Below are 126112 nucleotides of genomic sequence, written 5' to 3' on the forward strand. Positions count from 1 at the left end.
AAAAGGGGGCCCTAATCTTTCCCAGGGTCCCTAGGCACCACCGCAATAGAAATAATAACAACAATAATTGATTTTACGGACTTCTCCCAGGCAGCCTCACAGCTGGGTGACCCAGGGACTAACCTAGTTTAAGGGATCATATATTAATGATGAATATGTTGACAGATATGACATAACTAGGTTTTACTAAAGAATTTAAAATGCCACTGTGACGGTACCTTCCATAAGGCTTTATGGGAATATGATATAACTGGAATATGTTTTGTGCTGCCTGTGTCATGTAACATATCTCTGTAAAGGTTACGGCCTACTATATCTATTCATCCTATTTATACACATATATCATTTTGTAGTTGAGGTTAAGAATATTGGCTGTACGCTTGATTTCTAAGTAAGCTTTGTGAGGCATTTCATCAGCTTCTTTAGGAAGGAATTCACAAGGGTAAGTACCCGATCAGGAAGCACTTGGGGAACAATGAATCTTGGAATGCTCCAATCCACATAAGAAGTCTTCCTGGAGACATACAAGATACCATGTGGACAATGGCTTCTGCCTGTAAAGAGTATGAGTCATGTCATGCATGGACATGTGACTTGCCCAGGTGACTCCAGAACTCCATCTTGGAGCTAGACTTTGCATAGGAGTGAGGATGGGATCTCCACCCACAGAGAAAGTATATTTAAATCCCTGGGAGACCTCTCCATTTTGTCTTCAGCTGGCTAAAGAAAGAGCATCTCCACTCCCCAGGATATTTTGAAGAAACTGGAACAATGGGCAGTGACTGCAAAGGGTGTGAGTGACTGCTGGACCCAGCTAAAAGGAGATTAGTCTGTAAAAGGGAACATGCTGGTACTGGTGAGGATCTTATCTGTATTCAGTTTGATTAGACATAGATTTGTGTATTTTATTTTATTTTGCTTGGTGACTCACTTTGTTCTCTCTGTTACTACTTGGAACCACTTAAATCCTACTTTCTGTATTTAATAAAATCACTTTTTACTTATCAATTAACTCAGAGTATGTATTAATACCTGGGAGATCAAACAACTGTGCATATCTCTCTATCAGTGTTGTAGAGGGTGAACAATTTATGATCAGAGGGGTAGCAGTGTTAGTCTGGATCTGTAAAAGCAGCAAAGAGTCCTGTGGCACCCTATAGACTAACAGAAGTTTTGGAGCATGAGCTTTCGTGGGTGAATACCCACTTCGTCAGATGCATGTCTGACGAAGTGGGTATTCACCCACGAAAGCTCATGCTCCAAAATGTCTGTTAGTCTATAAGATACCACAGGACTCTTTGCTGCTTTAACAATTTATGAGTTTACCCTGCATAAGCTTTATACAGGGTAAAACGGATTTATTTGGGTTTAGACCCCAGTGGGAGTTGGGCATCTGAGTGTTAAAGACAGGAACACTTCTGTGACCTGCTTTCAGTGAAGCCTGCAGCTTTGGGGAAAGTAATTCCAACCCTAGGTCTGTGCTGGAGCAGACAGGGGTGTCTGGCTCAGCAAGACGGTGCTGGAGTCCCAGGAAGGCAGGGGTAGTAGTAGTCTTGGCACATGGGGTGGCAGCTCCCAAGGCGGTTTCTGTGATCCAATCCATCACAGCCACCATTTTGAAATGTCAGCAAAGTGTAAAACATTCATTTGTATCCTCCTGTTAGCCCAGTGAAATTACATCACATTACATCACACCAGTCAACTCAGAAGTGGCACATAGCCCCACCCTTAGCCTTCCAAGTCAATCCCTGGCAATGAAGCTACCCTTGATCACCTGCTGCTCCCATGACCTCCTTCACATTTTCTCCCACGATGCCCCTTATATTTGGGATAAACTCCCTGTCAAAATTAGCAAAGCCACCACCTCACTCTGTTTTAAATCTCCACTTCAAACCTGCTTTTGCTGGGATGCCTACAAACAGCTACTGTCTGTCTAGGCTGTTAAACACTTGTGTCTACTGAGATCAGTCTTATGACTAATCTATTAAAACACACCTAATTCTATATACCTTTATCTGCCCCTCTCATCCACTCCTCTTTTTCTGTTTGTGCATCTAACCCATATTGTCTAAATCCTCTCTTGTGAACTCTTATGGGCAGGGACTATCATTGTATTATTTGTGCGTGCAGTGTCTAGGAAAAGGGGACCCTAATCTTTTTCCAGGGTCCCTAAGCACCACTGCAATAGAAATAATAACAACAATAATTGATTTTACTGACTTCTCCCAGGCAGCCTCACTGCTATTTAATCCATGTACTCTATTCAGGAACAGCATTATTGTGATTAACACTTTACAAATGCCAAGGGCTAGATGAGATAGATTTAGCTCTCAATACCTTATGGAGTGTCTAACACTCTTCCCTTTACTTCACAGGGTAGTGAGAGCTGGTGGGGCAGCTGGGTGACCCAAGGACTAACCTTGTCTAAGGGATCATATATTAACAATGACTATATTGACAGATATGGGTCAGATATAAATTTGTGCAAGCCACCAGGTGAAATGTCACTTGAATACTGAGCCAGATTCTGGTCCCTGCTGTATTTCACTTTGCCTGATTATAGGCGCCATTAAGGAACCACAGCAGCCCAATGTACCCAGCTATATACTGCTCTGCATGCAACTCTTGGCATACTGTTGTATCCCTGGTAGTGAGAGGGGATATGCCAGGGTGGACAAGGATGTGCTGAGGCAGAAAGAGGAGAAGCTATAGTGCTCAGTCGTATGGCTGTTCTGAACTACAGAGCAGCCAAAAGCCAGTCCTAGGCAGGCTGCCATGAATTACAGTACAAGATTTAGGAACATAGGATATAGGACTGGAAGGGACCTCTTGTCCAAGTCCCCTACATCAAGTCCAGTCCCCTACTATGGCAGGCAACCCCTTCTCGTAATCCTGCTCACAGGGGCGGCTCTAGGCACCAGCAAATCAAGCAGGTGCTTGGGGCAGCCCATTTGCAGGGGCAGCAGCCAGCAGAGATCCAGCCTGGGAGCTGAGAACCAACAGGGGGCCCTGGGAGCTGTAGTTCTTTTGTTAGCTCCCTGCCTATACAGCCAGTCCTGGAGCAGGGAAAGAACTACATTTCCCAACATTCCCTTGGCCGCTATCAACAGGAAAGGGAGGGGGAGGGAGCATGGTAGCTGAAACCTCATGCTGCAGCCTGCTGTGAATGGAGAGCTCACTGTTAGAGCGGGATGGCACTATGAATGGGGAACAAGTGTGCCCAAGGAGTAGAAGGCTTTGGCCCAGATATCCCCTTCAGAAGACATCCCCAGACTGGATTAGGGATACTGGTGTGACCTCACCTTGCAGCCCCCAAAGAAGGAATTGGGTGGACTAAATGGGCAGTGCACCTCTCTATCTGAAGCCTAGCAAGGGAGGAACGTGGATCTCACTAGAATTTAAAATGAAAAGTAAGAGAGGGGAGGCCTTACTGGACCTGAGCAGCTTCAGATACAGTACCAGGCATGCAGGAAGATTTCCACTTCTGAGCCATGGAAGCAGAAATTGACTTTTCCTTTCCAGATTTAGCTAATATTCAGAAAGAGAATCTAGCATCTGCCTTCCAGATTTGAACACCTCAAAATTCAGGAGCGCTCAAGCTCATTTTGGGCAGCTGTTACTTCATTTCTCCCAAATTAAATATACTGATCCACTGTAATTTGCTGTAGAAAAAGTAAGATAAAATTCGGCAAGAAATGCTTCCCAGTGGTTTTTAGGACTGGAATTGCTATTTTCAACAGCCATTGCCTTTTTTTTTTTTTTTTTAGTTGTTTTTGTTTAAAAGGAAGACAGACAGTGATATTGCATTGGCAAATTCCCCATAGAAACAAAGAGTGGAACAAAATAATAATAAAGGTACCTCAACTTTTCCTCATTTATGGAGGACAGTCTTATCATATGCATCCAGATATCGTCTAATTACACAAGCTGAAAATTGTTCCACTTTACTGCAGTTCTGTAACCAAATGGGAATCAATCCTCTCTGTGTTCTGTGCACATCCAAAATTCCTGCAGAATGACCCGCCCTGGGAGCGAGTTATCAGTGACCCAGGGCTGGGGCAGAAGGAGGGTGCAGGTGGGGGGGGAGGGAGAGCCCAGGGCTGGGGTAGCAGGGGGTGTATGGGTGGGAGGGCAATGGTGGGGGAGGAAGAGGGGAGCCCAGAGCTGGGGCAGCACGGGGGTGTGTGTGTGGGAGAACCCAGGGCTTGGGTGGCAGGGGGTGCAGGTAGGGGGAGGCCCAGAGCTGGGGTGCAGGTGGTGGGGAAGAAGCTGGGGTGGGGGCAGCCAAAATTTTTTTTGCTTGGGACGGCAAAAAAACCTAGACCTGGCCCTGCCTGCTCATAAAGTTATCAAGCTCCATCTCAAGTTAGGTTGTTTGTCTCCACTATTCCTATGGGGAGGCTGTTCCAGATCGTCACTCCTCTGATGGTTAAAAACCTTCTAATTTCCAGCCTAAATTTATTCAGTTGTCCCAGAGTTGCTCCAACTTCTGCTGCAGATAAGGTGACCAGGTGTCCTGATTTTATAGGGACTGTCCAGGTATTTAGGTGGTTGTTGTATATGGACACCTATTAACCCACATCCCCTGTCCAGATTTTTCACACTTGCTGTCTGGTCGCCCTAGCTGGGGGTCCCAGCAGTCCTGTGCACATACAGAATCTGGGTGGTACAAGGGTGATTTTAAAGGGTTGTGCGACTCAGGAGGCAGCTTTTCTCTGACTCTAGCACTGAGTCTAGTCCTGTAATGGTAACAGAATTATCAGAGGAGAAGTAATGATGCCTACAGTTGATGTTCCCCACAACTTTTCATCGCAATTTATAACTGTTTTCAGTTGTGTATAAGTTTGACAAACACCAACTGTTTAGGCTGAAATACTCCATGTTTAGTCCCTGGCTCAGGTTGCTTTTGTTTTTTGTAAATTTGAACAGAAACAGTGTGGCAGTTTTTGAGAATTGGGTAAGTGAAAAATAGATATTTTGGCCGTTGTTAAAAAAATAACAAAATGTGTAATTAAAGACTGTCACAATGCATATGCACAGAGGGGTCAAATTTATACGGTTGCACAAGCAGTCTTAATTCTGGCATTGCCTAACATTTGAGTACTTGACTTTGCAACCTTAGTGTTCTTTTACCATAGGGTTTTTTTTTTTGTTTTTTTTTTTGGGGTATAATACTTATCTGGTCATTTCCCTACTTTTTAATACTTAGTTTTTATTTGACTGTTATTGTTTTGTAGATTGTGGAGGGGTTGTGTTAATCACAGGAGGAACCTTAACTCTCATGAGTGTTTTTGTGTGAGAGTATCTAAAAAGAGTATCTGAAAGTCACTGTGTAAGAAGAAAAGAAAGTAGATGAAGTTTTGGTGCTATAGTTCAGCCTTGTTAGTGCCAAATGGTCTCAGATGTTTTCATAGTACGATCCTCATATTTTTTTGTGATTAATGTTTTCATAAGGAAACACACAATGAAAAGTACAGCTTATGTATATTTCCAAATGAAGGACATAAATCCACACCGTGTAGAGGCCAAGCATAGAAGTTTATTACACACAGCGCTGGCGGAGTGTCACCTTGCTTATTAGGCTCAGAGACACTGTCAATCAATTGATTACAATAGAATATATAGATTTCCCATGGGCGGGGGAAAGTGACGGGGGAGGCAGTTCCACTCCCCGGGACAGGTTTTGCAGCAAGACAAGATAGCACATTAGCCAATGGTTAAAAGGTTACATAATGTCTCCGCCCATGGTCTCAAGTTAGCAAGTTAACATTTAATTAATACTTTGATAAAATGTTATTAGTATAAAATATATATGTTGAATTCTGATTTGGGGTCCATAGGAATGGAGCAACTCTTTTGATTGTCCACCAGGTACATTCCTAGGGGTTAAAGCAAAGATTGTCCCCTTTATGTCTTAAGGCAGGCATTTGTCCCTGGGAAGGGTGGCGGGAGGATGCCATATCTTATACTGACATATGCCAACTTTTCATAAACTCAAGGTTGGATCTGTGGGAAGAACGTTCCCTACAGAAGAGACTGACACAATAGGAACAGGGATCCTTTGTTCAATTTGCAACTCTGAATAAGATACAATTATTTAGTTCTTAGCTCCAACACCTCGCAATTTGCTGACCAGGCCTATTTTAGCAAAACAAGATTATCCGTTTATCCCAGCTTTCTCTTAGCTAATCACTATTTGCCAGGCCTCTGGTCTCTTGACCAAACTCTGGACTTTGGGTCTGAGAAAAAGCTGGCACAATCCATATACCAGGTTGTTATATAAAATGCTCATGGATTTTTAACCCTTCACCAAATACTACAGGATTCACTATCCAATAGAATTATGCAGTTTTACAACTAGTCAAAGCTGCAAGCCTAGACTACAAAACCAGACAACACTACACAGACATAACATGTTAGGGTGGGGAAAACAGTAATAAAATAGGAGAATACATACCTGAATAAACAGAAGAGTGAAGGAGGGAATTGGGGGTAGGGGAAAGAGGAGTTAGGTGCAGTGAAGGTCTGGCATTATTTGAGCTATCTTAACATTTTTTTTATCCAACTGTATTTAGAAACAGGGTCCACATTTCTTTGAATTCATATGCTTGTTCTCTACGGCGATAAGTTATTCTTTCTTTGGACTATTAACGCAGACAGGTCTGAATACCACTGCTCTATTCCGGGCATAAGCCCACTCTTCCACTTCTGTAAAATCATGCTCTTGGTGATCATTGCAGCCATTAAGAACCAGAATCTTTGTAGCATAATCCACATCTTGAGAACAACTTTGTTTTGCGAACACTTCCCTGCCCCTCCACTCATGTGTGAACCTCCTTCTCTTCCATTTGCAATGATATAGCAACCCTATAGCAGCTACAGCAACTGCTTATGTGGAAAATATTAGAAGGTCCAAAAAACAATTTTTTAATTCAAAAATTTTTGCAGGGCAGGGAGGAGAGTTTTTTTGACCTGCTCTATTATATATATTCACTGAGTGAATGAGGATAGGTTATACCATGAGGATGGGGTTTGTGGTTATGTTACAGAGATAACATCGATACTTGCATTCAGGCATCTTTCTCTATCTTTTTGCATAGATGAACTAGAGGGGAAGGACAGTCCAGGGGTTAGGGAACTGATTTGAGACTTGGGAGCCTTGGCGTCAATTTCCTGCTCTGCCCCAGACTTCCTACATGACCTTGGAAAAGTCACTTAGTAACTCTGTGCCTCAGTTCATCATCTGTACAATGAGGGTAATAGCATTTACCTCACAAGCAGGGCTGGCTCCAGGCACCAGCGAAGGAAGCAGGTACCTGGGGCAGTCAATAGAAAGGGGCAGCACGTCTGGATCTTAGGCAGCACTTCAGCGGCGTGTCTTTCATGACGTCTCTTCCTCTTTGGTGGCACTTCGGTGGCAGCTCAATCAGTTTCCTTTTTCTTTTTCTTCGCTGCTTGGGCAGCAAAAAAGCTGGAGCCGGCCCTGCTCACAGGAGTGTTGTGAGAATAGATATAGTAAAGCTTAAATAGTTGCAACCCTTCTGCCAGGTGGAGCCAGCAGCAACAAGGGCCGGGTTCAGTCTCTAGGGGTTCCTTTTCAACAATACAACACAAAACCAGTTTGAGCCCCCACCCAGTGACCTGGGACAATTACACACCACCCCCTGGGTGCCTGTAAGAGGCTCTACTCCTCCTCTCGCAAGCACAGAGTCTGAGTGTAGCAAAAACTTTTAATAAAAGGAGGGAAGTAACTCAGCATTAATTTGGGAAGACACCACAACTAGGGTTCATAAACATAAACCATGAGCAAAAGACCCACCCCCCCAAGTAAGTTGGGCGGTGTCCTTTTCCCCTCAGGGTCTTAAATCCAGCAATCCAAAAGTCCCTTTGATGTGTCCGACCCTTCTATGACCCCACTCACAGTTGCTGTCCTTGGCCAGTGCAGCCCCAGAGTCCAGAGGCTCATCTGCAGAGTTCACCTCCCACCCTGGGTGGAAGGAGGCACCTTACACACTCCACTGTTCAGGCACTTGCTCGTCACCCTCAAAGGCCAATTACTGCACCTCCTCTGCAGAGCTCTGCTCTGGCCCTCTTCACCAGCTGCACGCTTGCACCTCTCTCCCAGCTGGCCACTCACCAAGATGTCTTCAGGACCCCCCATTTAACACAGTTCTCAGTGATTTCAGCTTGTTAGCAGGGGAGCCTCACTGCTGGTGCACACTGGGCAGTTTCTTACAATAGAGACATTGTCCAAAACTAGGTCTAATACTTAGACCTAGGTATCAATGATTTCAACTCTGCAGTAATAACAAAACTCTCAACTAAGTCTAAATTAGCCTTTTTATTATATCCTGAAGAGCAAAAGGGTCAAATGGTGTCTATGTCCACCACACATACATACCTTCTCCAACTCTCTCACAACTCACAGGGCTCATGTCCCCTGCCTAGCGAGTGCTATTTTGTTGAGGGTGAGTCGCTCCATTGGGGTATGCCAGCTACAATTCTGCTGCCCTCAGTTCACACAACAAAGATAACAATGGTTTATTACTCCTGCCCCAATAACAAGGACACTGGGGATCCAACACCAGTCACAAGTGATCATTTGGGCAAGTCCCTAGACTTTGTTTGTTTTGTCAGAAGGTGGAGCTGGAATGCAGGAGAAAGTTCACTTGATCATTACCTGTGGGGCACCTGGCATTGGCCACTGTCGGTATAAAGGATGCTGGGCTAGATGGACCTTTGGTCTGACTCGGTATGGCCATTCTTATGTAAGGAATCCCACCATGCTGAGCACGTAGGCAAGGTGGGTGTGTTCATGCAAATGAGATCAGCTCCTGAAGTCCTTTTCCATAGCTCACCAGTAGATACCAGGGAAGAGCTCATTCAAACTCTGCTTACATAGTAAAGACCATATAAGTGCCTGAGATAGTTAGAAGACATAAAGGAGATTTATGATGCGTTAATAAAACTAGCGGGCTTTGTTATCAAATTTAACATCTTTGTTCTAATTTTATCTTAACAAAAAAAAATACCATCAACCCATCAGAGAAAGAGGCTTCAAGGTTCATAGCCACAAACAGGACACGCGTCCCTCCCGCTCCCCCAGGAGGCTGGAGTCTAAATCTGAGGTCTTCATTACACGTTGCTGTGAATCTTGTTGATTTCAGTGGCTTGCCAAATACAGTTCTCTAATGGCTAACTTCCCTGTTGTGCATCTTATGCAGAGCAGCAGTGTGTGCTATACTTCAGAGAAGGCTGGATCCAGAGATGAAAATAAGCTGGACCAGCTTCCTCAGGCTGGTGATTTAAAGGGCTTGGGACTCCTGGCAGCAGCCGGAGTCCTAGCCCTTTAAATTGCCACCATAGCCCTTCCGCCCAGAGCCCCTAGGTGGTGGAGGCTGCAGCGGGGAGCCCCAGGCCTTTTAAATCAGCACTGGAGCCCCGTTGCTGGAGCCCTGGGGTAGCAGCGGCAGCCCAGGGCTCTGGTGGTGATTTAAAGGGCCAGGGGCTCCTGGCCACCGCTACCATAGCCCTTTAAATCGCCTTCGGAGCCCCAGAGGCTCCCAGCTGCTGCCGCTACCCTGGGGCTCGGGGCTCTGCTTTAAAGGGCCCAGGAATTTAAAGGCCCCGCCTCTTCCAGTTGAGGCCACGTGTCTTCCAGTTGAGGCCATGCTCCCTGCTCAGGACTCTGGCATACTAGTAAGTCCTGTAAGTTACTTTCACCCCTGGCTGGATCATCACAAAATGCTGCCCTGGTGACTAGATTATCGTAAAGGCGGTACATGGGGTTTCCTATCCATGGGTGAATGGCTATTGTGTCATTTTGTCTTTATAGGCCACAAGACTAAGTCATTTCTAAGAAATGGAGGGAGCAGCTGGTTTTCTGGTTCTAAAGTTGTGGTAATCACTGTTTATGCTCATATCAATGGGAAGCCAACTTAAGTTTCTAGTCTTGGGGCTGCTTAGTGGTGACTCAGGGCTTGGAGTGCGGAGACTGAGTCTGACCCATACTGGATACACATTTCCATGAGAGATGTACCATTATGTCAGATGTTCAAGAGACCCAGTTGCATGGGAGAATGGAACCCAAGGAACTCGGGGGTAGGATGAGCAAATCTAACATATGATCAAATGAAAAAGTTATCAATAAATCATTCTGTAAAAGACCAATAGGTACTGGATGCCAGAGCCAGGTCAGATTCACTTCCTCTTTCCCACTCTGAATTAGGCTAATCCAACTTTGCTTTACCTCTGTGGGAATTTAAGGGAGATACTATGGGTTGGCCACTATAGGGCGCTCATATTCCATGAATGTTACAACCTAGTACTGAGAGAGACAAGGTGTATGAGGTGTGACGTTCCATTCGATATTATTTTATAAATATATGCTAATAAGTGAATATAATGTAACTGGAATATGCTTCATGCAAAAGGTCTCTTGTAAGGTATCATTACAAAGCTTGTAATCTACTGAGTGTGGTCATCCTATTTGTATAAATGTATCACTCTTGAATCTGAAACTAGAAATATGAAATATAACTCTGAGGGTCTATTGTAATTATGCAAAGTGTGGGCCATTAAAGGTGGTTTGGAATCTTGATGGCTCCCATCAACCAGGACAATTGACTGTGGATGGCTCTGTTTGCAGGCAGGCCTTCCTGTGAGTCAGGCTGGGAGGAATGAAGGCTTGAAGTCTTACAGTGACATGTCACCATGTCACCTGAACTGGAATCCATCTTTAACCTGGTGTCTTTCCACTGAGAAGAAGGGAGTGGAAACCCAGAGAGGGACAAAGGATTCCTGCCTTATGCAAAAGATATATAAATGGGTAGACAGGAACTGTCTTTTTAGGGACTCTGTTGTCAGAGGTGTTGTCAGATGCTACCGGTGTGGTGCTCTGCTCTTTCCTTGTTGGTATCACTCAGCTGCGTGCATCTGCTCGCCCCGTGTGCTGTCCCAGCTCTGCAGATAGCTGATGCAGCAGACCCGACGAGAACCCCCAACGACCACAGAGTCTAGTAAGGTGCAAGGCACATCAGCCAGGTTTATTGCCTTATGGACACAATTGCAGTTCCCCGTAGATTACTTAGTCTACCGGGGGTACTACGAGAAAGTGCCTCTTGACAATGGACTCGGCTCAGTCAGTGGTGGGACTTTCCACTGCCCCGTAGGCCCGACAAAGACACCTCCCCAGGGATGCATTCTTATACACAGGTACAAACAAGTTACACATCACTCCTGACATATTGAGGTGCAACCCCACTACCCAGCAAGGTACAACCCCTCTACGTAGTAAGGTGCCGCCTCTTACCTTGTACCTGTTGGTTCGAACAAAACAACTCTATCCATCATAATACCCTTTTGCCCCTGTCATTGGGATGGGTCAGTCTGTTCCTTGTTATCTGTGTGGAATGTGCAAGTATGTGAATGTTCTGATATCTAGTGTTCAGTACCTTTTAGGTACGTATCTTCTTGCATCAGCCCTTTGCTTGCCAGCTTCTGTGAGCAGGGCCTGCCTCTGGCTCACAGCTTAACTTTGCTTTCTGTTAGCAAAGTCTTGACCATTATTTTAGTTCAGGCCTCATACCGGGCCTCTGATATCAAGGTTTATATCTTAGGGCCTCCTCTTACTACATTCCCCCACTTTTTGTCTATTTATGGGGAGGATGTTTACCCATCGTCCTGGAAAAGCATAATGCATGGACTAAAGATAACCCAGTGGGCTAAACACTGTTATGTGGTTATCTAACTTTACCATCCATACACTCATGCCCCATCTGTCTTTTTAGTCTGCACATTCCCTCGTACGACTGAGAGACAGATTGTATTATCCAATTATTTTAAGTCCCTTATAGTGGGCCTGGGAATGTTAGGCCCGGGACCATGACTGAGGAATGTAGTATTATGACTGATCCTTAGAGGCACTCCCAAATAATTAATATAGATGAATTATATGGATATGGCATATATATTTGTAGTGTGTATGGGCATATATGTATAGTAGGTATGTGTACATGTGACACCAACTTACATCCAAGCATAACCATGTTTTTCCAGTTTGCTGGTGTACTCTGGCCCTTTTACTTTGGTGACACAGATAGAAACGCACTCTTATTAGGGCAATTCCAGTGACCACCCCTCTCGTTATTAGTAGTAGGCTGAACGTGTTAAAATACTGGGATAGGGATTGTGACAATGTGTCCCACAGTGTATATGAGAAGTAAAACAGAAATTTGGAGTAGTGACACTACCACTGAGGCCTTTGTATGTAAATATATTGTAATTAGTTACTACACAGCACTGTCCATTCATGTTACAGGTTACCCTTGCTGCTGGTCGTCACCCTTGGGTAAGCTTCACTGGGCAGGAAACAGAAGTGGGCAGCTTCTCTGTTCCATTGGTTGAACTGCTCTGTGATACACCAGTAGTTGATGTAGATCCAGTTGTTTTTTATGGCCGCTGTCTTCCAGATAACCTACTGAACAGACAGTAACCAATTTATCAAATATTGCCGTGTCAGGATATAATATTGGTACCCAGACACTGAACAAGATTGTTTTGAATAACATGTGCCTCAGTTAGGATGCAGTGTCACTGACCCAAATTATGACTGGTACTAACAGGGAATTTGTTTACCCAATTTATAGTTACTATGTAACAATTTCTTTACCAATTTGTTTTTTCCTTGCCTTTATGTTGTTTGCTGCCATTCGTTGGTTGATTTTTACCTGTGTGTTGGTTAAACGGTTTAGCAAGGTTATGCACATTGTACATGTTGTACAGCAATCATACAGTACAGCAATAATATAGCAGTACAATGATAATACAGTAGTACAGCAATAATACATTTGTTTTTACACAGTAACCAAGTTGAAATTAAATGACAGTTTTTCTGGTCCAGCTAGTGGTTTAAGCTGATTGTTAACTTAATTGTCCACATATGGTAAGTAGAGGTGTATTTGACCAGTCTCTTATTTCTAAAGCACTTCATTTTTCTTTTCTTGATGCTTGGGGGTTTCTTCACTGTATACAGTTATTATTTGGTGTCTTCAGGGTGTGATATTTTCTGACATCTTTGGTCTATGGGATGCAACAACTTTTGTTAGTCAACATAGTAAAGTTTGTTTGTTTGTTTGTTTTCAGTAACCCAAACTTAATACACAGTTTTAACTTAGCTTGTTTACAAGGCAATAAGAACAATGTAATCGGGACCGAGCCTTTTATAACACAAGCTATACTTTTGCAGTTGTTGTATAGACATTCATTTTCATTTGGGGTGCATTACTAATATTTAATACTAAATGTACTGTTTAACGGCTAAAATAAATGCTCACAATCTTCCATGAGAAGGGGTATTGCTTTCCCTTGCTGAACACTTTGTTTCAGCAAAAGAGGTAGTAACATAATTTTAACAAGCTTTTTAGAGTTAATTTGCTTGTGATACCAATTTCACTTTTGTTAACTGTTTAGAAGCACAAACCTTAACAACCACTGCTTCCCATTAACAAAACATAACAAAAGAAAAGCATATAAAATTAAACCAACTATAACATTAAACCAAAATAAATTTTAAATACAGATATATGCAAATACTTTGAGGGTATTTGAGGGTATATTTTCATGATGCTTTGTTATATTTGGGAGCCAAAGGTGGAAACCTGTTGAAATTGTTTGGTTAGCTTTATGCATAAATTGTTATTTTAAAACATTTGGTTATTCTTTTAACTATATTTAAAAGTGCAAACAAGTTTATAAAAAGCTCAAACAAGAAATTAACATTTTGTTAATATTATGTTTACCTTAATGTTGAGGTTTCCCCTTACATTTTTTCTTTGAATAACAATTAAAAAAAACATAAAAAACAAAACTGTGATTGATAAAAGAGAATTCTTTTTGTTTCCAATTGCATTATTTGTTGAGGCAGAAATATATGTACATATATTTGTAACTGAAACCTTTTTGAACTTTGCACAAGAAATTGGTGTTAATAATAATATGATTATTCCCCAACCATGATTTTAAAATAGTGTGGTACCACATATACTTATATATATATATATATATATATATATATATATATATATATATATATATTTTAAAAGGGTATAAAATTGACATTTGTTGCAACAAAAAAAAATTAAAATAATTTTTTTTTAAAAATAGTCACGTGACACACACAACATAAACACAAGACATACACTCATGACATACAGGACAAACTTACAATTAAAAACAAATGGCGCCAGAATTCTATTCATAACTGTACAAAATAACACCACCAAAAATAAAAAGTAAAAAGGATTTAACATTTGAATAAACAAGTTATTACTTTATTTAAAACTTGTAGCATGAATTTGATAAAAATTTATTAATATTTGCCAAATGTATTGTATTAATTTGGTAACAAGGAATTTTGCATTACTTTATATTTAACATTATTTTAAAACTCTGCTATATGGAAATAAGCAAAGCCCATGTTTCAAATATTAGTGGTTAGGATTAGAAGCAGAGTGCATTTCTGTTGCTTGGCAACCATATCTTCAAGAAAGTTAGGAATCATTCCAGCTGTTGCATTCCTGAAGGGTTAAAATAATTAATTTACTGGATTTAAAGTTTTTACCTTGCTTTCTTTTTGTTTCTTATTTTGTTCTGTTTTCAATTGCTTTATCTTTTGGAGGTTTCTGTAAAAACTATAACTTTTAACTTTTAAAACAAAGAGAAAAAGTAGAAGTGAGGAGAGGCGGGGGAAAGGGAGAGAGTGAAGAGCAACCTAGGGCTGGTCTACACTACGGGGGAAAATCGAACTTAGATACGCAACTTCAGCTACGTGAATAACGTAGCTGAAGTCGAAGTATCTGAGATCGAATTACTCACCATCCTCACGGCGCGGGATCGATGTCCGCGGCTCCCCCTGTCGATTCCGCAACTCCGTTCAGGTTGGTGGAGTTACGGAATCGATATAAGCGCGTTCAGGGATCAATAGATCGCGTCTAGATGACACGCGATATATCGATCCCCGAGCAATCGATTGCTACCCGTCGATACGGCGGGTAGTGAAGACGTACCCCTAGATAGGTAGACAGACCTGAGCCAAGAGAGATTAACTCTATCAAGGCATTTGAAAGTACAGACAGCAGCAGCAAGTTTAGCAAACTGAAAAAACATATAAAGACAAAACTTAACTGGTATGTAAAAATATTTGAGAAAGAAGGTTCTATCTTTAGATATGAGCGCGGAGTGCGGTTCCGTGGCTCAAAGCAATTGGGAACCTGCACAGTTGGGAATTGCGCCCTTGGTTTTTATCCTGGCTCTGAGAGGAGATTGGGGGTAGTTACTTGCTCTTGTAAAACCTGAATTTGTTCCCCCAGTATCTGTTGCTTTTGTGTGCATGCCAAATGGATAGTGGGAGTGCCCTTTTTTGCTGCAGTTAACTGATTTTTGGGCAGCTCCATATGTTAATGCATCAATTCTAAGTGTTAACCCGCTTAATTTCATTTTTTACTTTGAAATTCTTTTTTATTCACTCCCCTGTGATCGAGTCGCAGCTCCTGTCTCCTAATGTGCTCTGTGAACTGTTCCATTTTTTCCTTCATTTGATTTACCAATTCAGTGAGAGTACTGTTTGCTACTCTTTCCTTCTGTGCACTTACTTGTCCCGTTCTGACAGGCACCAGTCTAGGTTCTGGTTTAAGTTTAATTGGAACCTGTTTTTTATCATAAGGTGATGGTTGCAACGCAGTGGACCCAGTTTCATCTTTTAATTTTACTAGGACCACCTTTTTCCACTTCTGTCCCCATTCTTCAGGCACAGGGTAGCTACCTGAAGCCTGCTGTTTACCACCAATATTTATAACGGGGGACAGCACATGTATTTTTTGTAGGTCCCTTAGAGCTGTTTACAGTGTTTCACTCTGTTCCTGTACTGGTTGTCTCTGGGCTGCTTGCTACCATGCAAGGGCGGTGGGAGCATTCCAGGGCTGTGTAGCTTCTTTTGATTCTTTTAACTGTTTCTTTGTTACTGTTACTTGCCCTGCTTTTTCCATTACTTGTTTGGCAAGCATGCCAGCATGCTGTCTAAGCCACGTCACTGCCATAGACATGAGCTGTAAGATTCTTGCTTTTTTACTCTTATTACTATTTCTCAGAGCCTTAGTTTCTACCATTGCTCTACATATGCCAGTCCATGTTTCCCCACTCTCTTTTTTAAATTCATATGGACCCCCTTTACTGGCAATCCAGCGGGTTCAGGAGTTATCAAACTCTGTGGGGATCAAAAGGGAGGGGATCAGGGGGTTCCCTAGCTCGAGGTTTTCTGCCATGTTAGATCGCGATTCCTACAGCGGACAGCTCGCTTACTCACCAGATTGGCGGTCGGGGTCACCAGTGTTGTCAGAAGCGCTACCGGTATGGTGCTCTGCTCTGCTCTCTCCTTGTTGGTATCACTCGGCTGCGTGCGTGTTCCTTCTGTGTGCTGCCCCAGCTCTGCGCAGATAGCTGACACAGCAGACCCGAAGAGAACCCCCAATGACCACAGAGTCTAGTCAGGTACGAAGGCACGTCGGCCAGGTTTATTGTCATATTGGACACATAATAGTTCCCTCCAGATTGTTACTCTACAGGACATACTATGAGTATGTGCCCCCGGTCAATGGACTCGGCTCAGTAAGTGGCGGGACTTTCCACTGCCCCCTAGGCCGGAAAAGACACTGCCCCAGGGATGCATTCTTATACACAGGTACAAACAAGTTACACATCACTCCTGATGTATTGAGGTACAACCCCTCTACGTAGTAAGGTGCCGCCTCTCACCTTGTACCTGTTGGTTCGAACAAAACAACTCTATCCATCATATTACCCTTTTGCCCCTGTCATTGGGATGGGTCAGCCTGTTCCTTGTTATCTGTATGGAATGTACAAGTATGCGAATGTTCTGATCTCTAGCGTTCAGTACCTTTTAGGTACTTATCTTCTTGCAGCATCAGCCCTTTCCTTGCCAGCTTCTGTGAGCAGGGCCTGCCTCTGGCTCACAGCTTCACTTTGCTTTATGTTAGCAAAGTCTTGACCATTACTTTAGTTCAGGCCTTTGGCCTCATACCAGGCCTCTGATATCAAGGTTTATATCTTAGGGCCTCCTCTTACTACAGGCACAACAAGCCCATATAACCTGCAGCCCCTGCCCAAGGGAAAAATTAGTGGATGCTTAGCACCCACCGGCAGCTCCCCGCCCCGCTCCCCAACCCCAACTCACCTCCGCCTCTTCCCCTGGGTGCACCGCGTGACCATTTTCCTCCCCTGCCTCCCAGTGCTTGCACTGTGAAGAGCTGATTTGCGTGGCAAGCGCTGGGAAGGAGGGAGGAGGAGGTGGAACGCGGCGCGCTCGGGGAAGAGGCAGTGCTGGGGTGGGGATTTGGGGAAGGGGTCCAATAGGGGCAGAGAGGGGGCGGAGTTGGGGCGGGGATTTGGGGAAGGGGTTGGAATGCGGGCGGGGTAGGGGCGGGAAAAGGGTAGAGATGGGGCAGGGTGGGGGGGGGCACAAGCACCCACCGGCGCCGGGGAAAGTTGGCGCGTATGCCAAGGGGTGGTGTGTGTGTAATTTCCTCAGTTTACTAGGTGGGGGCTCAAGCTGGTTCTGTGTTGTATTGTTGAAAATAAACCTCTAGAGCAGGGGTAGGCAACCTATGGCACATGTGCCAGAGGTGGCACGCGAGCTGATCTTCAGTTCCACTCACACTGCCCGGGTCCTGGCCACCAGTCCGGGGGGCTCTGCATTTTAATGTATTTTCAAATGAAGCTTCTTAAACATTTTAAAAACCTTATTTACCTTTTACACAACAATAGTTTAGTTCTATATTATAGACATAGAAAGAGACCTTCTAAAAACCTTCTGAAAGGTTGCGACCCCTGCTCTAGATATTGAACCCAGCCCTAGTTGCTGCAGGCTCCACTTGGCAGAAGGGTAACATGTGCTTTAACTTTTTGTTTTGTTATGAGCTGGGTGAAACCTTGGTAGGGGGTTGAGTTAAAACCTTGTTCAAATTAGTGCACACGTGAAGGACTCCTCCCATTGCAAATGCTTGTACTAAACAGTGAAGGGGGCACACTTAGCTCAAAGAATCAGCACGTGTCTGGCTCAAGGCAGCTGACTCGGGACCCTAGAGGCTCAGGCTGCAGAGCTAAAAATCTTCATAGACATTTGAGTTTGGGCTAGAGCCCGAGCTCTGGGACCTTCCCCCTTCACAGGGTCTCAACTCCCAGAGCTTGGGCTCCAGTTCTAGTCTGAACATGTACACCAGGGGGCGGCAACCTTTCAGAAGTGCTGTGCCCAGTCTTCATTTATTCACTCTGATTTAAGGTTTCACCTGCCAGTCATACATTGTAACGTTTTCAGAAGGTCTCTTTCTATAAGTCTATAATATAGAACTAACTATTGTTGCATGTAAAGTAAATAAGGTTTTTAAAAATGTTTAAGAAGCTTCATTTAAAATTAAATTAAAATGCAGAGTCCCCCGGACCGGTGGCCAGGACCCGGGCAGCGTGAGTGCCGCTGAAAATCAGATCGCGTGCCGCCTTCTGCACATGGGCCATAGGTTGCCTACCCCTGACCTACACACAGTGATTTTTCAGCCCAGAAGCCTGAGTCCCCTGAGCCTGAATCAGCTGATCTAGGCCACTCACAGGGTTTTTTTTATCCCCCATAGAGGCTGTCCAGTTTGTGGAGGGTTCAACTGGGTAATTTGATGGGGGGGGGGGCGGTGAGAGAACAAGACACAGCAATTAATAGCGTGACCCTAGAACAAGCTGCCAAGAGAGCTAGTGGTGTCAGTGCCCTCCCTCTGCGCACCAGCCGCTTGGTTCCACGTGTCACCTTCCCCTCTCGGTGCTGGAAGGGAGGTGACTTGGATTCACCCAGGTGCCGCAGGGCTGGAGCCAGGTGTCACTATCCCTCGGGCTGCTGAGAGTCAAACTGTCCCCTCCCCCCCTCGCTTGCAAATGCCCCTGACCAGATTGCTGCGACTTTAATGCGAAACCGAAAGCGAAAGGCGCCGAGTCCACTCGAATTAAGTTTCCCCAAACTCTTCTGCGGACTTTTCCTGGCGCCTGGGGCGGATCCGCCGAGCCGGGACTTTGCGCCCTCACTCACATGCTCCCCGCTTTCAGGTGCCTTTCGGGGCTGCAACGTGCCCAGCCTGATACCCCGATGAAGCTGCCGCCGTCCCGGCCCCAGCCGCCGCCGGGGATCTGACCCTGCGCCCCCGCCCTGGAGAGGCTGGCGCCCTTCCCTGGCGCTTCCCATGCCATGGCCCGGCTGCTGCTCCTGCTCTGCGGCATCGTCGGGCTCCTGTCCGCCGGCACCAGCGCGGCCGCGCTGCAAGGTAAGCGAGAGAGCGCAGCCTGCCAGCCGCTCCACCTCCTGGTCCTCCGGAGCGCGGGGGGGGGGGGCTGCTCCCGGCAGGGGACGAGCCCGCCCCACCAGCCTGCGGTCCCGAGCGGAGCCCATCCCCGCCGGCCTGGGGGGCTCAGGTGTGCGGCGCGCCCTGGAAGGGGAGCGCCCGGGGAAGGAGCCACCTCCGTGCGCTCGGGCCACGTGCGCTCCAGGGGAAGGAGGAGTCGGCGAGCCCCGGGGGCACCTGTAGCCAAGCCGTGCGCTCCGGAACGAGCCTGTGCGCGCCTCCGAAAGAGGAGGATCCCCTGCGCGCCGCTTAAGCTCCAGCTCCGAGCCTGGGGACAAGCGGGGAGGCCCACGCCCTTCCCGCAGAGCTGTCGCGGCTGCTGTTGCCCCACGTGCGGTCCTCCGGGCTGCTGCACCGGGAGGGGAACCAAAGGACCAGCTCGTGGCTGCACAAAAGGAACAGGGCACCGGGACTGTGCTCCTCCTTGTACCTTGTTACCTGGGCCAGCCTCGTTGCCAACCCATCCTTGCATTGGGTCACTCCAGAAGTGTGTGTGTGAGGGAGGGGAGGAGACAGAGCCCTCAGCCTTCTCCCCAGCCAGCCTAACAGGGCATCATCTGCAAGGGGAGCCCACGCGACACCGTTCCAGAGGGTGGCACAGTGGGAACATTCCCTCTGTGCACCAGGGAGCTTTGGGAACCATTGTCCCCTGCTGAGGCACTGTCCTCTAAAATGCCTGCTGGGATAGGGCTGGCCATTTAGGAAGCACTTGCCTGGGTGCTAGCCTCCTTAGTGGGGTGGAAAAGGGGTCCACCAGGCAGGGCCGGCTTTAGGAAGTGCGGGGCCCAATTCGAACATTTTCGGCGGGGCCCTGGCAGGGTTGAGTAAAAAAAAAACCATGTAAAAAAAAAAAGCCTTTCATTTCTTAGCAGCCGGTTCCCTGTAAAAAGTTCTGATTTAAGGGATGTTCCACAGTATGTATTTTTTGTACCAATAGGGTTACCATACGTCCGTATTTTTAAAAATTTCTCCCGATGGCGATTTAAGAACCAAAAAGCTGGACATGTCTGGGAAAATACGGATGTATGTTAACCCTACCTAAAGTTCTTTTTTAAAAAGATGGGCCTGGACTAGAAATGAGCTCTGTTTCACATGTGTGGGTCCCCATCACTCCCTGGAGGTGTGCTAGGGTGACCAGATGTCCCGATTTTATAGGGACAGTTCCGATTTGGGGGTCTTTTTCTTATATAGGATCCTACTACCCCCCACCCCATTCCAGTTTTTCACACTTGCTGTCTGGTCACCCTAGGGTGTGCACATGTGTGGGTCCCAGCTGCTCCCTGCCCCTCTCATTGAAGCAGGTGCCCAGGGTTACTACCCTGGGAACTGCAGGGCACTAGTGGACATGGGGCTGGCTGGAGGCAGGGCAGGGGCTGACTGGAGGCAGGGGCTGGCTGCAAGCAGGGCAAGGGTTGTGGGGCTGGCTGCAGACTGGCTGACTGCAGGCAGGGCAGGGGGTGTGGGGCAGGCTGCAGGCCGGGGCTGGCTGCAAGCAGGGCAAGGGGTGCGGGGCTGGCTGGAGACAGGAGTGTGTGGGGCTGGCTGGCTGAAGGCAGGGCCTCAGGGGAGTGTGGCAGGGGTTGGCAGGCCTGGAGACAGAGGAGTGTAGGACTGGCTGGCTTCAGGCAGAGGGGTGCGGCAGGGTTGGCTGGAGACAGGGCAGGGGGTGCGAGGCTGGTGTGGGCAGGGTTAGCTGTGGGCAGGGCAGTGGGTGCGGGACTGGCTGCGGGCAGGGCAAGGGGTGCGGGACTGGCTGCAGAGATGGGCTGGCTGCAGGCAGGGCAGGGGGTGTGGGGCTAGCTGCAGGCAGGGCAGGGGGTGCAGCAGGGGCGGGGTGCGGGCAGGGGTGTGGGTACAGGTGATACAGAGGAGGTAGAAGCAACGGGAGCCCCGGACTTTTTAAACAGCCCCCAGAGCCCTGCAACCCTACCCCAGGGCTTCAGCAGTGGGGCTCTGATGGCAATTTAAAGGGCCTGAGGCCCCTGTCCCTGCTGGGAGCCCCAGGCCCTTTAAATTGCCCCTTGGGGAAGCTGGGCCACCCTGGTACAGCGCACCGGCAGGACTTGGGTGCGGGGCCCTCTTAGGCGCGGGGCCCGATTCGGGGGAATTGGTTGAATTGGCCTAAAGCCGGCCCTGCCACCAGGGCTGGCAGCAGGGCCGGTGCAAGGAAGTTTTGTGCCCTAGGCGAAACTTCCACCTTGCACCCCCTCCAGCTAACCTCACCTCCCCCCCCCCACGGCAGCTAACTCAGCCCCCCACCCGGGGAGCCCCCCTGCAGCAGCTGCCCCTCCCTGCGACAGCTAACCCCTCTCCCCCCATCCTCCCATGGCAACTAACCCTGCCTGGGGAGACTCCCCCTGCCCCCGGCAGCTAACCCTGCCTGGGGAGACCTCCTGCGGAAACTAAGCCTGCCTGAGTAGCCCACCCCAGCTCACCTCGGCTCCGCCTCCTCCACTGAGCACACCTGCCCTGCTCTAATTCTCCTCCCTGCCCAGGCTTGCGGCGCTGATTGGAGGAGACTTAGAGCTGGGCTGTGTGCTCAGCGGAGGAGGCAGAGTGGTGGTGAGCTGAGGCAGGGAGTGGTTCCCTTGTGCACCCCCCCCCTCGTTATTGCGGGCAACCCTTTCCACGCGCCCCCCCACCCAGCTCACCTCCACCTCCTCGCCTGAGGGGGCTTTTAGGCGCCCCCAACCACTAGGCGCCCTAGGCAGCCGCCTAGTTTGCCTAAATGGTTGCAGCGACCCTGGGTGGCAGCAGGAGCCCTTTGTAGGAATTCTGGGGGAGCCCTTTTAAGGAGGCTAGCACCCAGGAAAGTGCTTCCCAAAGGGCTGAAAAGCCACAGGTTTATCTTCAAAAACAACAAGGGGTCCGGTGGCACCTTACAGACTAACAGATTTATTTGGGCATAAGCTTTTGTGGGTCAAAAACCCTCACTTCTTCAGATGCATGGAGTGAAAATTACAGCTGCAGGCATTATATAATGACACATGAAGACAAGGGAGTTACCTCACAAGTGGAGAATGAGTGTTGACAGGGCAAATTCGATCAGGGTGGACGTAGTCCACTCCCAACCAGGGCCGGCTTTAAGCCGATTTACCCGATTCCCTGGAATCGGGCCCCGTGCCTAAGGATTCCCTGCCTATCTGGGGGCATTTTGGCAGGGGGGGGGTCTGCTCCGGGGGTCTTTAGTGGTATTTCAGTGGCGGGGGGTCCTTTGGTGCCATGGCAAACCCGGAGTGGGTGCCCTGCCGCCGAGTATTCTAATTGGGCCCAGCGGGTCATAAAGCTGGCCCTGCTCCCAATAATAGATGAGGAAGTGTCAATTCCAGGAGAGGCAAAGCTGCTTTTATAATGAGCCAGCCACTGCCAGCCCCTATTCAAGTCCAAATTAATGGTGTTAAATTTGCAAATGAACAAGTTTATCTTGCATTTTTTTCCATGCCATGCACTCAGATGTGGGTGCTGGTGTGGGGGCCTTGGGGGATTCTGGGTACTCGACATTGAACCAGTGACCAGTATATTGTAACATATATCTGTGCTGTAGATGACGTACTGATATGATACTGACCTCATGCATGCCCCATATGGAACTTGTAGGCTTGGGGCTAGGGTCTGTTCAGCATTCAGGGAGCACTATGTCCACTAGGGTATTTGCTGCTTTGACTTGGGTTCTTGTTTCTTCTTCTGTTGTTGACTTTGTTACTGTAAAAATGCACAGTAACGTCTGATGACGCTTGCCAAGAGCAATGCTCCAGAGCAGCCCGTGCTCTTGGATGCAGCAGTGCAGGAGGAGCACTGTTCCGCATCAGATTTAGCACCCGTCTTTGTGCACATCCACTCCTCAATCTGCTGACTTCTGCTTGTACCCCTCAAACTTTCCTCAGCTGTGCTATGTGACTGCCTGCCGGGACGTTTTATTTATTGGTGATTTTTTTTTAAACTTAATTTTCGTAAAGAAACCAAGAAAAACATTCATAAAAGTAATTGATGTATAGCTTGAATATGTTACCAAATATAGCACATTTTGCAGGATATCTAATACAAATATGCAGTTATGTAACTTTACAACATCTTAACTGCATTCCTTTTTCTTTCACACTTCGTGACACTCTGCCAGCTTCTGTTGATGCCATCAACGTTAACCTTTGTACTGTACCTAACAAAGATCTTTCACTTGGAAGCCGATTCCCCTGGTTAAATGTGCAGCCGGCTTTTTGGTGGACTGTATATAAGGGGCATTTACTGTAATTACCTCTCACTGTATGAAACCTGGCTTGAAATCAGAGCCACCGGGCACTGCACGCATTGCATATTTTCTAGAATTTGATGGGAGAAGAGAATCCTCTTTCTGGAATACATTTAGGAGCCCCCTGTAATGACTTTCCCACCCAAAAGGAGATGAGTTGGATGAAACTTTGAATAAGGGGAGTCAGACTGTGGTTGGCCCTGTGTGACTGCGCAAAGGGGAGAGGAATGTCCTCAGGGGTGAAAGTAACTTAAAGGACTTACCAGTACTCCGGAGTCCTTAAGAGGTGGGGCCTTTAAATACCCAGGTGCTTTAAATCAGGATTTAAAGAGCCCAGGGCTGGGGCTGTGGTAGCAGCACCTGGGAGCCCCGGGCCCTTTAAATCACCCCCAGAGCTACCAGCTGCAGAGGTGGCTGGGAGTCCCGCCATGATTAAAGGGCCTGGGGCTCCAGCTGCAAGTACCGCAGTGGAGCCCCAGGCACTTTAAATCACCATCAGAGGGGGCCCCAGCCTCTGGTGGAGCTTTAAAGGGCCTACGGCTCCACTGTACTAGTGGCAGCCAGGAGCCCGTGGCCCTTTAAATCACCGCCAGAGCCCCAGTGCTGCTACCCCAGGGCTCCGACTGCTGCTACCACCCCGGGCCCTTTAAATCATCCCTGGAGCCCTGCTGCTGGAGCCTTGGGGTAGTGGCGATGGTGCTCCGGCGGCAAGTTAAAGGGCCTGGGACTGTAGCGGTGGCCGAGTCCCTGGCCCTTTAAATCACCGCTGCGACTACCCCAGGGCTTTGGCAAGCTCCAGGGATAATTTTAAAGGCCCTGGGGCGGTAGCAGCTACCAGAGCCCCAGACCCTTTAAATCATCTCCAGAGCCCTGGGGAGGCGGCGGCGGAGCTCCGGCGGCTATTTTAAGGGCCAGGGCGGTAGGGGCTGCTGCAGCCTCGGCCCCTTTAAATAGCTGCCGAAGCCCCACTGCAGCTACCCCAGGGCTCAGGGGACGATTTAAAGGGCCTGGGGTGTTAGCGGCTACTGGAGCCCTGGACCCTCTAAATCATCCCCAGAGCCCTGCTGCCAGAGTCCTGGGGAGGCGGCGGTGGAGCTCCGGTGGCTATTTTAAGGGCTGGGGCTGTAACAGCTACCGCAGCCCCGGACCCTTTAAATAGCTGCTGGAGCCCCGCTGCTGCTACCCCAGGGCTCTGGGGACGATTTAAAGGACCCAGGGCAGTAGCTGCGGCAGACGCCTCGGGCCCTTTATATCACTGCCTGAGCCCCACCACTTCCCCAGGGCAGGGCCATCCTTAGCCATAGGCAGAACAGGCAGCCGCCTAGGGCACCACTAGGTCTGGGGGCACCGCTCTGCGAGAGCCTGAACAGACGGGAAGCAGTGGAGCATGTAAGAGCAGGGCTGCTGGGTCCTAGAGAGAGCCGAATGCAGCACAGTCTGAGGGAGGGGATTGGCTGCTGGGGTCTCTGGGAAGGGGTGGGAGAAGGAAATCACCTGCGAGTGTGACTCTTTCCCCTGGTATGAGGTGAGGCAGGCTCTGCGGCTCTGGCAGTATCCTTTGTTGTCCCCCATAACATCCATTCTTCTCCCCTCTGCCCCACAGAGCACCCCCCCATTTCTCCCTCCCCCCATGAAGCACCCCTCTCTTCCCCCTCCCCTCCATCAGAGCTGGGTTGGTGATGTGCTAGGGGGGAGGGGAGGCTGGCTAGCTGCCTGCTGAGGAATGAAAGTGAAAGTAACTCACTTCCTCGGCAGGCAGCCAGGATTGGAAGGGTCACACAGGGCTGGGCTGGGGATAGCCAGATAGCATGTGTGAAAAATCAGGACAGAGAGTTGGGGCAGGCTGAGCAGATGTTCCACTTTTATAGGGCCAGTCCCAGTTTTTGGGTCTTTTTCTTATATAGGCTTTTATTCCCTCCCACCTCTGTCCTGATTTTTCACACTTGCCGTCTGGTCACCCTAGATAGGGGTAATTGGTGCCTATATAAGACGACAGCCCCAAATATCAGGACTGGCCCTATAAAATCAGGACATCTGGATCTGATCACCCTAGCTGGGAGCGCATCTCTCCCCAGGGCTGGCAGTGATCCATCTCATCTGCGGGGAGCTGCACAGGGCAGGATGAGCTGCTGTGGCTCCATGGGTGCCCCGTCCCTGAGATCAGATGCTGTGCTAACTTCACCATGGTCCGTTGGGCTGGCGGTGGTGCCCATTGGCGTGTGATTGGACCTGAGGATTTGCTACTGCTGTTGCCACTTTGCACCCCAAGAAGTGGATTTTGGGGTCCTGCAGTTTTCCACCTATCTCCTCCTCTACTGCAGCTGTTGGACCAGCAGGCTAGGGGGTGAGCCAAGCATGAAAGCAGTGCTGTGTTGCCATTTAAAGTGTCATTTAACAACTTTGTTTGCCAAAAATGCTTGCTAACAATTCTGAATTCAATTTCAATATTTTTTTTAAATCAATATCTTAGCCAAAAAAAGAAAATTAAGTTGTTGACAATTATTTGTGACAAGTTTGGTATGGGGAAGAGAGTGGACCAGTTTTCATCAGAGAAACAAAAAATGTTGACTGACTTTACTATAGCCTGTTACTGCTAAATAGAGCCCTCCAACAACTGTAGTATGCTCATCTCCTTACTAATGTATAGAGCAGGGGTCGGCAACCTATGGCACACGTGCCAAAGGTGGCACGCGAGCTGATTTTTGATGGCACGCAGTGGCAAGCTGAGCGGCGCAGCCCGCCACTGTTCTGGGTTCCAGCTGCTGCCCCATTGGCACCCAGGGTCCCGGCCGCCGACCCCACTCAGCACCCACTGCTGGCCTGGGTACCCCCAAGGAACCCCAGGCTGGCAGCAGCTGAGCATGCTGGCGGCTGAGACCCCGGCTGAACCACTCAACCCACTGTCGGTCTGGGGTTCCATTCACTCAGCCGGCAGCGGGATGACGGGACTAAATTCAACGAAATAGGACAACAAGAGCAACTAATGACAAAGTGGAAGAGCCTAGAGCAGTGGTCCCCAACCTTTTTCGACTGGCGGGCGCCAGATGAAGGACCATGGCGGCGGACAAGCATCTGCCGAAATGATGCCGATTTTCGCTGGCATTTCAGCAGATGCTTGTCCTCCGGCCAGTACGTGTGTGCACTAAGAGGCCCCTGCGGGCGCTGGGACACCTGCGGGCACCGCGTTGGGGACCCCTGACCTAAAGAGCCTCCTGAAGCACGATGATCGTTTTGATTTAAATGGACTTGAACTGTACGAAAAATTGAGTTGTTGCCACATGCAAAATTGATGATGGACATTGTACAGTTTATTCATACCAGCAAACTTGTTGACATATATCCTAATGTGTACATTGCCACTCGTATTCTACTAACAATTCCTGTAACAGTAGCATCAGGAGAACGGAGTTTTTCAAAACTAAAGCTCATTAAAAACTACCATAAGTCAGGAACACTTGACTGGTCTTGCTATTCTTGCAATCGAACAAGACATCACTTTGTCTTTGTCATACGATGACATTATTACTGATTTTGCAGCCAAAAAAGCCAGAAAGATTGCTTTTAATTAAAAACTAATCCTTGTTTCAATACCTCTTCATAGAAATTTCCAATAAAATGCTGACAAATTTAAAAAAATGATATTATTTGCATCATTCTGTCAAATCAGAATTTTTCCTATAGTGCTACTTCTTTAGTGCCAGTCCATCAGCATTACAGTGTGCTTAATTAAGTTAAACTGGTTTTAATAACATGCATGTGGCAAGTTTTCCAGTACTGTAAGCTTATGTTTATGTTTCTAAGAGCAAGACAGGCACGGGGGCACCAGTTTAATAATCTCGCCTAGGGCACCATAAATCCTAAGGAGGGTCCTGCCCCAGGGCTCCAGCAGCAGGGCTCTGGCGGCAATTTAAAGGGCCCAGGGCTCCAGTGGCTGCTGGGAGCCCCAGGCCTTTTAAACTGCTGCCAGGGGAAGTTAATCTGCCCCAGTAAGGCACACAGGCTCTTGCCGGTACGCCATACTGGGACGTACCGGCTTACTTTCACCTCTGATTGTCCTTGTGCCCTACACAGAGCCAACCATAGTATGAGTGGGCAGCACTGGCCTGGGTGAGGTTAGAGAAGCTCTTCTCCTCCAGGCGGAGGGAGAGGGAAAGTGTGGGCCATCCTGCTACTTTCTCTTCCCCACCACAGTCAGGTGCAGAGCTGAGCTCACACTGCGTTGGGCAAAAGGGTGGCAGAATTGTCACTGCAACGTGGCTCTTGCTCATTTCCTTTAGCCTTGTTAGTCTCTTTGTATGATGCGTTACCAGAAGGATAGTCAGCTACTCGGGTGATGAGAACAGTATAAGAACCGCTGTAGATCTGAATAGAATAGATCCATGGAGAACAGTGGGTGCGGCTTTCTCACGCTGATATTTAGTTACTGGAGTGGGAAGAGGAGGGAAATATTCAAGGAGCAAACAGTGGAGGAAATGGAGAGTTTAGCTGAAAGACTTAGCTGGCTGTGAATAAATGTTTCAAACTGGAGATGGAGAAAGCCTGAGGAAGCTAAAACCAAGTTGGGCCCACTTGCCAAAAGGAAATATTTGCACACTCCTCCTCCATTCCTCCCTGTGGAAGTGATTTTAAACACTTTTTTTATGCATTTGTAATTAAAACATACTTTGAAAACTTAACGGCCTCAAATGCTGCATTCACTCACACCTGGGCAAGGCCACTGGCATAAATTCATTCGTTTCTTTCCATTTATAAAAGACAGCTACCTGGACTCTAGACACTTAAACAACAATTTTAAATGATCAAAGATAAACATCCAGAATAGATTGTCTTTACTGCCAGAGCCTCTGTACAATAGTCATATAAACAGCCCTTGACACAAACAAATGTCCCACAACAAATCTTGAATCTTGGCAAGGGGTTAGACTAGATGACCCTAGGAGTGACTTCTAACCTTATGGATCTATGACTCTAGCAGACTGCATAAATGTTCTTAATCCACCTTGCCCAGAAAATCCTGGAGAAAACAAGATCAAGCTTTTTAATATGTCCCGGAGCTCAGAATAACTAGGAAATGTCAGACCAAAGAGAAAAGCCAATTCTATAGTTGAGGAACTTTCCTGGAGAAGTTCTCAAGCACCTCCTTCAAAGGTGACTTGCAAAGGATTAAAAATTGGGTTTGTGCTATTTTGCTTATATATAAAAATGGCCCATAGAGTATTTTTTCCTCCCTTCTTATTGCTTTTTTAATCTTAAAAATACCAGGATTATTAAGTCTGGTCATCCCTGGTTTTGCCAGAGGACTGATTGGGAGCCACAACTGTATGTATTGAATCCTTTTTCAGCCCTTAATGGAAGGAGCGGGGGTTCTGCATCATTAACAAAAGAGCTTTTCTCCCAAGTGTTTTAGTTAAATAAGTATTAACATAACTAAAGAACTTTATATAGTGTAAATAAAAACCATGGCCCCTTCTCAATTCATCAGATTTAACTGAAGCAGACAGTATCTCTGCTGTCAAAAATATATGAGTCTTCAGTTGTCCAGAGTAGACCAGCTCTGAATTTCTAGTATTAAAACAAAACAAAACAAAACAAAAAAACACAGGAGACACCACCAAAACCCCTTAACTGCCCACTTCTCCCCTGCCATACACACAGTGCTCAGACTATCTTTATATATCAAAGAGGGTCAAAGCCCCTAGATTTTTTCCCCTTTACTGGTCATCTTTAAACTGAGGATGCTATTAGGTCTAGCTTCCCCGGGCAAATAATTGGCAATTGGCCAAACATATAAATACAAGCAGTAGGAGAGAAAACAGTGACAACCTCTGTGACTAAACTATGCAACAGAGTGTTAGCAGCTGCACAGGCCTAGCCCTGCACATTGCCCTAGCAACATGCCTCTGTTCTGCCTGCAGTGGACCAGCTCTGGCGTGAGAATAGTTCAGGCTCCAGGCGTATTCAGTCACCGGCCCATTCTGCTGAGATTGCTCCTGAGCGTGCAGAGTTGTGGTAAGACTGTGGATTCCTCGTGGAATATAGGGACTGATTCCAATCTCAACTTGCACTCATATTACACCAGCATCACTGCATTGACTTCAGTCATTTTACGCTTGTGACGCATGCCTAGAAAAGGTTAAACCTCCTGCAAAATAAATAACCCTCAAAAGACATGTGGGGAGATAATATTTGTGTTTTTGTGTATTTACATAGTATGAGTAGGGTGGATGATGTAATCAACAGTCCCTGTCTGTGCTGTATTCTGATAATTCAGAGGTCAAAAGAAGATCCTAGCATTTCAATGAATTGTAAACACAGGCTATCTCCATATTCATCTCTTTGAAATGTATTGTGAATGATGGAGGAACAAGCAAATGGCCTTATGTTAATTCTATAGCTAAGTACCAGCGATGGACCTCCTTCAAAGTCATGTTAATTACCTTTTGAACTTCAACTTGTCCAAAGACATGAAATTGTATAAAATATTCTTGGGTCCTGATTCTGTCATCTCAGAACTGCTTAGACATTTGAGTCACAAGACTGAGGTCCCAGTTATGCTGGTATGCCATGAATATGAAATGTGGACATTAGACTGTAACCTATGAACTATTTCTAAAAGAAGTCTTTGCAACTACAAAGCTCACCATCTATGCTATGAATCTGAACTCATGTCTGTATGTATATTGATCTTTTAAGCATACTCTCTCTCTTTTGTTTTTTAATAAAGTTTAGTTTAGTTAATAAGAATTGGCTGTAGCGTGTATTTGGGTCAGATCTGGAATATTCATTAACCTGGGAGATAATGTGTCCGATCCTTTTTGTATCTGTTTGTACCATAAGAATCTGTGTTTGTGAGGAAAACATCTGCAATTGTGATGTATAAATATTTTCAAGTTGATTAAAAGGCCATATCACTGAGAGAGAGTTAATGCACAGGTGGGTTGGTGGGAAATCTCAGGTGACTACCAATGAGGCGTCAGTGTTCTGAGCTCAGCACAGACATGGCTCTTTCAGACTCTCTTGGGAATGGGCTTAAAGGCCTGTACATCCCGTTGGTCAACAATATGCATTGTTGACAATGAGTTCCAATTTAAATACATATGACTATATAGGCTGCAGTATTTGTGATTCTGGAGTTTCCAGTAGAGACTGGAAGCGTCACCAAGATCAGGACCCTCTTCTGCCACAGGCTGCATGTATGAAGTGATTACAATCTAATGTAGACCAGACAGAATTATTATTATTAACTTTAAGCCCATGCTTAAATCCCATTAAAGTTAAGCATATTCTTAAGTGTTCCCCTGATCAGGCCAGGGAGATTAAGTAACAAAAGGAATCAGTGGCAGAGGCAGAAACTGAACTGAGGCCTGCTCTTCACTAAAAAGTTAGGTCATGAAAAACCCACACTCCAAAGCAACGTGTCCTGCACTGCCCCTGAACTGGAATCAAATCTTCACTGTTTACAATCTCAAAATCCACCTTGGGTATTGGCAATGCAGATCTCTCTTCATCCACCTGAGACTCAGAGAAAATCTGGGAGCCCACCTCAGAGTCTCCAAGATCTCAGCTCCTCCTATTTAGCTTAACAAAGAGGTGACTTGATTATAGGCTGTTAGTACCTACATGAGGAACAGATATTTAACAATGGTCTCTTCAATCTAGCAGAGAAAGGTCTAACGTGATCCAATGGCTGGAACTTGGAATAAGGTGTGATTTTTTAACAATGAGAGTAATTAACCATTGCAACAATTTACTGAGTCTTGTGGTGGATTCTCCATGATTGACAATTTTTACATCAAGGTTGGATATTTCTCTAAAAGATCTGCCCTAGGAATTATTTTGGGGAAGTTCTATGGCCTGTGTTATACAGGAGGTGCGACTAGATGATCACAGTCATCCCTTCTGGACTCGGAATCTATGAATGAATGAATCCTCTGATTGAGGGATTTTCATCATCCTCTTCCTTGGCCGCTTCCAGCAGGAACATTTTCTCCTGGTTGCTCCAGAGACAGGGACTATCATAAAAAAGATTCTCACCACAATCCACTTCCACAGAGGTCATGTACTTGAAATTCCCATTCTTCTTGGATGCCACCTCACTGGTCAAATAGAATGTATTCTTATGGCTTCTAGACTTGGTCATACAAGCATTCATGGGCACACTCAGTCTCTTGGCCACGTCTAGCCTTCTCCTTCAAGAGCCTCAGAGAGGATGCCATTCCAGAGGAGCAGCAACTGCAGAATGAAGGAGAGGACATGGGTTGACAAGAGGACCCATCAGTGCCTTTATATTTTGCACCCTCCTCTTTGGATGAAGATGTGGTTTTATCTGTTCCTGATATCACTGAGGGCTGTAAGGCATTTCAAGACTTCCTCAAAAAGATGTCAGAAGCCTTGAAATCCTCTTTAGAAAGCATGTAAACTATTTGATATCTTACAACCAGACTCTCAGGGTTGCATGCCCATAAATGAGGAAATTTTGGACCCAGCCAAGGACATATGGGCTACTCCAGCTTCCATCCCTGCCCCATCTCCAGTGCGTAGGGCACCTGCACACCATGAGTGGGATCTCATGGACAGACCATCTCAAAGAACCAAAGTAACCATTTTTTCTAGTCCTTCCTCTCCCAGTAACTTACAAAATAATCTTGGGCAACTCACCAGGGGTCAGTTTTTCAAAAGTGGCTCTTTATTTTGGGTATCCACCTTTGGACATTGAGGTTTGGATTTTCAAAGGGACCTAATGAAGTTAGGCATCCAACTCCCAGGGAAAGTCACCTAACTCTTTAGAAAAAAGAACAGGAGTACTTGTGGCACATTAGAGACTAACAAATTTATTTCAGCATAAGCTTTCCTGGGCTACAGCTCACTTCTTCGGATGCATAGAATGGAACGCACAGACAGAAGATATTTATACATACAGAGAACATGAAAAGGTGGAAGTACATACCAACTGTAAGAGTCCAATCAATTGGTATGCATACTTCCACCTTTTCATGTTCTTTGTATGTATAAATATCTTCTGTCTGTGCGTTCCATTCTATGCATCCGAAGAAGTGAGCTGTAGCCCAGGAAAGCTTATGCTGAAATAAATTTGTTAGTCTCTAATGTGCCACAAGTACTCCTGTTCTTTTTGCGGATACAGACTAACACGGCTGCTACTCTGAAACCTAACTCTTTAGGACTCCTTTGTGTATCTCAGCCCTCGGACCTGATTTTCCCCTGTCTGGCACTTCACATAATCATTCACACCCGTGCACAGTGGATATAAAACACGACCAATTCAGAATTCACCCCTCACTGATACAAATAGGAGTGTTTTGAACCTATTTTGCACAGATACAGAAAGTTTCAGAAAGGTGCATCTGTATTTCCCAGTGGTGTGATGTGTTTATCTCCTCCGAAAATCAGACACAAAAACCCCAAATTAGAGGCCACTTAAAAATGTGAGCTTTACCTTCTCTGTCCCTCAATTTACATATCTGTCAAATAGAAGTAATAATATTATCCTGTAGGATTGCTAAGGCTTAATTCATTAACCTTTATAAATTGGTTTGAGATCCTTGGGTGAAAGGCTCTGCCTAAGGGCAAAGTGGGCATTTATATGGTATAGATGATACACTGTGATTTTTTTTATTATATTTCGAGAAGGAGAATGGGAATTTTTTCCTTTATGCTTTTCTGCAGTATTTGTTTTACTGCAGTTAAAACTATTTGGTTGTAGCTCCAAGATCAAGTGAGCTCTTGTCCTGCAGAAGAAATGTGTGATAAATACACGTTAAGACTAAGTCCAGTCTTTTGCAAATGAATTATTGTGGCGCTCCAAGGACGTTTGTGCACCTGGATAACGATGAGAAAGCCTGTAAAATGCAAGCTGAAATGATACATGATAACGAACTTCAGGTTCACAAGATACACTTCGTGAAGATGAGGAATCGGGGATGCTTTGTATTGGCTCCCAAGGACCCATGTGAAGTCCTCACGAACTGCACCAGTTCAGTTGTGCATCCAAAAATTCCTTTGCCTATTTTTCATGTCCCCTCCCAATGTGCAATCACCCTGACAGTTCTCTGGAATCACCTTCATCCCCCGAGTCCCAGCACGGCACACGCCTCCCTTCCAGCAACCCACTGCAACTCATGACCCTCCCTTCATGAAGTCCTTCCCTCCCACACTGCAGGATCTTAGTAGCTCCTGGCACTGCTTCCCTGTTGTGGCCAGATCCACTCACTGCTCTGTCTCTTTAGTTCCCTCCTCTACAATTTCCCCTCAGAGGCCTTATCAACACTAGGAATATTGACAAGCATTTTTCTGCACCCGTACATGCTGACCGTGGTAAAAATATCTGTCTCCATCAGTACGGCTGCATGGGTACAAAAAACTCCTATGGATTTTCCCAGTGTACGTGCACCCAATGTCCCCCTATTATCTAATGAAGCTATAGGACTTCAGACTGGGGTGAAAGTAACTTAACAGACTTACCGGTATGCAGGGCAGCCGAGGTCCTGGGCATGGGGGTGGGGCTCTGGGCCCTCAGAAGAGGCGGAGCCTCAGGCAGAAGGGGTGAGGCTGGGGCCAGACTCCCCCAGCCAGCTCTTCAGAGCTGCCTGGCCCATGCTTCCCAAGGCTCTAGCGGCAATTAATAGGGCCCAGGGCTCCGGCTGTTGGCTCGGTAGCAGCAGCAGCAGCCAGGAGCCCTGGGCCCTTTAAATCGCTGCCAGCCCCAGCGTAGTGGCAGTGTCCGAGAGCCCCAGGCCCTTTAAATTATTGCTGGAGCCCTGGGGTAGCGGTGGCGGCTGGGAGCCCTGGGGCTCTGGCGGCAAATTAAAGAGCCAGAGGGTAGGCCCAGGCCCTTTTAAATCGCTGGGCTCCGGGGAAGCTTCCCCTCTCCCCTCCAACAGCAGCCCTGCTGGTAAGGTCAGCTGTGTACCGGTGGCCACTTTCTTACCAGTAAGCCAGAATGGACCGGACCGGCTTACTTTCACCTGCTTCAGACACATGAGAAGACACTCTGCCCAGCCTCCATGCATCTCTGTTCCTATTTTGTGCAGTTGTGGGCTTCTCCTTATGGCACCCCTAAAAAAGCACTGCACATTAGATACGCATCCAGCAGAATCCACCATGGCCCGGGTGCATCTCAGTGCTTTAGCATCAAAGCTTGAAGGCTTTGGCTGGATTCAAACCAGGCATTGGCAATGAGGTGTGAGGTTGTTTCCTTTCCAGCTGAACCAGTTAACTCAGCCTAAGTCCTCTTTCTTTTTCCACTCCTCCTTCTCTCTTCGGGCCTAATCCCAGGCCCGCGGGCATTGGATCAGGCCCTGAGTCTCTCAAGAAGGAAAGGAAAATTGTTAGAAAGTGGCCATCACTGCAATGATGCAGCACACTGAGATTATGTGGAATCCTTTGGAACTGATAAGATATCAGTGGAACTGTTATGAAATAGTCCTTGGAACTATTTTCCAAGTTCATATCCTTATATATGTGCACCTTGGTTTGGTCGAGTATTACTTACACAGCTTAAGGAATGCCTCCCTGTGCCCAGGATTAGGAGCTGCCTGCAGCAGAACTGTGAGTTTACATCTGGGGAGAAACATAACTGCAAGTCTTTCTCTTTGGGAGATCTCCTCCGCATTCATGCCCCACCGAGATAGCAGAGCTTCTCTGGGATGGCGAAATGGGGAGTGGTTAGCATGGTCAAGACCTAGATTTTTCAAAGTGGCCTCTAATTTTGGGTGCCTGGATTTTTGGGTACCTCATTATAGACACCCGAGGCTAGAACCGACATGTAGGGAGAGGCATGCGGGTTACATGCCCCTCCCCTCCACCAGATTTGCGGTTTGGCTTGTCCTGAGCATGCTCACACAAAATGAGCATGCTCAGTAACACTGTTAAGAAGATAATATAAGAACATAAGAACGGCCATACTGGGTCAGACCAAAGGTCCATCTAGCCCAGTATCTGTCTACCAACAGTGGCCAATGCCAGGTGCCCCAGAGGGAGTGAACCTAACAGGTAATGATCAAGTGATCTCTCTCCTGCTATCCATCTCCATTCTCTGACAAACAGAGGCTAGGGACACCATCCCTACCCACCCTGGCTAATAGCCATTTATGGATTTAACCACCATGAATTTATCCAATTCTCTTTTAACCGCAGTTATAGTCCGAGCCTTCACAACCTCCTCAGGTAAGGAGTTCCACAAGTTGACTGTGTGCTGCGTGAAGAAGAACTTCCTTTTATTTGTTTTAAACCTGCTGCCCATTAATTTCATTTGGTGACCCCTAGTTCTTGTATTATGGGAACAAGTAAATAACTTTTCCTTATCCACTTTCTCCACACCACTCATGATTTTATATACCTCCATCATATCCCCCCTTAGTCTCCTCTTTTCCAAGCTGAAGAGTCCTAGCCTCTTTAATCTTTCCTCATATGGGACCCTCTCCAAACTCCTAATCATTTTTGTTGCCCTTTTCTGAACCTTTTCTAGTGCCAGTGTTGAAGCCAGCTGCCCTCACTCTGCTCCCTCTCCCCACACTTGTCGATAGGCATTGGTCATCTCTACCTGGGGCTCCAGTTTTCAGAGGTGCTGAGCACCCACAACTCTACTTGAAGTCAAGAGGAGCTCTGAAAATGCTTTCGTATCCTACAAATAGTTGCCAGTTACAAAGGAAGAAAACAAGAGCACCGTAAAAACAATATTCCAGAGTGATGGCCGTGTTAGTCTGTATCAGCAAAAAGGAGTACTTGTGGCATCTTAGGGACTAACAAATTTATTTGAGCATAAGCTTTTGTGGGCTAAAACCCACTTCATCAGATGCATGGAGTGGACAATACAGTAGGAAGATATATATATACACAGAAAATATGAAAAATGGGTGGTGAATTAGGGTGGGCTATTAAGTAAGTTATTAACAGCAGGGTGGCCCATTTTTTCATGTTCTCTGTGTATATATATATCTTGGTCCTGTATTTTCCACTCTATGCATCTGATGAAGTGGGTTTTAGCCCACAAAAGCTTATGCTCAAATAAATTTGTGAGTCTCTAAGTGTCATGGTATAATTCCCCACTCTGAATCTTAGCGTCCAAACGATGGGGTACCAGCATGAATTCCTCTAAGCTCAATTACCAGCTTAGTACTTGTAGCGCTGCCACCAACCAGGAATTCCAGTGCCTGGTACACTCTGGTCCCCCCAAAACCTTGCCCGGGGACTCTCAAGACCCAGACCCCCTGGATCTTAACACAAGGAAAGTAAACCCTTTCCCTCACCGTTGCCTCTCCCAGGCTTCCCCTCCCTGGGTTACCCTGGAAGATCACTGTGTTTCAAACTCCTTGAATCTTAAAACAGAGAGGAAAATTCACCTTCCCCCCTCCTTCTCTCTCCCCCTCCCAGACTCTCCCTGAGAGAGAAAGTAATCCTAACACAGAGAGAAATTAACCTTTCTCTCCCCCTTCCCTCCTTTCTCCCCACCAGTTCCCTGGTGAATCCAGACCCCGTCCCCTGGGATCTCACACCAGAATAAAAAAAACAATCAGGTTCTTAAACAAGAAAAGCTCTTAATTAAAGAAAGAAAAAACAGTAAAAATTATCTTTGTAAATTTAAGATGGAATAGGTTACAGGGTCTTTCAGCTATAGACACTGGGAATACCCTCCCAGCCTAAGTATACAAGTACAAATTAAAATCCTTTTAGCAAAATACAAATTTGAACTCCTTCCAGACAACTACACATTTGCAAATAAAGAAAACAAACATAAGCCTAACTCGCTTTATCACCTAGTACTTACTATTCTGAGCACACAAGAGCCTGTATCAGAGAGATTGGAGAGAAACCTGGTTGCACGTCTGGTCCCTCTGAGAACCCAGAGAGAACAACAACCAAACATTAACAGCACACACAAAAACTTCCCTCCCTCAAGATTTGAAAGTATCCAGTCCCCTGATTGGTCCTCTGGTCAGGTGACAGCCAGGCTCACTGAACTTGTTAACCCTTTACAGGCAAAAGAGCCATGAAGTACTCCTGTTCTATTAACCCTTAACTATCTGTTTATGGCACTAAGGTGCCAAAAGGAATCCTTGTTCTTATTGTAAAAACAATGGGAGTCCCAGCCTCATTTGGAGAATTCAGATATCAGTGACTCATAGACATAAACAACCAAATTCAGATGCTTTTGTGTTTTCTGAAGTTAGCAGCTGTGTTGCCTTGATATCAGTGGTGCTAAATGGCCAAACAACACACTGATGTTGAGCATTGGGTGTTTAAGATAAAATAAGAACAGGTCAGATTTAGGCCTCTCCCGGGTCAGGAAGGTTAATTTGTGCAAATTGCTGTGGCCCTGAGGGATTCCCAGATAACTGATGTGTCCATCCTGGGGGAGGGCAGCTTTGAATTCCAACCTAGGAGTTGAACCAGGCAAGGTTGTGGACGTTCTGAATTGAGGCAGACTTCATGTCTCCAGAAACCATCTCCCTTTCCAGCCCATGGGGGCTTACAGTTTAGAATCAACCTGGCCCAATGACTTGCTTTTAGAAAAGGAATCCAGAAACCTGAGTTCTGCCACCGGCTTAAGTTACTTGAGCTCTCTCTGCCTCATTTTCCCAGTCTGTAATACGGGAATAAACACGTTTAACCTACTTCATAGCGTTGATATGTGACACTCAATTTATCCATCTTTGTTAAGGACTTTAAGATCATTGGGTGGATGGAGCCAGAGGAGAACGAAGTATGGTTATGTACAGTATATTGTCTGTTCTCCATGGAGAGCACGTTGCAAATTCATTTCCAAGCTGCATGGACTGGAATTGGGAGAGATGGGGTTTGGGGAGGAGGTAGAGGAGGATCTAGCAATAACTGACAGGAAGAAATAACCAGCTGACTGAGGATTTCAGCAGGAAGAAGTAATGCCAAAGTCAGCATTTCAGATTTCCCACTGCTACTCAGAGCAGTCAGTCCTTGATGAGAAACACGGACTAAAATCCGTAAGGGTGAGTCATCATGGGACACTGGCTTCAGCCCATTCTGAGAAAGCAGGTGACCAGTTCCCAGAAAAACATCACCAGAACTAGAAGTTCCAACAGTGATACCAAGGACTGAATAGTCATTGGGTCTTTCTCAATCCCAGCAGATCCCTCTCTAAGGCATAACTGCCACCACCTATGCTGTCCCTCTCCTGTGGATAAACAGAATAAGTGAATGACGTGAAGTGAATAATAACGAATAGTTTTAAACATGAATAAACAACACCAGCTATTTAAATGAATTAACCCAGGGCAGGAACAATCCACTTGGTATGCACCAGAAGTATGATTCATCAGACACTGCTGGTGTCAGGACTTCCCACACAGTTGTTTTAGCTCCTGAGGGAGTCTACTGGAGCCAGTTAGCACATCTGTAGCCATTGCTGCTTGAAAATATTTTTCCAAAATCTGGATTTACATAAGAACGTAAGAATGGCCATACTGGGTCAGACCAATGGTCCATCTAGTCCAGTATCCTGTCCTCTGACAGTGACTAATGCCAGATACTTCAGAGGGAATGAACAGAACAGATAATCATCAAGTGATCCATTCTCTATCCCCCATTCTCAGCTTCCAGCAAACAGAGGCTAGGGACACCATCCCTGCCCATCCTGGCTAATAGCCATAGATAAATTCATGGAGGACAGATTCATCTAGTTCTTTTTTGAATGCTGTTATAGTCTTGGCCTTCACAACATCCTCTGGCAAGGAGTTCTACAGCTTGACTGTGCATTGTGTGAAGAAATACTTCATTTTGTTTGCTTTAAACCTGCTGCCTATTAATTTCATTTGGTGACCCCTCGTTTTTATGTTGTGAGAAGGAGTAAATAACACTTCCTTATTTACTTTCTGCACACCAGTCACTGAAAGCTCTTATCATTTGCAGGCTGTTCAGTAACATACGTGGAATGGGTTTGACAGACTCTAGTGGACAAGGCCTCATATAATGAAAACCATCACCACAGTTGTCAGTAATTTGCATCTTTGTTGACAATCTCAGCTGACAGACTGAGGATGAGTGGGTCATGGTGACCCTTCCAACTCCCATTGATGGGTTGTGTCACTGCGGAGTTTGGCTGTCCATGTTGGATTTTTGGCACAGTTTTCCTGTAAATAAAATGACAAATTCTGCTCTGGTTCTAATGTGCAGGCCAGTACATTTCACTTATTTCATTTGTCATGAATTCTTTGTGTTATCAAAAATATTTTTTTGCAATTTTTCCTGTAACTTAGGGCTGGTAGAACATGTGTTGGAAAATGGGTAGGGAGCAGTTTGGGAGTGGTGGTGTCTGGAATCAGCACTTGGTAATGAGTCATGTCTCTTCTGCCTGCATGCAATCATCCTGCAGTATATTTTCTGTTCCCCATAATATCAGCAACGGGAATGTATTTGGAAAATGTAATACAAACAATGTGGAATACCCAGTTTGACTCAGGCTGCATAAACTTATTTTATCTCTGACTTATTCTGGAAACTACTGTGAGCACCACCCCATTGGTTACAATTCTTCCCTGCCTTCATTTCAAGTTCTGTAGTGGCAGGCGATGGCCGTGTATAAAGCATTTTCTCTTATTTGGATTTCAGCTTTGTTTGGATTTGATGGGCTCAGATAGACTCTGGTGGAGAGCTGGGGTAAAGTCTAGGTAGTCGCTTTCATAGTATGTAAGGAAGAGATCGAAGAACAGCATGGTATGTGATCCACTAGACATTTTGTAGGCTTTCAGCAATCCCATGTCTTGGCAAGGGAATCAGTAGTACTGACCTGGACTGGGAAATATTTGGTCAGGTATTTCATGAAGCCCACTCCTAAAAGGAATATAATCAGGAGCAGTAGACAGGGCTGAAATTATTAAAGTTGCCCAACATTTCCCATTATAAGACCCTATTTTCAGTTACCTATAACCTTGCCAGTTTTTAACCAGTTGCACTGAATGGAAAATTTCAGCCAAAGTGGCTCAACCATTTCCAAGCACAAGGCTAGAGAGAAAAGTATCCATGGTAAAAAACAAACAAACAAACTCAGATGACCTTTTCTTTGAAAAGTTCTAGTGCCCCCCTGCTTTGGAGCAAGGACTTGAAACATGGTGGGGGGTGGCATTTGCGTCAGGGATGTGCTTTGTTGCTATCACCATGAAAATCTGCCTAAATTTCTGAGCTTGGGGCGGGGTGGGGGGGGAGAGATTAAAGATCAAGATTTCAACTGTTAAGATCTCCAAAGAGTCCTTACAGCTCCTAGTGGGGTCCAGACTACACATATGCCATATCCATAGATGGACTGAGCATACTGCATTCCCCTCACAGGCCCCACCCTGACCAGACTGTGTGTGTGCCACCTTCAGAGTGACCAAGCATGGTCCAGCCCAAGGCTACAGGATCAAAGCCAGTTTTTCCCTATAAAGGCTGCCTCCAGCTGCTCCAGCCCAGGGACCAGAACTGAGAGCAGGGAGCTTGTCTCCTGTGCTCTCAGTGACACTACTGCTGTCACAAAGGGAATGTGGAGGAGGAAACCATCTGGTTTAAGTGCAGGGGGGACAAGTGCCAGACTGGCAGGAGGGAAAGCAGCAATTCAATTAAAATACACAAAAATAGCATTTTAAAACTTAAAATAAAACTACCTTAAATGTTCTGGTTAATAGGGGGGAAAAAGTAACTTTATCAAAATGTGTTTAGCATTTAAAACTGATTTATTCAACAAAAAGTATTATCTATAGGAAGTGATTTTACCTCATTGCTTCTAGTCACCATGTACTTCAAGATTTTAGAACTAATAGATCTCATCCTATCCCCATATTGTTTTTATTCATAGATTGAAAGAGGGAAATGAACTTTCCTGATTTTTCAACTTGGAATGAATTAGTGATGTGCTAGACCAGCTTTGATAGCAGGGAAGTGCTAAAAATCTGATTTAAATTAAAACAAATTAATTGTTAAAAAAAATAAGCTAAGCACTTATAAAAAAATTGATTTTAATACTTCAGCTTTTGACAGTGCATTACCGTCTTCTGCATGTGTAGAAAGAATATTTTCTGGGTTTGGCCCAGAGCAGCTTGTTATTGTAACATTTCAATAATATCTCTAATACTGTTTTATGACAGTAGGATAATCTTGCTTTTGGATTCTGACTTTTTAAAATTTTAGTTAAATCAGAATCTAATTAAAATCATCTCTCAAAAAAATTCTGCCTCCCTTTTTCTATCAACAGTATAGCCATGTACAAATAGAAGCCTTGTCCCCTGTTGTATTCATCCTGTTTCACACAGTGTTTTACAATCCAGCATCTGTGTATGAAGTCACAACATACACCATTATTTGATTCAGAGTTTGTGAAGTTGTGGCAGAGTCAGGAACAGAACACAGGAATCCCAATTCCAAAACTTGTGATCTAGTTTTGATCCCTTGTAGTGCAGGGCTGCCCTTTACATATAATAAGAGGAAGTGAAATTAATGCTAGTGGAAGATGCCAGATTGATAGTCCTGCCGAGCAAAGTTCAGGATAATAGGTACAGCATACGCAGCAGCAGTACACGTTTTCTACATGCTACCCTTATCACCATTCTCCAGTGAACACAGTCAGAAATGAGGTTTGTTCAGACATGATGGCACACTCAGTCCTTGCCGTCTCTGCAAAGTGGATTAAAAAAGGACCAAAGCAATAAGATTGTTACATTTGAGTACTTAAAAAAACTATTTAATTTTAAAAGTGAAATTATGACAACCTATATTAAGGTCTAAACAGTACGATAATCTATTCAAATAATTTAAATTAAAAATATTTAAGATAACATTTTTGCTGCTGAAGTTTTAAAGAAAGTCAAGCTACTGAAATGGAGGAAGTCATTAGTCAAGCACTTGAAAAGAGAGTTTGTTGGAGTCTTAGATCATCAATTATTTGTGTTACTGTAGCGCATAGGAGCCCCAGTCACGGACCAGGATCCCATTGTGCTAGGCGCTGCACAAACACAGAACAAAACCAGCAATCCCTGCCCAAAGGAACTTACAATCTAATTATAAGCCCTTTCTGCAAATACAGAAAAACATTTTCTTCATTTCAGTATAAACTAGTTCAGTTCAATGACTAGTTCGTTCAGGGTTGAGGAACTGATTGGGAGATGGAAAAGCAGGAAGCTTCCTTTCCTCTTTCAATCTGTGAATATGAACTAGATGTGAGAGGATGAGATCTACTAATTCTCGAATTCTGAAGGACATAGTGATTGGACAAAATCAGTTCAATTCACTAACTACAGATAAAACTTCCTTTATTTAATAAATCAGTTCTTCATTTAAAGGTGTTTTCATAAGAAAAAAAGTTTATGTATGCAGCACATTTAAAGTAGTTTTATTTAAGCAATGAACAACTTTAAAGTGCTGATTTAATGCATTTTAATGGGATTTCAATTTCCATCCCAATGCAGCTTGTCCACAACTCATGAGTAAAAAAAAAGACGACTCACCATTTTCTAATATAATGAAAAAAGTAAAGCTTCAGAATTTGAATAAGTGCACTCTAAGCAGTATATAATTGCTTAAATAAACATGTACAGAGATAGCGTATCATCCTCATTAGCAAAAAGTAGCTGTGGTTAATGCTATGTTTAACGCTATGTTTAATTACAAATCAGCATATTTTAATGGTTACCAAACTTTGAGGGGAAAAATCAACCTTTCTTTAGGAAAATAACTAAAAAGTACAAATGCAAAACAAGATTAAAATCAATTATTTAAATCACAGTTTCCTGCCGCCTGATTTAAATCGTGATTAAAATTGCTTTGATTTAAATCAATCCACACTGCTACTCTGTTGAAGCTGCCCACAAGTGGACTAGTGAAAGCCATTTGAAGTAGCAATCCTTGCACCAGGAACTGTTCTGGAAGAAATACCAGTATCATTTCACCATCATATGGTAAAACCTTTCACCTCTACTAACCTTAGCTGGATTCAGACCTATTGGTGAAAGAATAAATAAATCCTTATCAAGCTGAGGGTGTCCCAGACAGTGAAGTCTTTTTGCTACACAGTTTCAGAAAGCAGAACATTGTTAGTGGTTTTGTTTCTGCTCTTGTTTGCCTTCCACAAACGAATTAGATGTTTCCTGACAACCAGGGATATAATGTCAGCCTGTTCAGAAAACCGGTCATTGAATTTTCCAATGTGAAACTGAAAGCTTTCTTAGCAGTACACACTCTCTAGCGCTGGCATGCCAAGTGTCAGATTACACATCCCTTGTTCTGGCAGCATAGTCAGCATTCTAACATGCAAGCAGACTGTTCTGTGTGGTAGGGACCTGGTGCAGGAATATAGTGGGAGGAGCAAGAGAAAGTGTAGATCTACAGTGCAACTAGAAGAGTGCCTCCTAGCCCGGCTAGCAATAGTGCAAGTAGAAATCATTTCTTGTTGGTACTGCACTCATGCAAGGGACACAAGGGAGGGCATGTGACCTTCTCATGTGACCCTCCAGGTGACTCCTCCCACCCGCAGCCCGGGGCCCCCATGTTCTCCCCATCCCCTCTGACGCCCCCCTTACCAGTCTTAAATTTTACAACTGCATCTGTTAAACGGATGCAGTTGTAAAATGATGCTTTGGGCCCCTTCTGCCACCTGTACTTCCAGGTGTCACTGAGGATCCAGCAGCACCCCAAACTGAAAACTTCTTCAATGAAAGGATAGGAAGGACAATCACCCCACTTTCCCTTCACACGCTATCAGTGCCTCCCTTATGTCCAAGCTAAGCTTCTGCCAGCTTGCCTTTATCTAAGTATTGCTCTCTGCCAGGCACTAGGAAAGCAAAGATGCTGCACCATCTGCGTTTGATGCAAAAGAGGCAAAGAACTGTGTGTGCCATGTACATCTTGATAGAACTACAGCCCACATTGTTTTATTATTTTCCTCAGCATGACATACGAGGGGGAAGGGCAATGGAAATCAGCCTGGCAGAACATGCATGAGAACTGTCTCTGGACAGATAAGCAATTGATCAAAATCACATTCTCTGATCTCTTGGGGCCAAATCCTGTTCCCATTGAAATCAAAAGGAGTTTTGCTATTTAGTTCAACGAGAACAGGCTTTGACATTTGGAGAGGAAAGAACAAAACCACTCAAGCAAGGGCTGTGTTGTTTATACTACAGGTATCAAAGGCTGCTGACTCATGTGAGAAAGACAGCAGAGATCTGATCTTTGTCCATTGCAAGGGAGAAATCAGCAATCAATAAGGCTAGAACAGTCTCTGTACCATATCCAACTCATAAGTCTATCTGCAAAGGATCAAGGAAATACGAAGGTTCCAGATTATCTTAAAGCAGTGGTTCTCAAACTTGTTCCGCCGCTTGTGCAGGGAAAGCCCCTGGCGGGCCGGGCCAGTTTGTGTACCTGCTGCATCCGCAGGTTTGGCCGATTGCGGCTCCCAGTGGCTGCGGTTTGCAGCTGCAGGCCAATGAGAGCTGCTGGAAGCGGCAACCAGTACATCCTTCGGCCTGCGCATCCGATGAAGTGAGTATTCACCCACGAAAGCTCATGCTCCAAAACGTCTGTTAGTCTATAAGGTGCCACAGGACTCTTTGCTGCTTTTTCAGATCCAGACTAACACGGCAACCCCTCTGATACACTGCCTTAAAGTCCTCGGTTCCTTGGTTAGAATGCTCCCATTAGTATATGTTCATAGTCCAGAGGCTGGAGCAGGAAAGAGGCAAAATGGAGATGTTTCCAGGCCAGGGCCTTTTAGCTTCTGCCAAGTGCCACATAAAGGGAAATGTGTTCTCACTGTGAAAGATGGTGTTTGGAGTCACATGGGCAAGTTTCATGTTCATCACCCCCACACATATTCTAGCTGCAACATTCACAAAAAGTCCATTAAGTGTAGACAGGCATTTTCCAGGGTCCATTGTGAGCTAAGTGTTCCTTAATGGGCCATTCGACTTGATTTGTCCCTTCATATGCTCACTAAATATCTGGTGGGCATTACCACAGGAACAAACATGTAGTAAACATAGCTAATTCAGGTGAGGTATTTCCAGTAGAGATAAGGAGGTGTTAGTACCGTTATACAAGGCACTGGTGAAACCTCATCTGGAATATTGTGTGCAGTTCTGGTCTCCCATGTTTACGAAGGATGAATTCAAACTGGAACAGGTATAGAGAAGGGCTACTAGGATGATCCGAGGAATGGAAAACCTGTCTTATAAAAGGAAACTCAAAGAGTTTGGCTTGTTTAGCCTAACCAAAAGAAGGCTGAGGAGAGAGATGATTGCTCTTTATAAATATATCAGAGGGATAAATACCAGGGAGGAAGAGGAATTATTTAAGCTCAGTACCAATGTGGACACAAGAACGAAGGGATATAAATTGGCCATCAGGAAGTTTAGACTTGAAATTAGATGAAGGTTTCTAACCATCAGAGGAGTGAAGTTCCGGAACAGCCTTCCAAGGGGAGCAGTGGGGGCAAAAGACATACCTGGCTTCAAGACTAAGCTTGATAAGTTTATGGAGGGGATAATATGATGGGATAGCCTAATTTTGGCAATTAATTGATCTTTGAGTATTAGCGGTAAATATGCCCAATGGCCTGTGATGGGATGTTAGATGGGGTGGGATCTGAGTTACTACAGAGAATTCTTTCCTGGGTGTCTGGCTGGTGAGTCTTGCCCACATGCTGAGGGTTTAGCTGATCACCATATTTGGGGTCAGGAAGGAATTTTCTTCCAGGCCAGATTGGCAGAGGCCCTGGGAGGTTTTCACCTTCCTCTGCAGCTTGGGCCACGGGTCACTTGCTGGAGGATTCTCTGCCCCTTGAAGTCTCTAAACCATGACTGAGGACTTCAGTAGCTCAGACATAGGTTAGGCGTTTGTTACAGGAGTGGGCGGGTGAGATTCTGTGGCCTGCGTTGTGCTGGAGGTCAGACTAGATGACCAGAATGGTCCCTTCTGACCTTAAAGTCTACGATTCTATGATTCTAATATTCATAACTTCAGATACCAAGTTGAATATACATGCATAGAAATAGCATAATCATAAGTACCAGGTATTTCACCTACATGCCTGTTCCCAAAAGAGTTTCTGAAAAATCACACCACGTACCTGAGACCCTATGTGCCAGCTCCATGCCCCACTGGAGTTTTGTTATCTGTTATGTAACAACAGAGATGAAGCCAGTGACATGACTCTGTTTAGCCTAAGAGGGCAAGGTTAATTTTTAGCTGTTCAGGTGTGACTGCACCTTTAGTCGGTGAAGGCATACTGCCTGGCACACATTCAGGTTAATGGGCTTCAGTGTTCCTTTGCACTTAACCTTTTTATGTTCATACACCTGGTAAGTGCTGAGGTGGTTTAAAGCATAACACAGGTTTTTAAGTTTGCAAATCTGTGAACCTCTGCCTCTTTGAGATTTTATTATTCTTATTTATTTTTTTGCTGATCATAATGTGGGAGGGTATCCTCTCCTCCTTCTGCTCATGAGGTTATGTATGTATCCTGTAGGGGGTTGAGAGGATACCCTCCCACATTATGACCAGCAAAAAAAAAAAAATCTCAAAGAGGCAGAGGTTCACAGATTTGCAAACCTAAAAACCTGTGTTATGCTTTAAACCAAGTCTTTCCGGTACCCCATACCCACTAAAAATCTCTTGCCGGTACTGCATACTGGAGATTACCACCCTATATCCACTACTGCCAGATAGAGAGATACATGGCATGCTAAAAACAGCCATGTGGATGTTGCAGCACAGACGGGCTAGCCACCCGAACTTGGACCCAGGGCATCAGGTGGACTTGCCTGACCCACATCCATACTACGCTTTTTAGCACATTAGCTCGAGCAGAACTAGTGTGTCTGTCTACCTGGGCAGGGAGGGTTGCTCCCATCTACAATGTAGACATACCCATAAACCTTGTCACTGAGAATACAAACTTGGATGACAGAGAGGCCAGTGGTGTTACTGTGAGTTACTGAGAAAGGAGTGCAGTGGATGAGAAATCCTGTTAACCACTGTGTTCACTTGAACAATGCAAACATTTGGTCACTACTAGAGTGTGCATGATGCAAACTGCTGATGGGAAGCACACTGATCCATCTGGGCCATCAGATCCCCGTCAAAAAATGCTCATTCTCTCCAGAATAACTCTCAGAATAATGTCAGTGGAAGATGCTGTTGTGCAGAGAGACGCTGCGGAGTAGGACTGAGTGAATTTAGTTCCTATTTAAATTGATGGGCAAGCAAGGACTTTCAAAATCCTAAGTTCCATATTTAAAAATAAGTTACTTTACAGTTAAATGGTAATTTAACTACATTTCTGGTTATTTTAAGGTTAGTGGAGCCATTTTAAAATCAACCACGTTTTTAAAAAAAGTTATAGAACTTACCTTATATCTTTGAAGGTCGCTGCTTTGCTGTGGACTTAAATGTGTCAGTTTTCTCGGTCCTACCCTACATCATCCCACTGTCAAAATGATGGCTGCTTCCAATTGGCTAGGTTAGCGTTATGTCTGAGACCTTGGATTTGTTTTTGCTTATCAGTGAATTGCTCTTCTTTGTCATTAGACAGGCTTTTCATTGACTTCAGTGGCATTGCATCAGGCTCAAAGTGATTAGCGTCTTACCTAGAACTTACTTCAAGTGTTTAGAAAGAATAGAGGAAACTGTGATGGGAAAGAAGCAGAAACTGATGCTAAAAATAAGTACATTGTTTATCTGAATATTTATCTTCCAAGTCCACTTCCTCTAGCATTTGGCTACAGTCATTTCTGACAGGAACATTGTAAAAGGGTGATAAAACAGACGTGATGGCAAAAGCTCTTACAGAATATTGGGCTTTTGCAAAGGTTTAGGTGGTCAATCTAGTGCCCTGGTAACTACAGTTTGGGTCATTACATTCTGATAAGCTTTAAAAACCCCCGGTTCTCCCTGTGCTCTGAGATGGAGAAGTTACACGGTACAGAGCTGTATGCAATCCTGATGTGTGCTGTTGAACCCTGGTAGCCTATGTCTGCATACGTTTCAAGTTTTGTTACGAACCTGCCAAACAGCTGTTGTGCTAGACGGTGATTAAAAATCACTTCAAGCCCAGCCTGCTCATTGGCACAGGACTGACAGCAGAGCTACCATGTCACGGGGCGGGGGGCGGGGCGGGGGAAGCCCATGCTAAACTGCCTCTCTGTTTTTAACCCACAACAGCAAAGGGCTCATCTTCTTGGCCTCCCAGCTCCTTTCAGTGCTGAAAGGAGGTTAGACTAGGTGACCCTTGCAGCCCCTTTAAACCAATGGTTTTATGAGTTTATGGCTCTATGAAAAAGGCAGTAAGGAAATGGTAGTTTTATGGTCTCTTTTCAAGGCACTGGTTCTGCTGACAGTGATAGGAACTCGTCTTAGCTAGATCAGTCAACATGCTCATAGGCACAAACAGATGTATAGGTCACAATACTACACTAAATCTCTGCAAAATATTGAATGCAGGTATAGACGCCTTCCTGTCCTGCCTGGCATTTCTGATTTCTACATGGTGCATAGAACCTTAGGTCATAGTCCACTCCCAGATATGCAAACACAAACCCCGCTGAAGTCAGTGGCAGAGGCATGCACGTCAGCAACCTGGTTCAGTCTCAGCACTGAGACACTAACTTAAGAATGAAACTTGCCAAGAGCAGACTTGTATGTTTCCAACTACAGCATAACTCCCTGTGGCTCAGCGCTCAGTCTGTAAAATGGGGATGTAATAGTACTTTTTAGCTCACAGGGATGAAGAGAGTATGAGCCGCTTATAGAAGTACCTGTGGTAGGCAGATTTCAGTGGGAGAAGGATTGGACATTGTAGCAGTGACATCTACCTAAGCAACTGCCTTAGTTTCCTCTCACACTTGTTTGTTCTCTCAGCCTTCCAGCACAGGTCAGTGACAGGCCTTCCGTCTTAGGACAAAGAGTCCACCCTCTCCAGGTATCAGTGTCCAAACACACAAAAAGCAAAAGTAGTCTTCCACCCCAGTCTCAGGCTGGGCACAGCCTTTCCTTTTTGAGGATGTTTTCTCATCAACACTCCTATCTGCCCTCTGGCTCGGCTCAGCTCTCAGTCCTTCCTGCGTTCTGTTCAGTCTCTTCTCTTCTCTTCTCTTCTTGCAAGCGTATTTCACCACCGCACATCTTTAAACCTCACCCAACACTAATACAGTTATTTCATCAGTAATCTCACAATACAAATACTGTGATACCAATTATATTAGACCAATAAAAACCAGCAAGGTCTTATTAAAGGGGACAAGACATTTGTCACATTTATTGTCAATACCATAATAAAACAAAAGATAACAGTAAACAACGTTGTTTGGCTACTTATTCCTATTACTACTTACTTCTATTACTACTTATTTCTTATACACTTATATATATATTCTCATTCGCACAATCATTCATACAAGTTCTGTGTAGATGTTATAGTTACCAGCCTAAAGTTGCTTGTGACAGAATACTGGCCAGGTACCCTGTACACAAGAGTGGAGCCAAGTCTGGGTCAGGTGCGCACCTGATGCTCCTGGAGGGTGGTAGCAGAACCAGAGACTCAAAGACTTATTCTTCAGAGTCCAGTTTTATAGGAATTTATCCCTATGTCAGTCCATGAGAGTTGGTTCATTCTGCTGTTGTTAAATCAATCAGCAGGTGGCTGGCTCCATGTTGTCAGATGTTTGTTTTTTTTTTTCCCTTCCTTTGAGGTGGTGGGGTGGATTCCAGTTCGCCCTCCGGGGGTCATCTGCTTGATCCCACTTGACACCTTCTTCGGCCAACACTGAATTCTTCAGGCTGGTAACTCCCTAACCATTCATTCATTCATTATTTAAACTAGGCACTCCTTCACATACATTCTCTATCTTAATCCCATCTATTTTAATGTCTCTTTAACTTTCGGGGTGTTACCAATTTATGTGGAACTCCCTATCTTTTATCATTTAAAAATAAAGTGAGATGAAAACTTACAGAGAGTGGGGGTCTCTATCTATGTACTATAACAGCTACTGTTTTGGCTTACCGCGGTGATTACAAAGTAGCAATTACACAGTTTTGCCTAAGGCACAGGAGTCAATTGACGGCTCGTGTGCTGAGTCAATTAACCAATTAACAGCTTATAGCAGCCGTTGCAAAGTAAAGTAGCGACTACAAAGTGTCACTTAGAGAACAGGCACTTAGTCAATTAACGTTTAACAAGTTTTATACAAAGGATTTCTTTGAGCAGGCTTCACAGACACAGCTGGTGGCTTGCAGGTTAGAGGATAAATCTCGGGATTCACATTTATTTCTAATATAAACCTTTAGTTATAAAGTATCAATTAACAATAAATCATTTCTAACAATAAATCATTTCTTATCAATAAATCATTTTCCATATAAACCATGTCTAATATAAACCTTGTCTAATATCCCTACAATACCAACCACCTTTTAGCAAAAAAATGTGAAAATTTTGTACATCCCCATTAATGAACTATATTGATTAAACATGGACGTGTGTGCCTATAGGCCTATTAAACTCCACATCCAAAACTTTAGCCTGCAAACAATTTCCTGCCTGGCGGAGCAAATTCCCACTAAAGAACAGTGAGTTCTTCTTGGAGTGCTTGTGCACGCCCGTTCTAATGTAGGTGTATGCACACCCCGAGTACAATTGCTGGAATTTTTTCCCTTAGTGGTATTCCTTGGGTCGGCTCCAGCGCTCCCTGGTGTCGTGCGCTCATAGCGCTGGTATAAGTGGCCCTGCTGACCCTGCTTTCCTTCAGTTCCTTCTTACCGCCCATGACAGTGGCTGGAACCCCTCATCGCTTGCCTTAGGTTTTCTCCAGTTGTGGTGTAAATAGTTCTTGTAGTTAGTAGCTAGTTTAGTTTTTTAGTAGCTTTTCGATCGTGGACAGCTCGGATGCCTCTGCACTTAGATAGAAGGGTTGTCCGCTTCCCCGGTCCTGGGGCATGCCTCGGCCGCCGGGTTTTAAGCCCTGCCCTTCCTGAAATAAGTCTGTGCCTTTGAGCGACCCCGCACTTGAGCTGTCTCAAGTGCTTGGGGGAAGCTCATAGGAAAGACCTTTGCCAAATCTGCAGGGATTTAACCCCCCGGACCAAGAAGGACTGAGTGGTATGACTGAAGGTCCTCCTCATGGAGGCAGCCTTAAGACCTGCCGCGGAGCTACACTTGGACTCGGCACTAAGCACCTCAGCCTCGGTGCAAGCGCTCCTCTGATGCTGAGAGTCCTGAGCCATTGCTCATCTTCCCCAGTGCTTAAGAAGAAACACCGCAAGCACCAGGAGAAGATCCAGTCTCCAGTGCCGAAGGCTAAAGGAGACAGAGAGAGAGTGAGGCCTGTGCCAGGCCACTTTCATTTTGCGAGGTAGGTGGCTCTGGTGGAGGGCTTTTTACTGCTCAGTAGGACCCCATGGACTGGCTCTGAGCAAGCTTGCTCTTCTGGATTCAGCCATGGAGTGTGCAGGCCATCAGATGAAGAGAGGTGAGATTCAGGTGCAGCAGCTGACCACAATCCCAGGATATCAAGTCTGGGTGCAGTGGAAGCCGTAGTGGTGTCTCCATGGACATGCTGAGAGGGTGGAGAACCAATGTTGCCTGGGCTACGCCGGGGTTATGAGGATGACCTGCGCCCAGTCTCGCTGCATCAGAACCTTGTGAATCAGCAGGATGGGAGGGAATCCGTAGTAAAGGTGTCTTTTCTGTGTTAATAAGAACGTGTCTGTGAGGGACCATGGACTCTGACCTTGCAAGGAGCAGAACGGATGGCATTTCCTGCTGTTGCGGGTGGCAAACAGTCCTAGAAGGGGAGTTCCCCACCATTGGAAGATAACCCTCACTATGTCTGGGTGGAGAGACCACTCATGCTGAGAGGCGAAAGACATAGTGAGGTGATCTGCTAGCTGGTTCTGTGTCCCTGGAAGATAGGATGTCTCTAGACGGATGGAATGAGCAATGCAGAGCTCTCACAGGCAGATTGTTTCCTGACACAGCATGCCACCCTGTCCGTTTATGTAGAACATAGCCATCACATTGTCCATGAGGAACTAAATGGATTTGCCCATCATGTGAGGTAGAAATGCTTTGCAGGCTAGACACACTGCCCTGAGCTCCCTGACACTCTTGTGAAGGGAGAGTTTTTTTGTGAAAGCAGCTGGAGAACAAGGGAGCTGGATCTGATGCACAGGGGATTTCAATGCTGTCATGTCAAAATGAGTGCTTTGAAGATCCCAAGCGTCTGGATGTGGATTGAGCAGGATCTGCCAAGGATGATGGGGGACGGGGTCTGTGCCTAACTCCCCTGCTTTTTCTCCACTGTTGGTCCTGTCTGGCTGGCTGAGGGAAGTAGCAGCTTGTCTGCTGCAGCCAGTCCAGCTTCCTTGACCCTGGGCCAATTCCTGCAGCTGGTGGAGGGGAAGTTAAAACATCGTTCTGTCACCCTGATTGAGGGAGGCTGGCTGGGGGATGAAGTGGTCCTCAGAAAAAGTTTGAGCAACCGCGAGGTAAAAGCCATTCCACTGGCCCGTGTTTGTCAGAGCAAAATGTACTCTAGTCCTGCTCCATCACACCAACATCTCAGCATTTCCCCTAAGCAGTGACTGAAGTGAATGGCTTGTTTTCCACTATACAGGAGAATTCCCCTACCTAAGGGTAATCCCCGACTGCTTCTGCGGAGGCAGTTTTATTCTCCCTTTGTGCTTCTGGGCACTGATCCAAGGCTGAAGAGCTGCCTCTGTTCCTCTCATCAAAGAAATGCCTAGTTCATTGCAACAAGCACCATCTTAACTGACTCTGGATTACTAAGACAGTTTTTAAAAGTGTTACCTTTTGAATTGTGTTCATCTGAAATATATTTTTCCTTTTGTTTTAATTCTTGTCAACTTGATTCCAGTATTCAAGTACTTTCTTTTAAAGCTGACTGCTATTCTCGACTATATTTATCAATCAACAGTATTTTTTCAATGTGCTTATTGGTGAGAATAATGGGGTGTAATTCTGTAGCCTTAAAATTACACCTGTCTTGTAGGAAGAGTGTGTCCTTATGGGGAAATTTTTTTTTTAACCTTTCTGTAACTGTTGTCCTTTGAGATGGTTTGCACCTGTCCATTCCAGTGTAGGTGTGCAGGCCCTGAGGTGCCAAATTTTTTTCCCTTAGTTATATCTATGGGGTCAGCTCCAGTGGCTTCTGGTGTCAAATGCAGCACTGTCACTCAGCAATGTGAACTGGGTTTGGAAATGACATTCTTTGGTTTGGGAATTTTAAAAAATTGTCATAAAATGTTGTGAAATTAGAAAAGGAAAGGAGAAGTCCAGCATGTTGCAACCGTTGTGAGGGCTGCATTTCACTTCTTGGTAACACTGAGGAAGTGGTTTGTTTCTGTAGTTTATAAAAATGTGGTTTTTGTGTCCTTTAGTCACACACACATAACAAAAGCAATGACTGTCTGTCTGCTGCTATGCATAGGTGTGTCCATAAAAGCTCTCTGACCTGCAAAGTACGCCTCCTACCCTCCCCCTCTAAACCTGCTCAGTGGGTGTCTGGGGTTAGCGTGGGGACAGGGGTGTCGTGTTCAGATGTGCTGATGACCCCCAGTTCTACATTGCCATGGATTACTCAGCGTACAGATGAGCCTGCGGGCTGGATGAGGATCAGCTCAACACAGACAAGATGGAGAGAGACAAGCTTTTGCGCTTACCCAGAGCTCTTCTTAAGGTCTGTGGGAGTGAGCTCTGGGTAAACGTGAAAGCTTGTCTCTCTCACCATCAGTAGCTGGTCCAATAAAAGAGATTCCCTCAGTCACCTTGTCTTTCTATTTCCTATAGTTGTTTACATCTGGATGTAGTATTAGATTCTGAGCTGACCTAGAGGTCTAGCTAGCAGTTGTGTCCTAGATAGTTATCTCCCCAGCCATTAGGGTGCCCAGATGTCCCGATTTTATAGGGACAGTCCCGATTTTTGGGTCTTTTTCTTATATAGGCTCCTATTCCCCCCCGCCCCATCCCGATTTTTCACACTTGCTGTCTGGTCACCCTACCATCCGTGCATGGCTAGAAGAGCATGTTTTTCTCTTTTCAGATGTGGAAGTTGCTACAATTATCCACATCATTGTCGCCTTTTGATTGGATCAGTGTGGCACACTGTACACAGGGCCATGCACTGGGACCACCTGGAGACAGAAGCTAGTGCAGATCATGGCAGCGGGAAAATGCCCACATCTGATTCTAAGGGATTGTGTGCCTGGAATGGCTTCTGCTGGCTCCCAAGGGAGTGTGACTCAGCCAGCCCCAGCCAATGAATGGGTTGCTGCGATGTGTGGCCTGTGGGTGAAGGGTGAAAACCCAGGAGCCTGGAAGATCTCCCACTATTACGGTGTTGCCGAGTCTTGAGATTTTATCACAATTCAAGAGATTTGGGGGTATTTTTTTTTCCAGTCTCATGAAAATATGATGAAAGGCACCACCTCATGAATTTTCCCTTATTCAGAATGGTCACCATCTCCCATTACTGGGAGATGTGGGGGCAGGAAGGATAGTGAGGGGGTGTAAGATGGAGGGATCAGATTGCAGCTCCCCCAGCCTGGGGGGGTGGGGTGGGGTAGGGGAGTCCCCTTCCAGCAGCCTGGGAAAGGCTGCGTTGCACTATTGCCAACTCTCACAAATTGATCGCGAGTCCTGGGATTTTGGAGCCTGCAGGAGGAGCTCTTGCATTGACGTGAGAAGTTCCTCTAAGCCCATGATTGTCAAAGCAGGGCAGAGCTCTGTGTGAGAGCCTTGGGGCTGAGGACACAGACCTGCCCTGTGACTGAGCTCTGCCTTTGGGTCTGGCCCCAGAGCAGAGCGAGGGTCCGGGGCAGTGGATGGGAGGAATTGGGGAAACCCAGCAGCAACACTTCTCTGCTTCCCACTGCCTTGGGATTTGTCTTGTACCTGGGATCTGGCCAGAAGTGGGGGGAGTTGGACAGTGGTCCTGCTGGACCAGGAAAGGGGAGCAGCCTCAGAAGCAGGGGGAGTCAGAGGTAGGGGACTCAAGACAGTGATAGAGGAACTGCCACTCATTTCTTGTCTTAGGGATGAGGGGAGTCAGAGGTAGGGGACTCAAGACAGTGATAGAGGAACTGCCACTCGTTTCTTGTCTTAGGGATGAGGCCAGGATAAGCAGAGTCTTCCTCTGGGCAGCCAAGGGGAGACGTGCATTTTTGGGTGCGTTAGAGGTTGACTTTTCAACCTGAAATTATGACACACCAGTAGCCAGAGGAGTAGAGGGGCGTTAACAGTCCAAAGACAGACTAAAAAAACACATCGCTCGATGAGGTTTTTAAACCCTCATGATTTCTGGGGCGAAGCTCGTGACTTTGGGGGAATCTGACTCTTGATTTTTGATCTCTTGAGGTTGGCCATGCTGAGGTAATGGGTGAACACGGGACTGAGCACAACAGAGCAGGGGGAGTTGAAGAGGGGACTGACAAAAGCCAAGCAAGGAGATGAGATAAGGAAATAGAAAGGAGGAGAGGGGGCAAAGAGGAGAAAGCTGCTGTGCTTGGGACAGCTCTCCTATTTCCTTTAGCCAAGTGCCCTCTCTTTCCTCTTCTCAATCACTTCTTTCCGTGTCAGGCTCTTAACTGCCCTGCCTTCTTTCACGTCCCAGCCTGATCTTTCCACATATCAATGGTTCAAGTTTGACTGCAAGGCCCTTGGCACAAAGATCCGAGCACGTAGGTCTCTGCCATATACTGAGTACCCTTCTGGTACTGCTGTAGGCAGAATAATGATGATGATCACAGCTGAGCTCCTCGGTCTGGAAGCTGAGAGAAACTGAGAATTAAAACCTCCCTTTTGCGCAGGGAAACCTGAAAGAGAGCCGAGCAGGGCGATCCCCTGACGCACAGGGAAATTAAAAGAAAGTCTTCCCGGCATATCAATCACCTCTGCAGTAGAATAAACATACACATGCCAAGAATTTATGTGGCTTGACACTGAAGCTGGAGCTGTAAACCTATAGGCCCAATTTTTTCTGCCTAACATCTCTAACATACTCTCTTTCCTAGCCATCCACACAGCTCAAACTCTCATACATGTGTCATCATCTCATGTCTTGATTACTGCAACGTCCTTCCCTCTGGCCTTGATAAATGCAATCTTGCCTCACCCTTATCTAGTCAGAATGGTGCTGCAAAGAACATTTTCCTGACTCGTCGCTTTGACCATGTCACCCCTCACTTTGCGCCCTCCACTGGCTTCCCCTTGTCTATTCCATCAAACAGTAGTTACTGGTCTTCACTTTTCAGGCCCCTCATGGCATAGCCCCACCCTACCTGTGATCTTTCATTCACTATGAAGATGTTGACTCCTGCCTCTGATAGGCCCGTAATGTCAGCCTCCATTGCCCACTTGTTACATTGACAAATAAACACCTTCATGATTTTTCCCATACTGCCCCTCATGCCTGGGAGGAGCTCCCCATAAACACAGAATCATAGAAACATAGGGCTGGAAGAGACCTTGATAGAAATTCTAGTCCAGTCCCCAGCACTGAGGCAGATCTAAGTATTTTCTAGACCATCCCTGACAGGTTGTTTGTCTAACCTGCTCTTAAAAACCTCCATTGACAGAGATTTCACAACCCAGTACTTAATTACCCTGACAGTTGAGAAGTTTTTTGTAATGTCTAACCTAAATCCCCCTTGCTGCGATTTAAGCCCATTGCTTCTTGTTCTGTCCTCAGTGGATGAGGAGAACAATTTATCCCCCTCCTCTTTATAACATATGTGAAGCCAGGGTGTTTCTACAGTGCGCTTACTTGCCATGCACTGATGTCCTATAGACCAGTGGTTTTCAACCTGTGGTTCGCAGACCTCTGGGGGTCCGCAGACTACATCTAAGGGATCCACAAAAGATTGTCCTCACCATAAAACAGTGGTTTTCAACCGGTGGTCCGCGGATCCCTGTGGGTCCACAGATGATGTCTCAGATTTCCAAAAGGGTCCGCACCTCCATTCGAAATTTTTAGTTGTCCGCAAATGAAAAAATGTTGAAAATCACGGCTGTAGACAAACTCTTACACAACTGCTTTGTAGAAGTGGTGTCAGCTACCTGGAAGAAGGACCCTGGATATCAAGATTGCACACAGCACGCTTAACGCTGTGACACAACAACTAGAATATAGTTGCATATTTACTTTAATGAAGAGTTGACTACGTTCTTTGTTCAGGACTGACAAATTGCATGCAATAATATCTTTCATAGATTCATAGATTCTAGGACTGGAAGGGACCTCAAAAGGTCATTGAGTCCAGTCCCCTGCCCTCATGGCAGGTCCAAATACTGTCTAGACCATTCCTGATAGACATTTATCTAACCTACTCTTAAATATCTCCAGAGATGGAGATTCCACAACCTCCCGAGGCATTTTATTCCAGTGTTTAACCACCCTGACAGTTAGGAACTTTTTCCTAATGTCCAACCTAAACCTCCCTTGCTGCAGTTTAAGACCATCGCTTCATGTTCTATCCTTAGGGGCTCAGATGAACAAGTTTTCTCCCTCCTCCTTATGACACCTTTAGATACCTGAAAACTGCTATCATGTCCCCTCTCAGTCTTCTCTTTTCCAAACTAACAAACCCATTTCTTTCAGCCTTTCTTCATAGGTCATGTTCTCTAGACCTTTAATCATTCTTGTTGCTCTTCTCTGGACCATTCGCTCTCCAATTTCTCCACATCTTTCTTGAAGTGCGGTGCCCAGAACTGGACACAATATTCCAGTTGAGGACTAACCAGCGCAGAGTAGAGCGGAAGAATGACTTCTCTTGTCTTGCCATTACAAAAACAACACATCTTGCTGTCAATGGAAATACAAATAAAACCTTCACAATGGTTTGAAGAAAGCTAATAAGCTGTCTCCCTGCATGTCCCTCCTCAGTCTTCTCTTCTCCAGAATAAGCAAACCCAGTTGTTTTCAATTTTTCCTCAGATGTCATGTTTTCCAAACCTTTAATAATTTTTGTTGCTCTCCTCTGGATTTTCTTCAGTTTGTCCACATCTGTCCCAAAGTGTGGTGCCCCAAACTGGCAGAGTACTGCAGTTGAGGCCTTACCAGTGCTGAGGCGAGCAAAATAATTACTTCTTGTGTCTTGCTTACAGTACTCCTGCTATACATCCCAGAATGATGTTTGCTTTTTTTTTGCAACAGAATTACATTGTTGACTCATATTTAGTTTGTGATTCACTATGACTCCTGGATTTTTTTCTGCAGTGCTCCTTCCTAGGCAGTCATTTCCCATTTTGTATGTGTGCAACTGATTGTTCCTTCCTAAGTGGAGTTCTTTGCATTTGTCCTCATTGAATTTCATCCTGTTATTTGAGGCAATTCCTCCAGTTTGTCAAGATCATTTTGAATTCTAATCTTGTCCTCCAAAGTGCTTGCAACTTCTCTCAAATTGGCATTGTGCACAAACTTCATAAGTGTACTCTCTATGCCATTATTGGGGGCTGGGGCACATAACTTACCAGGAGAGGCTGAGGGAACTGGGGTTATTTAGTCTGCAGAAGAGAAGAGTGAGGGGAGATTTGATAGCAGCCTTCAGCTACCTGAAGGGGAGTTCCAAAGAGGATGGAGCTAGGCTATTCTCAGTGATGGCAGATGACAGAACAAGAAGCAATGGTCTCAAGTTGCAGTGGGAGAGGTCTAGGTTGGATATTAGGAAACACTATTTCACTAGGAGGATGGTGAATTACTGGAATGGATTATCTAGGGAGGTGGTGGAATCTTCATCCTTAGAGGTTTTTAAGGCCCAGCTTGACAAAGCCTTGGCTGGGATGATTTAGCTGCGATTGGTCCTGCTTTGAGCAGAGGGTTGGACTAGATGACCTCCTGAGGTCCCTTCCAACCCTGATATTCTGTGATTCTATGATTATCTAAATAATTGATGTAGATATTGAATAGAACCAGATTCAGGACACATCCCTGAGGGCATCTTCTTGATATGCCCTTTCAGCTTGACTGTGAACCACTGATAACTACTCTCTCAGTGTGTTTTTCCACAAGAGTAACCCATTAGCCTCCTTCGAAACCCACCTTAAAACTCTCCTTTGTTGTGATGCCTTAAAATTAAGCTACTGGTATAGAGACCACTGCTGATCATGCTGTCTGTCTCCATCTGTTGTCTCCTGTCTTATACATAGCCCTGCTCCAAAGAACCAACTATCTATCATTTGAGTCTGTGTTTATACGGTGCCTAGCACCATGACGAGGGCTCCTAGGCACTACAATAATAATAGCTGGATTCATTTCCTAGCTCAGTTGCTCTGTGACCTTTGGTCTAATCATTTAGGGCAGTGGTTCTCAAATGGATTTGCTCACGCCCCCTCCCCTTCTTTGTGTCTGGAGTAGTTTACGCCCCACCCCACTCCCGCCACACACGTACAGATACTGATAAAGAAAAATCAACATGCAACTCGCAGTAAATGGTAAAATCAGGAAGGCCTTGATTCAGAGGCAACAGTCTGTGGTAATAAGAGCAAAAGCAGAAGTGCGATGGATTGATTGATGCTTAGAATTCAGTGTGCAGACCGTGTCGTAGCTAGGGTGACCAGACAGCAAGTGTGAAAAATCAGGATGAGGTGGGGGGTAATAGGAGCCTATATAAGAAAAAAGACCCCCAAATCGGGACTGTCCCTAAAAAATCGGGACATCTGGTCACCCTAGTCATAGCAAAGGGATTAACATACAAATGTCAACGACTTTGTATCTTGCTAGGCAAGCTTAACAGAAATCCATCAAAATGCCCAGCGCCCCTAGAGTCAAATGCACAGCACCATCTGAGGACCTGATCTGTCTGGAGGAATCAGCTTTGCTAGCTATTCACTGCTGTGGGTAAAATGTGCACAGTACATTTTTTCCCCCCATAAGCTTCTCACACACCCCCAAAATACATTCCGCACCCCGTCAGCCCTCTCCCCCCTCCAATTTGAGAAACTCTGATTTATGGGGGGGGGGGAATTAAAGCACCTATGTGACTCCCATTCACTTTCAGTGGGACTTCAGTTCCCAAGTCACTTAGGTGCTTTTGACAATTTTACGTAAGCGATTTCTCCAAGGGTCATCCAGTGACTTCGTGACAAAGCCATGAATTGGGCCCAGGTCACCAAAGCTCCAGTTCAGTGCCTCTACATAGGTAGAGCCTTGCAAATCTGCAGATATCCACTTTATAACCGTGGGTATCCGCAGCTGTGGATGTCCGTGGACCATGTTTGCAGATCACAGATTAGATGAAGATATAGGGTGACGAGATAGCAAGTGTGAAAAATCGGGTTTGGGGTGGGGGAGGAGGGGGTAATAGGTACCTATATAAGACACAGTCCTAAATATTGGGCCTGTCCTTATAAAATTGGGACATTTGGTCACCTTATGCAGATACAAATTTTGTATCCACGCAGGGCTCTATAGATAGGAAACTTATCTTGCAGGCGGGGGGCCAATAACCCATCCACCTCCTCTGCCCTGATTCTGCCACCAGTGTGTCAGGTAGTATTAAGCGTGTGAGGTCCTGATGCACATTTCCAATCTCAGATAAACCCACCAGATTCCCAGGAGCATATTTCACAGACATTCACATAGGACAAGAAACATTTTTGGCTATGAGAACAAACACAGATTGGATCAGAAATAGAGTGTTTCTGTCTGCAAAGGTAGAGAAAAAATACCTTAGAGTTCACTGAAATATCCAAAGTGTCATGAGTTCTCTCCTTCTGTCTCTATCTTCAAAGAAAGCTGGATAATTTTCTTCAAACCTTAGCGAGGATTTTATATGTAGTCTCATTGTTTGATAGGGAAGATGTTATTGCATGCAGTGTGTCAGTCCTGAACAAACAAAGAACGTAATACACTCTTAATTAAAGCAAATATTTAACTATATTTTAGTTGCTGTGTCACATGTTGCTACACTAAGCATGCGACGTGCAGTCTTCGTATCCGGGATCCTCCCTCTAGGGCAGGGGAGGGCCGAATCTGGCCCTTCAGGGCTTTCAATCCGATTTGTGGCACAGTGGGGCTAAAGCAGGTGCCCTGCCTGCCCTGGCCCCACGCCGCTCCCAGAAGCGGCTGGCACCATGTCCCTATGGCCCATGGGGGGCGGGGGCAGAGGGCTCCGTGTGCTGCCCTCTCCTGTAGGAACTGCCCCCCACAGCTCCCATTGGCTGGGAACAGGGAACCGCAGCCAATGGGAGCTTCGGGGATGGTACCCACAGGTGAGGGCAGCACATGGTGGAGTCACCTGCCCCACCCCACCCCCAGGAGCCACTGCTGGATGTGCCGGGAGTGGCACAGGGCCAGGACAGGGAGGGAGCCTACCTTAGCCCTGCTGCGCATTGCTGCCACCCTGGAGCTGCTCGAGGTAAGTGGCGCCAAGCTGGAGCCCCCACCTCAAACCCCTCCTGCACCCCAACCCCCTGCCCTGAGCTGTCTCCTGCACTCTGCACCCCCTTCTGCACCCTGCACCCCAATCCCCTGCCCTCAGCCCCCTCCTGCACCCCAAACCTCTCCTCTACCCCAACCCCCTGCCTGAGTCCCCTCCTGCACCCCACACTCCCTCCCACACCCCAACCCCACATTCATGACCCTACTTATAATTTCCCCACCCAGTTGTGGCCCTTGGGCCAAAAAGTTTGCCCATCCCTGCTCTAGAGGCAGCTACACAAAGCAGTTGGGTAAGAGTTTGTCTATGGGATGATGGTGCACAGCAAGCTAGTGTGCTGTACAGTCAGATCCTGTCTTGCCCTGCACAATCATCCCATGTAGACAAGCCCTTGGACTAGAAAGCGCATATATATATATGGAGATGTACCTATCTCACAGAGCTGGAAAGGACCCTGAAAGGTTATTGAGTCCAGCCACCTGCCTTCATTAGCAGGACCAAGTACTGATTTTGCCCTAGATGGCCCCCACAAGGATTAAACTCACAACGCTGGGTTTAGCAGGCCAATGCTCAAACCACTGAGCTATCCCTCCCCCCACAGGTTCTCTAGCTCTTGTTAATACAGAGATCACCTCTTTTAAAGGATATGTGCTTAATTCCAATTGCTTTCATTGGGTTTTAAATACGTGCTTAAATGTGTGCACATGTGTAAGTGCTTTCTTGAATTGAGGTCTCAGTGACTTCAAATCAGACTTTCTCTGTTTGCACGTAACAAAAATGGTTTCCTAACTGCTGGCCCTGCAAACTCCTCATGGAATAGAGGAGTCCAGCTGGGCCCCTTCTGATCTCACATCAACAACAACAAAGATTCCATCATCAGAATGTTGTTAACATTGATGATGCCCAAGAATCCAGCTCATTCTCTCATTGTCTCTTCAGCACTAACAGATGTCCATAATGGTAAATATTTGTTTTAGTCATTACAGTTAGCAGATATGATTCTAAGTGTTCATAGGGAGACGCTCTGCTAATAATAATGTTCTGGTTTCACACAGCCAGGGTTCAGAATGAAGCTACACTTTCAAAAGCCTGCAAACCCAGTTACTCACTTCATTGTAATAGGCATTCAGATACTAGAGTGGCGTGGGACATATAAATTCCTAGATATCGGAGGGGTAGCCATGTTAGTCCAGATCTGTAAAAAGTGACAAAGAGTCCTGTGGCACCTTATAGACTAATTGACATATTGGAGCATAAGCTTTCATGGATGAATACCCACTTCATCGGACGCATGTGGTGGAAATTTACAGAGGCAGGTATAAATATGCAGGCAAGAATCAATCTAGAGATTATGAGGTTAGTTCAGTCAGGGAGGATGAGGCCCTCTTCTAGCAGCTGAGGTGTGAACACCAAGGGAGGAGAAACTGCTTTTGTAGTTGGCAAGCCATTCACAGTCTTTGTTTAATCCTGAGCTGATGGTGTAAAATTTGCAAGTGAACTGAAGTTCAGCAGTTTCTCTTTGAAGTCTGGTCCTGAAGTTTTTTTGCTGCAGGATAGCTACCTTTAAATCTGCTATTTGTGTGTCCAGGGAGGTTGAAGTGTTCTCCTACAGGTTTTTGTATATTGCCATTCCTAATATCTGACTTGTGTCCATTTATCCTTTTACATAGGGATTGTCCAGTTTGGCCAATGTACATAGCAGAGGGGCATTGCTGGCACATGATGTCGTATATTACATTGGTGGATGTGCAGGTGAATGAACTGGTGATGGTGTGGCTGATCTGGTTAGGTCCTGTGATGGTGTCGCTGGTGTAGATATGTGGGCAGAGTTGACATCGAGGTTTATTGCATGGATTAATTCCTGAGTTAGAGTTACTATGGTGCGGTGTGTGGTTGCTGGTGAGAATATGCTTAAGGTTGGCGGGTTGTCTGTGGGCGATGACTGGCCTGCCTCCCAAGGCCTGTGAAAGCGTGGGATCATTGTCCAGGATGGCTTGTAGATCACTGATGATGCTTTGGAGAGGTTTTAGCTGAGGAATGTAGGTGATGGCCAGTGGAGCTCTGTTGGTTTCTTTCTTGGGCTTGTCTTGCAGCAGGAGGATTCTGGGTACACGTCTGTCTCTATTGATTTGTTTCCTTATTTCCTCGTGTGGGTATTGTAGTTTTGAGAATGCTTGGTGAAGATCTTGTAGGTGTTGGTCTCTGTCTGAGGGACTGGAGCAAATGCGGTTGTACCTCTGCATTTGGCTGTAGACAATGGATCATGTGGTGTGTCCAGAATGGAAGCTGGAGGCATGAAGGTAGGCATAGTGGTTGGTGGGTTTTTGGTATAGAGTGGTGTTAACATGACCGTTACTTATTTGTACCGTGGTGTCTAGGAAGTGGACCTCCTGTGTAGATTGTTCCAGGCTGAGGTTGAGGGTGGGGTGGAAGTTGTTGAAATCATGGTGGAATTTTTCCAGAGTCTCCTTCCCATGGGTCCAGATGATGAAGATGTCATCAGTGTAGCGTAGGTAGAGAAGGGGCGTGAGTGGACAAGAGCTAACGAAGCATTGTTCCTGGTCAGCCATAAAAATGTTGGCATATTGTGGGGCTATGCAGGTGCCCATAGCGGTGCCCCTGGTCTGGAGGTATATGTTGTCACCAAATTTGAAATAATTGTGCGTGAGGATAAAGTCACAGAGTTCAGCAACCAGTTGTGCTGTGGCATCATCAGGGATACTGTTCCTGACCCACCACCCTAGCCACTATGGATGTGGAGGCTCTCTACACAAACATCCCCCACACAGATGGAATACAAGCTGACAGGAACAGATATTAGGAATGGCAATATACTACACACCCCCACACCCCACCCCATAGCAGTAGATGATTTTGGCTATGTTTTCTCTTTTTAGTCACAAAGCAAAAATGCTGAACCGATCCGAAACAGATGCCTCTCTTTATTTGTGTAAACCTATCATATAACGAGCAAAATCCAGGGGAAGAAGGATGATCTTCTAGTGAAGGCATCAAACAAGGAGTCAGGACTCCTGGGTACTTTCTCCAGCTCTGCCATGGACTCCATGTGGATGAAACTTAAGTGGTGCATGACTCTTGTGCTAGTCCTCTTCCGAGGGATGAATTTCACCCTGTGTGACTTAGGGCAACTCAGTCTTTCTGTGTCAATTTCCCTGTTTGTAAGTAGGGTAAATAATACTAACTACTCAGCAATATTGAGGCTTCATTCATGTTTGTAAATCACTTGGAGATCTGCTGTTCTGGATGAGCCAAATATCATTATTCATATTAGCGGTGGAAGAGGGTTGTAAGACCCAGTAATCGTCCCCTAACGAACACACGTGCAGTAGGGATACAAAGCATCTTCACCAACCAGATCATTATGCCACTGCATAAAATATATACAGTCTGAAAAGATATTGTAAAAGCCTAAGGCCCTGATGCTGCAGTTGGATCCGTGCAGAAAGGCCTCTGTACCCACACAGAGCTCCAATGTCTTCAATCTGATCCACTCCCGTGGATGTGTTTAAAGAGGCCAGGACCTAAAATACTACCCGCTTTTGTTAAAAGTATCTGCTCTTGTTTTTACTGTCGCTGCTGGGTTCAGTTGTTTTCATTCCTTTGGACTATAAGGCATACTTGCTGAACTGCCAAGATAGCCAAAACAGGGATTTAAGCCTTTTAAATATTGTTTATTAATGATATTAAATACAAGCAGATTAAAAGCATGGGCTTTCAACAAAGACTGGTTTAAGCAGCACAGATATATTAAAATATTTTTGTTCTAAAATGAAATTATTTAGGTTTTTAGATTAAAGCATCTTATAAGCAAACCTGTATAATAATTATAATATCACCTAACTCTAATACAGCACTTTGGGATATGCGTTCATTAGCAGTCCATACCCACACAAAGCTGGAGAATATTGGCTCTCTGCATGGCTACATCTAGTTTCAGTGTGTTATTGCTCACATGAAGGGCCTGGTTCTGATCGTGCACAGTTTTTACAATAGTGTAACTCCATTGCCCTCAATAGATTTACTCTTGATTTACACCAGATCAGAATCCGGCCCGGAACCCGCAGATTAAAAACAATGGTGACAGTCAAGGCTGTGAAACGAACCTGCTCCAGTCCGAGAGCAATTCAAAGTTTCTTTGCTATAGTAGTAGAATTAAGCAAGAGGATGGAAAGAATTTGAAAACTGGGCTATGATCAAAGGAAATCAGAACAATTGTACCCGTGTAGCATTTTCACAGTTGGCAAAACCAAATGCTTCAGAGAGAGGTACACGAACCCCACTCCTCTCTCACTCACACCTGTCATAAACAGATAGCTAAGGGTTAATGTCTCTTTCACCTGAAGCACCTGACCAGAGGACCAATCAGGAAACCGGATTTTTTCAACTTTGGGTGGAGGGATTTGAGTGTCTTTGTCTTTGTTTTCTGGCTGCCTGCTTTCTCTGAGCTTTGGAGAAGTAGTTCTACTTTCTAGTCTTCTGTTTCTAAGTGTAAGGACAAAGAGATCAGATAGTAAGTTCTATGGTTTCTTTTCTTTGGTATTTGCATGAATATAAGTGCTGGAGTGCTTTGATTTGTATTCTTTTTGAATAAGGCTGTTTATTCAATATTCTTTTAAGAAATTGCCCTGTGTTGTATCATCTTAATACAGAGAGAATATTTGTACTTATTTTTCTTTCTTTTTATATAAAGCTTTCTTTTAAGACCTGTTGGAGTTTTTCTTTACTTCAGGGAAATTGAGTCTGTACTCACCAGGGAATTGGTGGGAGGAAGAAATCAAGGGGAGATTTGTGTGTTGGATCGCTAGCCTGATGTTGCATTCCCTCTGGGGGAATAGGAAAGTACTTTTTGTTTCCAGGATTGGGAACAGAGAGGGAGATTCACTCTGTTTGGATTCACAGAGCTGGTGTCTGTGTATCTCTCCAGGAGCACCTGGAGGGGGGAAGGGAAAAAGGATTATTTCCCTTTGTTGTGAGACTCAAGGGATTTGGGTCTTGGGGTCCCCAGGAAAGGTTTTTCAGGGGGACCAGAGTGCCCCAAAACACTCTAATTTTTTGGGTGGTGGCAGCAGGTACCAGGTCCAAGCAGGTAACTAAGCTTGGAGGTTTTCATGCTAACCCCCATATTTTGGACGCTAAGGTCCAAATCTGGGACTAAGGTTATTATATGGTGTGCAGCTGGTGGGAGATAGACAGAATCCAGAAGCCAGTAGAAATATTATATTTTTCGTTTCTCTGCTAAGGGCTTTTTAGCAGAGAGAAGCAGTTGGTTTTAAAAGGGAACCAGAGAGAATTTTTTTTTCTGCTCTCTCTCGCAGTTTGTGGCTTGCATGTTAAGCAGAAGTCGTTAAGGACTATTAACAGTCTTTTGTCACACAATAGCACTCCCATTGAGAGTCATACCAGCACTTATAGGCATGCAAATAAAGTGGTTTTTCTGGTTTCCCTTCATTGAACATTAGCTAGAGAGAGAAAAGGAAAAAAGCACTGTTGCTAGGCAGACTCCAGGAGGGAACAGAGCCTGCAGTTCGGAAGATAAACACCGGAGGGCACCCCAACACAAGAAAACAGGAACCATGACTTCTAAGGCAAAAATCGACGCCGAAGAACAAATCAAAGAAGCTGAACACAGGCGACAACTGGAAATAAAACAAAAAGAGATGGAGATGAAAGAAAGAGAAGAACAGATCAAAGAGGCAGCCTACCAAAGAGAACAGGCAGCCTACCAAAGAGAACAGGCAGCCAAAGAGGCAGCCAAGGAGGCAGAACACAAAAGAAAACTAGAAGAAGAAGAGGTGGCCTACCGAAGGAAACAAGCAGAAGATGAGTTGGCCCACAGAAGGAAGCAAGAAGAAGAGGAGGCGGCCCACCATCGAGAAATGGAAAAACAACAAAAAGAGAATGAAGAGAAGGAAAAACAGAGAAAACATGAACTGGAGTTGGCAAAAGCTGGGCTGCCTGTGCCAGCCAACCCTAACAACCCGGCACCAAATATTGCTCCACAGCACAGAAAATTTCCCACCTACAAGGCAGGTGATGACACCGAGGCCTTCTTGGAAAATTTTGAAAGAGCCTGTCTTGGGTACAGCATTCCCGAAGACCAGTACATGGTAGAATTGAGGTCACAGCTCAGTGGACCTTTAGCAGAGGTGGCAGCTGAAATGCCTAAGCAGCAAATGAATGACTATAAACTTTTTCAAACCAAGGCCAGATACAGGATGGGGATAACCCCAGATCATGCCCGTCGGCGCTTCAGAACCCAAAAGTGGAAACCAGAGGTGTCATTTCCCAAACACGCCTACTACATTGCAAAAAACTATGAGGCCTGGCTAACAGGAAACAACATTCAAACCTTGGAAGAACTGAACCTCCTCATACAAATGGAGCAGTTCTTGGATGGTGTTCCTGAAGACATCACGCGGTACATACAAGATGGAAACCCCAAGAATATCGCTGAGGCGGGGGAGATTGGAGCCAAATGGATGGAACTGGCAGAAAGCAAAAAAGCTACTGTCAAGGGGAACGATTACCCCAGGGGGCACACAGACCATAAACCCTACAACCGAGGACAGCCAAAGACCCCACATACCACCCAAGTAAAGCCACAGATACCCTACCCTTCAACCTCACCAGTCTCCAGTAACTCACCTCGGCCCAGTGACCCATCAGATGGAAGATGCTTTAAGTGTAATGAACTGGGACATATCAAGGCCAAGTGTCCCAAGAACACCATGCGAGTGCAATTCATTACACCACCATCACACCAAAGATCCCCAGGCCCGGATGCCTCTCAAATACCCTTGGAGCGAAGGGAAAATTTGAGAGTGGGCGGAAAGAAGGTTACTGCGTGGAGAGACACGGGGGCACAAGTGTCAGCTATCCACCAATCCTTCGTTGACCCCAAATTCATCAACCCAAAGGCCAAAGTTACAATTTACCCCTTCATGTCACAAGCTGTAGACTTGCCTACAGCTCAACTGCCTGTCCAGTACAAAGGCTGGTCAGGAATGTGGACTTTTGCAGTCTATGACAATTATCCTATCCCCATGCTACTGGGGGAAGACTTGGCCAACCAGGTGAGGCGGGCCAAGAGAGTGGGAATGGTTACACGTAGCCAAACCAGGCAAACTTCCAGACCCATTCCTGTTCCTGAACCGTCCACAGAGGCCCCGTCTGTGTTACCAGAGACCCAGACAGAGGTAGTGGACCCGGATTCCATGCCTACCACTGAAACAGCCACAGCATCTCCAGTCCCAGGCCCGGAACTGGAACAGCAACCGGCACCAGCAAGTGCAACCACATCTTCAAACTCAACGCCAGAGGGCGCCAGCGAGCCAGAACTGGCAGAAGCAAAAGACAGCCATACCCAAAAGGCTCAGCCAGAGCCTGAAATACCCTCAGGTGCACCAGCGGAGAGCGGTTCACCAGCACCGGAAACAACCCCATCACCTACATCGCTTCCAGAGGGACCAAGCCCAAGTCCACAGTCTGAGGAAGAACTGGTGACCCCAGCCTCAAGGGAACAGTTCCAGGCTGAGCAGGAAGCAGATGACAGCCTTCAGAAAGCTTGGGCGGCGGCACGGAGCACCCCACCACCTCTCAGCTCTTCTAATCGATCCCGGTTTGTTATAGACCAAGGACTTTTATACAAGGAAATTCTTTCTGGTGGACACCGGGAAGAATGGCAGCCGCAAAAACAGTTGGTGGTTCCAACTAAGTACCGGGAGAAGCTATTAAGCTTAGCCCATGATCATCCCAGTGGCCATGCTGGGGTGAACAGAACCAAGGACCGGTTGGGGAAGTCCTTCCACTGGGAGGGGATGGGCAAGGACGTTGCCAAGTATGTCCGGTCTTGTGAGGTATGCCAAAGAGTGGGTAAGCCTCAAGACCAGGTCAAGGCCCCTCTCCAGCCACTCCCCATAATTGAGGTCCCATTTCAGCGAGTAGCTGTGGATATTCTGGGCCCTTTCCCAAAAAAGACGCCCAGAGGAAAGCAGTACGTACTGACTTTAGTGGACTTTGCTACCCGATGGCCAGAAGCAGTCACTCTAGGCAACACCAGGGCTAACACTGTGTGCCTGGCCCTAACAGACATCTTTGCCAGGGTAGGTTGGCCCTCTGACATCCTTACAGATTCAGGGTCTAATTTCCTGGCAGGGACCATGGAAAAACTGTGGGAAACTCATGGGGTGAATCACTTGGTTGCCACCCCGTACCACCATCAAACCAATGGCCTGGTGGAAAGGTTCAATGGAACTTTGGGGGCCATGATACGAAAATTCATCAACGAATTCTCCAATAATTGGGACCTAGTGTTGCAGCAGTTGCTGTTTGCCTACAGGGCTGTACCACATCCCAGTTTAGGGTTTTCACCATTTGAACTTGTGTATGGTCACGAGGTTAAGGGGCCATTACAGTTGGTGAAGCAGCAATGGGAGGGGTTTACACCTTCTCCAGGAACTAACATTCTGGACTTTGTAAGCAACCTACAAAGCACCCTCCGACACTCTTTAGCCCTTGCTAGAGAGAACCTAAAGGATGCTCAAGAAGAGCAAAAGGCCTGGTATGACAGACATGCCAGAGAACGTTCCTTCAAGGTAGGAGACCAGGTTATGGTCTTGAAGGCGCAACAGGCCCATAAGATGGAAGCATCATGGGAAGGGCCATTCACGGTCCAAGAGCGCCTGGGAGCTGTAAACTACCTCATAGCATTTCCCAATTCCTCACTAAAGCCTAAAGTGTACCATGTTAATTCTCTCAAGCCTTTCTATTCCAGAGACTTACAGGTTTGTCAGTTTACAGTCCAGGGAGAGGATGCTGAGTGGCCTGACGGTGTCTACTACGACGGGAAAAAAGACGGTGGCGTGGAAGAGGTGAACCTCTCAACCACCCTGGAACGTCTGCAGCGGCAACAAATCAAGGAGCTGTGCACTAGCTTCGCCCCATTGTTCTCAGCCACCCCAGGACGGACTGAACGGGCATACCACTCCATTGATACAGGTAATGCTCACCCAATCAGAACCCCACCCTACCGAGTGTCTCCTCATGCCCAAGCTGCTATAGAATGGGAGATCCAGAACATGCTACAGATGGGTATAATCCGCTCATCTACCAGTGCATGGGCATCTCCAGTGGTTCTGGTACCCAAACCAGATGGGGAAATACGCTTTTGCGTGGACTACCGTAAGCTAAATGCGGTAACTCGTCCAGACAACTATCCAATGCCACGTACCGATGAGCTATTGGAAAAGTTGGGACGTGCCCAGTTCATCTCTACAATAGACTTAACCAAGGGGTACTGGCAAGTACCGCTAGATGAACCTGCCAAGGAGAGGTCAGCATTCGTCACCCATGCGGGGGTGTATGAATTCAATGTCCTTCCTTTCGGCCTTCGAAATGCACCCGCCACCTTCCAGAGGCTGGTAGATGGTCTACTAGCTGGACTGGGAGAATTTGCAGTTGCCTACCTCGATGATGTGGCCATTTTTTCAGACTCCTGGCCCGAACACCTACTACACCTGGAAAAGGTCTTTGAGCGCATCAGGCAGGCAGGACTAACTGTTAAGGCCAAAAAGTGTCAAATAGGCCAAAACAGAGTGACTTACCTGGGGCACCAGGTGGGTCGAGGAACCATAAACCCCCTACAGGCCAAGGTAGATGCTATCCAAAAGTGGCCTGTCCCACGGTCAAAGAAGCAGGTCCAATCCTTCTTAGGCTTGGCCGGATACTACAGGCGATTTGTACCACACTACAGCCAAATCGCTGCCCCATTGACCGACCTGACCAAAAAGACCCAGCCAAATGCCGTTAAGTGGACTGATGAGTGTCAAAAGGCCTTTACCCAACTTAAGGCAACGCTCATGTCTGACCCTGTGCTCAGGGCCCCGGACTTTGACAAGCCATTCCTAGTAACCACAGATGCATCTGAGCGTGGTATAGGAGCGGTGCTCATGCAGGAAGCAACAGATCACAACTTCCATCCTGTCGTGTTTCTCAGCAAGAAACTGTCTGAGAGGGAAAGTCACTGGTCAGTCAGTGAAAAGGAATGCTATGCCATTGTGTACGCCCTGGAAAAGCTACGCCCATATGTTTGGGGACGGCGGTTCCAACTACAAACTGACCATGCTGCACTAAAGTGGCTTCATACTGCCAAGGGGAACAACAAGAAACTTCTTCATTGGAGTTTGGCTCTCCAAGATTTTGATTTTGAAATTCAACACATCACAGGAGCTTCTAACAAAGTAGCTGATGCACTCTCCCGTGAGAGTTTCCCAGAATTCAGTAGTTAAAAAGTGTTCTTAAAATGTAGAAGTCTGTTAGTTATATACTTAGGAGTATATGTAAAGGTGTATGTGTTGTATTAATCTGTTTATTTTCAAGTTCTAGAAGGAAATCGCCGCCAGTGAGCTTCCCCACTGTCTGCAATTTGGGGGGCGTGTCATAAACAGATAGCTAAGGGTTAATGTCTCTTTCACCTGAAGCACCTGACCAGAGGACCAATCAGGAAACCGGATTTTTTCAACTTTGGGTGGAGGGATTTGAGTGTCTTTGTCTTTGTTTTCTGGCTGCCTGCTTTCTCTGAGCTTTGGAGAAGTAGTTCTACTTTCTAGTCTTCTGTTTCTAAGTGTAAGGACAAAGAGATCAGATAGTAAGTTCTATGGTTTCTTTTCTTTGGTATTTGCATGAATATAAGTGCTGGAGTGCTTTGATTTGTATTCTTTTTGAATAAGGCTGTTTATTCAATATTCTTTTAAGAAATTGCCCTGTGTTGTATCATCTTAATACAGAGAGAATATTTGTACTTATTTTTCTTTCTTTTTATATAAAGCTTTCTTTTAAGACCTGTTGGAGTTTTTCTTTACTTCAGGGAAATTGAGTCTGTACTCACCAGGGAATTGGTGGGAGGAAGAAATCAAGGGGAGATTTGTGTGTTGGATCGCTAGCCTGATGTTGCATTCCCTCTGGGGGAATAGGAAAGTACTTTTTGTTTCCAGGATTGGGAACAGAGAGGGAGATTCACTCTGTTTGGATTCACAGAGCTGGTGTCTGTGTATCTCTCCAGGAGCACCTGGAGGGGGGAAGGGAAAAAGGATTATTTCCCTTTGTTGTGAGACTCAAGGGATTTGGGTCTTGGGGTCCCCAGGAAAGGTTTTTCAGGGGGACCAGAGTGCCCCAAAACACTCTAATTTTTTGGGTGGTGGCAGCAGGTACCAGGTCCAAGCAGGTAACTAAGCTTGGAGGTTTTCATGCTAACCCCCATATTTTGGACGCTAAGGTCCAAATCTGGGACTAAGGTTATTACAACACCCACACAAACTCAGAACTTTCCACTAGGTCTAGGTCCCAGTATGCTTGGTGTCCAATTTGTGTCGTCTGTCTGTTTTTGATCGTAAGAAACTTAAAGCAGGGACCATGTCCTCTATTGGCTCTGCAGAGCAGCGTTTCTCAGTCTTTTCAGGTTGGCAATGCCTTACTCTGAGTCAATTTTTGGACCAGCTTATGTTTACTAAAAAGAACGAGGAGTACTTGTGGCACCTTAGAGACTAACAAATTTATCTGAGCATAAGCTTTCCTAGGCTAAAGCCCACTTCATCAGATGCATGGAGTGAAAAATACAGTAGGAAGAGATATATATATAGAGAACATGAAAAAAATGGGAGTTGCCATACCAACTCTAATGAGTTAGAGTTGGTATGGCAACCCCCATTTAGAGCTGGTGTGGCAACCACCATCTTGTCATGTTCTCTGTGTGCGTGTGTGTGTGTGTATTTTCCACTCCATGCATCTGATGAAGTGGGCTGTAGCCCACGAAAGCTTATGCTCAAATAAATGTTAGTCTCTAAGGTACCACAAGGACTCCTCGTTCTTTTTGCTGATAAAGACTAACACAGCTACCACTCTGAAACTTTTGTAAAAGTAAGAGTAAAAAAATGTATCCATGGTAACAATTAGCCTGTGTAACTTATTTGTGAGTGTGATTTGAAAGGTTGACAGAGAATACTTGACCTTGAAGGGTAAGAGTTTGTAGCGAATGAGGGAAGCTGGATTTTCTTTTGCTTTAGAGAAATAAAATGTGCAACACCTCATGACTCCCCCTGCCCCTATTACCTATTCTGACCCTCTCTGGGGGTTGTGACCCATGGATCAAGAAACACTGTTGTAGGCATTTAACAAATAATAATACAGCAAACATTCTACTGGTGAACATGCCCATTTCATAAATATTTGACGTAGGCCCTCACGTCAGGAATGTATTAAAGTATGTACTTAAGTCCGTCCCTGTTCCACAAAGCACTTATTGGGGGAGGGATAGCTCAGTGGTTTGAGCATTAGCCTACTAAACCCAGGATTAGGAGTTCAATCCTTGAAGGGACTGTTGCGGTATCTGGGGTAAAATCAGTGCTTGGTCCTGCTAATGAAGGTGGGGGGCTAGACTCAATGATCTTTCAGGGTCCCTTTCAGTTCTATGAGATAGGTATATCTACAAAACACATGCTTAAGTGCAGTGAGCGCTTTTCTGAATAGAGTTGTGCAGCTGAGTTGTTGACATATTCCTAATGATCTTCAAAGCATTAGATTGTCATTAACTATTTCTCCCAGCAACTCTGGGCAGAAGGGAAGTATCATTATTCCTATTGTACAGATGGGGAGATTGAGGCAGTGGTTTTAAGTGACATGGCTGGGGTGTTATGGCAATTGGCTGAGCTGGGAAGAGAACACAGAAGCTCCATACTTGTGTTCTGACCACCAGAGCACACTTCAGGCTCCTAGCAAGTTCTCAGGACAGCCTCTAGCATTGTAAAGTTTGGGCATCTCTGTGACAGAGCAAACCTAAAGGCCAGGTCAGATATATTGCACCCAGTAGAGGGCAGTAAGGAGTACATGCACACACACACACTGCACTAATCAGAGACAATTTTTGCATTAACCAGCAATATTTAAAATATTATGGTGTGATCTTTAGCGTTATATATTTTTCCCTCTCAGCTTGTATTTTTTTCATTTCAGAAAGATGCAGCATGCCAAAGGAGGTCAACAACGCAGATATTACGGTCGGCAATAATAATTTGTTGAATGCCAGCCTCCGGTACACGTGCAAAGATGGTTACAAAAGGAAAGCTGGGACATCCAGCCTCATTGTGTGTGTAATGGACGAAGTCACCAAAACACTCCGTTGGACAGAGCCAAATCTACATTGTATTAGTAAGTAACTGCTGTCAGTGTGGTATGATGCTGCTGTGCTTAATGCTATGACGAAATGTAAGGAATGCAATGTCAGAAAATTATGTGCAGAAGGGTAGACAGAAGTGACTCTCAGTTAGAGGACAATGATCATTCTATAATTGTGCTGCACTGGGATGATACTGGGTCCACTTGGGTGGATTTAGATGTGGCTATGCCCACTTACACCAAGGATGCGTATGGTCCATTGTGTTCAGCAAAATATGAACTAAGGGCCAAATTCTGCAACACTGTCACTGAATAGCACCCACTCATGCAAATAGTCCCATTGATCTCAACGCTCAGGGGAGTAAGCACTCAACCCGAGCAGGATTTGCAGAACTTGGCCCTCTGTAAGTAGGTGAGAGGGATGCCTGTGCAGTGTAAAGTGGTCTCAAATGTTTGTGCTTGGGACACAAGGAGAGATCCAACGCAGGTTTAGGATTTGCCGTGGAAATCGAAGCACTGGCCAGTCTGATATGGTGTCCTGACTCTGGCAGCGGCCGGCATCTGGATGTCAGAAAGGCAAAAAAACCCTCCTGAAATGCACCTAGACAATTACGCCATGTTGTGGGGAAACCACTGCTGGTTTGTGAGGCACCTGAAAAATTGGACTCCATCTGAGAGGCCGTGGGCTCCCTATTCTGCACCTCTGCACACGGTCGCCGCATGCCTGATTCCCCCAAGTTCCTCAACACTCATGTGGGGCCCCGTCTAAAGACCACCAGAGATAATCGGGGTCTTTCCATTGATTTAATGGAGCCCCACACTGCAAAGAAAGGTATCCGTGTGTTACATGCGGCTCTCAAGACTGAATGGCAGAACAGTACCAGCTGCCTGCTAGCTATCTTCGATTTTTAGGTAGAGAGATGAGGTTGAGGAGTTCTACCTTGCTAGGGCAAAGATAATTCCGGTTGTTGTGTTGGAGCATTGTGATCTAGTGAATAAAGCAGGGACTGGAGTCAGGACTTCAGGGTTCTACGTTAACCGTCGTCTTGGGCAAGTCCCTTGCTTCCTCTCTGACTCACTTTCCCTGATTGCTGCTAATAATTCCCTACCTGAGGCTTCATTTAGTCTATTTGTAAAAGTGCTTTGAGCTTTGTGGGCGAGGGGCACAATGGAAGGGCAAGGTATTGTCACTCCTTACAACCATATCACTGTGTCTTCTTTCACCAGGGGACCCCACTCTACCTCCTTTAACTTCCAGCCCCAAACAGACCACATCAGCACCTAGGACAGAGGCGACCAATCTTGTCAGCAGAGGTAAGCTCCCTTTACTAAAGAGAATCCAAGCTTTTATTTTAGTTTAGTTTTTGGCTGGTGGGGGGAGAGACTGAAATTCAGGTGTTGATTTTTCAATTAGATACAGTGGACCAGATCCTGAGCTGCTGTAAATCAGTGTGGCTCCACTGAAATCAGCCACACCAGGTTGTCTTACACCAGCGAAGGATCTGGTTCATTGTTCTGCCTCCTTCCCTGTCCTTGATGGTTGTGGCTGCAGTGGTACTTAAACATACCTAAGCCATCATTGCCAAAGGCAGGTGTTTAAAGTTAGGCACTTATATCCTTCATCCGAGTGGCCTGATTTGCCAAGGTGTTGAGTAACCTCATCTCCCATGGGCAGAATCGAAAACCAGACCATTATTCACAGTGCCTCAATACGGGTTTCAGCGTTTGAAAAATCTGGCCGCAGTGCCTGATTCTGATCTCTATTATCTCATCCTCCTCCGCCCTTCTCTGTTGTTTACCACACTCCTTTGTAGTGCCTCATTTTAAGTCAGATTGTCGGCTTTCAGGGTAGGGATGGTCTTGCACGATGCATTTATACCACACCTAGCACCGTGGGGCTTGACCCTGACTGGGAGCTCCACTACTAGCACCTAGTACAACAACAATATAAAATAATCTATTAAAAAGTTAAATATATTAGTTGACTATATTATAAAATAATATGTTTCTGTCATTACACCTCTTCACCTTGTAACCCAGAGACAAGAGTGCTCAAATGAGATATCCACCCAGGGAAGAATTAATCTGGGTAAGAGACATTTACATGTTTAGTTTTTAAGGTCTCAGTTCAGGACAGTCCTTAAGCACATGCTTTGCTTTAAGCATGTGAGCAATCCCATTGATTTCAAAGTTAGGCAGCTGCTTATACACCTGCTTGAATCGGGACGTAAATAACTAAAATAAAAACAACAGCTCATTTGTCTTTCAAATGTGCCTAAGAATGTATTTAACCACTTGCCAGAATCAAAGACTTTTACACCATCTAAACCACCAGTAACCAGAGTAACTGCAGAGGTTATCACAGTCCCAGTCATGGCCTCCACACCATCCTATGAAAGGGAGACCACCTCACCACTAGCAGGCCCCGTCTCACAGCTCAGGACTGACAAGCCTTCACAGGAAACACTTGCAACAGCAACAACTGAGATCAGGTCATCAAAAGGGCCTGGTTGCGTGACCATGGAAGACACAACACAACAGCGCACCACAGCCACCCAGGACACACACACGTCCCAGCTCTGGACGGATAAGCCATTGCTGAAAACAGTTACAACAGAAGGAGATTGGTCAACAGCAGTGCCAGCCAGTGTGACCACAGGAGACTCAACACAGCTTCTCACAGCAGCCACTCATAACACTAAAGGTTTGTCACCAACCAATCCCTAGTAGTCTAACTGCATGGACCAAACTAACCTGCTAACGATGCTACCTGCTGGGCACCCTGCTTAATCACTTCAGTATCACCTAGTACATCAGAATATTCACAGGGACTACATGCACCTGCTGCCTTGTCCACACACACACATATGGTGCCAGTTTAACTCGGGTTTTGTCTACACACAGAAGTTGCGCTGGTTTAACTTAAATTGGTTTAAAAATACAATTGAGTTAAGCTGATACAAACCCCAGTGTGGACACACTAATCTCAGTTTAAATCTTATTTATATCAGCATAGCCAGCACCTGTAATTAAAATGTAAATAAAAGCATCTTATTCCAATAAATTAAATTCAGTAAAAATACCAACTTACATTACACTGAAATCGTATACTCTTCATTAGAAATAAGTGTCCACACACAGATCTGCACTGAAATAACTAAAGCTGTGAATTAAAACCAGTTTAGTTATTTTGGTTGCAGTTTGCATATAAACAAACCCTTACAGGTGCAGTATAAACCAAATTAAGCCCATTTTAAAATCAGTGTAAATGTCCACACACAAAGTTGTACCAGTTTAACTAATTTGGTTGAAAAGCCCTACCTGTCATGCTGACCAGTATTATCTCATTGTTCCCTGTTGCCCTTGTCTTATATTTAAATTTTAAACTTGCTGGATAGGGAACCGTGTTTTGGGTCAGTGTTTTTATAGCACAATGAGGTCTGTTAGTGAGCTACAACTGGTGTCCCTTGGCTCTGCCACAATAGAAATAATAATGCTCAAACCAATGCACGTTTACGGCATTCTTATTTTGGTTTAAGAATGTCTTATTTCAGTTCGTTTAATCGGTTAAAAAGAAAATTGGATTACACTAAAATGAAATAAGCCACTCAGTCCACAGTAAGAATATCATCATTGGGTTTTCCACCGGGTTAACTAAACTGATGCAACTTCTGTATGCAGACAGCTCTGTTCCACCCACTTCTTCCTTGTTGGGATTGATACAGCCACTAAAGAAAAGCATGAGTGCTCCATTATATATACTAATATATATAATTGTGCTTCCGCTAACCAGGCAAAGGAGGAAACCAAGCCCAGCTCACTTCCTTTCTTACTGTTGCTTCTGTAATACCAATACAAAACTAAATGCAAAGCACTTATGCAAACGTTCACATGAAACCTGGGTACATGGCAGCTGCATTTCAAACTTGGGTGCATACGTGAAGCCTCCTTTCAGAGTGGCTGGACCTCTTGTAGGTCCCATTTGTTTTTATAGGAACATCTCTGACAATCAGGCCATTAATTTAGATACCTGAATATGGATCTAGATCAGGGGTGGGCATACTTTTTGGCCTGAGGGCCAGATCTGGGTGGGGAAATTGTATACAGGGCCATGAATGTAGGGCTGGGACTAGGGGGTGTGGTGTGCAGGAGCGGGCTCAGGGCACCTCAGCTGAGTAGGAGTGAGGCACACTAAATCTTACCTCACAAAGCCTGTGGAGATACCTCAGCCCCAACCCAGCGCATTAATAAATTCACCTGTTCGCCTTCATATCTGTTTGCTAATCTGCAGTGCCCCCTATTGTTCTCATCCTGCTCCCTCACGTCCCCAGCTCTGCCAGTTCACCTCAGTCACAACCCCCAGTTCCCCTGCTATTCCACGGCACTCTCCCAGTTCATCTCAGCCCTCCTGACTGGCAGCACTTGCAGCCATTCCAACCCCGGCCCTCTCAAGCCTGCCAGACTCCGAGGTGGTCTGTAAACAGATCCTGGGGACTAGGATGAAACATCAAAACAACTCCTGTCCATCTGTTACTTTGGATGAGATTTAAACTCAAGTCCAGCAGCTATGATCTAAAGACACCTGTCCATAGTGCTGACCCACTGCACTGTGGGCCTCCCCATGGCTACACCGGCTTGTTTTTTAAAGTATGTCTCTAGGTAGAGCCAGCAGGAAAAATGGGCTAAGTCCTTCTGACTCATAAGTCTCAGAAACAGCACGTCTCCTTGATATGTGTCTGAGTACTGTCAGTTTTCCTAGCTTATGAGGGATGAATAACAGGCAGAGAATATGGCTCTGCAAGGGGAGGCTGGATCTAGTTTTTATTCTGAAACAAAATTGAGACATAGGAGATCCAGATACAGACCCCCTCACCACAGTATCTGAGCACCACTGAAACCAGATCTCCTGAGGCTCAGTCCAGTAGCTTCGTCACAAGACTTCCCTTCTTCTCTTTCAATCATAGTAATCCATTCATGCTAGGAATGAATTGTGTTGTGCACAGACATATGGTGTGACTGGAATCAGGCTTTAGAATCAGTATGATGATGCAGAACTATTTGGCTGACTCACCCTGACAACCCACCCATCTGGTCTCATTAGCTCCACTCAGGAATATAAGGGATTCAACATCTTCTCTGGTGCAAAAGAGAACTAGAGGGAAGAGAGGGAGATTCTGCAGGGAAAACCCTTAATTACCCTGTTACATGAAACACTGTAGACAGCTGCAATCCACAGGGCCTGGGCTGGAACCCGGAGTAGAGGTCCAGCCCTGGTTCCCTCCAACTCCCTATTTGATACAAGAGGAATTGACCTGCACTGTGGGTCCCACCAGAGGGGAAGGTCCCTGGCCTGTCCCCCGACCCACTAAGTGCATCAGCAGAGACCAAGGGATTGTTCTCCTCCCTTTCCCCATGGCGGCCAGTGATGAGGTTAGCTGAATGAACGGCAGGTTTGAGCCACTAGCAATAGTGGCCAAACTGAGGGCTGCGGTGAATCTCTGAGGTGAGCAAATCCACCGATAAGTACAGAACCCACCAAGGTAGAGGAGGAACTTTGTCACAACTGATGTGAGAAGTGGGATTTGGTGTGCACAGCACGGCGGAAGAAGGAGAGTGTTATTAAAAAAAGGAAGAGGGTTTTTTTTTGTTTGTTTTCCCTCACCGCAATGGATGACACTGATACAAGCCACGGCTGCCCAGCAGGAGGCTACCCGTGTTCAGGCAGCCACCCAACAGGAGGCAGAGTGGCTGCAGCAGGAAACCAATTGCCTGTTGATGGACCAAGCCGCTCAAGACGGTTCTGTGTTGCAGGAACTGGTAAACCAGGTGAAGGCCTTGACAGAGCTGAACCACAGCAATGATGAGATTCGGATCATACAGGCTAGCAATTGCCTGCAGAAAACGACGCGAGAGGGTGATGTAGAGGCATACCTCCTGGTCTTTGAGAGGACAGCCCTACAGGAGGCTTGGCCTCGACATCAGTGCTCTGGCATCCTTGCCTCATTCCTGTGTGGGGAGGCCCAGAAGGCCTACCATGATCTGCCTGAAGAGGCTGCAGCTGACTACCCCCAGCTGAAAGTAGAGATACTGGCCAGATCTGGGGTAAAGATTGCAGTGCGGGCCCAGCGGTATCACGAGTGGAGGTACCAAGAAGACAAAACCCCCTGCTCCCAATTGTATGACCTCATCCATCTTGCACAAAAGTGGATATGAACTGAGTCCCGGAGTCCGGAAGAGATACTAGAGGTTCTGGTCATTGACCGATACATGAGGGGACTACCGCCAGACCTTCATGCCTGGGTAAGCCAGAACAAACCCTCCACCTACGACAAGGGTGTCACACTGGTAGAGAGGCGAAGGATGGCAAGGGAGCTGACACAACCAGTTAAGGAAGAGGCACTCTGGGTTAAATTAGCAGCACCAAGCCCCAGAGCTTGAGCGACTGGGCCCACAGGAGGGTCCAGATGGAAAAAGAGAGAGGCTGAAGGCCCATCGGAGGCCAGGAAGAGTCGGAGCACTGAGGGGGGAGAGGATCGTGATGTTAGACTGCCCAAACTGAGAGACCAGGGAACACCTAGGACCCCATACAGATGTTACACCGGCGGGGAGTGGGGACACGTAGCTGCACAGTGTCCCAATGCTGAGGAGCCTATGCAGTGTAACCTGGGGAACTGGGCAGACCCATGCTCCCTAATCCACCTTGTGGGGGTCTCACTAACCCCACATATTTACACCAGACTGGTGAAACTAAATGGGGCAGAGACCATGGCACTGGTTGATTCGGAGAGTTCTATCACGCTTATCTCAGGGAAGTTTGTGAAGCGTAGTCAGCTGCTGCAGGCAAAGCGCTCAGGGGTGACCTGCATCCATGGGACAGTTAGTTACTACCCCACTATCCCAGTAAAAATTGAAATCCAGGGGAACACCACTGAGGTAGCAGCAGGTGTAGTCCCTAAACTCCCATACCTGATGCTTATAGAGAGGGACTTCCCAGGATTTGGAGACTTACTCCCAGTAGGGGAACTGGAGAAAGGGGGAAACCTTGAAGTTAGTGAGGCATCCACAGTAGATTGACAATCCCCAATCTTCTCTGAAATATCCCCAAATTTGTTCTCCACTCCCAGGCAGGATAGAAAGACGAAAAGGGAAAGAAGGGCAGCTAAGGCCTTTGGGATCCAGATGCTGTCCCAGGCTTAGAGGGTTGCCCTTGTGGACAAGTGGACCAGGGTAGCTGGAAAGGAGGCTGCCCCAAAGGAGGAAATGCCCGAGCCTGTCCCCCACCCTAATGTCTCTGAACCAGGAGAGGCAACTGAGACTGGCCCTCTAGAGCTCAGGCAGATTAGTCCCGGAAGAAAAAATGTTGGCCGGGACCAAGCTGAAGACCCAAGGTATGACAACATTAGGAAGAAGGTGATAGAAATAGATGAGGTCCTCATGGAAGGGAAAACCCACGGACCAGGACCCTACTTCATAATGAAAAAGGATGTCTTGTACTGGGTTGCACCAGTACAGGGGCAGAAGGCACAGCAGCTTCTAGTACCTCAAAAACACCAGAACTCTGTATTAAGCCTTGCCTATAGTCATCTTTGGGGAGGGGATTTGGGGGTAGGAAAGACCCTGGCACGGATCCTACAACAGTTCTTCTGGCCCGGAGTACATGAAGAAGTGCGGAGGTACTGTGTCTCCTGCCCAGAGTGTCAGCTGCACAGTCCCCATCCCCACCTGAGGGCACCTTTAGTTCCCCTTCCCATCATAGAGGTCCCCTTCGAGTGAATAGCCATGGACCTAGTGGGACCCCTGGAGAAGACGGCCTGGGGCCACCAATATATACTAGTCGTTCTGGACTAGGCTACTCTCTACCTCGAAGCTGTCCCCCTGCGGAACACAGCCTCTAAAACGATAGCCAAAGAGCTGGTGGGGATCTTTGTCTGCGTGGGGCTACCAAAAGAGATATTAACAGACCAAGGAACCCCATTTATGTCGAAGCTAATGAAGGACCTCTGTACTCTGTTCCATATACATACTCTGAGAACGTCAGTCTATCATCCGCGGACCAATGGGCTGGTAGAAAGGTTTAACCGAACCCTCAAGGCTATGATAAGGCAGGTGGTAAGTCAGGATAGGAAGGATTGGGACACCCTACTACTTTACCATATGTTTGCCATCCGGGAGGTACCTTGGGTCTCAACTGGGTTTTCCCCCTTTGAGTTATTATACGGGCGCCAGCCCTGCGGTATACTAGATATCGCCAAAAAGATCTGGGAAGAGGAACCCAATGAGGGGAGAAGTATAATTGAACATGTATTGCAGATGTGAGACCGGATTGCCCGGGTCACCCCTATTGTATGGGAACATTTGGAAAAGCCACAGGAGGCCCAGTGAACCCATTACAATCGTCAGGCAAAAGTCCGACAGTTCCATGGAGGGAATCGGGTGATGGTGCTGGTACCCAGGGCAGCAAGCAAGCTTCTGGCCCAATGGCAGGGGCCCTATGAGGTGGTTGAACCCATGGGGGAAGTAACCTACAAAGTGTGGCAGCCAGGACGCCAGAAACAAGAACAGATTTATCACATTAACCTCTTAAAGCCTTGGCACCAGCGAGAGGCATGTGTAGTGGCCCAAGAGACCCTGATCCAGGGAAATAACATGCCTGAGCAGATCAGGATATTCACTGATCTGGCACTGAACCAGAAGAAGGAGGTAACTGAGATGATCAACTGATACCAAGACGTGTTTTCAACCAAACCAGGCTGGACCACTGAAGCGCGTATCACCACATTATCACAGCCCCGGGGGCAAAAGTAACTTTAAGGCCCTACTAGCTCCCAGCAGCAAAAAAAGAGGAGCTCAAAGCAGAGGTAAAAAGGATATTGGAGCTGGGAGTCATCAAAGAGTCCCACAGTCAATGGTCAAGCCTGATTGTGTTGGTGCCCAAACCCGATGGCACCACTATGTTTTGTAATGACTTTCGCTGGCTGACCGAGATATAGGGTATGCATTGAAGTTGGATATCAGTGAGTTAGTTGACTGCTCGGGCAATGCCCGACTTTTGACTACCCTTGATTTAACAAAGGGATACTGGCAGATTCCCTTTGACAAAGATGCAAAAGAAAAGATGGCATTCTTTACACCAGAGGGTCTGTTTCAATATATTGTTCTTCCTTTTGGACTGCATGGGGCTGCCTTCCAGCGTCTTATGGACAAGCGCCTGAGGCCTCATACCAGTTATGCAGCTGCGTACCTGGACGATGTTATTATTCACACCCCTGACTGGGAGACCTACTTGGAAAAGGTGGAAGCAGTTCTGGACATGCTAAGATGGGCTGGCCTCACAGCCAACCCAACCAAGTGTGCTATAGGGCTAGCTGAGGCTAAATACCTTGGCTACATTGTAGGAAGAGGCATAGTCAAGCCCCAACTGAAAAAACTGGAGGCTATCCAAAATTGGCCCCAGCCAAATCAGTAAAAGCAAGTTTGGGCATTCCTGGGTGTGGTGGGGTACTACCGGCGATTTATTCCCCATTTTGCCACCAGAGCAAATCCCCTGATAAAAGCCCCGGGTCCAGACATGGTGAAGTGGACAGACATTGCAGAGAAAGCATTCATGGATCTACAGATAGCCCTCTGCAGTAACCCTGTGCTTATAGCCCTGGACTTCAACAAAGAGTTCATTTTACAAACAGATGCACCTGAAGTAGGATTGGGAGCTGTCCTATCACAGATGGTCGGAGACGAAGAACACCCGATCCTCTACGTCAGCAGAAAACTCCTCCCGAGAGAGCAGAAGTAAGCCGTGATTGAGAAAGAGTGCCTTGCTGTGAAATGGGCCCTGGAAACACTACGTTATTACCTACTGGGAGGACAGTTTACCCTTGTGGCAGATCATGTACCCCTCCAGTGGATGCAGCAAAGTGAAGAGAAGAACGCAAGGGTGACCAGATAGTTCCTATTCCTACAACTTTTCCAGTTCATCATACAACACTGGGCTGGAAGCCACCATGGCAATGCAGATGGCTTGTTGCCGGTACACTGCCTGATGTCCCAAGTTGCCCAACCCGTGGGGTTGAGCACGGGGATGGAGGGGTGGAATATGTGACAGGGGCAGGCCAGATGGCTACAGGAGAGTGATAGAAGGTAGATATATTAGCCCCAGATTAAGCAGGTCCCTTTTCCTTGAGTAAGATAATGGGCTGTTCCAGAACAATCAGAAAGTTGCTGGATCAACAATCAGAAAGTTGTTGGTAGGCTAATCAGGGCACCTGGTTTTAAAAGGACCGCACTTCAGTTAGCGAGGTGCATGCGAGGAGCTGGAAGCAAGAGGGTGCAAGGAGCTGAGAGTGAGTAGGCATACTGCTGGAGGACTGAGGAGTACAAGCGTCATCGGACATCAGGAGGAAGGTCCTGGGGTAAGGATATGGAAGGTGTTGGGAGGAGGCCATGGGGAAGTAGCCCAGGGAGTTGCAGCTGTCACACAACTGTTATAGAAAACACTGTAGACAGCTGCAATCCTCAGGGCCCGAGCTGGAACCCGGAGTAGATGGCGGGCCCGGGTTCCTCCCATCCTGCCAACTCCCTATTGGATACAAGAGGAATTGACCTGGACTGTGGGTTCCACCGGAGGGGAAGGTCCCTGCCCTGTCCCCGGACCCACTAGGTGGGTCAGCCAAGACCGCAGGGATTGTTCTCCTCCCTTTCCCCATGGCGGCCAGGGATGAGGTTAGCTGAGTGAACAGCAGATTTGAGGCTCTAGCAAAAGTGGCCAAACTGAGGGCTGCGGTGAATCTCTGAGGTGAGCAAATCCACCAATAAGCGCAGAACCTACCAACGCAGAGGAGGAACTTTGTCACAGTACGTATGTTCTAGGCTAATCTTTAGGTCCCCCATGTTTGAGTTTAATGCTGAAGAAATTAGAAATATAAATGATATTAAAATAAATGGAATGTAACATAAAACAAATAAGCAGCACTGGACCATGGTTTTAAACAGGACATTACTAAATTTTCATTTAAGTATTCACTCAACCTCAGTCTGGTAGAGGAAGAAAGGGAAACATTTTTGTCATTGAAAAAATAGGCATATTTCCCCTTTTTTAAATAAAAGGTCAAAAAATTTCAAAATTTCTCAAAGTTTTAAAAAATTTCATCTCACTGTACAAAACTGATCAGAAAACATCAAGGGGGAACATCACAAAAATCATTGACATTTTTCCCAATTTTGGAATTCACAGATTATTTTGAACAGCTGTAATACTCACAGAGAAATTCTTAAAACGGGTGCGGGGGGGAAGGGAAATCTCTAATGTTCTGGGGAGAGCTACGTACATAGCCTTACCAGGACTTTAAAACCACCAAAATAGAAATATCCCCTGAAGAATTCATCCCAGGTTTTGCATGAGCCCCACTGCATGCTGGGCAAGAAGGTGAAGTGCTGTGCCCAGCGATCTGCAGTTTGGATGCATTCACAGAGGTGTAGATTGTGCCTGGTAAGCTCTGCAGTGAGGCCAGCGAGGAGCTGCATGGCTTCTGGAGCAAGTGCATTCTCTGTTGCCCCCCTCCAGAGGTGCAGCATGCTTCTCCCTCTCTGTCCAGCCAGTTCTACTATGGATAGGATTATATGGTGGATTTGATGATCCAGGAAGTCCTGTATCCTACTGGTGCAGTGGGGGAGCCAGGGCCTGTCACCTCTCTGCCCCCTTCCCAACCTCCTTTGGGGTGCTAGCAGCCCAAGGCCATGAGGAGGAAGTGACTCCTGTGCTCAGGGGAGGGGAGCTGCAGAAGAATGGGGTGGAAATGTTCTTGCCAGCATCTCTGTCTTCTGAGTACCTCCGTAGGGGCCAGGCACAATTGGCCTTAATTTGTTCCTTAATGCAGAATCAGAAGGTGAAATCCAGCCTTCGTGTGTCGGGGTCAGAACTTTGTTGGAGTCACTGGAGTTGCACCCACATACACCGAGGCCTAATTTGGCCCTTAGCCCATTAATTCAAGGCTCTCAGAAATTACACACTAATATAAGGCCGCCCCCCCTTCTTTCTCTTCTCACCCCCCTGCCATGAGTCACGCGCAGGCAGTCACTGTAGCGCTGCATTTGGGTTTGCTTTGCTTACAATGTTGATCTGCAGCTTTTGGAGGGGCTGGCGATGTGGGCAGGAGGACAGTGTTGCTTACTGCTTGTGTGGAGTGGTAATCCAGCTGTAAACATACATTCTCCCATATTCTTTTACAGTTTCCACCCGAGTTATGCTCTCTTCTGTGGGTAAGAACTATTCTGCTACATTAAGGTTTACAGTCTATAAATCTGAGAGCATGTGGTTTGTGGTTTGGTTTGTTTCTTACATGTCAGCAGCCAAATCCAGCGCAGGTTGAGATTGCATCTAATCCCTCCAGTTAGGCAGCATGAAATCTGCATGGTAACTGGATGGGAGACCCCCTAGGCCAGGGGTGGCCAACCTGAGCCTGAGAAAGAGCCAGAATTTACCAATGTATATTTCCAAAGAGCCACAGTAACATGTCAGCAACCCCCCCATAAGCTCCTCCCAGCCCCACTCCCAGCGCCTCCCCCTCCCTCTCCGCACTTCCCAGTCAGCTGTTTCCTGGCATGCAGGAGGCTCGGGGGAGGGGGCAGAGCCAGAGGTTGAACCACGAGCATTCCCCGGCACACTGGAAAGTTGACACCTGTAGCTCCAGCCCCGGAGTCGGTGCCTATACAATGAGGCTCATATTAACTTCTGAAGAGCTACAGGTGGCTCCAGAGCCACAGGTTGGCCACCCCGATCTAGGAAGAAAATCCAGGGTGCTGCAGAAAGCAGTGCTGTCAGGGTAACAGGTGGTCATCTTAGCTCCATATCATAGCTGAGCCAAGGTCCAACCAGGGTGGGAGGGGCACTATCTACTGGAAGAGTCATCTTGCAAATGAGATGTAAATTGAGGTACCAGCTCACTGGTTAATGAAATAAAGATCCTTTTGGCACTTTTCCCCCAAGACCAGAGGCATTTACTAGAACTCAAATTTGGCCAGGACCCCAGGGTTCTGAGATGTAGCTGTCACATCATTAGTCTTTATTTTAAATGCAAAAGAATTTAGTTTTTGTTTTCTTCTCTGGCAGGGTTTCCCATGTTGCTGACCTTTGTAACTGTTGCATTATGTTGTGTCTGGAGACAGCGAGTGTAAGTATTCCAATCATGTAATTACATCATGATGCAGTATTGCTAAGTTGCAGAAAAGCAGCAGCCTGAGATTTTTCAAAACCATGCAGGGAAGTTAGACGCACAACTCCCATTAACTCACACAAGAATTGTGAAATTGTGCATCTAAATCCCCTAGGCAGCTTTGACAATCCTAATCATCATCTGTTTCCCCGACTAACTGAAACTATAATTAAATTTTCACTGGGGACACATCAGTTAAGCTGCCAATAAGCACTGATGAGTGAAATTCCCCTCAGCGCTGAGGATTATCCTAAGTCCTATGCAGCTCTTAAATTCTGCTTACATCCTCAAAATAGAGTTTAACTGGAATTTAACCAGGGAACAAGCTCGATACTAGCCCTCTACACATGGGTGAAATTCACCTTGATGCTATGAAGACAGTTTCCAAATTGCAGGATACCTGGAACATTGGGGCCATCTCTTGTATTTTTAAATATTCTCCTATTTTATCATCAGTCTTTTATGTTTTATTATTTAAAGTTTTAAAACAGAACCTACTTGCAAGGAGTCCTACCACAGCATCAGCATTGTTTTTAGCAGAACACTTGGAAAGAGTCCAAAAGAGCAATAAAGAGCAATAATTATTTAAGGGGCAGCCAGTATTCATTAATAATGAAAGGCCAAAGATCCCATTCTTAAAGAGGACTTTAACCTGCCTCCATTTTTGTGCCTATAAATAGCTGCATCCATGCTTAACTGCGGCAATAAACACTGTCACTGAGACAGCTAAGTGTCCAATTTGTGAACCCAGTCACAAATGTAGGCAAGTCAACACAGGTGTAAGTGAAATGTGCCCTCAAAATTGGAGGTCACTTTTCAAAATTGAGTCCTACATCTACTAGAGTGACAGAAACCTGGAGCAGAGTTCTGTAATGCAAACATTAAAAGATAATTCTTGCCAACAGTGGCTTAGCTGTGGTCATGGTAACCATCACGTATTTGTAGTGTGTAAACATGACAGAGGGAAGAGAATTATTTAGGTGCTACAAGAGGTGAAACTAGATGATATCTAGAAGGGAAGATTTAGCCAAAAGAGCATCAAAAAGCTCACAAGAAGTTACTGAACTACTGAGATTGTGAAATAGCCTCCAAAGAAATGTGGTAGGAGGCCTGTGGCATGAATCATTTAAAGTTTTTTTTTTTTTTTTTTTTTTTTGAGTGGCAATCTTGTTCCTGCATGCCAATGAATATTTTTTATGCCATTTTAGGAAGAAAAAATACCCTAGTTTAACACTGACCTTGTTCCTTATGTTAAAGGATTTCAGCTGAAAGACATTGAGCATATGTATTTGATCTTTATTGGCAAATAGAAGTAATGAAGAGAAATTGACATTTTCTAGAATGTCATTGTATCTATTGGGTTTCTGGGAAGTGGGTGGGCGGAAGCCCGCCCACTGCTAAAGGATCCCCCCCAGCCTAAGGGGAGGACTCACAGGACTTCAGAACCCCACTGATTTTGGGGGACAACTAATAAAAGAACAGGGACAGGAGTGCGCTCAAAGGGTCATAAGGAGGGAACCTGACGGGGACACCGAGCAGAGAACCCCGGACAGCGCCCACTGCTCCTCGAAGGTGGCCTGGCACAGCCTCGGTGACCCTCAGCACCTCGGGCCATAGGTCGGGGGGAGAACAGGGTAGCTACTCCAGCCCGACGGGTTGTGAGATGGCTGAAGTAGACCCTGTCCCCCAACTCCAGCCGCCAGCTGGCTTCGGCAGCCGGATCCGTGTGGGTCTCCTGCAGGAAAACCACAGAGTACCCACCCTCCCGAAGGAAGGAGAGCACCTGGCTCCTGCGGAAACCCATCCTACAGCTCCGAGTTAGATAAGGTGGAGCACTCACAAATACAGTACACTGAGATCTGTGCTTTCTTGAAGGGATTGTAGATGGCCTGATTAAGCTGTTCAGCTAGGTTTTTCCCATCTTTAATGTCTGTGGGCTTCATTCTCATTTAGAATCATAGAATGTCAGAGTTGGAAGGGACCTCAGGAGGTCATCTAGTCCAACCTGCTGCTCAAAGGGAGACCAGTCCCCAACTAAATCCCCAAATGGCTTCCTCAAGGATGGAGCTCACAACCCTGGGTGTAGCAGACCAATGCTCAAACCACTGAGCTAACCCTCCCCCCTTGCCTTTACACTCAGGGTCCTTTACAACACACAAATGTCATAACTTACATCCACTTCAAGACGCCGTTATGCTGCTGGAGCTGTGACAAAGCCCTAGTATAACGAAGAAGCCCAGAAGCATGTCCTGGTATCTAATTAGTCAATAATCAAAGACTGAGACCGTCTGTGATTGATGTGTTTCCCTACTGACATTTTGCACTCCTGCTCAGCATTTTAGCCCACGGACTGCATAGCAGATGCCTTTAGTGTGCAGTCTCCAACATTTGCTGATCCTGTGAATTTTTCTTTTTGCAGCCACATGAGGCGACAACACACCATACCTGTGATAGCCATTCCCATGACTACAGAAGAGTCAGAACAAAGGGATGGAACACCACCAGAAGACAGTGGCTCAAACGGTCCAGAAGAACCAAGTGAAGGGACAGAGATGATGTCATCATCTTGTGTGACATCGACTGGTTGAACAATAACCCTTAGTGAAATCAGTGTATCCGTTAAACTTGAAAGGGGAAGGGATCCTTGCTGCTCACAAAAACCAACAGGCCAGTTGGATTAGGTGCTGACTTGTCAATTACCACATGTCAGCTACTCAATTTGAGATTGGAAATACAGCCTCATTTCTAAGCTGTGGCAAGTGTGCAGAAGATCTGATTGCCTGGCCCACCATCGTTTCAAAGAGAGGATAGGAATGGTCTCATAAACTTTACTGCATCCCTGCTCTGTTCTTGGAGCTGAACATCCTGTACCCATAAGAGAGTGTCTAGATAACTTGGACATATCTTTTAATTCTTATTTTAATGAATGGTTGCTTTCTAAAGAGAAATCACGCAGGCATTTAAATGCCCAAGGAGAACCGTCCATGTGGAAAGTTCTGAAAAAACTTCAGGTGGCCTCTTATATGCAGTGTAAAGACGATGCCAGAGAAGAAGCATTTGGTGATCTGATAGTGAAGAACACAGCTTAGGACCACCTAGGACCCAGACAGAGAGAACAGAAAGGTGAGCTGCAAAACATCTTTTGGATATACTTAATTCATAAGGAAACAAACATTGGGCCTCATTTTCAGATGCCCAGAAATCCTGCAACTTCCATTGATGTCATTTGAAGTTGGGGGTGGCCAGAACTTCTGAAAATCAGACTTAATGGGATTTTATTTAAGTGAGTGCTGCTGCATCTACTTGGATTTTTAAAAAGTAGTTTTATTTTTACATTTAAAATAAGGATTTTTTTTTTTAAAAAAAACTCCTAAAATAAATTGAAATCAGTTTGAGCAAGCTTAGAAATTCGCCCCAGTGCCTGACAGTGGTAGGTCCATTCATCTGTAGAATAGCGTTCCAATGAATGTATTGGAATCCCCACTGTTCAGTCATTTGAAACTAGACTGCACAAGGCATTAGGAGCAATCTGGCCCTGCCAAACAGAGATGAACTAAGTGACCTACAAAATAAAAAGGCGTCATATAAAAAATGGAAACTAGGTCAGATCACGAAGGATGAATATAGGCAAATAACACAGGAATGCAGAGGCAAGATTAGAAAAGCAAAGGCACAAAATGAACTCAAACTAGCTATGGGAATAAAGGGAAACAAGAAGACTTTTTATCAATACATTAGAAGCAAGAGGAAGACTAAGGACAGGGTAGGCCCACTGCTCAATGAGGAGGGGGAAACAGTAACGGGAGACTTGGAAATGGCAGAGATGCTTAATGACTTCTTTGTGTCGGTCTTCACTGAGAAGTCTGAAGGAATGTCTAGTATAGTGAATGCTTACGGGAAGAGGGTAGGTTTAGAAGAGAAAATAAGGAAAGAGCAAGTAAAAAATCACTTAGAAAAGTTAGATGCCTGCAAGTCACCAGGGCCTGATGAAATGCATCCTAGAATACTCAAGGAGTTAATGGAAGAGGTATCTGAGCCTCTAGCTATTATCTTTGGGAAATCATGGGAGACGGGGGAGATTCCAGAAGACTGGAAGGAGGCAAATATAGTGCCCATCTATAAAAAGGGAAATAAAAACAACCCAGGAAACTACAGACCAGTTAGTTTAACTTCTGTGCCAGGGAAGATAATGGAGCAGGTAATCAAAGAAATCATCTGCAAACACTTGGAAGGTGGTAAGGTGATAGGGAATAGCCAGCATGGATTTGTAAAGAACAAATCGTGTCAAACTAATCTGATAGCGTTCTTTGAAAGGATAACGAGCCTTGTGGATAAGGGAGAAGCGGTGGATGTGATATACCTAGACTTTAGTAAGGCATTTGATACAGTCTCTCATGATATTCTTATAGATAAGCTAGGAAAGTACAATTTAGATGGGGCTACTATAAGGTGGGTGCATAACTGGCTGGATAACCGTACTCAGAGAGTAGTTGTTAATGGCTCCCAATCCTGCTGGAAAGATATAACAAGTGGGGTTCCACAGGGTTCTGTTTTGGGACCGGTTCTGTTCAATATCTTCATCAACGATTTAGATGTTGGCATAGAAAGTACGCTTATTAAGTTTGCGGACGATACCAAACTGGGAGGGATTGCAACTGCTTTGGAGGACAGGGTCAAAATTCAAAATGATCTGGACAAGTTGGAGAAATGGTCTGAGGTAAACAGAATGAAGTTCAATAAAGATAAATGCAAAGTGCTCCACTTAGGAAGGAACAATCAGTTTCACACATACAGAATGGGAAGAGACTGTCTAGGAAGGAGTATGGCAGAAAGAGATCTAGGGGTCACAGTGGACCACAAGCTTAATATGAGTCAACAGTGTGATACTGTTGCAAAAAAAGCAAACATGATTCTGGGATGCATTAACAGGTGTGTTGTAAATAAGACACGAGAAGTCATTCTTCCGCTTTACTCTGCGCTGGTTAGGCCTCAACTGGAGTATTGTGTCCAGTTCTGGGCACCGCATTTCAAGAAAGATGTGGAGAAATTGGAGAGGGTCCAGAGAAGAGCAACAAGAATGATTAAAGGTCTTGAGAACATGACCTATGAAGGAAGGCTGAAGGAATTGGGTTTGTTTAGTTTGGAAAAGAGAAGACTGAGAGGGGACATGATAGTAGTTTTCAGGTATCTAAAAGGGTGTCATCAGGAGGAGGGAGAAAACTTGTTCACCTTAGCCTCCAATGATAGAACAAGAAGCAATGGGCTTAAACTGCAGCAAGGGAGATTTAGGTTGGACATTAGGAAAAAGTTCCTAACTGTCAGGGTAGTTAAACACTGGAATAGATTGCCTAGGGAAGTTGTGGAATCTCCATCTCTGGAGATATTTAAGAGTAGGTTAGATAAATGTCTATCAGGGATGGTCTAGACAGTATTTGGTCCTGCCATGAGGGCAGGGGACTGGACTCGATGACCTCTCGAGGTCCCTTCCAGTCCTAGAGTCTATGAGTCTATGAGACCTTATCTCTAAATGGAACAGAAGAAGGGAAAGAAAAAATTAATGGAAGCATAGAGAGGGGAGGAAGCTGCCTTCCTACACAGAGAGAGAAGGACGAGTCCTTAGTCTAGAAAGGGGCAGAATAAGAAGGGATATGATGGAGGTATTTAAAACAACAGAGAAGGTCAGTCAAGCACTGAGGCCCTTTCATATAAATCCAAAACAAGAGGGAGCTTGATGAAATCAAAGGCACAAGTTTAAAACAGATGGAAGGATATAACCTTTGTTGTCATACATGATTTGGGTGTATCTTAGGTACTTTATTTGCCCGCCATCTGTAGTATCTGAGCACCTCACAATCTTTAATATATCATAACCTTAGTACCAGATTTGGACCTTAGCGTCCAAAATATGGGGGTTAGCATGAAAACCTCCAAGCTTAGTTACCAGCTTGGACCTGGTACTTGCTGCCACCACCCAAAAAATTAGAGTGTTTTGGGGCACTTTGGTCCCCCTGAAAAACCTTCCCTGGGGACCCCAAGACCCAAATCCCTTGAGTCTCACAACAAAGGGAAATAATCCTTTTTCCCTTCCCCCCTCCAGGTGCTCCTGGAGAGATACACAGACACAAGCTCTGTGAAACTACACAGAGTGACTCCCCCTCTCTGTTCCCAGTCCTGGAAACAAAAAGTACTTTCCTCTTCACCCAGAGGAAATGTAAAATCAGGCTAGCAAATTCAACACACACAGATCTCCCCCTGATTTCTTCCTCCCACCAATTCCCTGGTGAGTATAGACTCAATTTCCCTGAAGTAAGGAAAAACTCCAACAGGTCTTAAAAGAAAGCTTTATATAAAAAGAAAGAAAAATACATACAAATGGTCTCTCTGTATTAAGGTGACGAAATACAGGGTCAATTGCTTAAAAGAATATTGAATAAACAGCCTTATTCAAAAAGAATACAAATCAAAGCACTCCAGCACTTATATTCATGCAAATACCAAAGAAAAGAAACTATATAACTTACTATCTGATCTCTTTGTCCATACACTTAGAAACAGAAGATTAGAAAGCAGAACTACTTCTCCAAAGCTCAGAGAAAGCAGGCAGACAGACAAAGACTCAGACACAAACTTCCCTCCACCCAGAGTTGAAAAAATCCGGTTTCCTGATTGGTCCTCTGGTCAGGTGCTTCAGGTGAAAGAGACATTAACCCTTAGCTATCTGTTTATGACAGAAGGATATAACCTTTGTTGTCATACATGATTTGGGTGTATCTTAGGTACTTTATTTGCCCGCCATCTGTAGTATCTGAGCACCTCACAATCTTTAATATATATATTTCTCCCAACCCATCTGTGGGGTAGGGCAGTGCTAATTACCCCCATTTTACAGAAGGGGAACTGAGACACCAAAAGACTAATTGACTTGCCCAAGATCATATAAGAAGTCTGTGGCAGAGCCTGGTGCTCTCCTGTCCCAGATGAGTGCCTTAAGCAGTAGACCATCCTTCCTCGCTGAGTTCCTGGGTTGATGATGAAGAAAAATGCGCAGTAAGAACTGGAAAAAGAATTAGCGCTGTCTCTCCGTATACATAGCACCTGCAGGTGCTCTAGACAGGGTGACCATGATATGGGATAGCCATCCTCGTGTTTCAGGGACATAAACTGATCACTGCTTGCAGTCAGAAGGAAGTTCCTCTCTTACCCTATGGCACAGTAGTGCAGAGTTAGGTATATTATAAACTTTCTCTTTGCAGTGCCAGGAGTTCGTACCTGTCTCAGACAGGGGCCAAGTCTGATGGACCTTGGTCTGTTGCACCGGAGCAGCACTCATGTTCCTTTCTTTTTCTTTCAGTATGTATTTCACCTCTGTAACCTACAGCAAACAGTAAAGCTGGTGGCAAAAGCTTCCAAAGTATGGAAAAAGCTGAGCTGCACCATCCCCAGGCAGGATTATTCAGGGGAACAAATAGGAAACAATCAGATAGCTGAAAAATATTATCTGTAACCTCCTGCCAGAGCACTATGCTACATGCAGAGGAGCAGGACACTGGTAGCCCTCTGTATTCAATATTACTGAGGGCACCAACCCAGCTTATTTCGTACCACTGATATCGAGGGAACGTGCCTATCGTATAACAAAATCTTAGAGTCTTCTAGATACAGAGACTGTGTGAATCGTTTCTTTTCCATGTCTCAGGTCTCATTTTGAAGAGGGCCCCAAACCAGCCTCTGTTATTGTGGGTACCATCAGTTGTTAGGTAACTGAGTGCAGCCAGTTTGCCCGCAAAATCAGACCCCAGTTTGCAGCTCCTGGTATTGGAGCAGTTCTTATTCTGAAACACAATTTGGATAGTGCTGTACGGCAGAGGTGGCCAAACTATGGCCCACAGGCTGAATCTGGCCCGTCAGGGCTTTGGATCTGGCCTGCAGGATTTCCACCCGCTGGAAGCAGCCAGCACCACGTCCCTGCGGCTCCTGGTAGGGGGCAGAGGGCTCCATGTGCTGCCCTCGCCTCCAGGCACCGCCCCCGCAACTCCCATTGGCTGGGAATGTGGAACCACGGCCAATGGGAGCTTCAGGGGAGGTACCCACAGGGGAGGGCAGCACGCGGCGCCCTCTGCCCCCCTGCCTCCCTCAGGGGCCTCAGGAATGTGGTGCCAGGCACTTCCAGGAGCAGCACGGGGCCAGGGCAGGCAGGGAGCCTGTTTTAGCCCCACTGCGCACCACTGACACTCCGGAGGCACTCAAGATAAGCGGCGCTGGGCTGGAGCCCGCACCCTGAACTCCTCCTGCACCTCGCACCCTAAACCCCTGCCACACCTCTCCTGCACCCTAACCCCCTGCGCTGAGCCCCCTCCCGCACTCTGCACCTCCTCCTGCACCCCAGCCCCCTGCCAAGCCCTCTCATGCATCCCACACCCATCCTGTGCCCCAGCCCCCTGCCCTGAGCCCCTTCGTATACCACAAACCTCTCCTGTACCCCACACCCCAATCTCCTGCCACACCCAAATCCCCTGCCCTGAGCCGCCTTGTACACCCGCACCCATCCTGCACTCTACTCCCTGCCCTGAGCCCCCCTCCCGCACTCTGCACCCCCTCCTGCACCCCAACCCCCTGACAAGCCCTCTCGTGCATCCCACACCCATCCTGTGCCTCAACCCCCTTCCGATCCCCGTCTTATACATCTCACCCATCCTGCACCCCAACCCCCTGCCCTGAGCCCCCTCGTACACACCACACCCATCCTGTGCCCCAACCCCCTGCCCACAGCCCCCTCGTACACACCGCACCCATCCTGCACCCCAACCCCCTGCCCTGAGCCCCCTCGCACACAACACACCCATCCTGTGCCCCAATCCCCTGCCCACAGCCCCCTCGTACACACCGCACCCATCCTGCACCCCAACCCCCTGCCCTGAGCCCCCTCGTACACACCACACCAATCCTGTGCCCCAACCCCCTGCCCTGAGCCCTCTCGTACACACCGCACCCATCGTGCACCCAACCCCCTGCCCTGAGCCCCCTTGTACACACCGCACCCATCCTGTGCCCCAACCCCTTGCCCTGAGTCCCTTCCTGTACACTGCACACCCTCCTGCACCCCTACCCCCCGCCCCGACCCTACATTCATGGCCCTGCATGCATTTTCCCCTCCCAGATGTGGCCCTCAGGCCAAAAAGTTTGCTCACCCCTGCTGAAGGGCGTACTAAGGCTGAACAGTGAGTCTCATATAAAGTGAGGTGGGGTGTGCTGCTGGGAAAGATGGACAGCGAAGGCCTGCAGCCCGGTGAGTAAGGCCTGGTCTACACTATGATTTCAGGTTGAATTTAGCAGTGTTACCTCGATTTAAGCCTGGACCCGTCCACACGACGAAGCCCTTTTTTTCGACTTAAAGGGCTCTTTAAATCGATTTCTTGACTCCACCTCCAACGAGGGGATTAGTGCTGAATTTGCTTCAAATTTGGGGTAGTGTGGAAGCAATTTGATGGTATTGGCCTCCTGGAGCTATCCCAGAGTGCTTCGTTGTGACCGCTGTGGACAGCGCTGATGCACTGGCCAGGTAGACAGGAAAAGACCTGCGAACTTTTGAATCTCATTTCGTGTTTGGCCAGCTTGGCAAGGTGCAGGTGAGTGCAGATCTCATCAGCAGAGGTGACCATGATGGAGTCCCAGGATTGCAAAAGAGCTCCAGCATGGACCGAATGGGAGGTACAGGATCTGCTCGCCATATGGGGAGATGGATCCGTGCTAGCTGAACTCCGTTGCAGTAAACAAAATGCCAAAACATTAGCAAAAGTCTCAAAGGGCATGAAGGACACAGGCCATAACAGGGACGCACAGCAGTGCCGCGTGAAAATTAAGGAGCTAAGGCAAGCCTACCACAAAACCAGAGAGGCAAACGGAAGATCCGGAGCAGAGCCACAGACATGCCGCTTCTATGCTGAGCTGCATGCCATGCTAGGGGGTGCAACCACCACTACCCCAACCCTGTGCTTTGACTCTATCAATGGAGAATCATGCAACAAGGAAGTGGGTTTTGGGGATGAGGAAGATGATGAAGAGATTGAAGATAGCTCACAGCAAGGAAGCGGTGAAACCAATTTCCCCAACAGCCAAGATGTGTTTTTCACCCTGGACTCGGTGCCAGTATACCCCGAACCCACCCAAGGCCTCTGTAGGCGGAGAAGGGACCTCTAGTGAGCGTACATTTGTAAATATTACACACGGTGTAAAAGCAAGCACGTTTAATGATTAATCTGCCCTGGCATTCGTGGCCAGTACAGCTACATGGGGATGGAGCAGAAATCCTGGTGTTTGCTGGCATTCAGACAACATTCATTCCTTATCTCTCTGTGTTATCTTCAGAAGAGTGATATCATTCGTGGTCACCTGGTTGAAATTGGGTGCTTTTATTAAGGGGACATTCAGAGGTGCCCGTTCCTGCTGGGCTGTTTGCCTGTGGCTGAACAGAAATGTTTCCCGCTGTTAGCCACACGGTGAGTGCGGGGGGGTGAAGTGATCATCCCAGAGAATAGCATGTGCGTGAGAGCGTATTTGGGTTTGTGCCACACGCTAACCCGCAAACCGCAGCCCCTCCTTTTAAATTGCAAACCCATTTTAAATGGCCAACCCAATGGCCGCTTGGTGTGGGAAACGAGGGCGCTGCTGTTTGAAACCATTCCCACATGTTATGAAGGTTAAGGAAGGCAAAAGACTGTGGCTTACTATGGCTTCCTGCAAGCCGAATTCTGTTGCCTGGCACTGCATGAGTGACCTCTCACACCACACCGGCAGGCCCTCAATATAAGAGGCAAATTGCTACCTTGTAACAAAAGCACATGTGCTGTGTCATGTGAACAGCAAGGTTTAATGGGAAAGAGTGATCCTATTGTTCTCTAAAATGTGTCTTTTTTACTACCAGTCTCCTTTTTCCTCCACCAGCTGCAAATGTTTCTCCTTTGCAGAGGCTAGCGAAGATTAGAAGGTGAAAAAAATGCACTCGGGATGAGAGGTTCTCAGAGCTACTGCTGTCCTCCCACACTGACAGAGCACGCCAGAATGCGTGGAGGCAGACGATGTCAAAGTGCAGGAAAGCACAACAGGAACGCGAGGAGAGGTGGCGGGCTGAAGAGGATAGGTGGCGTAAGCTTGCTAACAGAAGGCAAGAGTCAATGCTCTGACTGCTGGACCATCAAACTGATATGCTCCAGCGTATGGCTGAGCTGCAGGAAAGGCAGTAGAAGCACAGACCGCCACTGTGACAGCCCCTGTGTAACCAACCAACCTCTTCACCCAGATGCCCAAGAACGCGGTGGGGGAGCCTCCAGCTACCCAGTCACTCCACCCTAGAGGATTGCCCAAGCAACAGAAGGCTGGCCTTCAATAAGTTTTAAAGTTTTTAAGTTTAACTTTTAAAGTGCGGTGTGGTCTTGTCCTTCCCTCCTCCCCCACCCCACCCCACCCGGCGCTTCCCTCTACCCCCACCCCTCCCGGGCTACCTTGGCAGTTATCCCCCTATTTGTGTGATGAGTTAATAAAGAATGCATGAATGTGAAGCAACAATGACTTTATTGCCTTTGCAAGCGGTGATCAAAGGAGGGAGAGGAGGGTGTTTAGCTTACAGGGAAGTAGAGTGAACCAAGGGGAGGAGGGTTCATCTAGGAGAAACAAACAGAACTTTCACACCGTAGCCTGGCCAGTTATGAAACTGGTTTTCAAAGCTTCTCAATGCACAGCGCATCCTGCTGTGCTCTTCTAACTGCCCTGGTGTCTGGCTGCGCATAATCAGCGGCCAGGCAATTTGCCTCAACCTCCCACCCCGCCATAAATATCTTCCCCCTTACTCTCACAGATATCGTGGAGCGCACAGCAAGCAGTAATAGCAATGGGAATATTGGTTTCGCTGAGATCTATCTGAGTCAGTAAACTATGCCAGCACGCTTTTAAACGTCCAAATGCACATTCTACCACCATTCTGTACTTGCTCAGCCTGTAGTTGAACAGCTCCTGACTACTGTCCAGGCTGCCTGTGTATGGCTTCATGAGCCATGGCATTAAGGGGTAGGCTGGGTCCCCAAGGATAACTATAGGCATTTCAACATCCCCAATGGTTATTTTCTGGTCTGGGAAGAAAGTCCCTTCCTGCAGCTTTTGAAACAGACCAGAGTTCCTGAAGACGAGAGCGTCATGTATCTTTCCTGGCCATCCCATGTTGGTGTTGGTGAAACGTCCCTTGTTATCAACCAGTGCTTGCAGCAGCATTGAAAAGTACCCCTTTCGGTTCATGTACTCACTGGCTTGGTGCTCCGGTGCCAAGATAGGGATATGGGTTCCATCTATCGCCCCACCACAGTTAGGGAATCCCATTGAAGCAAAGTCATCGACTATGACCTGCACGTTTCCCAGAGTCACTACCCTTGATATCAGCAGATCTTTAATTGCAAGGGCTACTTGGATCACAGCAGCCTCCACAGAAGATTTGCCCACTCCAAATAGATGCGTGACTGACTGGTAGCTGTCTGGCGTTGCAAGCTTCCACAGGGCTATTGCCACTCGCTTGTGAACTGTGAGGGCTGCTCTCATCTTGGTATTCTAGCGCTTCAGGGCAGAGGAAAGCAAGTCACAACGTTCCATGAAAGTGGCCCTTATGCATGCAAAAGTTTCACAACCACTGGGAATCATCCCAGACCTGCAACACTATTCGGTGCCACCAGTCTGTGCTTGTTTTCTGGGCCCAAAATTGGCATTCCATGGCATGAACCCGCCCCATTAACACCATGATGTGCACATTGCCGGGGCCCGTACTTTGCGAGAAGTCAATGTCCATGTCTATGTCCTCATCACTCTCATTACTGTGCTGCCGTCACCTCCTCGCTTGGTTATGCTTTGGCAGGTTCTGGTTCTGCATATACTCCAGGATACTGCGCGTGGTGTTTACAGTGCTCATAATTGCCGTGGTGATCTGAGTGGGCTCCAGGATCCCAGTGCTATGGCATCTGGGCTGAGAAAAGGCGCGAAACGATTGTCTGCTCTGATGGAGGGAGGGGCAACTGACAACATGGCTTACAGGGAATTACAGTCCACAAAGGGGGTGGCTTTGCATCAAGGAGAAACACAAACAACTTTCACACACAGAATGGCCCCCTCAAGGATCAAACTCAAAACCCTGGGTTTAGCAGGCCATTGATTTCACAGCAGGAGGGAGGAAGCAAATGAATACAAAACAAATCGGGTCTATTCCTTGTTTTGATCCACTCCATCTATTTTTTACATCTTTAGGGTGGCAGCAGACGGGTGCAGTTTGCTAGCCATCGTCAGCTCCTGGGTGCTCAGCAGAAGATGCTGCATTACGATTGCTAGCCATCATCATCTCCAGGGTGCTCGGCAGAAGATGGGAATGACCTGGCTGAGCCCAGGCACCCCGACTGTTCTCACCGAGGTCGATTAAAAAAGCACCCAGGAATATGACGACAGTGGCTACCAATCGTAATGCACTGTCTGCTGCCAAAAGGCAATGAGCTGCTGCTGTGTAGCAATGCAGTCCCACGTCTGCCAGCACCCAGGAAACGTACGGTGACGGTGAGCTGAGTGGGCTCCATGCTTGCCATGGTATGGCGCCTGTCATAAACAGATAGCTAAGGGTTAATGTCTCTTTCACCTGGAAAAATAGCTAAGGGTTAATGTCTCTTTCACCTGGAAAAAAAGTAACCTGAAACACCTGACCAGAGGACCAATCAGGAAACCAGACTTTTTTCAGATCTGGGTGGAGGGAAGTTTTGGGTGTGAGTCTTCTGTCTGCCTCTCTCTCAGCTATGAGGAGTGATTTCTATTTCCTGCTCTCTAATCTTCTGTTTCCAAGTTGTGAGTACAGAGATCATAAAAACAATAAGGGTTATTGTTTTTTTCTTTTGTATTTACATGTCTATAGTTGCTGGAGTGCTTTAAATTGTATTCTTTTTGAATAAGGCTGTTTATTCATATTTCTTTTAAGCAATTGACCCTGTATTTGTCACCTTAATACAGAGAGACCATTTGTATGTATTTTTCTTTCTTTTTTATATAAAGCTTTCTTTTAAGACCTGCTGTAGTTTTTCTTTAGTGAGGGACTCCAGGGAATTGAGTCTGTAGCTCACCAGGGAATTGGTGGGAGGAAGAAGTCAGGTGGAGATCTGTGTATGTTAGATTTACTAGCCTGACTTTGTATTCCCTCTGGGTGAAGAGGGAAGTGCTTTTGTTTCCAGGACTGGAATTAGAGAGGGTGGACTCCCTCTGCTTAGATTCACGGAGGTTGCTTCTGTGTATCTCTCCAGGAGCACCTGGAGGGGGGAAGGGAAAAGATGTATTTCCCTTTGTTGTGAGACTCAAGGGATTTGGGTCTTGGGGTCCCCAGGAAAGGTTTTTGTGGGGACCAGAGTGCCCCAAAACACTCTAATTTTTTGGGTGGTGGCAGCAGTACCAGGTCCAAGCTGGTAACTAAGCTTGGAGGTTTTCATGCTAACTCCCATATTTTGGACGCTAAGGTCCAAATCTGGGACTAGGTATATGACAGCGCCTGTTCAGGTAACTCAGGAAAAAAGGCGTGAAACGATTGTCTGCCATTGTTTTCACGGAGGGAGAGGGGGGCCTGACGACATTTACCTAGAACCACCTGGGACACAGTTTTGGCCCCATCAGGCATTGAGATTTCAACCCAGAATCCCAATGGGCAGCAGAGACTGCGGGAACTGTGGGATAGCTACTCACAGCTACCCTCAGTGCGACGCTCCGGAAGTCGGCGCTCACCTCGGTACTATGGACGCAGTCCACCAACTTAATGTACTTAGAGCATTTTGTGTGGGAACACACACAATCGACTGTATAAAAACAATTTCTAAAGAACCGACTTCTATAAATCCGAACTAATTTCATAGCATAGACATACAATCACACACCATCTCTACTCTGACCTGCCAAATGCCTTTGACACGCACGTCCAGTGTTCTCTCCTCCAGCTGCCTGCCCAAACCTTCATGCATCTCACCCCAAAGCAATCCCCACCTGACTCTGGAACTGCCCCACAACAATATTACACAAGACATTTTGTTTCCTGCATGTGTCAATGTGCATGGACCTAAATAATTTATTAAGGCACATTTTAACTTCGTCCAGCAGTGACTGAACACACACCCTACAGTCTTTCCTTTTCTCAGTTCCATGACCTCTGTTATCCATTCTCTTTCAGACGGCATTTATCTACAAAGCCATCAAGCGAAGAACACAGCTTGTTTTCCTGCTGCTACCAGCAAAATCCTGAGTAAAGAGCAAGTCTGAGAATCAGAAAACTCACATCTAACTATTTTGGGGTCAGCCATGATCATTTCCTCAGGAATCTTTCAGAAACACGTTAGAATCTGATCCCAGATGCTTGCAAGTTCCAGGTGCATCCAGAAGACAAGAGACAGATGTCCTTTGGACCACACCCCCACCAGCAGCATAGCACTTTTACAGATGTTACACAATGGCCATTGTAATGGAAATATTTTACATTGCCATTTTCCCTCCCAGGGAGAGCACGTACCTATAGTCTGGTGGACTCCTTTACAAATAGCCCCCTACTCCACCTTGGACTAGTCCTCAGCCAATCCCTCATACTGTACAATACATTAACACATTGCTTTGCACCACTGAATCTAATAAATATTTTTATAGACAGTCTCTGCCACCTTGTACCTTTTTCAGCGTCTCTAGTAAGACTAGCTGGCATACGGGCTGGGGAGTTGGTAAATAGTGGTATAGTCAAATGGGGGAGAGAGCTCAGAAGCACATGTTTGGGGTTAATCAGTGCACAGAGCCAAGTCCATGGGTCCCTTTATGCCATGCACACTCGCAGATAGAGAAATTATTAATCTGGATCAAGGAAGACAGTCTCCAGGAATAGCTAAAAGTAATAGAGTCTCAATACACCAGCCTACTTCTGCACCCATGTAACTTCCTCCCCATCCACCCTCATCACGTTGGCACTGTCTATTTCAGAGACATTTGCACCAGTGTAACTATAGCAATGTAGTTACACTAGCACAAGCCCCTGATGTGCTGCACCAACATGAAGCAAGATTTAGACCGACACATTGCTGGGGTAAGCTCTACTTCACAGTCTGCAGCGTGTCTTCACTAGAGGTTTGCACTGGTGTAACTCCAGATGTATCTATGCCAGCACTGATTTCTCTAGAGCAGGCAGGGCCATAGGCCACGTGGAAGTGCCGCTAACTGTTCCAATTCTTCCCACACTGCACAACGTTCACCAGCATTTAAAAAAAAAAAAAAGAGAAATGTAGCGTGAGAGTCAGGACTCGGGGCCCATGTCACTGGAGAGCAGCCTTCAGCGAAGGCCTGTCTATAGGAGCCTCTGCACCCTGCTTGCTTCTTTTTAAAGCAATGCCAATGCTGGTGTTTTCTGATTTTGCTAGAGGGGGCGTCTCAGGGTACATATGGTGTGAGCTCTCTCAACCGATGAGTTTTTAACATAGACAGCTTTTCTCCAAAATCTTACTCAAGCATTGCATTGCAGTCAAGTAGAACTACAGAACAACCTTAAGAACGTTAAACACTGAATAACAATCCCCTCCCCTCTCAGTGGCTCAGGTCTCACTCTTGGTTCTTGTGCTGTCACCATTTCACTAGAGCTCCACTAGTCTTCCAGCCTAGACAGGGCTTGAATGTATTAAGTCAGCAGTTCTTGAACGTCACTGCACTGCAACCCCCTTCTGATAACAGAAATTACCACCTGACCAGCCTAGGGCAGTGAAGCTTGGGCTTCGGTTTCAGCCCCAGGACCCAGCAAGTCTAACACTGGCCGTGGCGACCCCATTAAAATGAGGTCATGACTCAGTTTGAGAACCACTGTACTAAGTAAATGGCAATTTTGGGGTGGGAGAAGGAGAAATGAACAAAAGACAATTTTCAACCCTCATTTATACACCATAAAGTAGCACAATAGGCACAATCTTGGGGTTTTTTTTTTAACCCTTTATCCAGTAGGCTAGGCGGGAATGACGTGAGAACTGAAGAGATTCCAAGTGGGTTGGGGAGGGGGGACGACTGTAATTCTGAGATAATTTTGCTGCATGAATATTTTGAGCTTTGATACAGTACCAAGGCCATAAGTGCCCTATGTCAAGGTTCCTTCCCCACTCTGAACTCTAGGGTACAGATGTGGGGACCTGCATGAGAACAATTACCAGCTTAGATTTGGTTTTTCTGCCACCACCCAAACCATTTAAGAGTTATTTGGGAAACTCTGTCTACCCGCCCCCCCTAGAATATCTCCCTCCCAAGTACTATAACCCATCCCTGGGTAGCTTTAAGAGACTCCTCCACCAATTTCCTGCTGAACACCGATCCAAACCCTTGGATCTTAAAACAAGGAGAAATTAACCATTCCCCTTCCTTTCCCCACACCAATTCCTGGTGAGTGCAGATCCAACCCCCTTGGATCTTAAAACAAGGACAAATCAATCAGGTTCTTAAAAAGAAGGCTTTTAATTAAAGAAAGTTTAAAAACCTCTCTAAAATCAGGATGGAAAATAACTTTACAGGGTAATCAGATTCATAGAGCCCAGAGGAATCCCCTCTAGCCTTAGGTTCAAAGGTGCAGCAAACAGAGGTAAATCCTCTTAGCAAAAAGGAACATTTACAAGTTGAGAAAACAAAGATAAACCTAATACACCTTGCCTGGCTGTTACTTACAAGTTTGAAATATGAGAGACTGGTTCAGAAAGATTTGGAGAGCCTGGATTGATGTCTGGTCCCTCTTAGTCCCAAGAGCGAACCACCTCCAAAACAAAGAGCACAAACAAAGACTTCCCTCCACCAAGATTTGAAAGTATCTTGTCCCCTTATTGGTCCTTTGGGTCAGGTGTCAGCCAGGTTACCTGAGCTTCTTAACCCTTTACAGGTAAAAGGATTTTGGTGTCTCTGGCCAGGAGGGATTTTATAGTATTGTATACAGGAGGTCTGTGCCCTTCTCTTTATAGTTATGACACTCTACAAATACAATATCACAGATTATTATTATTCACTTGTATTGCTGTAGTACCTGGGAGTGCCAGTCATGGCCTAGGGTCCCATTGTGGGAGGTGCTATATGAACACACAAAGGTACCAGCCATAAGCGATGTCTGTCCCCAGGGCCGGCCTTAGGATTTATGGTGCCCTAGGCGAGATTATTAAACTGGTGCCCCTGTGCCTGATCTGCTCTTAGCAACACAAACATAAGCTTACAGTATTGGAAAACTTGCCACATTCACATTATTAAAACCAGTTTAACTTAATTAAGCACACTGTAATGCTGATGGACTAGCACTAAAGAAGCAGCACTGTAGAAAAAATTCTGATGACGATGCAAATTTTTTTTTAATTTATCAAAATTTTATTGGAAATTTATATGAAGAGGTATTGAAACAAAGATTTGTTTTTAATTAAAAGCAATCTTTCTGGCTTTTTTGGCTGCAAAATCAGTAATGTCATCATATGACAAAGACAAAGTCGTGTCTTGTTCGATTGCAAGAATAGCAAGACCAGTTAAGCGTTCCTGACTCATTGTAAAGCGGAGATAGTTTTTAATGAGCTTTAGTTTTGAGAAACTCCGTTCTCCTGACGCTACTGTTAAAGGAATTGTCAGTAGAATACGAGTGGCAATGTACACATTAGGATATATGTCAACAAGTTTGCGGGTATGAATAAACTGTACAATGTCCATCACCGATTTTGCATGTGGCAACATTGATGACAGTGTACTCAATTCTTCGTACAGTTCAAGTCCATTTAAATCAAAACTATCACCGTGCTTCAGGAGGCTCTCTAGGTTCTTGCACTTTGTCATTAGTTGCTCTTGTTTTCCTATTTCGTTGAATTTAGTTATGTCATACAAAAATCCAAACTGTTCATGGTGTACTTGCAAGGTATTAAACCTTTCATCAACAGCAGATACTGCTTTATCCATCACAACATTAAAAAATTCAACCTCAAATTTCTTTTCTGGATCGTCTATGGGCATGATCTGCTGTACAGATACTTCACAAAGAAGTGTCCCTGGCCTTTTTAACTCATATTAACTATGTATTTACTTTATGAAAGTTGGAGAAAACATTGTGAAAACGTAAAACATTGGCTGCCCAACTTCTGGGCTGGCAAAAGTTATACTGACTCACAGGGAAAAAAAAAAGCAGGAGAAGCTTAGTACAACATATGGTCACTCTATAACAGGGGTCGGGTCGGCAACCTTTCAGAAGTGGTGTGCCAAGTTCACTGTAATTTAAGGTTTCTCGTGCCAGTAATACATTTTAATGTTTGTAGAAGGTTTCTCTCTATGTCTATATTATATAAATAAACTATTGTTATTATCTGAGGTCTTGGCCACCGGTCCTGCTCAGGCCACTGCCAGCTGAGTAAATGAAACCCCAAACCGGCAGCGGGCTGGTGGCTGGAACCCTAGACAAGGATCCCAGGCCCTGCTCAGCCCGCTGCTGGTCTGGGTTCTGACCACCAACTCCTGCCAGCCAGGATCCCGGCCGCCAATCCCCCCTCAGCCCGCTACCAGCCTGGGATTCTGCTCACCCAGGCTGGCAGGAGGCAGAGTGGGGCTGGTGGCTGAGCTCCTGACTGGCAAGGGGCCGGCAGCCGGAACCCTGGAGTAGCAGTAGGCTGAGTGCTGCTGGCACCCCAGACTGGCAGCAGACTGAGCCACTCAACCCCCCATCGGCCCTGCTCAGCCTGCCACCAGCCCATTCAGCCCGCTGCCGGCTGAGTGAATGGAACCCCAGGCTGACAGCAGGTTGAGTGGTTCAACTGGCCTGCTCAGCCCACTGCCAGCCTGGGGTTCCTTGGGGGTCCCCAGGCCAGCAGCAGGTGCTGAGTGGGGCCGATGGCTGGTATCCCAGCTGGCAATAGGGCAGCAGCCGGAACCCCAGAGCAGTGATGGGCTGAGCTGCTCAGCCTGCTGCTGCATACCATCAAAAATCAGCTCACCTGCCTCCTTTGACACGTGTGCCGTAGGTTGCCGACTCCTGCTTTATACACTAGTAAGGAGATGAGCATATTACAGTTGTTGGAGGGCTCTTATCAGGAGTAACAGGCTATAGGAAAGTCAGTCAACATTTTTTGTTTCTCTGATGAAAACTGGCCCACTCCCTGCCTCAAACCAAACCTGTCACTAATAATTGTCAACAACTTCATTTTCTGTTTTTGGCTAAGATATTGATTTTTTTTTAAATAATATTGAAATTGGATTCAGGATTGTTAGCAAGAATTTTTGGCAAACAAAGTTGTTAAATGACAATCTAAATGGCAACACAGCACTGCTTTCATGCTTGGCTCACCCCCCAGCCCGCTGGTCCAACAGCTGCAGTAGAGGAGGAGATAGGTGGAAAACTGCAGGACCCCAAAATCCACCTCTTGGGGTGCACAGTGGCAACAGCAGCAGCAAACCCTCAGGTCCAATCACACGCCAATGGGCACCACCACCAGCCTTATGGACCATGGTGAAGTTAGCACAGCATCTGATCTCAGGGACAGGGCACCTATGGAGCCACAGCAGCTCATCCTGCCCTATGCAGCTCCTCCCGGATGAGATGGATCGCTGACAGCTGCCAGCCTGGGGGAGAGGCACTCCCCAGCTAGGGTGGCCAGATCCAGATGTCCTGATTTTATAGGACCAGTCCCGATATTTGGGGCTTTGTCTTATATAGGCACCAATTACCCCCACCTAGAGTGACCAGACAGAAAGTGTGTAAAATCAGGACAGGGATGGGGGGGGTGGGGGGGTAAAAGGAGCCTATATAAGAAAAAGACCCCAAAATTGGGACTGTCCCTATAAAATAGGGATATCTGCTCACCCTACCCCAATCCCGATTTGTCACATATCTGGCTAACCCCATCCAAGCCCTGCGTGACATTCCAATTCTGGCTGCCTGCCCAGGAAGTGAGTTATTTTCACTTTCATTCCTCAGCAAGCAGCCAGCCTCCCATCCTCCCCCAGCACCTCACCCAACCCAGCCCTGACGGAGGAGAGGGAGGAGAGAGAGAGGGGTGCTCCTGGGGAGGAGGGAGAAAGGAGGGGGTGCTCCGTGGGGCGGGGGGGGGGGAGAAGAATGGATGTTATGGGAGACAACAAAGGATACTGGTTCCAGAGCCACAGCCTCACCTGACCTCAGCCGGGGGGAAAGAGTCACACTCACAGGTGAGCTCCTTTCCCAACCCCCACCCCCTCCCCTTCCCAGAGACCCCAGCAGCCAATCCCGTCCCTCAGACTGTGCTGCATTCGGCTCTCTCTAGGACCCAGCAGCCCTGCTTCTACACTGTCTGGGCTGCCTGCAGAGTGGTGCCCCCAGGCAGTGTGAGGCCCTACGCCGTTGCCTATTCTGCCTATGCCTAAGGACGGTCCTGTCTGTCCCATAGGACCGTTTTAGGGACAGTTATTAATCACCAGTGCTAGGGGTTTAGAGCGCATTGCCTATAAACCACAGCAAGGCCATTTTGGCTTAGCTTTAAGATTGAATTAATTATTCTAACTAGAAATGGGTTCACAGTTGCAAAGCATTCCCAGCGTTGGGCTCTGGAGTTTTGGTTTGGGCCCATCTGTAATTGAAGACACCCCTCTGTGTCTCTTTCCGTATGTCTACACTACCTTTGGGAGTGAGCCCCACCCAGCCTGGGTTCACGGATGGCTCCTGCTAGCGTGCGGACATTGCAACTCAGGCTGAATCTCGGACTCTCAAATTCCATCCCTCCCCACCCCGGCTTGAGAACCTGAGCTCCAGACCAAGTCACAACACCCACACAGCTCTTTTTAGCACACTGGCACAAGTCCCATTAGCACTAGTTTTTGAACTCGGGCTGAGAGGTTCACTCCAAGCCGCACTGTAGACACACCCTAAGGGGTTTGATCCTACAAAGTGCCAAGAGCCTCACGAAGCACTGTAGGTACTTAGCACCTCGCAGGACAAAGCTTCTTGAACAAATTGGAGAAATGGTCTGAGGTAAACCGGATGAAGTTCAATAAAGACAAATGCAAAGTGCTCCACTTAGGAAGGAACACAATCAGTTTCACATATACAGAATGGGAAGAGACTGTCTAGGAAGGAGTATGGCAGATCTAGGGGTCATAGTGGACCACAAGCTAAATATGAGTCAACAGTGTGATACTGTTGCAAAAAAAGCAAACGTGATTCTGGGATGCATTAATAGGTGTGTTGTAAACAAGACACGAGAAGTCATTCTTCCGCTCTACTCTGCGCTGGTTAGGCCTCAACTGGAGTATTGTGTCCAGTTCTGGGCACCGCATTTCAAGAAAGATGTGGAGAAATCGGAGAGGGTCCAGAGAAGAGCAACAAGAATGATTAAAGGTCTTGAGAACATGACCTATGAAGGAAGGCTGAAAGAATTGGGTTTGTTTAGTTTGGAAAAGAGAAGACTGAGAGGGGACATGATAGCAGTTTTCAGGTATTTAAAAGGGTGTCATCAGGAGGAGGGAGAAACTTTGTTCACCTTAGCCTCTAATGATAGAACAAGAAGCAATGGGCTTAAACTGCCGCAAGGGAGATTTAGGTTGGACATTAGGAAAAAGTTCCTAACTGTCAGGGTAGTTAAACACTGGAATAAATTGCCTAGAGAGGTTGTGGAATCTCCATCTCTGGAGATATTTAAGAGTAGGTTAGATACATGTCTATCAGGGATGGTCTAGACAGTATTGGATCCTGCCATGAGGGCAGGGGACTAGACTCTATGACCTCTCGAGGTCCCTTCCAGTCCTAGAGTCTATGAATCTATGAATCTTTTGGGATCGGAACCTAAACCAGCTAGACCAGGGGTGGGCAAACTTTTTGGTCCAAGGGCCACATCGGGGTGGCAAAACTGTATGGAGGGCCGGGCAGGGAAGGATGTGCCTCCTCAAACAGCCTGGCTCCTGCCTCCTATCTGCCCCCACACAGTTCCCATCCCGACTGCCCCCCTCAGAACTCCCAACCCATCCAATCCCCCTGCTCTGTGTCCACTGACCATCCCCTTCCGGGACCCTCCACCCCTAACCACCACCCCCAGGGCCCCACTCCCATCAACCCCCCCTGTCCCCCGATTGCCCCGATACCTATCCACACTCCTGCCCCTGACAGGTTCTCTGGGACTCCTATGCCTATCCAATGCCCCCCTGTTCCCTGTCTCCTTATCGCCCCCCCAAACCACCCCATCCAATAGCCTCCTGCTCCCTGTCCCCTGACTGCCCCCCGGAATCCCCTGCCCCTTATCCAACCCCCCCGCTCACCACCCCCTTACCAGCCACTCAGCAGGAGCTCACAGCTGCGTGGCGCAGCCAGAGCCAGCCACACCACCCAGAGCGCTGGCAGCATGGCGAGCTGAGGCTGCGGGGGAGGGGAAGCAGCAGGCGAGGGGCTGGGGGCGCACCTCCCCAGCTGGGAGCTCCAGGGCCAGGCAGGACGGTCCCACGGGCCGGATGTGGCTCGCGGGCTGTAGTTTGCCCATCTCTGAGCTAGACACATGTAATTACTTACCGTCTTTCTGTTGATTTGCCACAACATGCCTCATCCAAAGCACTATGGTCTTCATGTATTAACATGCACACACGTGACTATACAAGACAGTAATAAACAGGCAAGCCTGCCAGAAGCGACCCCTACATGACAAACTCACGGAGCGACACCCTGCTTTTCACACTGGCGCTTACAGTATGGGGGTGGGGGGTGGAAAGAGTTAACTCCAAGGTTGAGGGTCCTGATGGAGAACACCCAGCCAAGGCGCCTTGTCTATTTCAAACCAAGCGTTACTTCCAAAATGAGCAACAGGTGTTGGCATCTTCCGCGGTATGGCACAGAGGGAGAGAGACATTTTGCACCTAGGCAGGTCCCAGGCTGTCTAGAGCAGGGGTGGGCAAACTGCGGCCCGCCAGCCCTTTTTATCCTGCCCGTGAGCTCTGTCCAGCTCCGCCTGGCACTCTGGCTGGGGGAGCAGGGCTAGGGATTTCACCACGCTCCGGCCAGGAGAGTGGGGCCAGGAGTTTGCTGCTCTTCGCCCAGGGCTCCGATGGAGTGGGAGCGGGGGCTTGCTGCGCTCTGCCCGACGCTCCTCAGTGATGTGCAGTCATTTTCAGCACCATCTTCAGGGAAGATTCTGCATGCAAAATGCCACATTCCTCAGGTATGACCTCACCACCCCTACACAGGAGCAGTGTGCCAAATCCGTTTCCTATGGCTCCACCCTCAAGAGCCTTGAGCAGAGGGAAACCACCCAGGGCTGTAGCTGCTCCCATCTGGGTTCTTCTGCATGTGGCACAGCTGTCTTGGCATCACACTGCCAGCAGGGCCTATAGGAGTTCATGGTACCACCCCGTGAAGCCCCCCGCGCGCCACCCCTCATGAATCCTCTCGCCACACCGTAGTAAAATCCTTTATTATATACAAGCTTTTAATGAACACAACAGTGCAAACAGAACTCAAAGTACAACAGTAAGAACTTTTTTGGGGGGAGGCTGGGGCATAAAGTTACAGATGAGTTTACACCTGTCTCTTCTTGTCTACGTGGATTCTGGGATAGAGTGACATGGCTCAGAATTGTCAGGGGCACTGACGCCCGACAAATCCAGGCTAGAGAGCGGGCCCAGTTTTTTCACAGTGCTGCCAACTTGTAAAACAGCAGTTTGAAATAAGGGCAGCAGTTAAGATTTTCTTTTCCCTTTCAGAAATGAGTGCTGCAACAAAAACAAAACAAAACAAAAATGTGGACAATGAGTGTCGGGTTTTCAACAAAGAATGGAATACAAAATATTTTTTCACAAATGTGAACTCGAAGGCTGTATGCTTGATTTGTCAGGAAAGCATCGTGGTTTCAAGTACAACTCGAATCGCCATTTTTCAACTAAACATCCTAATTATGGCAGCAATTTAACAGCTAAGGCAAGAAAAGCTGAGCACTCGCCACAAACTTAAAAACTCAGCAAAATATTTACGTGCGACAGGCTGCAATTCAGGCAGCCACTACAAAGGCAAGTTACGTTCTGGCATTTAAAATTGCTGAACAAAATAATCCTTTTGCTGAAGGGGAGTTTTTGAAAGAATGCATGGTTGATGTTTCTGGCGTACTGTGCCCAGAATACCAAAACAAATTTGAGAACATTAGTTTGTCACAAAGAACTGTAGAAGTGATTGATGAACATTTGGCTTCTGAGTTGAACAAGAAAGCACAGGGCTTTACATTGTTTTCATTAGCTCTCAATGACAGCACTGACATTAAGGACACAGAACAGTGACTGATTTTTGTCAGAGGAATTAATGACAAATTTGAAATCACAGAGGAATTTTTATCAATAGAATCAATGAAAGGCACAATTAAGGGACTGGATTTATACAAGAGGGTGTCTGGGTGCCTTGAACATCTGAAGCTCCCCTGGAGTAAACTGGCAAACGTAACCACAGATGGATCACCAAATTTAACAGGGAAAAATGTAGGACTTTTAAAAAGAATTCAGGACGAAGTAAAAGAAGACGACCCTGATAAAGAGGTGATTTTTCTCAGGAGGCCCTCTGCAAAAATGTCCTGGACATTGATCATGTTGTTTGCACAGTAGTGAAAACAGTGAACTACATACAAGCGAGGGGACTTAATCATCAGCAATTCATTTCCCTTCTTGAAGACACTGACGCCGAACACCAGGACTTACTTTATCATACAAATGGCTGCTGGCTCAGCCTAGGAAAGGTATTGAAGTGAGTGTGGGAGCTCAGAGATAAAATTCACACTTTTCTGGAGATGCAGTGGAAAGAAAATGATTTCCCTGAATTAAAGAATTCAGACTGGGTGTGCGACCTCGCTTTTGGTGTGGATATCTTGGCACATTTAAATGAATTTAATGTAAACCTGCAAGCAAAGAATATGTTTGTACACATTTTGTATTCTAGTGTGACAGCTTTCAAAGCCAAGTTAGTCTTTTTTTCAAAACAAATGAAGGACAAAGTGTTTGCTCGCTTTACAACACTGAAATACTTGGCAGTGTCACCAGAGCAGAGAGAAAAGTACAGCAAAATTTTGAGTGACTTGCACAGAGAATTTTCTCATCGATTCTCTGACTTTGAGAAGATAGAGAGGACACTGGAGCTGGTGTCATGCCCACTGTCACTTGACAACAACAAAGCCCCACAAGAATTACAACCGGAGCTCATTGATCTCCAGTGCGATTCCACCTTGAAGGAAAAGTACAGTTCAGAATAACTGGATGAGTTTTATGCCTCCTTGAGTGAAACAAAGTTCGCAAATATCCGCAAGGTGGCACAGAAAATCTTTGGTTTGTTTGGTTCCACCTATGTTTGCGAACAAACATTTTCCCTGGTGAATTACAACAAATCTCGCTACAGATCCCAGTTAACTGATCAGCATTTCAGCTCGGTATTGCGGATTTCCACAACAAGAATTACATTGGACTTTGATGCCATTGTAAAAAAGGGTGACCAGCTGCATTGTTCACATTAATCAAAGAGGGTGTGGAAAGGGGTTAAATTTTGTTTAATTATTGTAATACATTGTTATGATGGTATATTTATAATAAGTACGGTTTTATGTTTATTTCCACTAAAATGTGTCTTTATTAAATAGAGTTTATTTGAATACCTCTGAATTGTTAATTTGGTGAGTGTTCATGGCCCGCCCTGAGGCAGTCAGGGGGCGGGAAGTGGGAGGGGGCAGGGGCCAGGCATAGCCTTCGCTACCCAGCTACTCTGTACAGTTTCTCAATGCCGATGTGGCCCTTTGAAAAGTTTGCCCACCCCTGGTCTAGAGCTTGTTACATGTAATGCCTTGTTAGTACCTTTCTATGGCATTAAATCTTTGAATCCTCATGGTCTAAGAATTCTCAAATGAAAAGCCTTTAGCTCTTTCTTGGTGGCCTGAGCTACTTAAAAGAAAAAAATAGAAGCCACCCCCTGGTTTAGTAACATTCGTGGAGTCATAACTGCATAAAATGCTGAAATCACATTAAATGTTAAGGAAAAGGGAGCAATTGGGTTTAATGATTAAGAATAGGATAGAATTAAATCTATTGTTCCTGGGAACTGCCTGCAGCCCTGTCAAAATGAGCTTTTACATGAGTTTAAATTGCTTGAGTTACTGGAGATCTAACATCGCTCTACAGCAGTGGTTCCCAAACCTGGGTTCGTGAACCCCTGGGGGTTTGCAGAATGTTACAGGGGGTCCACCAGAAAAATTTCACTAATGGCAGCCAGAGGGCCCTGGGCATGGGAGGCAGCAGGTGGGACCCGGTTGCGGGGCAGACAGCCCAGGGAGAGCAGGGCCGGGCAGTTTGGGCTGGCAGCCCGAGCCCTGCCCCCCATCAACGTGGGAGCCGGCAGTCCAAACCCCAGCACTCTGCACGGGGCTGGCAGCCCGAGCCCCAGGAAGAGGGGGCCGGGCAGTTGGGGACGGCAGCCCGAGCTCAGTGGAGCTCAGTTGACCAAGGCGGTCAACAGGGTCCAGCAGCCTGAGCCCCACGGAGTGCAGAGCCGGCAGCCCAGACCCTGGCACGGGGCCAGTAGCCTGAGCTCTGTGGTGGGCAGGGCGGCAACTGAGACCCCAGATGTGCAGGTGGCAGCTCAGATCCCTGTCCTTGTCAGACAGGGGAAGTTGGTATCAAGAGCAGAGTGAGAGGAGCCACGTGGGGGGTGGTCCAAGCTAATTTGTCACTCGCAGGACACCCTCCTAGGGACAGACCTCATGGTGGAAGAAAAGCTATTTGCGAGCCAAACCAACCGGAAGCACATTGTAGCCCGTATAGCAGTGTTAAGGTGCCTCAGTAATTGTCATTCTCTCTGGAGTGCTGTTTTGCTTCAATGAGACTTGAGTGAATCTTCTCATTTTCTAGTTTGTTGGTTGTTAGCAGTCTCTCTGTGTTATTTTTATTAGAACTTTTGTACACAAGTTCAATGGATAAGTGGCTGAAAAAGGAAAGTGTAAAGATGCAAGAATCAGCTAGTGTTTCCTCAAGTTCATACTGTGGAAAATCTAAGTCTAATGATCATGATGGTCCTGGAAAGTCACTTACAAAGAAAAGAAAATATGACAATGATTATATAAAATATGGCTTTACATGAATTGTTCAAGAACGTCCATAACCATTGTGTGTGATTTGTGGTGATGTTCTAGCAAACAGCAACCTCAAACCTTCTCTACTTTGGCGCCATTTAGACACAAGGCATCCTGCACAACTCGACAACCCTGCTGATTTTTTCAAATGAAAATTAGCTGAGAGGAAAAGTGACATTACCAGTTTCATATCCAAAGCAAGTACTTATAATGAAAATGCACTTCAAGCATCATACCGTGTGAGCTACCGAATAGCAAAAGCATCAGAAGCCCATACCATAGCAGACAGCTTGATTGGTCCATGTATAAAAGATGTTAGTTCATTGCATGCTGGGAGAAAAGGCTGCAAAAAGGATTGACATGGTACCTTTGTCCAATAATATGTTGTCATGAAGAATTAATGTCAAATAATGTAGAGACCTCAGTTGTACATAGAGTGAAAAACAGTCCATATTATGCTATACAGTTGGGTGAATCAACTAATGTAGCTAATCCAGCTATTTTGCTACTGTTTGTACGTTATGTGAATGAAGGGATGGTTGAAGAAGACTTGTTGTTTTGCCGACCATTGGAAGAACGTACAACTGGAGAAGATACCTTCAATGTGACTAATGCATATTTTCAAGAAAAGGAAATAGATTGGTCTCATTGCTTAGGCATTTGCACTGATGGGGCCACATCAATGACGGGGAGGTATACTGGATTTGTAGCTTGAACAAAAAAGGCTGCATCAAAAGCCTCTTGGACTCATTGCAGCATCCATAGACAAGGCCTCTCAACAAAACACATGCCTGAGGGACTGAAGGAAGTGCTGGATGATGCAGTGAAAATTGTGAATTTCATAAATTCATGGCCAACAAATTCCAGAATATTTCATGTACTTTGTGAAGAAATGGGTATTATACATAATTGTCTGTTGACCCATACCGAAGTTAGATGGCTCTCAGGGGACAAAATCCTTGTGCGCTAGTTTGAGCTTAGAATGGAAATCCTAGATTTTTTCAACAGCCACCCTCTCCACCTTGCCAGCTGTATGGCAAATAATATCTGGCTCCAGAGCCTAACTTATTTAGCAGATATTTTCTCAAGAATTAATTTCCTAAATTTATCTCTTCAAGGCCTCAGTATAACAGTGTTCAATGTGAAAGAGCGAGCTGAATCCATGATAAAGAAGTTGCAGTTCTGGGAAAGTTGTTTGGAAAACAACCAAACGGAGTGTTTCAGTAATCTTCAAGACTTCCTGGCAGAACCTAAACTTCAGTTGGATCAGGGCACTAAAACCAATCTAACTGCACACCTAAAAGGACTTTGCACAACTTTCAGGGAATACTCTCCAGCTATGCCAGGCGATAATGACTGGATTCACAACCCTTTTGATGATACTATTTTCTCAACACAGATATTGAAAACTGAGGAAAATGAGAAATTGATTGAGATCTCCTGTGATTACGAACTGAAAAGGAGTTTCAGAAATCTGTCATTGATCAACTTTTGGCTGAGTTTAAGAAACAAGTACCCCCTTCTGTCAGAAAAAGCTGCTGCAGTGTTGTTACCATTTTCAACAACATACTTATGTGAGAAAGCATTTTCCTTGTATGCATATCTGAAAACCAAATACAGAAACAGACTTGATGCCGGACCAAGACCTGAGACTTTATCTTTCTCCAGTGCTTCCAGACTTCCAAGACCTATGCAGAGCAAAGAAAGCACATCCATCACACTGAGGAAATTTTAACTTAAATCCTGGAAATATTCATTTTTAGGAGGGTGGTTCACAAGATTTCACAATTTAGTGAAAGGGGTTCACGGGCTGTTAAAGTTTGGGAACCACTGCTCTACAGGGACAGCACCTGCCACGTCTCTTTAACGGTTTCAAAGGGCTGTTTTTATTTTGTGGGGTTACAAAACCGCCCCCACTATTAGTTCGGAGGCAACAAAATTGCACAGGAATCCGAGTGGCTGGGAGTGAAACGCTAAGGCCTCTGCTGATGCCTAAGTTGATCCCTTGAGAAAGTGGGTGACATTTTCACACAGCCAGATTTCCAGCTGCAGCAATCCTCTCCTTGATCGCCCAACCTGATGCAATCCCCTCTACACAACAGAAATACGTCTCAGCCAGTATAAATGGGCACAACCCTTTTCTCCAGCAGGCTTGCCTAGTCCTTTGAACATTTTTAGATCCGTGTGCTTATGACACCGTCCTCCTAAGCAGTCATTTGGATTCCTCTCAGAGGTTTGGAGAGGGTGGGGATGGGGTGGAGAATGCTAGCAGTTTAAGGATTCAGTTCTGTAAGGTTATCCACTGTGCAGCAGCTGCTTCTCTTATTGGCTGCTAGATTGCTACATGCCTCATTCACATGCCTCCAGGATATGGAAAGCATATTACCCTGGGCGAGCTGCTGGGTAAAGTGATTCTACTGCCCAGTGGTGAATAACAGACTTAATGACGGAGGCTATTGGTATGGCAAACAGAGCACGATTCACTCTGAGGGGCAACAGGATGTGTCACAGCTCAACTACAAGTGCCAATGTCGAAAAACCAAGAACTTCCCTCTCAGGTTAACATTACTTGCTGCCAAACTAATTACTCTTTGCCCCTGTTTGGCACCCAAGGGGCTCCACCTCAGAACTATCTCGGGTTTAATCTCAAATGCATCACCCCTCCCACAGATAAAGCTTTGCGCAATCCTCCAGCTTGTTGAACTACAAAAAGCCATTTCTCAGAAGCTGTCCCCAGCCCATCTTCCCTCCCAGCCTTCTAGCACCTTGATAGACTTGGAGCAAAGTCAGCCTCCTCTTGCAGCTAACTCTATTGTGGCTCCAAAAGGAGTTAGAAGGGCCCGCAAGGGTCATCAAATCTACCCCCTGCCAAGATGCAGGGTTTGCCTCATCACCACTGCCACTGTGGCTCATTTGAGAGCACTTGACGAACTACACATGTAGAACTGATAAATGACATTGTTTTTAATTGTTCACTTTATTAATGTAACTTCTGTTCACCATTCACTACACTTGCCTACACTGTAACTTCTGTTCCATATTGTAATTCAAACCCCATTTTAAAACACTCACTCCATTTTGTAAAAGCTTCCTCCAAACTTCATTTTTGCAAACCCTGCTGTAATCTTATTAGTTTAGTTTAGATGTGTGAATGAGGTATGTATGAATGACGGAATCAACCTCCACCCCCAGCCTGTCCTGATGAGATAAAGTTCAAATACCAACGGCTGAAGACCTAGACAACCGCCCTAAACAAAGTAAGAAGCATCCACCCTAAAAAGAAAAGGACAACAGAACAGAAGGAAGATCAAAGCCAGGTTCAAGGCTGAAAGTCACGCCTGCAATTGATGGGTGATCAATCCAAACCCAGAGGCAGCATGACACAGCAAGACCTATAGACTTTGAATCCAAACTAAAAGCCTATAAAAAAGAAGGGTGTGATGAGAGACTCTGGGTAACATTCTGCTGCCAACATGGAAGGACATCAGTGCCTGCCCAACAGAGATCCAGCTTGTCCTAGTGCCTGGCTTTCCTGGCCAGTTAGCTGCCACAAGCTACGAACCCAAGCTACAAAATCAAGCTATGAACTTAAGCTATCTTCAGGACTGGTAACTATGCAGCAGCTGCAGAACATCTGATGGACGTGTGTGTGTGTGTGTGTGTGTGTGTGTGTGTGTGTGTGTGTGTGTGTGTGTGTGTGTGTATAGGTATTAGGTATAATGTGTGTGTATAAGAATTAAGATATCAGTTATTAGTCATAAATCAAATTGTTATCATAATAAATGTGGCATCTTTGTCTTGTCCCCTTTAATAAGATCCTGCTGGTTTTTACTGGTCTAATATAATTGGTATAACACACACCTACCAGCTAAGCTTGGGGAGGAATTAGTGCATCATGTTGCATGGCAAAGTGAAGTTTTGGCCAAGGATATTGGTGCAAACCCTTCTCTCTTATACAGGGAGTGTTGTGGGATCTTTCATGTCAATAAACAGGGGCTGGCATGACAACTCTGTTTTCAGGGAATCCGCCGAAATGACCACTACAGGATATACTGCATGTGCTCAGTTGGTCTGCTAGAGCCAGACCTAGGGGCTAACATTTGGAACCTGCCCCAGATGGCTGTGTTTACACACTTATGTGGCCTGATTTTCGAGGTGAGGCCCAGTCACAAGTCCCACTGAAAACAATGGGAAGTCCAGTCGGCTCAGGCAGCATTAGTGAAAATTGGCCTGTTTATTTAGGAGTGTAAATATGGATTTAAGTGACTAATGTTAAGCAGCCACTTATGAAAATTTTGCATCTGCTTATAGATCTGGCAGGTCCCAGGCCTTAAAATCACCACCGTACAGCTAGGTGGAGGAAAGCTATTTTACATATTTTTGGCAGTTGTAGTGTATGGGTTATAGGGCCTCCCCCTCTGAGCCGTGTAGAGCACGACTCAAGGTAATCACACTTTACAAAAGGAGACATACAAAAAAACCACAGTGCCAGTGAAAGGATTCAAGCAGCTGTTAGGTAAAGCAGAATATGGTGGTGGTGGAGGAAGGTATTAGAGGGGGTTTCTTGGCCTTTGGTTAAGATGACTGGCATAACTCCCTTGTTGCTTTGCCAACATCCCAGCACATATTTACATGTGCCGAGACTACTTTCTTTTGAGGGTATGAGTCACCCAGTGCCAGGAATGAAGCTCAGTCTGCAAAAGCTAATAAACATACCACGACAAGAAATGTAAACCCTGGGACGTTTGGCAGCAGATATGAATATGCTGCAGACAGAGCAGCACACATGCCAATTATCCCTGCCCTACAGACAGCTCCTGAAATATTCACAGTCTTTCCAACGCACAGTTTGGAACTGGTTCTGCTCAAGTCAGCACACCCCCTGCAGGGAGTTGACAGTGCACAGAACTGAAATTTGATTTTTTCCCCTTCATCTAAATCAGTGGTTTTCAACCTGTGGTCCACAGACCCCTTGGGGTCCACAGACTATGTCTAAGATTTCCAAAAGGGTCCACACCTCCATTCAAAATTTGTTAGGGGTCCACAAATGAAAAATGATTAAACCCTCTGATCTAGATACACATCCAGGTACTTCACTATGTTCATTACCTTTCCCCAGGGTAAATGAAGTCACTCATCCCTGATAAAAGAGGGATATCTAGACACATTAAATTCTGAGTCTCCTAAATCCATAGGATTAATAATGGATATATTATACAAGGTGCTACCTGAATTCCTATAGACAAATAAGATGCACGACTGCCCCTTATAAAATGGTGCAGTGGTGGCCCGAGTTGGAACATGATTTACTGTCCACAAATTGCTATAACTACCTCTCTTCTCTTTTCCAAAGGTTTCCGCATAAATTGCTGCCATGTTGCATGCCCACTAACAACTTAAAAATCAGCTTGTTCTTTTATTATTTATTTTGCGGTTGGACCTAGAAGCTCCAGTCACAGACCCAGAATTCATTGTGCTAGGTAAAATACTGATTCAGATCCCCCCCCTTAGAGGGTTAACACTGGAAGACTTATTCAGAGAAAACACGACTTGTTCTCCAGTTTATCTTAGATGTTAACTTTGCCACTTGCATTCCATTTGGATGGATTTTTCTGTCACTTAAAATGCCTTTCAGTTTCTGCTGGCCCTCGCGCCAGGCTGTTGTGTTTATGAAGCAATACAACGGTGAGCGATTCAAGTCATGCCCTTCCACCCCCCAAAAAGTGTTCTTTAAATTAATAAAATGAACATTTGCTCTTCATACAGAGTTACACAAAACCCCTTTCTTATCTCAAACCTTCATTTAGGGCCCAGAGAAGCTGACTGTGCCCAATGACAGGGTCGCGTCTAGGTTCGTGGCCAACCACAGCTGACTCCTTGGTCGGGTGCACAGGACTAACGGGTTTTATTTTAGCTATTGCCCCCTTTAGGCACAGCACCACCTTCAGCAGTAGTGCTCAATGCTTACGAGCAAGGCACGGGTAGGCCGCAATGCCTCGAGCGGTTTCTGGCCCCAGCCAGGCTCCTCTCACAGAATGAGGTCTGCTCACCCTCCCAACCAGCCCCCCCAAGTGACCTGGGCTCTCCCCTTGTACTCCCTCCTTCCAAGCCTGACACTACTTGCAGGGCATAGCAGAGTGGGGCTGATTGAGCACACATCAGCTTATTAACCCTTTCCTGGCCACTGTGAGGTTTGTATATCCAACTACGCGCCCCTTTGAAAATGATACTGTTCTGAGGCTATAAAGTGATCCAGTTTTTGTGTAAGTTCTACTCAACACACTTGCAAACACCTTTACTTGTGGAACTCTTTGCCTGAGGAGGTTGTGAAGGCTAGGACTATAACAGGGTTTAAAAGAGAACTAGATAAATTCATGGAGGTTAAGTCCATTAATGGCTATTAGCCAGGATGGGTAAGGAATTGTGTCCCTAGCCTGTGTTTGGCAGAGGGTGGCGATGGATGGCAGGAGAGAGATCACTTGATCATTGCCTGTTAGGTTCACTCCCTTTGGGGCACCTGGCATTGGCCTCTGTCAGTGAACAGGATACTGGGCTGGATGGACCTTTGGTCTGACACAGTACGGCCGTTCTTATGTTCTCATGTACTTGTTACAGATTCCTCTCCTCTGCCCCGTGCCCCAGAATGTCTACGTGGCTTCAACTTAAGCCAATATGTTTGTGTCAGCCAAAGAATCAGCCTGCTGTTCATTCCCCTTCTTCTACATCTGCAGCTGTGGGACAGATATTTGAGTATTTATGCACTTTTAACATACCAGAAGCCAGCTACTCAGGTGGTGTGAATTGGTGACACTTCACTGTCATCACAAGGTCATACAGCTGAGAATCTGGCCCCTGATTTTAAAAAAAAAAACTTTGATTTTAAACTCAAAGAGTCAGGCTACACTTATGGCTGTACATGTGTTGCACTATAACCCCCCTTGTGACCACACCTAAATCCCACAAGCCTGTGGCTGAAAGTGAGTAGTGGGTGAGCAAGCTACCATGTCTGAGGGGTGTGGGTAAATACATACCTCTGGCTGTTGCATGGTCCTGTACCCATGCCAATGTGCAAGGTGGATAGGAGTAAGGGGCATGTATCAGGTCTCAAGTTTCTTCCATCCCCGTTCCTATAACGCACTGCACCTTTTTCTGCCTGATCCTTACCCAACTGATTTCTCCAGTTTGTCAAGATCACTTTGAATTCTAATCCTGTCCTTCAAAGTGCTTAAAACACCTCCCAGCCTGGTATCCACAAACTTGATAAATGTACTCTCTATGCTATTATCCAGCTTGATTGTGATTCAGTACAGTTTTCCCACCAGTTGTGCACCCACCTTATAGTAGGTTTGTCTAAGTTAGTGGTCTCCAACCTTTCTATGCCCAAGATCACTTTTTGAATTTAAGGGTAACCCAGGATCTACCCCCACTTCAAGGCCCCACCTCTTCCCCAAATCCCAGCCCACTTCACACACACACACACCCCTCCATCGCTCACTCTACCCCACCCTCACTCACTTTCACTAGGCGGGGTAGTGAGTTGGGGTTCAGGAGAGGGTGCAGGCTCTGGGCTGGGGCTGAGGGGTTTGCAGTGTAGGAGGGGGCTCTGGGCTGAGCCTGGGGTAGGGAGTTGGGGTGCAGGAGGGGGTGAGGGGTGCAAGAGGTCATCCTGGGCTGGGGCAGAGTGTTGAGGTGCAGAAGGGGGTAGAGGATGCTGGCTCTTGGAGGGGGTCAGGGCTGAGGGTGCAGGAGGGGGTATTGTTAGATCTGTAATTGAGGTCTCCCTATCGGATGGGGAGCAGGCAGATACCAGACAGAGTGTTTCCTGGAACATAGAATACCAGGGTTGGAAGGGACCTCAGGAGGTCATCTAGTCTGACCCCCTGCTCAGAGCAGGACCAATCCCCAGGCAGATTTTTGCCCCAGATCCCTAAATGGCCCCCTCAAGAATTGAACTCTCAACTCTGGGTTTAGCAGGCCAATGCTCAAACCACTGAGCTATCCCTCCCCCCTCATATAACAAGATTGGTTTTGAACAAATAGTTCTAATAGTTCATGGCCTTAAGTTCCTGCTTCAGTTGCCAACTTGCAACACACATATTCATGTCAAGCACATGTCATTCATACCAGGCCTCAGTGACCTATACCATGGATATATGAATCACAATGTATATTGAGATATACATATATCCCAACATTCCTCCCTCTTGATACATGATTAATACCATTAATTATTGTATCACTTTATAATTTGGCAAGCAATTCAATTTTATATATCACTTGCTCAGAAACATCTTATCGCTTTCTTATTCGGCAATATAAACGTAGCATAATAAAGGTTAAAAAACCATTAATACAAATAATATGACAATAGAATGTAGCATTAAATCTGGACGAACTATGAAACTGGGAGACCTTTAAAAACATCATGCCAATGAGAAATTGCCAGTTCTTCTCCTCCTTTCTCCAATTTTAGTATTTGACCATTGTGGAGCAAAATGTTTATTTTTCCCAGCTGAGCAGACTTAGATACATCTTTCGCATATTGCCTGATTTTTTAGCTTTCATCAGTCAATTTTTCCCATTGTTTTCAATGTATCCCCAAATCAAAGGATCAGTCCACAGCTTTTGGTTCCCAATTTCCTTTTTTTTTTTAAATAGAGGACCTCGGTAAATAATTCGATTAATAATGACCTCTGTTATATTATATTTATATGAGTCAGTTGGGCCTTTTACTGTCATACTTCCCCAAAATGCATGTTTTTCAGTGGTTACCATACAAATATGCCTGTTTCCTAAATCAAACACTCTTGTGGCATTAGAGGCTAAATATTGCATGGTACATTGTCCACTTGAATGGTTCAAATGACGTCCCTCTAGGAACCAAGTTAGTTGTGGGCACACTCATTTACTTCATCCCCACTCTTCACAATGTTTTGTTAATTCTTCTAATTTATAATCTCCTTCTTCTTGAATCAAGTGTGTCTCACTTTTTTCTATTTGCCATAACTCTTCATTAATAATTTTTGACAACATTCAGGCCATTGCTGCTTTTCTTTGCTTCCCTGTGTTGTGTAACAGCATTCTGCCTTTCCACTCTCCCCTCAGAGTGGCTTGATCCCAATTAAACTCCATATATTTCTTCTATCCTGAAATTTGTTGATTCCATATATCAGGATCTTTGTGTGATGGGTTTGGTCACAAGTAAACAGACCATTTACAACCAACTGTCCTAGTCAATGGGATCCAACAAGATTCCAAACCACCATTTATGGCCACACTTTGCATAATTGCAATAGGACCTTAGAGTTATACATCACATTCCTAGTTTCAGATACAAAAATGATACATTCATACAAATAGGCAGTAGATTATAAACTTTGTAATGATACCTTACAAGAGACCTTTTGCATAAAGCATATTCCAGTTACATTATATTCACACTCAGAAGCACCTTTCCATAAAACATTATGGAGCACAACGTCACACTTTGAACCACTCAAA

The 126112-nt window shown here is 46.2% G+C and overlaps 1 protein-coding gene and 1 long non-coding RNA gene across 5 annotated transcripts; one reads left to right on the forward strand and one right to left on the reverse strand.

Moving 5' to 3' along the window:
* Positions 1-11019: 11019 nt before the first annotated feature.
* Positions 11020-19227, reverse strand: LOC127043213 (uncharacterized). Its single transcript, XR_007772178.1, has 2 exons — positions 19142-19227; positions 11020-11402 (listed from the first exon to the last, which is right to left on the reverse strand). It is a non-coding gene; the product is annotated as an uncharacterized LOC127043213 (long non-coding RNA).
* IL15RA (interleukin 15 receptor subunit alpha) lies at positions 19191-104183 on the forward strand. 4 transcript variants are annotated; one of them, XM_050936979.1, is made up of 8 exons: positions 19192-19373; positions 75133-75327; positions 76522-76608; positions 77630-77998; positions 87517-87546; positions 88397-88457; positions 90919-91622; positions 103720-104183. In XM_050936979.1, the coding sequence occupies exons 1-7, from the start codon at positions 19298-19300 to the stop codon at positions 91085-91087; spliced, it is 987 nt and encodes a 328-aa protein (XP_050792936.1). In that variant the 5' UTR covers positions 19192-19297; the 3' UTR covers positions 91088-91622; positions 103720-104183. The 4 variants fall into 4 exon arrangements, with proteins under 4 accessions (XP_050792937.1, XP_050792936.1, XP_050792938.1 ...); XM_050936978.1 differs by having other exon boundaries at positions 19194-19373; positions 77597-77998; XM_050936980.1 differs by lacking the exon at positions 90919-91622 and having other exon boundaries at positions 19191-19373; positions 77597-77998.
* The last annotated feature ends 21929 nt before the right edge of the window (positions 104184-126112 follow it).

This window comes from Gopherus flavomarginatus, chromosome 1 (assembly GCF_025201925.1).
Source record: "Gopherus flavomarginatus isolate rGopFla2 chromosome 1, rGopFla2.mat.asm, whole genome shotgun sequence".
In the NCBI taxonomy this organism is placed as follows: Eukaryota; Metazoa; Chordata; order Testudines; family Testudinidae; genus Gopherus; species Gopherus flavomarginatus.

Excerpts from the sequence above, each read along its gene's own strand:
- IL15RA (XM_050936978.1), top strand. The coding sequence starts at position 19,298 with ATGGCCCGGCTGCTGCTCCTGCTCTGCGGCATCGTCGGGCTCCTGTCC. Across the intron at positions 76,609-77,596 it reads GACCAATCTTGTCAGCAGAG|AATCAAAGACTTTTACACCA; the intron begins GTAAGCTCCCTT and ends ACCACTTGCCAG. Across the intron at positions 88,458-90,918 it reads TGTGTCTGGAGACAGCGAGT|CCACATGAGGCGACAACACA; the intron begins GTAAGTATTCCA and ends TTCTTTTTGCAG.